At 42.3% G+C, this 113,766-nt stretch overlaps 6 protein-coding genes across 10 annotated transcripts; 1 reads left to right on the top strand and 5 right to left on the bottom strand.

The window, feature by feature from the left end:
- Positions 1 to 4,348: 4,348 nt before the first annotated feature.
- Positions 4,349 to 45,898, bottom strand: sdc3 (syndecan 3). The gene is made up of 5 exons (XM_030412150.1): positions 45,281 to 45,898; positions 15,779 to 15,872; positions 11,889 to 12,742; positions 9,760 to 9,949; positions 4,349 to 7,444 (listed from the first exon to the last, which is right to left on the bottom strand). Exons 1-5 carry the CDS (start codon positions 45,332 to 45,334, stop codon positions 7,278 to 7,280), a joined length of 1,359 nt encoding a protein of 452 aa, XP_030268010.1. The 5' UTR covers positions 45,335 to 45,898; the 3' UTR covers positions 4,349 to 7,277.
- A 2,382-nt stretch (positions 45,899 to 48,280) lies between these two features.
- pum1 (pumilio RNA-binding family member 1) lies at positions 48,281 to 78,245 on the bottom strand. 4 transcript variants are annotated; one of them, XM_030411933.1, is made up of 23 exons: positions 78,099 to 78,245; positions 73,175 to 73,347; positions 70,946 to 71,068; positions 68,249 to 68,317; positions 66,964 to 67,069; positions 64,964 to 65,178; positions 64,525 to 64,697; positions 64,157 to 64,421; positions 63,958 to 64,051; positions 63,468 to 63,566; positions 63,209 to 63,351; positions 62,759 to 62,897; positions 62,496 to 62,630; positions 61,887 to 62,186; positions 61,012 to 61,254; positions 57,934 to 58,204; positions 55,897 to 56,026; positions 54,832 to 54,966; positions 53,829 to 53,966; positions 53,014 to 53,139; positions 52,688 to 52,809; positions 52,361 to 52,553; positions 48,281 to 50,002 (listed from the first exon to the last, which is right to left on the bottom strand). In XM_030411933.1, exons 2-23 carry the CDS (start codon positions 73,334 to 73,336, stop codon positions 49,871 to 49,873), a joined length of 3,513 nt encoding a protein of 1,170 aa, XP_030267793.1. In that variant the 5' UTR covers positions 73,337 to 73,347; positions 78,099 to 78,245; the 3' UTR covers positions 48,281 to 49,870. The 4 variants fall into 4 exon arrangements, with proteins under 4 accessions (XP_030267793.1, XP_030267795.1, XP_030267794.1 ...); XM_030411935.1 differs by having other exon boundaries at positions 64,964 to 65,157; XM_030411934.1 differs by having other exon boundaries at positions 66,964 to 67,066.
- A 1,978-nt stretch (positions 78,246 to 80,223) lies between these two features.
- Positions 80,224 to 88,852, bottom strand: nkain1 (sodium/potassium transporting ATPase interacting 1). Of its 2 annotated transcripts, none has more exons than XM_030411918.1 (8): positions 88,612 to 88,852; positions 87,899 to 88,291; positions 86,766 to 86,903; positions 86,593 to 86,673; positions 85,419 to 85,616; positions 85,210 to 85,270; positions 83,635 to 83,716; positions 80,224 to 82,754 (listed from the first exon to the last, which is right to left on the bottom strand). In XM_030411918.1, exons 2-8 carry the CDS (start codon positions 87,950 to 87,952, stop codon positions 82,745 to 82,747), a joined length of 624 nt encoding a protein of 207 aa, XP_030267778.1. In that variant the 5' UTR covers positions 87,953 to 88,291; positions 88,612 to 88,852; the 3' UTR covers positions 80,224 to 82,744. The 2 variants fall into 2 exon arrangements, with proteins under 2 accessions (XP_030267778.1, XP_030267779.1); XM_030411919.1 differs by having other exon boundaries at positions 88,498 to 88,614.
- A 2,789-nt stretch (positions 88,853 to 91,641) lies between these two features.
- LOC115578762 (U5 small nuclear ribonucleoprotein 40 kDa protein) lies at positions 91,642 to 98,911 on the bottom strand. Its single transcript, XM_030411916.1, has 10 exons — positions 98,673 to 98,911; positions 97,212 to 97,341; positions 97,008 to 97,101; positions 96,595 to 96,760; positions 96,018 to 96,140; positions 94,053 to 94,173; positions 93,861 to 93,943; positions 93,148 to 93,209; positions 92,140 to 92,243; positions 91,642 to 91,974 (listed from the first exon to the last, which is right to left on the bottom strand). Exons 1-10 carry the CDS (start codon positions 98,781 to 98,783, stop codon positions 91,925 to 91,927), a joined length of 1,044 nt encoding a protein of 347 aa, XP_030267776.1. The 5' UTR covers positions 98,784 to 98,911; the 3' UTR covers positions 91,642 to 91,924.
- A 3-nt stretch (positions 98,912 to 98,914) lies between these two features.
- On the top strand, positions 98,915 to 103,868 carry zcchc17 (zinc finger, CCHC domain containing 17). Its single transcript, XM_030411917.1, has 7 exons — positions 98,915 to 99,034; positions 100,166 to 100,355; positions 101,697 to 101,797; positions 101,905 to 101,996; positions 102,250 to 102,350; positions 102,467 to 102,615; positions 102,973 to 103,868. The coding sequence occupies exons 2-7, from the start codon at positions 100,217 to 100,219 to the stop codon at positions 103,135 to 103,137; spliced, it is 747 nt and encodes a 248-aa protein (XP_030267777.1). The 5' UTR covers positions 98,915 to 99,034; positions 100,166 to 100,216; the 3' UTR covers positions 103,138 to 103,868.
- Positions 103,869 to 106,967: 3,099 nt separating this feature from the next.
- LOC115579430 (fatty acid-binding protein, heart) lies at positions 106,968 to 111,446 on the bottom strand. Its single transcript, XM_030412963.1, has 4 exons — positions 111,233 to 111,446; positions 108,948 to 109,120; positions 107,526 to 107,627; positions 106,968 to 107,436 (listed from the first exon to the last, which is right to left on the bottom strand). The coding sequence occupies exons 1-4, from the start codon at positions 111,303 to 111,305 to the stop codon at positions 107,383 to 107,385; spliced, it is 402 nt and encodes a 133-aa protein (XP_030268823.1). The 5' UTR covers positions 111,306 to 111,446; the 3' UTR covers positions 106,968 to 107,382.
- Between the last annotated feature and the right edge of the window lie 2,320 nt (positions 111,447 to 113,766).

Genomic DNA, 113,766 nt, shown 5'->3' with positions numbered 1-113,766 from the left:
GCAGGTGCGTAACGCCTCTGCTTTTTATAAAATTATGGCAGACAGTATGTATGGTCAGTACAATCATTTAAGGCAAATCTGGGAGAGAGATCTGAACTCAAACATTCAGGAGGAGGCATGGAAAGAAGTGGTCTTCAATGCAGGGTGGCCTGTGAGGGATGCACTTAGTAAATTTAAACACTATAAGGTTATCCACAGATATTATTATACACCAGTCAAACTTCATAGAATGGGGTTGATGGAGGACTATCGTTGTTGGAAATGTATGAATGACACGGGTTCTTACCTCCATCTTCTGTGGGGATGCCCTCTGGTCCTTCCTTTTTGGAAACAAGTTATTAAAACTATCGGAGAATGGTTGGATAGACCACTACCAGAGTCTCCACAGCTATGTCTATTAGGAGACAGGTCTCTTCTACCTCCAGGGGTGTCTAAAGCAGAATCTGCTTTGGCACTAGCTGGGTTTATTTCAGCTGTAAGAATAATCCTAAGACACTGGAAAAGCCAAGTAAGGCCTGGTTTCACAGACTGGCTAAAGCTTGTGACAGACACAGCCTCCTTTGAACATCTTATTGCAAGATTGAATGATGGTAGGGGTAAATTTTACCAAGTCTGGTCCCACTTTTTACATTTTATCCAATTTCAACTGACTAGTGCCCCATAAGTAAAGTATTATCATGCGAAATTCCACCCACACTTTTCTTTCTTTTTTTTTTTTTTTTTTTTTTTTTTTTTTTATTTATTTATTTATTTATTTTTTGATAATTATTTATTTACGTATTTTTTGTATTTTATTTTACTTTATTGAGGTTGTATTATGTTACCCATTGTTATTTTCTTAAGGTGATGTAAGTGTATTACTGGTTTTCTGTTGGTAGTGCCCGAATGGATTGCATGTATAGCACAAAGTGTTATATGATGTGTATGTTGTGTTTCCTGTGAAATACTAAAATTAATAAAAACTTTGATTATAAAAAGAAAATGCCAGGTTAAAATCATCTTCCAGTCTTGCTGCAGTTGTTCCTCTGTTACCCAGCAGATGGGGTACTGACAGGACCCCGGGATCTTAAACCTTCTCCTGCCTACCCCGACTCTACCCCTCCCAAACAGAAGAGGACTGAGATAAAACCCCCCTCATCCTTTGTGTGGGGTACATTTTCATATCAGCAGCCCACTACCCAAGGCCAGAACAGCTTGTTGTCTTCTCTGGATTCACAGAAAGGCCATCTGCAGACTCCTCCACATCAGGTGACCTTGGTTTCATCTGGTTTGATGCAAAGAATGTAAACATCGGCCCTGTTAAGAATAATTTCCGTTCCTGACTGCTCACAAATCCCCACGGCCAGTTTACCCAATCTCTTCATAAGTACATTTTTATACGATGACTTCAGTATAACAACATCTCTGGCTGTTCCTCCCTCGAGGGTCTAGTAGTGAGTTCAGTAAGCGTAAATGGGCTGTTAAGAGGCTGTGATAATACAGTAGCTCTGCATACAGGGTGGTGTACATGTCACTGGGTTAGAAATGGTATGAAGGCCAAGCTAATGCTGGAGCGTGATAACACCCAAGTGAGACTTCATGTCTATATGCAAGTTCTTTTGAACGTATGTAAATTCTTCAGATTGTAAAATCTGACCAGCCTTGTATTACACACTGTTTCAAGTCCCAAGTGAGGACACAAACAAATCCTGGGCCTCAAGTTTAATCCAGCACCAGGGGGAAGTTGAGTAATAGCCAAGAAGACCAAGGATCAAAAGGTTTAGATCACCCAAGTAGCAAAACAACCCCATATTTTTTCACTTACATCCAGGGGTTATTCAGCAATGCAAACTGTTTTGTTTTGAGAAAACCGTCTCCGAGATTGTTTTTTTCCTGCAGCCCAGTGAAGTGGAGACAAGAAGAATTTTTATTTTGTTATGCTCACAGCGATGAAAAATCACATTTAAATAATTCAGTGGTGTGTGTCTTCCAGCAACAATGTCCTGGTTACTTTGGATAATCCAAAGACCACACTGACAACAGCCTGTTCTGGATTAGTGAGAGTAACCAGGACACTTTGTTCTTAAATATTATAATTGCTGAGAGCACCACAAATTGTATTAAAAGAAAAGTTCATCCAAAAATGAACACTCAGTCGTTATCTCCACACCCTCATGCTGATGGAAAGTCGGGTGAAATGTCACAGGCCACAAAACATTAAAGCCACTTCAGTTGTAGGAGTGCGCTGCACTGTTTTGCTGTGAAGCTCCAGAAATGATAATGACTGAAAAGTCTGGATCAATGTTAAATGCACTGCTGTATACCACCGGATGTTAAGTTAGAACATTTTTATTTTTTTTTTGTAATTTGGGTGGAGTGACCCTTTAAGTCAGTTAAAAAATTCCCAAACTCCAGCTTTAATGGGGGTCAGGGAACTACTGTTAATGAAGTCCCAGCAACAGCACTTAACTTAAATATTACTCAAGTAGAATCAGGTTAAGTATTAATTAACTATACGTCTAAGTAGCCGTAAACAAGCAGCTCTTCTAGCAGGTGCATGTGGTGATAGTGAGAAGGCGAACGGGATGTTCTGACAATATTTTAATTGCATGTAATTATGTCCTTCTCCAGCACAGCGACAGTCTTTGTTATACTGAAAAGCTATTCCCCCCCCACTGTTTGCTTTATGAGTGAGGAGAATGTGTGATTGGGCCACAAGACCAAAAATGTTCATTTATTATGTAATTCCTACAATCCTAAAAGTCCTTCAACCCATTCATCCGTTATCTATACCTGCTTGTCCTTCAGCAGAGTCTCACAGAGGGCTCTAGGTTCAAACAAGGGGACTGTCGTGCTGTGAGGTGCATTTTGAAGGCATTGATTACATTACTTCATTAAAAATCTGCCCCAGTGAAAGAAGAATTACTGATCTTGAAATATGCTCCTCTGACCGCTCCAAGTTCACGGTGTGTTTATTGGCTGTGGTCATTTGAATAATGGTGCATTTGTGAGAGATTTTGCAAAAATAAGGTGCAGCATCAACTACCGTGGGTATGATATTGTTGGTCTTATCGACTGTGTCATAACATTACAATATTATTTCAGTTTTTGTTCACTTGGTGCACAATCCTAAAACAAAAACGGAATCAAATTCAGCGAAGTGACCCATAGAAAATCATGAAGAGGGTAGTATGTTTCCAGGACAGGGGCACTAGTGTGGTTCTCTCTGCAAACAATGAAGCTTCACTGGGTTGTGTGCGGCACTTTAAAGGACTAGTTTGACACTTAATCGCTTCCTTGCTGAGGGTGAGATAAGAAGATTGATACAAGCTTCCAAACAGCTGCCAGTTAGCTTAGCTTATGCCAAGTTCACACTACAGGATTGTAGCCCTGACCTCGCCGTGGCTGACTAATAGCCCCTGATCAGAAGCAGATCAGCGCTCGCTCCTGTGAACAATGAATAGTGTGTGTGTGAACCGCTCAAAAACAGGATCCAGTTGCAGCTCGCAAAACGTGTTGCCTGCGGCTGCTGGATATGTAGCTGGCTGAATATCTGGTACCAGGAACGAGCTACAGCCGCTGAGAGCAGACGCTCCTCTCCTCTCTCCCTCACTCCTCTGCCGTCATCCACTGTGGCTCTCTGAACCCATTCTCATCTGGCATCTCTGTACGAAGCAGACGCAATGACAGCTACTATCATTATCAGAATACATGCAAACAAGCTGTTCAGTATTTGTAACTGTGTCATCTTTGCTTTGTATCAGTGTAAAAATAATCCTTGTTTTCCATGCATCCTCCTTATCCTTCCTCGGCGAAAACAGCACACTAAAACCTTGGATCGCTTGGATCACCAACTTCCCGCGTCACATCTCACATCTTGTTGTGTTTGACCCCCTGTCACTATTGTGCAGAGTTGCCGAGGCATTAGCTAACATAGTTTGCCTCCCACCACGCTAAAGCTAAAACTTTCACACCACAGAAATAGTCCAGCACAGAAGTGAAACCAGAACTTGACCTTTATCAGAGGTGATGTTGGGCAGATTCTTTTTTTTTAACCAGTGGACAGAACCAGGCTTGCTGTCGTGCCTCCTGATTCCAGTCTTTATGCTAAGATAAACTAACCAGCTGCTGCATAGCTTCACATTTAGGTCTACTGTATTATTTAGTGTTTTTACTTTGTGTGCTGAGAAAGAGCATATTGGGATCATCATGTGATCGTTCTTTGTGGTTTGGTTTAAACAACAGCTACGTGTCATATCTAATAAAGAGCAGACTGGACACTGACAGAAGAATGGAACATTTCATGTGTCCTTGGTTCATCCTTTTACGAAAAACAAAACAAAACAAAACAAAATAAAACAAGACAAGACAGATTTACCCAATCAGGTTTTTATTTGGAACAGAGTGGCAGATTAGTGACAGGGCGGTGGCGTGGAGGATCCGCCTCCTCTCGCTCACTCAGCCAATGACAGAAACTCAGCCTTAAAAAAATGCAAATGTATAAAAACAGGAATGGGAACAGCAAACATAGAGTAGTGTAGCCTCCATCGGGCTACACACATACACACACACACACACACATGCATACCTTTACTCACAAACAAATTCATCCTCTCTCTCTCACACATACACACACACACACACACACACACACACACGTCTTATTTGGCTACGCAGGCTTAGATGGGTACAAACACACATGTTTACACTTTGACAGTCACTTTAGAAAAGACAGTACGTGTTAAGGTCATTCCTGCCTGTGAGAAAAGTGGCGTGTTGTCTGTCGGTCTGTCCTGCGGCAGAGAGACAGGCAGGCAGACAGACAGACAGTGAAAAGACAGTCAGTGTGTGTGAAAGCCACTGTGAGGGGAACAGCTGCCCCGAATTCAGCAGTGAACAAACTAAACACACGCAGACACACACACACACACACACATGTCGACAGGCTGGTCAGTGTACACAAGAGTCTGCTGTGAAATACCAAGGTGAGCACTCACACACACACATACAGGTGGTGGCTTAGATGAGGCGTATACACACACACACACACACACACACACACGCACACACATATACATATATTCTCACACACTGGCGAGGTGGGCAGGTGACGTACACACACAGGAGTGGAAGAGGTGCGTTACCTGTCTGTGGAAGAGCGTGAGAACTGCTGGAGTAGGTAAACACACACTCGACCACAGTACATTCCGACTTTAACTCACCCCTCTTTTTCTTTCAAACACACAAAGACACATGCACACACACACACACACACACACACACACACAGGCATCCACACACACCCAGACTAGTATAGTTTTGACTCCCATGCATTTTTGTTCTACAGTACTGAGTATAATAGAAGCTACTAGCCCAGTCGCACTGGTGTGGTTATTGTTACAATCTCTTAGATAGAAGCACAGCCCTCCTGTCTCCTCACATTCCCAAACAGAATCCTTACCCCTTCCCCCCCATTGTCCCCTTCCCCGAAACCAAAAAAAAAGAGCCCGACGGCAGGTTCAAGTTGACCCCATAAACGCTAATTCGACAGCTGCTTCTCCTCATAACCAAAGCTTCGATGACAAAAGTTGCGATTTTGACCGAATTAGTGCATGCGGGAGCAACTTTCCTGCGAGGATTCACACTTTTTTCATTAAAGCCCCTCTCGCTTCCCAGAGGCCCCTCCCATCCCCGAAACAGAGAGCCAATGGTGAAAGAAAAAAAAGAAAGTGAGGCATGCAAAAAAAGGTGTGTGAGTGACGGAGGGAGGGAAGATATCAGATGAGGTGATGACTGGACGCGTAGTTGTGCTTTTACACAAACAGACCAAACTCTAAACCAACCGGTAACTGATACATAACTAATCAATAACATATTGAAACCACCTGATCTCGCTTGTTTCACGAGTGATGACTATCACGATGACGACGATGAGGATGACGATGAGGATGGGTTTGATATGTGATGGATTGATATGATTTACAGTAGATTCAAAGTCTGTGTGGTGTCTGCACTTGTGTGTGCGTGTGTATGTGTGTTTGTAAGTGTGTGTGTGTGTTTGTGCATGTGGCTGACGAGAGCACAGCTCATCTAGAGGTGATGACGGATGTGAGGGATAAAAACTCTTCATGATCATGCAGATGGTTAGTGATGCCAGAAAGGATACGCTGATATTTACATATAAAGTTGTTTTTTTTTAAACTGCTAAATACACATCCTCCTGTTTCAGAATTATTATTATTATTATCATTATTATTATGTTTTATTATTATCATTATTCACCATCCAGCCCAAAACATTGATATATTATTGGTTATTATTACTATCCGTAACTAGTCTTTGTACAGCTTAGAGGAGCAGATGGACCAGCCGACGTTTCCACAGCGGCTCCTCGGCGTTGAGAAACACGCCAAGGGTTGATCGCCGTTTTCTGGTTGGCCGGGCACAGAGAGAGAGGTCAGAGCCACCTTCAAGCAGATACACGTCTGTGTGTATGCGTGTGTGTGTGTGTGTGTGTGTGTGTGTGTGTGTGTGTGTGTGTGTGTGTGTGTGTGTGAGCGTTTTCATGTGGCTGCATGGATGTGCGTATGAGTCTTTGAGCACCAGAGGGATGGAAGGCACAAAAGAGACCTTTCCTCTCACCTTTTGACCCTGGGCTCTGTGCGGCCAACCAGACGCCGTGTGTGGATGTTTTTGGGTGGGGGGGAGAGAGAGGCAGAGTCGAGCCCACCCCCCTCTCTTTCTCTTTTGTGTCTCGCTCTGCTCGCTCCACCCCTCTCCTCTCCTCTTTTCTTTTTAGCCTTTTCATTCGCTCCATAAAAACAGAGGAGGAACTTTTTCTGTGTGCTCGAAAACACAAGAGCTTGTGTTTTGTTTTGTTGTTTGTTTGTCTTCTTTTTTTTCTTACAAAATAATCATATCATTACATACAGAACAAAAGAATCTGTAGAATATTAATAACAACATTTACTTTAAAAACATCTCGTGTGTATGTGTTATTTTTTTCAGAATATATTTGGATATTTTTTTTGTTCCTTTTGTTTGTTTTTTATGTTTTTTATGTCCTCTTCTTCGTTGAAAAGAAAGTTCCAAGTCTGCAGAGAGAAAGGCGCTCTCAAGTGTTTTGGAGACGAGAGGAGAGAGGGATGAGGAGAGGCGAGCAGATGAGGGGGAAGGCGACGAAGAGGAGGAGGAGGAGGAGGAGGAGGAGGACGGGGGCTTAGAGTATCTTTCTCTCTTCTCTCTCTCGCTCTTTCTCTCTCCCTCGGTGCGCGGTGTGTCCCTCCGCCATACGAGTGTTATGCATAAAACTCCTCCTGCTTGTCTGGTTTCTGGTAGGTGACGGTGGCCTGTTTGGGTTCCTCCAGCGTGTAGCTGCCCTCGTCCTTCTTCTTCATCCTGTACACCAGCAACATCACCAGGAAGGCTGCGAAAAGTGCGCCCACTACTCCTCCAACTATCACCGCTGAGGAAAGATAGAAAGAGAGGGTGGATGTCTTAGAAAACCAGAACATTCTCCGATAAACACACATAAACTAACCCTAAAATACCATTAGAGCCACATCCTGCAGCAGACTACATCACCACAGCTACCACAGCGTTGCTACGTTCTAGCTGCTAAGTGAAGACTGATGAGACTGAATGTGCCATTGTACATTGTGTGTGTGTGTGTGTGTGTGTGTGTGTGTGTGTGTGTGTGTGTGTGTGTGTGTGTGTGTGCGCGCAGCCCTGCAGTGCTACATAGCAGTTAAGCCCAATGGGGCTGGTGTAACCAAGCTGCAGCAGCTGCACCTTCCTCTCCACACGTCACTAATGAACTGTGTGCGATAGATAAATGTGTGGTTATCAAGAGGGAAAAATAACTTTCCCTTGTTAAACTAATTGGCATCGACGCCAAAATGGAGAACAAACTGTTTATTCTCCAAAATGCTGGAGGAACATTTGTCTCCATTTATTGTGTGGGAGGTGTTTGCTTTGTTCATTCCATTACTGCCAATATCAGAGTGCATCGGCTGGGGTATTTGAAACAGCAGAACTTTTCACCGAAGCACTGTCACTGCAAAAGTGTTCGCCACTCTTGACTTTTCACACCATTTCTTGTGATGAAATCTAATTTTTTTTTTTAAGTATTTTTTTTTTTGGTCAAATCATGTCATTTCTTAGTTAAACCGTACTCTACTTTTACCGTCCCTGATTTTACTGAGTGCACCATTTGCAGTTTCTCATAAAAAAAGACATGATGAATTACTTTTTCTAGAATCCATAGTACCAGATATCTATTGCCATCACTGACTGACTGAAAGAATCTTTAGCCATGCTAACAATGTGGATGGGTCCGTCCACCACATCGGTCCAGCAGATTACCATGAACTGTGATTTGTGATTTAGTGATCTCATTAATTTTCACCTGGTACTATCATCAAATCAGTCATTTCAGTTCGTCCAACAATTCGGCATAGAGGGGTCAGCCATGGTCGCTAGCATGGCTGTAGACTCTTAGTCTCGTTAAATAAAAAATTGACGCAACAGCCACAGCACTGTATAGATTTGTGGTGTAAAGGCTTTAGGGTGCAATATGCCAGTCTTGTTGAATTCATCCTAAAAACAAATAGGGAGCAGTATATCACCTCAAATAACCGCTAACTGCTGCTAACTGTAGATACCATAAGCTAGTTAGCTCAGTTAGCTGTACAGCTCGCAGTCCGGACAGGAAGCTTGGTGCACCTGGGAGTGTTGGTTTTTTACACTGCTACCAAAAGAGCTTTGGAGCCTGAGGGGTGGGGTTAGTGGGTTAGCATGCTAAATTCAGTATATAGTTCTGAAACACAAAACATAGATGTCATAGTTTCAAAGCTGTTACTTCTTCACTTCATGTTCTTGATAATCTTATTTTTTGGAATGTTTTCAACTAAAATGCTGATATATTGCACCTTTAATTGCAGAAGTCTATAGAAAATCTTAGAAACTATATAAAAAAAACTATATATATATATATATATACATATAACTATACGAAGGAAACAGAACAGCAATCAGTCGCTGCATTAACGTACACCCTAATATTCCAGAAAATCTGGAAAATCTTCTGAATCAGTGTGAAAAGTCAATAATGGTAAGTACGTACAATAGATGATTACAATGCCTACACATGTACAGCACTATATATAAATGTATGAGCCTGATATGAAGGGTTCTAACTTGGTTCTATCACACAGAAAGTGTAGTCTAACATCTGTTGCCTCCTGCTCTTTACCGATGACCAGGAAATCAGCGAAAACCACAGCGAACAGTCCACCAATCAGAACAGCTGAAGGAAAGACAGAGAGCCGGTCAGGTCAGGCAAGTTGGCTGCGCCCTCACTTTCTACGACAGCTCTTTGGGATGAGGAGAGGAGAGGGGGGCACTTGAAAAGAAATTGGATTTGCCCAGAGGGAAAATGATGAGAAAAAGAGGGGAGAAAGGAGGGGTTGGAGAACCCAAGAAGAGGATTGCTTGTTCTCAATGGGTCAAACGGGGCTAAGTAGCACATTCACTTATCGTGATGAATCTGCAACTACTTGAACGCGAGTTACTGCCAGTTTATCTTAGCAGCTCCCAGTAAGCAGGGAAAGAATAGGAGGCAACGGGGGATGAAATCTGTTGCTCTATGAGGTGTCTACCAAGCGGTTTAAATGACAGACAGGATCAGACAGGCAGCGAGACAGACAGACAGACAGACACAGAGCTGTGTGACCAGGACAAACATTTAGAAAAGACTTCACTTGACAGGGAGATACCTACCTATTAAGACCTCTTTTCTCTCCAGGATGTTCTTCTGTGGGAGCTGGGCGGCAGAGCTTCCTCCGTCCACCGTGTTTCCGATCAAATCAGGCTCCACTGGCAGCATACCTCGACCGAGATCATTCCGGCGATCGTCATGGATCTCGAAATCTCCACTCGTCCCCGCAGCACCCATGTCGTTGTTAGCCTCCTGGGACGGAGAGAAAAGTGAGACTAATGACAGGAAATTTACATTTGATAAAATCACATTTGTTCCATGGAGCTGCTGCACTGAAACTCATCCAAACCAACACAAACAGAGAACTTTCCATGGCACATGTTCGCCGTTAAAACAATGAGCCTCTGTATGTTTCTCAGTGGGGGAAAGCTGCAGATTATCCAACACATATACGCACTTCATAAAATCTGGCAGCTCAATTTCAACGTGGAAACCCAGACAAATCTTTGTGCATCATGCTTTAATGCAGCACTGACGCAAATAAACAGGAGCACACTAATCATTGAAATAGCTCTGGTCTGTAAAGGACTAGGCTGTCAGTGTTTAAGAGGCACGCAGATTCAGGGCTGGGTATCAAACCTCAATAGTTTATTGGTTCCGACCAAAATGAGTCCATTATACAGATTTGTGGTCTCATCCACTTCAATTCACTTTGATCAGATAGTTCTTGACTTAAATCCTCATTTTGCCAATTTTAGACTGCATTTCACTGAGGCAAAGCTAGAGTATGACTTCTTGTGTTTATGCCAGTTTTAAAGGGAAAGGTTGGTGATATTGATATTATTGATCTTAATGTGCCATCAGATCTCATTGGTTGTTCAGAACCAACAATTAATTGATTCCTGAAGCACTGCCTTTGTAGCTGAACCATGATATAGCTTATTCTTCTATAGCAAAAACCTTCTTTTTGTGAAAAAAAAAAAAAAAAGCCATACATAAACCACAAGTGACATGTTCTGTCATCATCATGAGCATGGGCATGGTTTGCTTTGGTTCAATCCTACATACACCATCCTGCTGCTTCAATTACTCAGTGGGTCAGCAAATGTGAATTAATCTGCAACTGAAAATAGTCCTCAATTAACACACTATCATCTCCTGTATGAGTTACAAATGAGTAGCTTGTTTTGCTTAAGGACATTTTTGACATTTTGGAAACTATGCATAGTTGCTTTCTTGCTGAGAGTGAGGTGAGAAAATGATACCACTCTCATGTCTGTACATCAAGTATCTAGCCAGAGACCGGATGATTAGCCTAGCTTAGCATAAACACTGGAAACAAAGGGAAACTGCTAGCCTCGACATTACACAAAGTCGCTTTCTTTCTGTGAGTGAGACGAGAGGATTGATACCACTGTCAAGTCTGAACATTAAGTATAGAGCTGAAGACCAGAGGTGATTAGCCTAGCTTAGCATATATACAGGAGACAGAGGGAAAAAAATTTGCATGCTTCAGGCTTAAGTTAAAAAACATATGTTTACCTGCGCTAAAGTCTTAATAAATGTGGAATATGTAATTTCTCCCACTTTGGGTCTCTCACTCAAAACAGTGAAGCCAAAAGACGTAGTTTGATGATGATGTGAAGAAGCATGGGATCGTGGGAGTTGTAGTCTTTAGTGTGAAACAACCAACATTGCCAATGAACATATCTGACGTCGCAGGTTCAGTCATGTTCACTATCCTCCTTCCTCACTTGTTGAGGAACATTGTTGGAAACATTAGAGATAATGTAAGTAGACAGGTCAACAAAATATATAACAAAGGCTGACTTGTTTTTATACATTTAAATGTGGAGCTGTTACATATTAAACATGCTGTATGTTGTTTGTTTAATCACCACACAAACAGTAGTGTAAAACCAACAATTTGTGGTTTCAGGGGGTTTTATATGCTATAAATAATTCTTGGCAAACAAAAACTTGGCCCCAGAATCTTGTCGTCGTGACTATGCCAGGCTGGTTCACTGGGTGGATGGATAAACTGTTGTTTATCAAGAAATAGTTCCACCACTTAATTTCCTCTAAACCATGAAACTCACATTTTTACATAACTCTGCTTTGATGGTTGCCTACAGGAGGAAGATATTATTTTTAATTAGTACATTAACGTGGGTTTGCTGACTGAACTCACCTGTGCAGTTGTGGGCTGCTGTGGGCGGGTCGTCCTCTCTGTTGGCACTGCCTGAGTGGCTGTCGTCATAGGAACCCTGGGCCTGAAGGGGACCCTGGTCTTGACAGTGGTGGCGACGGTGGTGGTAGGCGCATCCGTCTTGGGCTCAGGGGTGGTCTCTGCTGTGGTTGACATGTCTTCATCTGTGGTGGTTTCCATGTCGAAGCCTGGGTAAACCAGTGTGGGTTCAGGCGACAGGTAGACGTCCTCTTCTTCTTCCGTGGTGCTCAGGTCGTCCGAACCGGCAGAGGGTGCTGCACTTTCTGCAGTGCTGTCTGCTGGGTTGGTGGTCACAACAGGGACGGCAGCTGGTGATCGTGGGGCGGCAGTAGTCTGGGCAGCGGCCCTGATTCGCTCCAGCTCTCTCTCTCTTTCAAGCTCACGCTCTCTCTGCCTCTCTCTCTCTTTCTCCCTCTCTCTCTCACGCTCCCTCTCTCGCTCACGCTCTCTCTCCCTCTCCCTCTCTCGCTCCATCTCCCGGACACGCTCCCTCTCGCGTTCCCTCTCTCTCTCCCTCTCCAACTGTCTCTCCTTCTCCAGCTCTCTCTGCCTCTCCAGCTCTCTCTCCCTCTCCCTCTCTTCCTCCCTCTCTCTCTCCTTCTCCATCTCCTTCTCTCTTTCCCAGAACACACCGCTCTCCCCGTCAGCCTCGGTGGGCAGCGGGGTGGCGGTGGGGTCCTCTGGGTCAGGGCTCGGCTCAGCTGCAGGTGAGGCGGAGGGGGCGGGGCTAGTGGCCTGGGTGGTGGAGAGGAGGAAGGGCTCTTCTGTGGTAAAAGACACACCCGCCGATGTCGGCCTCATTCTGATCTCAGGAACTGGAGAGGAGAGGAAATGTAATCAGAAATATAATTACATATATTGCAAGGATTTTTTACATAAACATCGGCTCTTTCTATATAGTTATTACGGTTATTCTTAAAGGGTAAGTCCACCAGTTTTACACATTCAAATGTGTTTACACTTGATAGGTAGTATGACTGCACATGCAAAACACTAGTGTAAAGTCTTTTGTGGCTCCAGCGGAAGCTGCGTGTAGCGACATAGATTGCCTCCAGTGATTTCACTTAGTGGCTAAGATGCATTGTGGGTAATATAGGTGCTAGGCTTTAAAAAGCAGTCCACCGGTTTAGCATTACACTCTTATAACACTGTTATACTCATTATTCCATGTTTTCATCTTCCTTTGAAAAACTTGTCACCTACATTGCCCACAATGCAATGTAGCCAGTGAGTGACATCACTGGATGCAATTTCTCAGATTACACGCAGCTTTGCTGGAGCCACAAAAGGGTTTATACTGCCTTTTTCACATATGTAGTAGTACTCCATGAGACCTGTAAGCACACTTTCATTTGTTACCCTCTAATGCTTGTCGCCAGCTCAGATTCTTACCTATCCTGGTTGGAAAATTCATAAAATTAAAAGTATTGAGGTTGAACTGAGGGAGCTCTCTGCCTGAGGAAGAAGCTGCTTTGTAGTCTGGTGGTACGGCGTTCAGGCAAAGTGAATTTTGCTTCGCTTTTGTCTACAGGGGCCGCCAGAATCAGCAAAAAATGAAAAATTCCTTGTCACAGCTTTATTTTAAGAAGCAGGGGAGTCAAAATAATTACACATGTACACATCTCACTTAATCACACATCCCGTTCGTCACTCAACCGTCACACAGCCCACACAAACATTAAATCAGAAACCGAGACTGTGGCTGTATTTGAAAAATCAGTCCCCTGGGTGCTCATTCACTGCTCTCTTTATAATTAACATTCAATAGCTGACTCTCTATTGAGAAGGACAAGAAGATTTTAGACACTTAAAAATCACACTGTCATTGTGCGTCATCACTTACAGGTGTAGCGTTGCATAATCAACATTTTTGCAATCCATAAAATGTGACACATCACACTGTGGGACTGTTTCTAGAGAGCAGTGTACACCACATCTTGCCTACATTTCCCACTATAGTCAACGGGAATATATTCTAAAGGTTATTTTTTGGGGCGCTTTGGAGAGGTTACAGCTGGGAATCAAACTTGAGGGCATAGGAAATTTGAGGGCAGAGATATGAGTGACTCCTATGATGGTCCTAAGCCGACTTAATTTGAGAATTCTTCCTCTTCGCTCTGGTTTTAACCTCCATCAACGCTAAGCTGCCGTGTTTCTCACCTGAAAATGGAGCTTGTTAAAATAGCTCTCCGTATTGGCTCAATCTGAGCATACCTGCCTCCTGTTTTTAGTGTGGGCAGGGAAAGGATGATGTAAACCTGGTGGTGCAGTTAAAGATAGTGTTGCACTTCCATAAGGTCGGAGGACACGCAACGTGCGGATTCAAAAAAGATTTGTCCATATTTTTAAAGCATAAGCCGAGTTTCTGTTTCCCTCTCTCGCCTCTCTGCGATCGTTTCCAATGTCAATAAAGCAAATCATACAGCACCGCCATGTTTGTTTTGTCAAATGACTTCTGGGTCACAAAGTAGTGATTTTATTGACGACTCAGTGCGGCAATCAGAGCAGCAATCAAATCACTATTTTCTGCTCATTAAACCGTCTGCCGACGAAAAACCCGGAAAAATATGTAAAGTAGAATAACAGCAGTGAATTGTGAGTTCAGCTGTACTCGAACATCGACGGAACGGAGGTTGGTTTTTACCAGCGGAGACCAGATGTTGGCTGTGATGTGTGGTTTTGACGGAGGATGGAGAAGAAAAGATTTAACTGTTGTTGTTTGGCGTTTCAGAATGGAAGGAGGTTTTTTAAGCAAATAAACGGAAAAGGCAGAGGTGGATACAAGAGAAGAGAAGAGAAGAGAAGAGAAGAGAAGAGACAAGCAGACGAGACGAGACGAGACGAGACGAGAAGAGAGGAGGAGATGGTGCTGACGACTGAGTCATTCTCTTCTTAAATCTCATAATAGCATTATACCACCTTTCATTTCGCCATATAGCAGTGAAGCTCCCTGGGTTGAAAGAGAAACAAATTGAATTTACAGGCTCAAAGACATGAAGGCTGACAGAGGAGCTGGAGAAGGAGAGCGAAAATGTGGACTCGAACAATGCATCTTCTGTTAAACTTATCACACGCCTCAAAATGCCACATTCTGCAGCAGACAGCGACGCAAAACGCACATCCGCCTGTTGAAAATGAGCTTTCCCTTTGGAATCTGAGGGCTCTGTATCACGGTTTGAGATAAAGCAATTTGCCGGGGCTGCTGTTTCGACCACAGGGGGTGCCCCATCTGCACTCTCCTGCTCTGAATTGTAATTTATTTTGCCCTCCGCTAGCGCAGTGCCTGAACCGAGGGCAGCCCTCAATGAGTCATGCTTAATAAGGAGAGCCATGCGGCCAGATCAGAAAATCAGCCTGAATTACACCAATGTGATTTACGTTAAGTCGGTAATTCCTACACACGCAGGCAGCCAGCTCACTCAAATGCAGATAGACGCTTGCAGATAGGTGCACACAACTGCTGGTGCGCGTGTGATCGTCTAATCTGTGTGGACTGTAATCTGATTAGAGTAAATAAGATCTCGGGGAAATGAGCCCTTGTTGTTGCTTGTTTGTGAGGGCGTGTCTGTGTTTATAGGTGCTTTCAATAAATGTGAATAAAACCTGTCTGTCGGGTCAAACGGCGTGTCTGATCCGTGCAATTGTGTGTGCGTGGCCTTTGTGCATGTGAATCTCCTGAACAGAGTGACAATAAGTCCAGAGTGAGGAGGAGGAGGAGGAGGGAGGAGGGGTCTTCAGGGTCAGCAGATTGAAACCCAGCAGCTGTCGACTTTGAAAGCACCGGGGCGTGAGTGTGTCACCTCACTCACACACACACACACACACACTAAAACACACACACACAAACTTACAGCCAGAGCCAGAGCCTGAGTAAAGGTCCTCGTCGTCGTAGAACTCGTCTCTCGTCGAGCCTTCATCATCGATGGACGGTGACCAAGTCTGTCCCTGAGAGAGAAACAGAGGGGGGTTCAGACGATACAGATTAGAGTTATCCATCATGAATGACTGAGCTGTTCGTCATTTCATTTAAAAGAGAGACCACTTTGGCAGATTACATGCACACACTGACACGCACACAACCGTTCGAGAGGGGGGTGCGGGCGGCATTATGGCGGACAGGGCAACATCTGTCCGTCTGCGAGGCCATGGAGGAGCATGGTTAATGAGTTGATCTAAAGCTGGGGTTTTGGCAGAGGAACATCAAAGCCTTTAAGGAGAGAGGGGGGTTTATTCAGGCTCTGCGAACGTGTCAGTTACAAGCTATGCTCAGCCTGTAAAGTAGCATGCAGAGTGCGAAGAGGCAGTTAACTTGTGAACTCTCCGGCTGCCACTCACAACAATATCCATCATTAATTGTTTTCTTTTGATTGAATCAATCGTTAGATTATTGAGCCAAAACACACTGTTTGTTTCCAGGTGGCTAGCTAAATACGATATTCTTCTTTCTTGATGTTATGTCAGAGTGTATATACATCTCAGGACGCTAAGATTCACGTTTGATGCTTTCATATCTCATTAATAACAAAACTGTCACTAACGTTAGCTTAGAGACCTAAATTACCTCAGACTAAAGGAAATCACAGCTTGCGTTTACCCCAAACTAGCCCTTAGTCAGAAATGACGGTGTTACTAGATATCCTAGATTCCCAGTGAACAAGCACAGCAGAAACGTCAGATAGATATCTTTGAGTGTTACAGTTACATTTGAAAATCACAACAGAAATAAACAAGTTTCACTTTTTCCACATATCTACACATTGCAAATCAACTATCAGCTGTCTACCCTGAAACTACTGTTGTTGTTAGTGCTAGGAAACAGCGCTTACTGAGAGAAAACAGTGAAAAATTCTAATGTCCTATTCGGAAGTCAAATTGTCCTCAAATTTCTTAATTTTTCCAACCAACATGATAAAACCTAAATATATTCAGTTTCAAATGTTAAATCAGCAAAGAAAACCACCCAATTTGAGAAGCTCAAACAAGAGAATATCGGGCACATTTCCTTGACAAAAGGTTTATCAAACAGCTAATTAATCAAGCAATTGTTTCAGCACTAAATTGTTTTCATTTTTAAAAAGTCAGAAAACAGTGAATAAGACTAGCTTCACGCTAGCAGCTGTGTGAGGCTGCACCAGTCGAGCTTTGAGCTACATGCTAACTGTAACAAGCTAACATGGTCACTGTAAGAATGCTTACACGCTGATGTTGGGCAGGTATAAAATGTATATGTTCACCATTTTAGTTTAGTGTGTAAGCATGCTAACATTTGCAGATAAGTACTGAACAAAGTACAGCTTGCAGGTCCTAAATCAGAGTTCTGGAAAAATGAACATTTCGACCTGATAACAGAGCTCGACCAAACGTTTGGGGTTCATCAACATTTTTACAGTTCATCCAGAGAGAAACAGATATGTGCTGTGCCAGTTACAATTTGTGACAATCCCACCGACAGGTGTTGAGAAATTTCACTTAAAACCACAAATGTGAGCCTCATGATAAGATAAGCTAAATGAAAAATCACCAGAGTGATGTAGGTTTTAACCCTCTAAGCACCATATAATTATCTCTACCAAATGTCATGGCAATCCATCCGGAAGTTGGACCAAGCGCTGCTAAAAAATTGTCTGCTCTAATTTCTCACAAAGCGGCGTCTTAAAATTGTTTGTTTTGTCTGGCTGATAGTCCGAAAGCCAAAGATGTTTAGCTTAATGAGCAATTCCTCACATTTGACAAGCTGTGACAACCAAATATTTTGCTTTATAAATTACTTTAGATAATCTTTGATCAATATTGCTGTAGTTTAATAATATCAGCAGTATTTTGGGCTGAGTGTTTGCTTTACATTTGAGTATTGATAGCTGCACACTGAAGGCTCTCCATCTGTAACTGTCTCCCATCGATCATTTCGAGGCGTCCTCCCTTCTCATCACTGCGCCTCAATCCAGGCCTATTTCATCTGTGGAAAAACAAAAGTGCAAGCTCGCCCTGCGACCTCTGCTAAGGTCAGGGGACAGAGATTAGTCGTATATCGTCCGGGAGTTGAACCTCTGAAGTGAGTGACCTCAGCCTCCTGTCACGTTGAGGCTGATCCCTCCTCTCTCTTCATTCATCTCTCTGTCTTTCTCTCAACCTCAACGCCATATCCCTGCCATGTTTAAACACTCACCGTAGCACTCACTAAGTCATACAGGGTCAGCTAATACTACTATCAAATGCATGCACTTAAGAGACACCGCCCATACTGCAGTGCAAAGATATACATTTCCAATCTACAGCTCATACCACGCTCGCTTCAGAGAGTACTGTTACTGTATAAACTTATTCTGGCCTGTCAAAGCACTTTATGAGCGTATTTCCCTCTTGTTTTACTTCATACTTTATTTCAGTGTTTGGTCTCCACTGACTCCTAAAGGAAACATCTGGATTTTTAGCTGCTAAATGCTTCACTGTGTTCACTTGCTAGTTGCTAAGTTTGTCTTGTATCTGTTTGCTGCTGGGGAGGTAGTTCACAGTGGATTTGTCAGAGATTTTTCACTGAAACGGCTCTAAGCTGCGGCTGGAAAAGACGAGTTAATTTGACGTCTGGAAACCAAAACAATGAGCTGAAAGGTGCTAAAACACTCCACAGCGTTGAGTTGAACTGAAGAGTCGGCTGGTGATTTCTCTGTTGGAAATAGGGTGAATGGTGTCTCTGCCCGCCCCCCATCACTTGTTTATGCTCTATGTAACTTCAGTGAGAGTGTAGGATCACAGCGTTACATGAATGTTTACTTTAACATTCAAGTTTTCAACACATGACATTGTTACGATCTAATGATTTTCGTTTGTATTCAGCACCTACATTACATCTGACGCGTTGTTACAGATCTGGGATTTGTGTTTCCGAAAAACAGTGGGGGGTGCCAAATCACACAATATATCCATTTCTACATAATGTTGCTTTAACTTAGGTAAAGTTTTGAATGCAGAAATGTATACATTGAAATGCAGTTGCACGGTACCGATTTCAGTGAAGTAGTGGAGTTTGATACTTTTGCCATCACTGCATTTTGTACCTAGATCCAGCTTGATGCACACTAAGTAGTACCATGCGGTGATGCCAACAACAAAGGGCTCAGTTTTGCTTCAGGTATTGGAAAACAGTCAGTCCACTGCTGAATATGTGACCAAAACAAACTTATCTTCTCAGCAATCTTAAGCCCATCCTGAAGCCCTATGGAGCTGTGCCTTTACTAGCCTGTGTGATACTAATTGCGGACAAAAACACATGCACACAGAGAAGCAGCAGAGGCTCCTCCCCGGCTCCAGACAGAAGAAACCTGATGCCTTTAAAAGCCAATAAAAGCATAATGGAATCTAGAAACCCGAGCATCTCAGTCCATCACATCTCAGCGTGAGGTGGAGCTGAAACGCTATATGTACCTCCTGCAAATGAAATTGACTTGAAGTCGTTTTGGCTCCTGACACGCCGAGGTTATGGGCTTCACAAAGTGGAGGGATGAGAGTGTGTGTGTGTGTGTGTGTGTGTGTGTGTGTGTGTGTGTGTTTCACGCTTTGAGAGTAAATGTGTGTGTGAAGTCCTGGTGATCTCAAACACTGAAAGTGCCGAAAAGTACTGAAAAGACGTCTCAGTGCAAGCATGGTGCCAGTGTGTGTGTGTGTGTGTGTGTGTGTGTGTGTGTGTGTGTGTGTGTGTGTGTGTGTGTGCTGTATTCCAAGGATCAGTTTTACAATGAAGGCCGTTGCTATGGGCAACCTTTGCCTTTCACAGAAATTCCTGTCTCCCAGTGAGAAGCTTCCAGACACACACACACACACACACACACACACACACACACACACTCACACACTTTTAAGAGCTCCAACTACATAAGCAAAGGTGTTATGTAACGTCAAATAAACAACCCTTAAAAAGCCAACATCAAAACAGTCTGCTCCTCCAGCTCCACCCTCTATCTGTCCCTCAGATGCCCCCCCCATCCCCGGATCCACAATCTCTGTGCCAGTGTATCCCTGTCCTCGCCCCATTTTCCTTTCATCTTAAACTCCATTCCATATCTCCGGGCTAGCCCCCTAAATTCAGCGTGACTCCTAAAAACACACACACATCTTTAAATAAACACACACCCCGCCCCCAAGGCGGCACCGGCGCCTACCCCAGGGGCCCCTTTTACAAGTCCCCCATACACACAACCACCTCCAGGACATACTGGGGCTGCAAAGGCTACTCTGCTGTTTGCTTATTTCAGTTTTTGGGAGCTGGTGTGTGTTTAAATGTGCATCATCTGTGTTTATCCAAACCTTTAATATGTAACCACCACCCCCCTTGTGTCTCGACATGTTCAATTTACGATATTATACGTGTGAATTCAGGGTATGGCGGGCAGGAGGAGTGCGTCATTGTATGTAATTACAGTGTGTGTCTGGATGGGTATAATAACAGGTTTTGCATGTGGTGCATGTGTACAGGCACACACAAATGCCCCTCAGACCTACAGTATCACAGTGTGTGTGTGTGTGTTTTTATGTGATTTTGGGGGCTCGAATAGGGCCAGCTCTGCATTTTGCCTCTGTTTCAGGAGCTATAAACAGCTGCACTTTCTGCCTGCGCCACATAGCTAACTAACCACAACGAGACGCAACGAGCTCCCCTCCACCGCACGCATCACCCGGGGCCAAAATCATCTGTATGTTGCCCTCAATTTCCCTCCACCACTGCATTTTGTTCCCATTCGTTATAAAAGGAAACTGTAAGATGACAGCCGTATTCGGCTGGATCTGCGCTGTGAATGCAATCCTGGTTTTTGGCAACGCATGAAGCACTGCCATTGTGAGACATGCAGTGCCAGTTGGAGTCATTTTAAAACAATCTGGGAGCGTGGAATATATAATTATGTATACTTGTGTAAAAGGAGAAGGGGAAAACATCAAATTGAGGGACAGGGAAAGAACTGAAGCAGAGAAAGAATCTGTGTTTGTCGCTGGAATGTCATGTTCTGACAAAGCGAACACAGGTGTGTCCTCTGCTGCAACATTTGCGGTTACTCAGGTAGAAACCTGATCTAAAGCTGACATCAGGCTTTGCACTATACATTTGATCCTATAGCTGCATTGTGAGTGTGTGTGTCAGCTAGTTTTACCCGGTTTACAGCCACAGAGCCTCGATTTTATACCTGAGCTGACTGCACTGAGCTTTCACACAGGAGCTGATTTGTTCCAGATTTTTAAATTTAGGATGAAAAAAAATGCACGATTATAAAAGTGTGACATTAAACCTGCAAGCTGACAATGAGAGGGTGTGACAGTGTGTGTGTGTGTGTGTGTGTATGTGTGTGTGTGTGTGTGAGGGTTATATGACAATTACCAGCATCTATGTGGCAGAGAAAAGACCATGGTGTGTGTTATGTCTGTAGGAACAATGGGTGCAGCTCACCTACCACTAAGAAGCAGGAAGTCAGATAACAATAGCAGGCAAAGGTAGTTATATAGACACAGTGATTCACACACACACACACACGAACACACACACACACACACACACTAGTGGAAGATTTACTGGCCAAAGATGATTCTTTTTTGGTTGATTTTCTGGCTGGTCCAGTCAGAGATCCCCTCTAGGCGAGCCGGGCAGATAGAAAGCTTCATTGTGATTGACTTCAAATGCATTCTTCAGTAACCCGAGAGGCTGCTGCTGCTGCTGCTGCTGCTGCACAATGCCTGACACACACACACACACACACACACATACACACACACACTCGAGCAGTTCTATCTCCTATAGCTGATACAGTCGACGCAATGCTGCTCTGCTTTGCAGAAATAATCGTTAATTGTGCTTTTTAATATGTGAGATTTTATCGGGGCGAGTGTTCTCGGCTGCTGCAGCATCTCTGAGCCTTCAAACTGTGAAGAATAATTTGAATACTCCCTCTGCTTTCTGGCACCATCTGTGAGTCCCACTCCTCTAGCTGTCCCTCCATTTACTGCATCCACAGTGTCGGAGGAGGAGAGGGAAGAGGAAAACAATGAAAGAGACACCGAGGTTGTCCGTTGTATTCTTATTTCATGTCCCCTTTTCACACTCTTTCCTCAGAAATGGAAGAATCACCTTCAAGGTACCACATGTAATTTTAGTTCAAACATACCAAACATTTACAATATAACAGTACTGATGTTATGTCAAGGAAATCTTTGTATTGTGTTGAAGAGATGTCCACTCAAGCTAGCATGCTAGCCAGCTAGCTAAAGGTCGGTAAATTACTTTCTCCCAGCAGTCCAAAGCTCCTGTTCTAGCGGTGTAAGAATCAATACCCCCTGGCAGTCCAGCTAGCTGCTCAGCTAACTGAGCTAACAAGCTAACAGTAGCTACAATCATGGATGTATGAACACAACACTGTTAGCAGCAGTTAGCAGTTACTCTAGTATAGGCTGCCCCTGTTTGTTGGGAGTATGAATACAAGGTGGCTAATTCTTATCCAATGCACATTTAAATATTTTGACTTACATTTTGACTTCCTCACATTAAACTTTACAGTCCAAAATTCAAAGACTCTTCATTTTCTGTCATAAATAACAAAGAAAAGCAGCAATTCCTTAAATTTAAGAAGCTGGAACCGGCAAATGCTTGACTTCTGTGCTTGAAAAATGACTAAAACGATCAATAGACAATTGGAAAATAATTTTCTAATCAACTTATTCCTCAGCTCTAAGTGACATTTTAAAATGAACCATCGGGAAAGTCCCAAAATATAGGCAAAAAAATGTCCAAGCTGCGCAAAAAGCTGTGTTAAGACCTCACATGAGCAGATCCACACCCTTAAACTAAATGTGTATTATTGTTGCAATGAATGGCTTAAACTTCAATGTGGGTGTCCTGAAGTGCTGGTTGTCAAACGTGTCACCAGGCACTTGAACGCAGCATGATAGTAATAATCATCTGGCAGGGATTTGAGACCCAGATCATCCTCAAAATGAGGTAAACTGATCTTTACGGGAAAGGTTTTCTAACCAACCTGCAGTTTAATTCACTGTGGGTGGAGGGCCCACGCTTCATGCTGCTAATCATGGCTGTCTGCGTGTCCACTCCTCTCCAGAGCAGTCTGACCTCAGCTGATAAGAGCTGGACAGTGGGAACAAACTGACAGGAGGGCACCGTTGATAACCCTCTACCTGGAAAGGGTCAGACCGCTTGGCGCACGTCCTCCGACTAATTGCGCACTTACAGGAAAACCTGCAGTCGGTTTACTGTTTGTATTGTTCCACGCCCATCTTTCTTTCCGGAGTGGATCCCCGACCCTGTCAGCAGTGACCTCTAATCTCCCTCCATCTTTTGCTTTTCTTTCCGCCTCGTCTCACTCGCCGCCGCCCTGCTCTGCCCCTCTTACCAGCTGGGGGAGATTGGACGACAGCCAACCTGGACGCTAACACACTTACAGTCAGACAAGGAGATGTGAGAGAGATAGAGGGCAGCCAGTGTGTGTGTGTGAGTGTGTGCTCGTGTGAGTAGGTTACCAGGTGACGGCCTGGTTAAGACACCTGCCACCCTTAGCAGAGATTAGCACAGAAAGCCTGTGCACAGTCACACCACTCGCAGACTTCAAGACACCTTTGAACGCACACACAGACACACACACAGACACAGTCGGGTGTCCAGACAGTATCTTGTAGCGATGACGTCAGGTGCACTCCTGCGAACATTAACACCTGCACGCTACAGCCAATGAGGTCAACACAATCCTGTCTCTGTCTACCTTTGCAGTCCTAAAGAATCTCAAGTATTCATTGGAACCCAGAACCCTCCTGACATCCATGTTTTGCATGTTATCTGTGGTATATTGCAGACTAATTTTAACTCCAGAGTTTGGTTGTTGGTCCAAACTATTTTGTGTACACTTGAGATGAAGACAATAAAGTCTGAATCTCCTCCAAAGCCTCCTGCCACAGCAGATCCACAGTAGCCAGGTTTCTGTCTGAATGTAGGGCGGAAAATCTGCACGAAAAATACGCTACCTGCGAAACATTAGGGGAACAGGAAGGAAAACAGGAACGGATATTAATAAAAGAATAAGTTATTCAGCTATTATCTACTATCAGCAGACGGGGGCGCATGCTAACACTTTTAGCTGAGCAGCTTTCAGCAAAGGTTGTAAATAGTGTCTTTTCAACTCAATCTGGGATGTCTCGGCTTCTGGAGACTTCTGTCTGAAGCCATTTTATGTTTTCTCAGTTATCCCCATCTACTTCGGTTGTTTAGGAGAATGCTGCTACACCTGTTTGGTGCAGGTTTGGTTTGGTTCACTTGACTGAATCAGGGAGAGTGAGTGGGTAATGAATGAGTCATTTTTTGGGTGAACTTATCCCTTCATCTAGATGTTACTATTGACCTTTTTTGAAACGTATTGTTTGCTTTTGTTCATTTTTTGAGTGACAATTTTTGTGTTTGTCTCCACTGTAGGTTTCTTCTGTTTGTGTAAAGTCCCTTTACTTGCATTCTGACTTCTGGCTGGTGTCGCGATCCACTGTTGACACTGTGTAACTTAGCTTGTTGCCTTTTTTTGTTGTTGTTTTTTGCGAAAGAAAGTCTAGCTAACACTTTGTAGAAGCTAACGAGGAAGTTTCAATATTGGTATTTTAACGAGATAAACAGCTGCTGGCGCTATTCTCCATTAATCACTGCGGGGGAGGAGGCGATGTGATTAAAGCTCCAATCAAACCTTCAGAGGGTGCAAAAGAATGAAGAAAACATGACGTAGAAATGGCATTTATGTTTGTTTCATGTGTTAATTTCAGGCGCATGACAGACTCATCGTTGCTCCATGCAGATCTGACGTTTTTATCCCCCCTTCGGCAGATGTTTAAGTCTAATGATTTGTGTATGTCGTGACTCATTCGCTGCGTCTGTCTTCAAAAGATATGGTGACATTTCCACCTCAACCAAAGACGTGAACCATTACCTTTTTTTGTATTAGGACTATTCTGTTGTGCATATATTTCAAGGGCTTTACTTATCTCAAAAGTATGCTTTTATTTTTATGTACGCACTGTGCAGCTGTTTAGGTGAAAAACAAACAAATGTATGATAAAAATGTACATATATCTAAATATTTGTCAGAAAGGGTCATCTGATCTGTAGATCCCCAAGTAAAGCATCTCCATTTGTTAGTGCCTAACCGTGGCCCAGGTTCCCAAGAATTCCTCTCAGCTCACTGTTGATGCTATGAAACTTAACTATGAGCTGTGACGCTATTAAACAATATTAAAAAAAAAAAAAAATCAGAGGCCATATCTGAAGTAAGAAATATGCAAGATTTTCACACAATACAGTAATGAAAGAAAAAAAAATCCCTCGCCCTGTGGGTTAAAAACATTCAGCATCCATCAGAATCTCTCTCAAGCTATATTCCTAATGCGCACATTTACTGTCACCGTTTTGATGAATGTCTCCTCCTGTGAAATAATAAGTAATTTCGGCACCCTGGGCCTCTTTTTTCCAGCAGTAAGCCGAGTCAAATAGCTCCAAATTTAAAAGTTAAATTATCATTTAGTGTCGAGAGATTCTTTGCGGTAACAGCTGCAGCGGGGGGTCATAAGCAGGCATCACTTAGTGTTTGCAAGAAGGAACCTGCTGAGCAATTTTACACTGATTAGCCGTTTAAATGATGGGACCGCGGTTCTGGGTGTCTCGGATAAAATCACACTACACAGGGATTAATAGAATGAGAACGTTAGATGCCACTTTTGAGCCTAATACTTGGTTATAAAACAAACATTAAGTGAATTACGAGAGTTATAGCCACTGATGTTATTTTTAAATATATAAAGATCCAAACTAAAATGATCCCTGTGCTCATGAGGCTGTTAGTAGCACTGAGTGGGAAGGTAGAAATTTGAATTAGTCCCTTGCCAGACACATTTCTGATCTTCCCCTGCATGTTTGTCTCAGTTTTCCACGCATGAGCGCTCCCCGTGACCGACGAACGTGAACCACCGAGCGAGAACTGTAAACATGTTCATGTACAACAGCCAGGAAACGAGCGAAACGCTTTTTCCTCCCTCGTCTATTTTTAGCGCTTTCTGCCGATCAAATTCCTGATAGCGCTACTGTGGCTGATCCAAATCACAGCCACGTCGGCCGTATTAGTTCCCCCGCACAAAACCTGTGGGAGGATGGCGTGACACTGGCTCCAGTTTTGTTATTCCTGCCCGCTCTGGCCCCTAAAGCTGCTGGTGCCTCAGTGCAGCACCAAAACCACAGCTGAAGAGCGACCGGGCACTAATATTATCTTTCTAATATTATCTTGAGTCATAAGGACAAAGATGATCTAAGTGATGAATGCCTGTATGGAAAGTCGTGCATTTGCTAAATACGGCAGACGGTGCAGCGAATGGCTTGGTCGTAGGGCTGCAACGACGGAACAGGTGCACAGTGGAGGAAACAACTCACGCGCCTGAGTTCACTGGAAAGCAATTTAAATCTATTTTCATGCAGAAAGGCCTTTAACAATTATCTCATATATCTGTTACAAAACAATAGACCCAGATCCATTTATGGCAGTGTTGAGTGTCCCTTCAACAGAGCGTAGAATGGCTTGGTATCAGTCAAAGGCTACACAGCGTTTTGCTTCATTGTTAGCCCGATCATTAATCCTCATTAGGTGGAACGCTGCCTGCCCACCCTCTTTTATACAGATGATTCTGGAGGTCACGGCGTGTCTTAAATTTGAGTAAGCGATGTTCACTTTAAACAAATCACCTGAAAAACATAATAGAAACCGGTTTCCCTTCATTGATTATGTGAGGAATTCATCCTTTCCAACAACTAAAGTCAATCACAAGTAGACGTTTTGAGCTCCTGTCTACATAATTGTGCTCTGTTTCTCTGCTATTATTATCTAAGTGGCGGGGGTCCACCATTATTATAGTGATTATCGATTCATCATTGATATATACAATATATAAGCATGCTGAATGTTTTTTCCATTACAAAACGGTAAGCCAAATTGTTTTTAAATTTCATTTGTGGTAACAGTTTATTTATCTACGGCTGCTGCTTCACGTTATAAATGTACAACATGAGGTGCCTTTATTGTTTATTGTGAAGGACTCACAGGAAACACAATATATCTGTTACCAAGCTCAAGGCAGATTTGGATCCTCTACCTGAAAATCATCTACAACACAGAAATGTCTTTATTTTTTACAACACTAATTGGATAAACAAATAACTAAATGTAAAAAAGGACTTGTAATTTTAATATTGAATATTCTGTTTGTGTTTGATCGGCTGACCGGGGTGCTGAAGGAGCAGCGGTTCGGGCCCCCGGGGATTGAGTGTTTAACCTTTAATGCCTCAGTATCTGTGACAAAACGAGCAGCTGACACTGAAACTCACTGCAGACACAGTGGAGGTCACATGACTGTGTAGTGACACATCAGCTGGTCTCAGACCGTGTAATGGACTGGAGCTGTGAGACCGCCACACACACACACACACACACACACACACACACAAACACACACACATAGATACACACACTAATGCATGGATCCAGTCAGCTCTTTGGTGAGTATATAGGGGCAGTATGACGGTAGGAGGGGGTGATACAGAGAGATGTATATCTGTATGTAGGACCCAGCTGTTACACTAATCTGACAATCCAACAGGATTAAATCCCACATCTGAAGGCCACCTCACACAGACACACACACAGAAACTCACACACGAGGCCTCTCTGCGTGGAATCCTCCTCTATTATATATGACCTTATGAAACATGCATCTCTGAGAGAGAGAGTGTGTGTGTGTGTGTGTGTGTGTGTGTGTTTGCCTGTGTATGTGTGTGTGTGTGTGTGTGTGTGTGTGTGTTTCACAGTCCTGCTGCCAGAAATGCCTTGAGATTCTGACACAACTGCTGCTCCCACACTCACACACAATACGCCACCATGTATTTGTGTGCCTATGATGGTGTGTGTTAGAAGATTTGTCTGTGGTGTTCTGGGAGTGCCAGTGTGAGTGTGTATGTGTATTGATGTTTGGTTGGAGAAATGTTGCAGTGAGCGGTGAATGCTGCTGGTTGGCTGGTGGGTCAATGACAGCGTTTTTGTGGCTGCTTCTATGAAGTGCCAGAGAGAGAGAGAGAGGAGAAGGAGCCGGGCTGAATACGGATTTGTGTGTGTGTGTGTGTGTGTGTGTGTGTGTGTGTGTGTGTGTGTGTGTGTGTGAGTGTGTGTGTGTGTGATTATAGCCTGGCTCAATGGGCCTATTTCTGCAGGGCCAGTGGGAGGGCGTGGCGCCTGTGGCTGGAACTTTTCTCGTGTTTCTAAGGAACTTTTCAAAAGGGCTCAGAAATGTGGCTGCGTGTGAGAGAGAGCGCCCCGCGGACCATGATGCCTTTGTGCGGCGGAGAGCGAGAGAGAAGGGGCACTCAGAGTACACTCAGAAACGGTAATCAATGGTCCCTTTTCAGCCCCGGATCGAAAAACCTTAAAACACTCACACACACACGGGAAAATCCACACACAAACAGACGATGATGAGAATCACATTCTGCCCATTCACAGTGATGTGAATCACAAGGCATCATCTGCGTGTGTGTGTAATTACAGCTTGCGTAATCAGGCTAATGACAGTCATGCGACTTCTACAGACCCTCAGGAAGGAATAGCAAGGATAAGGAGAGAAATCGATGCATACAAGGCAGAGTTTTAGACAGGAAACACACTTGAGAGGAAGAGAAAAGCGAGGGGTGATGACGGGATGGATGGACCTAGAGGCAGGGAGGGTGGAGAATGAGAGAGGAGTGTTTTTGTCTTTGATGCTCAGGAGAAAAAAATCCAATCAGCCCAGTGTAATTCAATCTGGAATGGAAAGATGCACCTTTGCGAGTGTGTGTGTGCAGAGGGCATGATGCATATTATTATCATACCATACCTCTCATTTTCTCTCACACACACAGAGGAGGTAAACAAATTGCTGCTCCGGGGCCACCCCGAGCAGCTGACCTTGCTATGCTCTCTTGGCTCCCTACCATTGGTTGACTGACTTTGGCGTGGTGGCAGCCGGTCCCAAGTGTCAAAGCAGTTTCCAGCCATTATACCGGAGGCCAAGTGACTGCCAGCGTGGCCAGATAGCCGATTGATTCTTCATGTATCATAACAGCCCTTGATATGGAACACTAATTATGCAGGTTGTGAGATCTGGCGGCGCAGTCATCTCAGCATATGGTCTGTGTCTTAATGGGCCGAGCAGACCGACTGCTTGTGACCTAATCAGATATTTATCATGAGATGCTGATTAACTAATCAATGTCAGAAGACTTGAACGAGTCCTGAGCCAATGAGAAACCAGAGGGAAATAAGACATTTGTCCTATTTTTAAATGAAAGGCTCTTGTGTTGTCTCTGTGGATGTTACTTTGTATTTTGCGTCATCTCATGTGAGCGTATTTAATGGACGATGTATGACTGGCCGCTAACCTGTGATCAGGACCTGCCGCAGCGGTCACAAGATGTTCCACGACCACATGTATTACATGTTGCTATTCATGTCACTTCCTATATTCCTTTTTTTCAGTGCTTGTCTGTTGCAGCTAGAACAGTGGAAGGCAAACAGTCAAACAAAAATCGAAAAGACACTAAATTACTTTTATTCATCATTTCTTTATCTATTTTTTTTTGTGTCAATTGCTTTTCCGGCCTTTCAGGCTCTATAAGATGAAACCATTTGAGCAGCAAAAATCACTGAATTGGTCACATTTTTAAGGAAAAGTTCTACATTTTGTATCAAATGTGTTCTTTTGCTTTTTCGGTGGATGACAGCTGAGTGTTGCAGAACATCCAAAAGTCTTGTAGTTGCCAGATATGGTACTGTTGTACCTGGGAGGAGACAATCATACAATCGCGTCGGGCAACCCTCACTGTTGTGTTGGGATAAACTGTGGTTAATCAATCAATCAATTTATAGATGCTGGTCGACAAATGTATTCACTATGGACAGAGCAAGGCTAGTGGTTTTCCACTGCCTCTAGTCTTTATGCTAAGCTAAGCTAACCACGTTGAATGGAGGTCAGCAAAAATGATTGCTGTTAAGGTCATACATGGAAAAGTCGATAAGAAATGCATGTCCATAGGGTAATTATCGTGAAAAGAAATCATCTCTCTTTGGACAAAGAAGAGGAATATATCCCAAAAATCTTGAACTAGTCCTTTAAAAGGGACCAATTTCCTTCTACTGAACTACATCTGCCAACCATATCACTGAGCAGAAGGAAGCGTTCATCCATTCGCGGTCGAGAGGACGTGCACGTGATGGTGAGAGATGTGAACATTAATGTTAACTTTTAGGGGCTTTGAGCACCACAAGCCGAGTGCCATCGAGTTCCATTATGTGAGAGAAAAAGGCAGACATCCCTGAAACAATCTAGAACGTTAAATAGCACTTGAGGTGAGGAGAAAAATATCTATTTTTGATTTTGGGGTGCACTGTCCCTTTAAAAATACTACACTTCTACATGTGAGGCGATATCGATCAACGTTCCCAATGCACGCGGCGGGCAGGTGTTAGCATGAAGATGATGGGGATTAATGGATCACTCTGTTATATTATTCTGGTGGGAGCTCCCTGCTGCCACTCACACAGTGTTATCTACCTCAGCTCACGAAGAAGTACAACAAGCTTTTCAGGTGCGAGCCTATTGGTTCACCTCGGATTGCATTACACAGTTAAAGATAGCCTCATCCCTCCCGAAGGCAACGTTACTCACTAACTAATTAATTAAGAGGTGGGGTTTAAGAAAACTAATGGCTGGTGAATGATTGTCCAACACGTAGATTAGCTGCAGAGTGTTTGGGCTAACAACATCTGATGCGACGGGCTCGGCGTAATTGAGGCGTAATTGAGGCGTGATTGCGGCGCTCGTGGTCTGCTGTCGGCGTGAACCTGTGGAAACGTGGAACTGGAGGACAGGGAAATATATGGGCTGCGATACCATCTTGCTCTTACGGGCCTCCTCTCCCTTCTGTCTCGCTGTAATCCTGTCCAGGTTGTTCTCTCCATTCAATCCGTCTCAGCTGCTCTAAGCTCTTTACAGACCTGCGTTAACCACCCGTCTCTCTCTCTCTCTCTCTCTCTCTCTCTCTCTCTCCCTCCCTCCTTCTCTCTCAGCTGCTACCGGGACACCAACCCCATCCATCTCCCTTTCATTTTCTCTTTTTTTTTTTCTCCCCCGTCAGCTCTTTTATCATTCCCCTCTACCTAGAAGCCAGTCCCTCCCCATTCATCTCGCACTATTTTTCTGATGAGCCACTCATATCCTTTTTACCGCTTTTTACATATTAACAAATTCTTTTCTCTGTCTAGTTCTTTTTCCATCGGCTGTGTTTTCTTCTCCTCTTCAATCTGCTCTTTCGTTCTCCCTCCGCTGCACTTAGCCGCCTCCTCCCTTGCTTTAATATCACTTTTGTCTGCGATTGCCTCTGACCTCGTTCCCCTCTCATTCCCCTTCAAATCTCCTCTCGCTCCGTCTCCGCACAATATCTAATCACTTTCAAATCTGTCGCCACACCTTTTCTGCTTTGTTCAGGTTTTTTTTGGTTGGGGGGGAGGGCACGTCGACAGAAGCTGTTAGGTGTTAAATTACAATTTATGTTCAGTCATGACGAAGCCAAATCGTCGCCATCAGGGTTTGGCAATTTCGGAGAATGATGGGATGGAAAGAACAACAACAGCAACAAACAGAATCAAACTGGGGATATTGCAATCATACGGTATGCCTTGTAACCACGAGGCCACCCCGGCACCCCAAGATCAATAGTGTTTTGGCGCTGATAGAAATTCATCTGTAGCAGCGACAATAGAAGGAGGGAGGACAAACTGCTTTAAGATTGGAGATGGAAATGCTTTTTCTTCTTTTGCCCATGTACGTTTGTTTGCTGTAGGCTGGTTTGTCGGCAGGATTACACAAAAACTTACTGAAGAGATTTTCATGAAATTTGGATGGAGGATGTGTCTCGGCCGAGAATAGACCCCATCAACATAGCCAGATCGGGAGTTTTTCAACATTTTCGTTGACTTCTCAGTGAACAATGCAAGGATCTTGACGATCTTGACTGTTGGGTCTTGGCGGAGGTATGCGCTCTACTAAGTGACTCAAAGTTTTAATCAAATGCCTAGTTAGACTTGTAGTCTTCTTCGCTTATTCTTTCATCAGATTATTTGCTTATTCCAACTATAATTGGGCTGATTTTAGACACGAGCAACAGAACATGTGTGGCAACCGTTTAGTGAAAAGGCCTAACATTTGCTAGCTGTATCTTATACAATCTTTACACCAAAATGAGCGCATGTATGCAGTTCTTTTACGTGGATAAACCAGAAAAACATGGATTCTACCCTCTTCTTCAAAAACTGATTTCCAATTGCCAAGAGACTATTTTTTGCCCCTGATGTGTCATGACAGACATCATGAAAGCACCGGGGCACAAATAGAATCCTCTGCTTCCGTCTCTCTTTGAAACTCAAGGCCGAGTGAATGATGATGAATGATTCAAGTGCTGCTTGAATGGAGACGATGGAAGAGTATTTACACACCAACACCCAGACCTTCAGCTTGGCATCACTTTGGTAAAAGGGGTGGGGGGCAGGGAAACTTAGCGCGTCCGCCCGGGTGTCATGTTTCCATCACTGCCAGTGAGAGCTGAAGCCAATAAATACCCATCGCTACAGCGTGAATCCCACTGAAGACAAAAGCCCGATGTTAGTGGGTGTTACTGGGCTTTCTATCCAGCGTAAACTGGGTATTATGTTCTGTTTTCTCTGTGTAGCCTTTGTCTGTAAATTGAGCAGCTTTTGGTTTGACAGCTTTTGTACATCTGTAGACGTTGAACTGGAATCTGAGAAATAATGGTCATCCTTTTTCAACACTTGACAAAAGTCAATGGATTTTGATAGATAATGAAAGTCAGTCAGTTGCCACCCAAAAAAGGATTTTGCAGAAAAAGGGAATTTATATCTCTAGTTTGGTATCTGCACTAACAGTCAGGGAATTGCATGAAGCCCAACTCACCACCAATGAGAATCAAAGCAAACAGTGTGATGAACAGAAAATGAATCAGCAACTATCTTGAAAATCAATGAAGTGGTATGAATAACTTTTTCGAGCGAGAACGACACACACTTGATGCTTCCCGCTTCTCAAATGTGAGAATCTGCTGCTCTTCCAAGTCTCAGCATCATTATAAACTGAAGATTCTCCGGACAAAACAAATCAATTTCACAAATGATTAAATCACCTTTGGCTCTGGGAAACTGTGATGACTGGCGTGACTTTGGTTTTCTGGTGTTTTGTGCACGAGGCGAAGAAGAAAAAGAAAAGTTTAATCCATTGTGAAAATAACTGTTAAATTCCTTCTGTAAAAGTTATCTATAACCAAGCTAAATACAACTCAATTTTAGAATATCAAAAAAGGAAGCAATGTCAAAACTAGATATGCCTGGCCTCTATCAGCATCTCCTCCTCCACCTCCTCCTCCTCCTCCTCCTCCTCCTCCTCCTCCTCGATCTGCTGTGTCTAATGTTTCAGGGTTGTGTGACCTGTCTGTCAATCTGTCATGTGTATCTGCTTTAGTCATATCATGTCCTGTCAGACAAACGACCCACTCAGTTTAACAGGAGTTAATTATCATGTCACACATACGGCTTAATATACAATACTCTTGAGGACAAACAAACACACACGCACACGCACACACACACACACGCAGACACACTCTCAGTGTCAGTCAGCCTTTCAGACCTAGGCCTCTGCTGGCTAAGATTAGGGCTAATCCACAACTGTTGGAATGAAAGATTAAGAATGAATCACCTGCTGCCGCAAACACTCGTGTGTGTGTGTGTGTGTGTGTGTTTGATGTTGTGTGTTTGTGTATGTGTGTGTGTGTTTGATGGTGTGTGTGCATGCGCATGGAGGCGTTTAGAGAAAGGTCTCATGGGAAGGGGAGAACCTGCTGCAACCACCAAGCAATATTACAAAATCCCTACACTCCCATCTGCACACACTTTTTTCAGTGTTACACACACACACACACACACACACCCACACACCCACACACACACACACACACATCTCATTAGCTTCAGTGGCTCATTGGAACTGCAAACGCCTTTGAAAGAGCCCTTTAAAGAACCGTGGTTCAAAGGTTTACTTGAGAGAGTCCACACACACACACACACACACACACAGCGAGTTTCAATGTCAGTATTTAATTGGATCGATGTTTTTCCCTCACGGCTTGCCGATAATTGAGGGGACATGAGTAGCATGTGGGAAGCCTTTTGTTACTAAGTTCCTGTTTATTAAGACAGGCAGAATAAACGAGGAGCTCTGCAGCGACGGAGGAGGAAGAGGAGGAGGAAGGGAGCTGGTGGGTGGAGGGTGTAGAGCTGGATGGATGGAGAGAGGAAAAACGTTGCAGCAATGAGCTCCTGACCTCGTTCACTCCTCTGTCGGGACGTTGGGCTAAATAATTCAAACGCACACATACACAGTCACATGCCTCACGCGCACAGTGCTCCTCGCTCTCGTTCGCACGGGCGGCCTCCCTGTGCTTCTTCCATCGCCTCCTCTGCCTCCTCTGTTTCACATGTAAACACACATACGCACGTAAAAACACACACATATATTAAAAACCCCCCTTTGTGCAACACTCAGGAAAATCCCTTCTGGTTTGAAGCTTGAAGGCCGGATCTATAAATACTCACTTCCTGTGTCCTTCCTGTAACCAATTGAGCAACCTCTGACCAATTAAGCACACAAACACATCAGCAAGCAAACAAGTGGATCTCTGTCTCGGTGTGAATTATAATTAAATCATCATGAAGAGCTCCTCAGATAAGACAAAGTCACCATTAGAACTAAAATTGTAACTAATTCTCCATCAGGCCTGATGGAAAATATGCATCGGGGCTGGAAATCTGTAAATCAAAACTGACAAAATCTCTTTGTTATCAGAGGGGGAGATGACACGAAGGTCATTTGAAAATAGAAACTGCGACGCTGGCGGATCAAAGACGAGACAAATTGGGTGACAAGCCATTTATGCATCCAATCATGTGTATGCATGCATCTGGGAAAAATCCAGGGATTCATTGAATGTTTCTCCTTCAAGTACTGACCTGAGTCTCTCACACTGAAACCACCTGCACCCGATGTGCGATGACACATGAGAGCAATTTGTTATATAGAAAAGTACTTTCACAGATTACTGTATCGCCACACAGCAAATTCTCACTCATATAAAATGTCTTCTGTTAAGATACGGCTCGACGTTGCTCCCATTTAACTTGATCTTTACCTCTGCCTGCAGAGCCTCGGAAACAATCCCCCGGGACAACACACTCGCTATTTTCCACTGTGTCTTCATTTACCAGCACTCTCCAACACTATTAAGTGCAAACAAACTTACCGGGCTGTGAGTGGCCAAAGAGGCCATTTTCAAAGACGGGGCTCCCAGAGGAACAGTGATAGCAATTTTCAGCTAGAGGCATTCAAAAACGTCTCAGCCAATGACATGCAGCCGAGGAAACAAGCTCCAGGGCGAAGAGCACCAAAGCAGAGAAGATTTGGTGTCATTATTGGCCTACCGGAGCGAAATCTACAACCTTGTTCCAAGGTGTTACCATTTATTTTTCTCGACATCATAGAACAGCAGAGTTGGTCATACACAATATTATTTTATGGCCAAAATCAATACCTGTCAAGTGTCCACGGCTGATTGTTTAGTCTATAAAATGTGAAACACAAAACGTGAAAAATAGCCATCACATTTTCCCAGAGCCCAGACTACCAACAGCCCCAAAACTCAGTTAACAAAAATATGAATCAGAGAAGAGCTGTAAATCTTCAACACGAAAGGAGGCTGAAACCTGACACTGTTTTTAGCAATTTTATGTTTAGTTAGTCAAGAGAGCGATGACATGACAGAGGTGGGGAATGACGTACAAAAAAGGTCAGAATCCTAAGACAATTTAAGGCTGCGACTAATGATTAAGATCATCTCTCTCATTTAATTGTTTCGTCCATTACATGGCAAAAAATGGTTTTAAAAAAAAAAGGGTTCAGCACATTTTTAAATGTCTCTTCAGTCCACAGCCAAAGACATTCAGTTAGAAATCATAGAAGACTAAGAAAACCAGCAAACATGGCTGCATGAAATTGGAAAGCCCCGACATTACGAAAGGAATTTTCACGAGATACCTTGAATAGCTCTGTTTGGAAATCACTTTAGAATGATTGGGTTTGAATTTGTGGGGGAAGGAATTCATCAAACAACAAAAGAAGGCCTTGTTCAAGATTGGTTGTGATTGGCGGAGCCTGCATCTCACAAGAAACAAACTCCCACATAGCCAAGAACCCTTAAGCTGGACAAAATCAGAGAAACTTCTCTTAGGTATGGTTATTCATGAAGAACAGAGGTTTGCTTTTGTATCAAGCAGCGAAAAAGCTGGGGCAGGACGTGTTTGAGTTAAATTACCTCACCTGACATTGCGACTATTGCACTTGAGCACATGTCAACGCTGAAACGATACATTCTGCAGCCTTACAGGTCTTCTTTTTCCAAGAAGGAACCAGCGAATGTTTCTTTCGGAACATGACTTCAGAAAACTTGAAAACCATTACTTTTCTGTCAATCGAACAGCTGCAGCTCTTAAAACAATCCCATCATCCATGACCAGGTATTAACAGATCCATCTCCACGACTCGGACGAACTATCACGAGACTGACATAACTAAGAAAACTGTCTGCTGATGAAGACCATTTGATACGGTTGAAAGCTCCAATCCCGCTTCGTCAATAGACTCCGTTTCAACGGGAGTACGAAGTAAAATGCAAAAACTGAAAGTAAGTGTAAATTTTGCTGACTAAATTACCAACAGACAAACAAAAAGGCCAACAGATGGAGTGGGACATGGAGGGGGACAGTGTGGGAGGTCAGATGGAGGCCAGGGTCTGGTCGGGAGTGTGAAGGCCACCTTATCACTGGCTTTAGACCACGCTTATCAGCCAGCCTGCCAGGAAATACACATTCCGGTGGTCCCATTGGACCGCATTGGGTTTCAGGTCTGCATGACCCCGCCCATCCGGCCCCTCGTTAACCCAATTAACACGATTGTTACGGAAACGCATGTGGAAGGAGAGTAAAGAGATATATGAATAATATGAGTTAAAATGATAATCTCATTTAAACAGTGTTAATGGTGCTGTTGGAGGGGATCTGTGACACTCCCTCACACACACACACACACACACACACTCACACGCGCACACACACACACACACACACACACACAAAGGTTTGTTGGTGGGAAGGAGGCGCCCTGTCTCTGAGGTTGTCATTTATAGCAAGGCTCTAACATCCCAGAATGCTTTGTGGTTTGGGGAGCCACCACTGTGTATATGCTCTCTAATTTAGAGTCCTGTAATAGCACAAACACACACAAAGCACGCACAAGCACACGCACACGCACACACACGAGCACACACTCTAGTGTAAAGGTGAAACACGACTGCTGTCCCTCTCTGTTTTTTAATTTATAGTAGTGGGACAGATGGAGAGGAGAGGAGGAGGAGGAGCAGAGGAGAGGAGAGGCGGCAGAGGAAGGAGGCTGTGGGAGTTGTATAAAGAGACGCAGACAGAAGATTATAGCAAGAAAAATAGAGAATTTGATATGAAAAACTGTGAATGAGAGACGCTCCAGAGGTGACACCAAGAAGGAAAAAAAGAGGGAGCAGAGTGAAAGAGAGCAGAAAGAGGGGATGGAGAGAGGGGCGATAAAGCTGTGACAGCAGCAGCCATGCTGGTTGTCATGGCGACGGCCGCGGAGAGCAGGTAGAGCGCGGTCTCCTGGGAATGAGCAGTGCACGCCTCCCTCCCCCACCCTCCTTCTCTCTCTCTCTCCCTCTCAACATCCCTCCATCTCCACCTCCACCTCCATCCGTCTGGCCTGGCTCCATCCCCTCTCTGCCGTCCCCGTCATCCGAACATCCGCGCTCTCCCCCTCTCTTCCCTCCCTCTCTCTCGCCTCCCACCCTTTCTTTCGCATCCTCCCCTCAGTTTCTGGGCTCTACCCACTTCTTTTTTTTATCCCCTTCCGATCGCTCAGCTCTCTATCAGTTTCCCTTTTTTTTATTCTTGCTTTCGTCTTCCCTCTGCTATCTCGCCATTACCTTAACTCTTTTTCCATCCTCACCTCTCTCTATTTTATTCCCTCCACTCTCTCCCTCTCTCTCATTATCCTGTGGTCTGCTGTACACCTCCCTTTTTTCCACTCCTCTCCTCTCTCTCCCTCCTCTTCTCTCTATATTCATCTAACCCCCCTCTCCAGAGAATATGTATGTATGTCTGCGCAGCGCTGCCCAATTACTGCAAGGGAGACTGTGTGTGTATGTGTGTTTGTGTGTGTGTGTGTGTGTGTGTTTGTGTGTGTGTGTGTGTGTGTGTGTGTGTGTGTTTGTGTGTGTGTGTGTGTGTGTGTGTGTGTGTGTGTGTTTTGTATCTACACGGGCTGTGTTTCTAGCCTGTTTTGACCTACCTAAAACACCTCCAGCATACTTCGTCTCCCTCTGACTCACTGAATCAACAAAACTGCTGCACACCACCTCGACTATTCACGAGCACTGCAACTGTGTGTGTGCGTGTGTTATCAGGGCCTTAATGTTAATGTTCATCGGTGCATACATGCGAGCGAGCGTGTCGACACTTGTGTGCGTCGCTGGTCGTGACAAGCGGAGCCAAAGTTTCCAGCCAGGTAAATTCTTTCTAATTCATGGAATGACTTGAACACATTCCACAGGGGGGGGGGGGTTTGGTGTTGCACAATGTTATGGAGCCAAATGATTGAAGAAAACAGGTACTTTCTAAACTGTGACTGGCAGCGTGAACAGAGATTCACACACTAGACTAGAAAGTACAACAATATGGTGTCTCAGTCTGGGTGTCAGTAAATACAGAGTTTGTGTAATAAATGCACCTTTCCAACAGCTGAGGAAGTATAGTAGGGCTGCAGCTAAAGACTTTTGTTTATTCTCGATGAAATCTGCATGCTATTTTCACAATTCCTTGATAAATCATTCGTCTGCTAATGTCCAAAAATGTGAAAAATGTTCAGCAAATATTCCCAGAGCCCAAAGTGACGCCTTTAAACTGCTCCTTCGAATAAACAGTCAAAAACCCAAATACTTTTCATTTACTAAAATAATTGACAAAGAAAATAAGCAAATCCTCACATATAACAAGCAGGAACCAGCCGGTGCTTGATAAATTACTGAGACAGTTAACTGAAAAAAACAAAACAATAAATGACCTGCCCAATATTGGGAAACTTACATCATCGGCTAGATATCCATTTCAGTGAAATTGTAGATGATTAATGAAGCCGACAATATTCATAATAATATTCATCGCACCTCTGAAGTAATCAGACGGGGATCCAGACTAACTTTTCACACTGGTTGCACGGGTGCGCCTAACGTTTTCATTTAGGGGCACCAGGACATCATTTGGGTGCACTAAATACATCTGAGTGTCATTTTTTAACACATTATGTAAATGATTGTAAAAAGGAATAAAGATGCAGATGCATGTTTTTCTCTTCATTTAAATCCCATTACCTCAGTAATTTAGCAATAAACTTATTTAATAACTACATTTATAGGTGCACCAGAGTGACCAATGAAAATATTTAGTCGCACTTGAAAGCGCATGCTGGAACCCTCTTGTCAGATCCTTTAGAAACAGCAATACCGCAATGTAAAACACTAATTTTTCCAAGTAAAACACATGCATTCAAGGAGTCTTTAGTATTATCAATGAAATGCGCTAAAAGTATCAAAAGTAAAAATGTCCCCTGTGACTGGGATTTTTAATGACTGGATAAATCTGAGGTGAGACGTGTAATGAGAGAGGAAAGAAGAAGAACACAGATATTTGTACTAAGCTTTGAGGGCACTCTCTAATCTTTGCCTTTCTGTGAAATATTTGATCCCTCCTTAGGCGCCAAACAATTAAGTGAAATGTAAACCTTTCCAGTTGGTGGTTGCCCACCCGAGAGACTTTACATTACTGTATATACTCTGGGGGCACCATCATGTTATGCCTGATGGATAATAACTCAAATATGATATCTAATTTTAAACTCAGCTCATGGACAGCGCTGGAGAAATTAGTTCTCAGTCTTCAGGATTTTTGAAACAATGTGGGCTGTAAAAGCATGGATTAATTCCTTGGATTCGGAATAATTTACAGTGCTTCATTTAAAAAAAATAAGAATTTGCCCTGAGGTTTGCCTCTCAGGCTACCTGCAGGCTGCCCCGCCATCTGATTGTTGGAGGTTGTTCAAAGCCTGAAAGGATGAGATGAGGACACAGGACTGAAAAACTACTCATCACCTTTCACTATGTTTTATTTGCTAGACTGACATATCTAATTATTTTGTTAAAATATCAGCTTTTGACCATGTGGCACAAGTTTATTAACGCGAACAATTTAGAAAATTGCAGACAAGATATTGAATGTGACACCTAAAGTATTAATACGAGGTTTAGCATGAGAGGTTAAAGGTTTATTTTGTAAAATATTGGCAGATTTTAAAAGAAGCTCCAAGACATATCAGCAGAGAAACCAACATCTGCTGCTCTTTGCTAGTTATCCTTGCCTATAGCTAGCTAATTAGCTCATGGCTAAGTTAGCCATGGAGCCAATGGCTCAAGAGTTTGTCTGGACATGGACATCAGATCAAAGTGGGACTCACCACGGTGACGAAGCCCCACTCAGCCAGACTTTGCAGTCAGAGAGTGAACAGAGTATGGAGGTGATTGACAGCGGCTCTAACCAAGACTATGACTTCAAGAAGTCAAGAAGAAACCGGTTGTCGAACATCAGCAGCGGGTGAAAACGGTATGTAGAGTTGGAATATTGTTACATCTTAGTCAGTCAAGGGTTTATTCCACCAAACTGGAGGTGACAGTGAAATGACAAACAAAGGCTGTGTTGATGAGTTTAATTTCATTCATGTTGAGTTAGAATGAAGTGTGTGTTGCGATGAGTTAATGAGGCAATTAAGTTTGTCTTGAGAGAAACTTGAATTCAGAGGGTGTATTGTTTAATTTACTGTTTTGGAAGCAAAATAGATCTAAGAGTATCTCTTTTCATGACATTTTGTGCGTTCATTTTGTTCATTTACTACACTTATTGCTGGCATATATCTCTGAAACTACAGGAAGCTATTAGACTATCACCAAAGGGGTGTTACGAGACAGCACTGCCCAGGGCTAGCTGGTTAGCATGCTAACTTCAGTGGACATCTCAGCAACAACACATAGACATCTCTGACATAACGTTAAAACTCTTGTTCCTTCACACTCTACTGATAATCTTTGTAAAAAAAATGTATGTTCTGAACTGAAATTTTGTCCATATCCTACAAATTGCTCCTTTAAATTTGCCACAGATTGCTGCAAAGTATTTTTTGAGCTCTCTCGGGGCCGATAAGATAATGATGCCACATGTTTTATCCACATTATAAAAGTTTAGTGAGCTGATAGTTTTCTATTCAGGGCAGGGCTTTAACTTGGTTTTCAGCTGCTAATTCTAAGACTCCATTGTTCTCTCAGCACAGCCAGAAATAGCAGGTATTGTGGCCGCAGGTTTGTCCGTCTCCTCAAGCCGTTATCAGTCTACCAGCAAATGGGAAATTCCGTTCCTTCAGACTTGAATCAAACACTAAAACTTTCTCCACAAGCAAGAAAAACTAATTTCAGTCAAATGCGCCACATCTGCCAGGCCGGTCCTCCCCATGTGATAAGAAATAGCTTTCAGATATGAGTGAGCAGCATGTGTACACATCCAACACACACACATAAATAGCCAGAGAGGAGGAGAGGAGGAGATGGGGTGAGGAAAGGGGGAGATAGATGTTTTTCTCACTGAAGGCCGTCATTATTCTGTCTCTCCGTCACTGCTCACCTCCAGACGTCGGCCATCTGAATACAACTCCGGATATGAACCGTGATCCTTTTCATTTCCTCTATGCACTGCAAGGTGACCCCCGTACCCTCACCCATCCTTTCACACACACACCTGAAATGCCTCCTCCACACCAGGAGTGTTTGCTACCTGCCGGCTTGTGTGTGTGTGTGTGTGAGGGGACTTTGTCCTCCAGGAGAGCGAGAAGGACCCACTTCCTGTGTCAAATTGCCTCTCACATTCCACACTCTCCCTGGATCCGCCTCGCTCGGGCTATTTTTTCCTCTTTCTTGCTCCTTCTCTCTTTCTTCTTCTCTCTATGGGGGGCTTTGTCAGCTATCGGAGGCACAAAACACTGATTCATTCCATGAGTTAACATGATCCTCAAGAACACGGCGCTTTTCCGCCACACACACACACACGCTCTCTCTCTCTCTCACACACACACAGTTTTCAAGGAGCGAGGGCTGGCGAGAACAAGTATTTGGCAGTGGAGATTCACTATTTTTGAGCCCACACACAGACAGATGGACAGTGAGCGCTCTCACGGAGGCAGACGGAAGCACACACAAACTTGCTATCCGTGGGACACAACAGATGTCTGTGGGAAAATCGGTCTCCCATGTAAAATATAGTCACCAGGATATGATGTCACAACACAGAGACAGGACGCCAGGGATCACACGAACACGCACATGCACAAGAGTCAGCTGGTTTCAAGCCAAGAGGCATTTAAAGAAAGATCTTGTCAGCATGTGACTGTGGGTCATGTGTGTGTGTGTGTGTGTGTGTGTGTGTGCATGCGCGTGCGTGTGAGTTCAAGGCCTGGGCTGCTTGAGGTGAGCCTTGCAATTATTGGACTGTTGACGCGTGCGAGTGTTTCCTATTCCGGCACCTCCTGGATCCATCTGTGTGCTCCTAACACAGTGTATATTTAAGTGTTTGTGTGTGTGCACGTGTTTATATATATGTGTCACACCTGTCTCCATCTGCACGCTTTAAGACAGATTAGGTCAGCCGGAGGCCAAGGATCTTTGGCAAAGACTGCAACCGACTGACCTAGTAATAATCACTCTGTGTGGCTGTGTGTGTGTGTGGCTGTGTGTGTGTGTGTGTGTGTCTTGTTGAAAGCTGCTGTCAGAACCAGTGTAGCATCACAGGAGAGACAGCACAATGACACTCCGAGATGTTGACAATACAAATATTGCACCCGAGCGAGGAAATGGAGGAAAGACTGAATTAGGCAAGACAGGGCAATCAAATGCCCCGGGGCTGCAGACCTCAAGGGGTGACAAAAACACTCAGGAAGACTGCATGAGGATTGGTTTTAGCGATATAATTAAATGAAAGTTTGCCAGGGGAACACGCACCACGGAAATGCATCATTAAGTCATGTGGATTCTGCTTTTTTGTCTAACAGCCTTGTGTTACAATCTACTTTAAAGACCTTCAAGTTGTTTTCAATAAAAGGACCACGAACTAACATGAATCAAAGCTTTTTATCCTATGTCATTTGAATATTTGACTACGGTTGTTTTCACATTAGTCTGCAGATAGGAGAAAGTTTCTGTTTCATATTTAAATCTTATCTTTAAACATGGATGTATGACTCAGGAGTGATTGGGGAAAAAAACCTCTCAACAAACATGTCTGGAAAGGCTCTTATCATTCCGGCAAAGGAGTATCGGTTGCACTGGACTTGACGGGAACTTTGAGCAACGCTTATGTATTTTTCTGCAGAAAGATCGTTGATTGTTGAGTCACTTTCCATCCATCAGTCAATCCGTCCATTACTGTAACCACTCATCCTTTTGCGGGGCCGCTAGGAGTCGATCTGGGGCCCAGATTGAAAAATCAAAATCAAATACCAAATTGGGTCTTTGGCGTTAGACCTGAGCCATTAACCCAAAGTGTTTGAGGTAATGAAACTCAACATCGACTATCTTTCTCCAGAAGTACTGACAAAGTGACATTATGTGGCGTTAAAGGGGACAGGGTGAATGTTGCACAGTGGGTGGTAAGTGGAGCACATTTTGCTCCCTACCAGCTCAATGTGGGTAAAAATAAAGGTAAGATAAGATATCACTCAGTAGTATAAAGACTATTTCTAACTCACTATTGAGCCCCAATTACACAGACTGGGGGAGTTTCATGAGAATAGTGTACAAAATGTATTCTTCTTAAATTGACATTCAAAGCTACATCTATATTTTGACTATTTTTAGGTCCTGCTTCCTTTCTTTCTCAATGATTCAATGAGCTACCACCCTTCTCTACCTCCACCTCCTCATGGGATAAATCTGGATTCATCGGTAACGGAAGGTGTGGGCGTGCTATTGGGGGGGGGCGTCAAGATCGGCGTGGATGGTTCCGGAGAGGAGGCGTGTGTGAGGATAGAGAGACAGAGAGAGAGAGGGGAGTGTGTGAGGGGAGAGAGAGAGAGACAGAGAGAGAGGTGGTGGGTCTCGCGTATTCCCAATCAGCTTCCCTCTTCGCGATTCCCGATGACATCATTCCATCCCAGCCTCCGTTCGTTCGCGCACCGCATCGCCGTTAACTTCCCCGTTACCCCACCCACTTTTCGCCACAAACACGCACGGACACACACACACAAGCGCACCTCCGGTTATATCAGGAGGATGCCCCTGCTCGGATACAATGAGGCCATCGTTATCTGATAATGAAGGGTGCGCGCACCTCACAGGTTGGAAATCGGACATCCAATCCCCCCAAGCACACACACACACACACACACACACACACACGTCCTACAGCGCGACTACCCGGTAATAAAGTCGTTAAAGCCGCAGTATGACTGGAGCCCCTGAAATTATCGGCAGGATGTGAGCTGGTGACACAGACACCACATACCGAGTCACCCGCACAATGACCCGTAATCAAGCCCAATTAGAGATTACCCGCTAATTACCGACACACGCGCGCGCGCACACACACACCTCCTGTCTGACTTAGAGGGGACGCAGGCCACAATAAACCCCGACGCTGAGACACAAAGGGTGGTGTGTGTGTATGTGTGTGTGTGTGTGTGAGAGAGTGCGCCTGTGGGTGTGTGCGTAAAAGCGGGTGGGTTGGTGGTAGTGGTGGTGGTGCACGGGAATCGCCAGCCCCCCGAGAGGGAGTCACGGACGGCCAATAAGGGCTGATAAGTAGGTCGAGTGCAGGATTTCCTACCGATCACCGGCATCAGCGTCTCCTTAATGATACACGCATGCAATAGGCTACATGCACACATACACACACACACACAAATGCCCCGGCTCCTGTGAGCACGGAGCTCTGCCCGGTTAACAAAGGGATCTGAGGCTCGTTGCTTACCGTGGCGGCGTGAGCAAGCAGCGCCGTGAGCGCCAGGAGCCAGGGCAGCTTCATGGTCGGGGTGCGCGGGCACAGCCTCCCGGTGCCGCCGCTGCCTTCACGGGGGTTCGGGGAGGTGGGGGGAGAGAAGCTGCTGCTGCTGCTGCTGCTGTCGGGGTCTCGGTAGTCTGTCCAACTTCACAGCGCGCCGCCCGTCCGCGCGACCATCCGTCCTTCTATTCGGGCTGTTAAATCCAAGGCTTCACGCGCTGCTGCTGCCGCTGCTGCTGCGGGTCCAGGTCACCATAAACGACGAGATTACCGCGAGGCCTCTTCTCTCTCTGTTTCTCCCAGTTTGTGTGCTCCAAACCTCGTAGATTTACTACCGGGAGACGCCAGACCTCGTCTCTCTCTCTCTCTCTCTCTGTTTTAATACACTTACAGTCTCTCTCTCTCTCTCTCTCTCTCTCTCTCTCTCTCTCTGTCAATACACTCACAGTCTGTCTCGCTCTCTCCCTCGCTCGCTCTCTCCTCCCCCTCTCCGTTGAGGGCAGGATGTTCCGTATGGCGACGCTGCTTGGCCTGGTAGTCTGGCAGGAGGAGCTGTGTGTGTGTGTGTGTGTTTTCGTGAGAAAGAGAGAGAGAGAGAGAGAGAAAGAGAGAGGGGGGGTGGTGGTGGCGGTGGGGGATCTCCGCGAGCAAGGGCGAGGATGCCCCCTGCAGCTCGTTTAGGCACCCGCAGCCCGTTAAACACACACACTCGCGCACGACGCGGGGCACACTGCGCACCGCGGGGCATGCACCGGCTGCTCCCGGGTTGTGCCTTTTCTTTCCCGCTCAGGTGGTTCCGGTTGGCTGCACGCCCATCGATACACACCTTCAACGGTCAGCTCCGCTGCTCCGCTGTGATTGGCTGAGTCACGGTCAGGACGTGTGTTTGAGGAAATAAAAAAAAAAAAACAAAGAAAAAGAAAAAAGTCTCCGATGAGCTCACACCTGTGCCTACGTCACAACAATTAATATTCATACGCTACTCGTGCCGTAGCCTACTTGTGTTGCCAAGCAACCGTGCAGTTTAGGCTAACTGCTTAAACCCAATAACTACGGGAGGAAATGATGATTGTTTAAAGCCATGAGCTGCTATTAACATAGGTTAAACATACAGAAACCCAAACTGAAACCTTCTGACAACTTAAACTGATAGATGTTAGCTACCTTCACAGCTAACATGCTAAAACTTTAATTGAGCTTGAAAGTGATTCTGGACCAAATACCAGGTGGACAAAGGCACTGTTCGCCTACTGCCCTCTTCTACTTAAACTACTATGTAGTTTGGGGACAGATTAATTCATTGGCTGATTGTGTTATGCCTGAATAAACTCTTTGTTATCTTGACAATAAATATTCTGACCTTAAAGGACAATACCATTTCATACTGATTTACTTACTATATTTGGCAGACCCTGCCACCTACGGTGACCTTTAAAGACCAAATGTGTTATTTTGAGAGAGGAATCCAGACCTAGAATTTTAATATTTACAATGTTAATGAGGTGATTCAGAAATAATTATTTTTTCCATAACTGCATAAACAAGCTCTTCTCAGACAAAAATGTCCCTAGAACACAGAGGGTAGAAAGGTAAAAGTAAAAATTAAAACAGCATGAAATTATGTTGTCCCTCAGATTGTTAATTTATTCAATAATGAAAACAGAAATTGTTTTTTTTAAATGCCTAAAAAAAACTAGTTAATCAACTCTTTTAATTAAACTCTTCCCTAAAATGTCATGCACCTTTAACATCTGAAGTGGATGGAGTTGGTTCATTTTCAATAAACTCTCATGAAAGCCATAGAAAAAAAAGCTGAATTGGACCCTGCAAAATACTTTTGTCAAGCAACTAAATGTTTTTTTTCTGGTAATATTAAAGCAACAAGTAAAAAAAAATACATATAGTATCTGTTTCATAATACCAAAGTTAACCCCCTAGGTGCCTCCATTGACACCTTGTAGTTTGGTTTAGTTATTTAGCCTACATTTTGATATCCACCACATATTAAGATGGAGGACCCACCTTAACTTTGCAATTATTAATACCATCGAGCAGCTGGGTGAAAGTTGGCAAACTCCCCAAGAGCCTTGACCCTAAGGCTCAGGGTAGCCTCCACTTCTACCCAGTTGGTAATCCATAAAGGAACCTAAAGGTCTGACTTCTGTAGCTCCCTGTATCCTTAAGCTACAGCACTTTTCCAGTGGTTCAGAATCACTGCAGGTGCTGCACCCTCACTTCTTTAGGCTTTATTTTTTATCCGCTTTAAAAAGTCAACAAAGCCATGGGATTACCGCCACCAGCAACACACCCAACCTGACTTGTTTGTCTAAATAACATCCTGGCTGTTTCCGCTCAGGCCCTGCATGCTCCATACAAAAGCTAGACAGGTTTATTTTATCCTCATTTCTCCCTGAACGATACAATTGAAAGATCACAAGCAGGATGTTGTGTTAAGACACCTGCTCAGCATAGGCCGATGGTCCGCTCGAGGTCATTACTCATGACAAAAATACAATCAGAGAATTAACCTTTTGTGTGGGTTTCGTTTTCTCTCGTTCTGTCCTCACACAAAGGCCTTTTACTTTTGCCTAGCGGGATAAAGATTTCCACTATTGCTTATCCAGTAGTCATCATGTAAATAATAAACCCTTTGCTTCAACAGACACTGTTATTTGTGTCCATGACTGAAACTGGCAGTAATCGCTGCTGGCTGCCATTAGTCTAACCATGCCATGTTAAGATGCCAGTTGAAGAAACTAGAGCGAAAGGAGAAAGATGCCCCCATCTGACAGATTTGTTCATATGGCTGAAATAGAAACCATGGCACAGATTCTGAAAAAAAAAAAACAAAACAAAAAAAAAACAAAACACTATATCAATCACTTATTTGTAAGAATCACCTATGTGTCTGCTTTGCCCTTTCACCCTGTGTGAGTACATACAACACACAATGAAGGACACTTGAGACGGTTAAATTTTCAAAGTTTTTTTGTTCAGTTTGGTTTCAAAATAAAGATCACACAATTGTTTAGAGACAATCTACAACAGGAGTTACAAAAAATAGTTGCCCAGGCAATAAGCATACACAGGTTCTGTTAACTATACACATATGGTTACAGGTGTGCTCGTAGTAAATATACACAAGGCTGCTCCAAATGTACACCGCGCTGTGGCGGGCTGCCTCTCTCACCCAAAAGGACATAGACAGTATGATACAGCACTTACAGCACTAGAGAAATGCCAAAAAACACAAGAATCTCCTCTGTACAATCCATGGGTTTACCCCTCTGAAAACAGTCATGGGGGGTTTAAATGAGTAAAAGTTATTTCTCCCACCCGGCCAGCATACCCATACACATGACACATTTCATGGGGTAAAACATTCCTATAAAAAGATCTTAAAAAAAAAAAAAAAGGTCAAAATAACAAAACCTTCAACATAAACCAGAAGACACCACTAAGTCTAACATAACATGTCCAATTGGGAGTCAGTGGGAGATCGACGTCTTAAGTTAAGCAGTGACAAGATAAAGATAAAACCAAGCGTGGCGAATCTTTGTACAAGTACTACGCTGTATAGAAAGGGCTTTTCAAAACAAAAATTTGATATTACAATTTACAATATACAACAACTCATATGTCACAACCAAGGAGGTGAGAATATACACTGAAATGCACAGGTTTTTTTTCTAAGATTTTTTTTTTTCAGAGTGAGCTTTTTTCTTTTTTCTTCTCATACCAAAAAGGGTGGTAAAGCACTTTTACATTACAAGGGTTTACAAATGTACAATTATACAGTCAGAAGTATGTGGTCACTACTAGGATACATTATAGATACAGATTCAACATCAAAAACCAGAAAAACTACAAAGTTTTATATATATATTTATATATATATGCAAAGGTCTACACCAAGTATACACGTTATATTTATAGAAGCAAGACCAGAAAACGAATCTCCCATGCTAAATGATCTGTCTGCTGGTTAGCTGATGGCATGTGTGTGTGTTTGTGTGTATTCGTCTATGATTCTGTGAAGTCAGACAAATTAAATACTCGTTCCATCTCATAGTGGTAAATAGCTAGGATGGGAAGAGAGGGGCAGGGGGACACTAGGATTGTGTGTGCAGCAGTAGCAAAAAGTGAAATGATTTTTGAGTTCATCAGAAAAGAGGAAACGTAAGGAAAACAATTATTTTTTTAAAAAGAAGGAGGGAGTGAAGCGATGAGTGGAACAGGTCTCACCTCTCTTCACTCCCTGCCCTCCCTTCCCCATTTCAGAAGGCCTGGACTTGGGTGGGGGAGGGGGAAACGAAATCAGAAAAAAAAAAAAATAAGGCTGCCTGTAGTAGCAGGCTCCTCCCGAGAGGTTTTCAACGGTCCTCGGCGAGTAGGATTTGGAGGGGGGAAGTGGGCACAATGCCCTCTGAAAGGCCTGACAGGGACAGGAGGGTGGGGCTGGTAGACATGACAGCTTTAAGGGAGTGAGGTGAAGGGTGGGGGGAGGGGAGGATAAAGGTGGTAGACAAGATTTCAGGCTGGAGGGGAAGGGGAGTCATTTTACATGATGCCGTTAGGGGGGCCACACAGAGGACCCAGGTCGACGCCATTCTTCATGTAGTACTTCTCCAGCTTGGCCAAGATGTGTTTTCCATACGTGTACTTCCTCAGGGTGGAAATGTGGGGCCGGATCTGCACGGAGACAAACACACATGTTGAACATGTTCACAATGAATTGAGATGCATCCTTTCTGGTGGAGTCTTTCCAAACAACCACAAGAAAAATCTTGATTGTTTTATGTCTACACCAACACCCATTTATCTAAAAATCAATGTCCACTTGCGCTTGTGTCAGCTTCTGTGTTGTTGCCTAGGGAACTATTCACACCAGCGACCTGCTAAAAAGATTTATGGATGTGCAGGCGAATGAAGGGTAGGGCTATAGGTTGAGAGTTGTCTCTATACCCTCCAGGAATATTTAAGGTTGACAAGTTGATGCTGAAACAATTAGTCATTCAAAACAAAATTCATCAAATACTTTGTGATAATCAGTATTTGAAGTCATTTCCATTTATAGGTTTATTTCATTTTATGTGAAATTGCTTTCCAGTCCATCATTGTTATTTAAAAAAAGGGTACATCTGTTAGTTGGAGAGTCAAAGTAAACAATTCTTAAAATGTCCAGTGTTTGGTGCATTAAGGGGCAGAAATGGAAAAATAATATTCATAGACCCAGGGTTCTTGCAGGTTTCAGTAAGTCAAATTTAAGACCTTTTTAAGACATTTTAAGACCATAAAAATTAAAATTTAAGACCTTCACGATGCATTACCAAAAAAAATTCAATGTGCAAAATCAAATAAATTCTGAAAAATCATTTTATTACAATGAGTTCAGTCATTAACAGATTAAACAGGCTAAAACAAACTTGCCTTCAAATAGAATACATTTAATTTCATATTAATTAAAAAGCGCACTGCAACTTACAAATGCGAGAAAAAAAATCTCTCTCTCTCTCACCCTCTCACACACACACACACACTCACCCGCTCTCTCTCACACACTCTCTCTCTTCCAATGAAAGTACCTAGCACTAGCTAAAAAAGTCATACGTCATACGCTCATTTACATATTGATGACGTAATCACGTGCTCATTTGCATAATGCTCACTGGTTGTGTCTGTTGCAGTGAGGGGGAGATTATTTTAAGCCATATATACAAAAGGTTGATAGAGAAATCTTTACCAGCGATCACTCTGAGCAGCATGTGAATTACAATATAATATATTTCTCGCCTTTCCCCTGATGATCTGAATAAGTCGCTACATGTTTCGCTAGTCGCTTTTTAGAGATAAAGTCGCTAAGAGGGTCTGAAAAGTCTCTAAATCCAGCGAGAAAGTCGCAAAGTTGGCAACACTGCACGTACATTCCAACACAAATATCCCCCAGAAACTACACACCAAACCAAAGTTCTGCGGCCAGCGTCTCTGTGGATGAACAAGGGTAAAACAGTTTTTAGACCTGACCAAATGAAATTTTTAAGACGTTTTAAGGCCTTAAATTTAAAGGTTCAGAATTTTAGATTTTTTAAGACTTTAAGACCCCGCGGGAACCCTGTAGACCACAGAAGGTTTGTTCCAATTGCTATCGAACTGCAACTCTCAATATAATGCGCAATATCACTTTTACAATATTGGATTAAATATAACCTTGTATTACTTCAATATCATTGAATATACAGGGTTCGTACACATTTTTCAAGGTCAAATTCAAGCACTTTTCAAGCACTTTTAAGGGTCATTTTTAAGATTTCCAGCACCTTATTGCTGGGCTAAAATATGTATCTACAGGAACATATAAACTCATTATTTTTTCTTCACTTTTTATCACAATTATGTACACTGTATTATGCTGTAAACATCTAAAATTATGTTTCATAAGAGCAAAAACTTCAGAAATTAATTATCCAGTCTGATCCCAATTTTGTGAAAGACAGTTATAATGTCAAGCACTTTCAAGCACTTAAACTAAAATCCAAGCACTTTTCAGACCTTGAAAACACAACATTGAAATTCAAGTACTTTCAAGGATTTCAAGCACCCGTACGAACCCTGAACATACTACCTGTTCAATTTTTGTTTTTATTGTAGTTTATTTATCCTAAATAAATCTTATTTTATTTTCATTTCCATTTGGCAATGAACAGCATTTACTCCTTTTACACTTTTTTTAGTCTATTGTGGCATTATTATTATCATCATCATCAATTCTCTGGCACAATCATTTCCTTCTGGTTAAAGACATTTTAATCTTACCTTATAAATTATATTCCTATTAGTGCGAAATCACATGAAGGTGAGAATGATTTTTATTTTTTTTTCCAGGCTGATTTGCAACACTTCATGCCTCCTCTCTTCTTCAACCAGTATCACCAAGTGTGTCATTTCCATTCATGCCAGCTTATAAATAATTCTGGTAAAAAGTACGAACCGCCCTCCATTAACCCAGTATTTTCATGGGATGCACACAACGACACTCCTCTTTCCACCTACCTTGTGCATTACGATCTTGCGCTGGGTGGGCTCGGCCACGTCGATCATCTTCTGCACCACGTAGTTGGCGTACTGGTCCTTCATCATGGTGTATAAGGCACTGTGGGGGCCCTCAGTCAGGCTGCACACCTCATCTATCAGCACTGCCCGCTCCGCCCGTGATGCGTGGGTCACACACTTCTCCACCACATTACTAAAGACAGGATGGGAGTGATAAGCATAAAGACACATGGGAAAGGAAATTCTGTAGAAATGAAAGAAAAGCATTTTCCATAGAAAAAGGGAGGATAAGACCGAGACCTTATGTGTGTTTGCTCTGGAATTTACCTGGCAAACTTGTGCTGGCTGAGTCCCAGCACATTGCCTCTGATCTCCGCCACAATCTTGCTCTTATCCTCAGCTCGGCCATGCTCCAAAACGTGCTGGATGACATAGTTGCCATACTGGTCCTAAATAAAACACGAACATTTTAACTAAAACGGGAGGACACCAGCTGGCGTTTCTGACGTCACATCAAACACGCAGCCAACTTCAAAAATCTGGACTGAGAGAAGCTTTATTCAAGCCAACACGAGGTGTCATTATCTGGAAAAACATAACTGGAGGAAAGCAAATGACAGCAACGTGTGCTAGTGTGTGTGTGTGTGTGTTACCTGCACAAGCTGCTCTGTGTGTTGATGGAGCTCCTCTAGTATAGGCAGCGTCTGTTCAGGAAGGCAGTGTTCGAGAATGCGCTGGATGACTCGGCAACCATAGGGGTGAGTGGAGAGGGCGAAGACCTGAGAGACACACATAATTGCACATCTTTACTTATTCAACATGTACGCCAAGAGCGACTGGAGCTCACTGAGCAGAACAAAACACCAATTTACCTTCGCTCAGACACTAAAGGTGCAGAAAGTCCCTTGGATAACAGATGATCATAGGCATGCTTTCACACACCCAACCCACCCCCGTGAGCAAGGTGAGAGCAAATTCCTGACATGCTTACAGCTACACAAGCAAATCTGAGCCACCGAGCCAAAAACATGCGGTTACACAACATCCATATGTTTGAGAGGCAAAAGATTCACGTGTCAGTAAGAATCTAATGTCAGAGTGACTCTTCAAAAGTGAAACCTTTAATCTGTGTCCAACAAAAACAAATACAGAAACATACAAAATGTTTCTTTTAACACCTTATGCTAATGTAACATTTAGCTGGTGGATAGAAGATGGCTGCTGCCACTGGGCTGAGGTTTCTGTTGCCATGGAAACGTATCCTGTCCCTGGGAAGGACTGAGTACGTGAGTCGATGTACTTTGGCGGTGACAATATGCTTGGTGCCTCAAGGCAGCTACAGAGTGCACACAAGTATGTGTGTGTGGATGTCAGCCAAGCACCGGCAGGCTTCAGTGACTGTGGAAAGTGTGTGTGTGTGTGTGTGTGTGTGTGTGTGTGTGTTTCCGCTCACACAGTGGGAACCCACCTGTCCCTTAAAGGCGTCTATGATGAAGTGCAGTGCGTGAGGCTGGACACACTCGATACACTTCTGCACCACGTGGTTACCGTTCTGGTCCTTCACACACTTCAACACGTGGCCGTCCAGCTCGCGCACCATCTCGCTCTGCAGGGAGGAGGAAGAGGAAGAGGAGGACAGAGGTGGAGGAAGAGGGAGAATGTGAAGAGGGACATGTAATTGTTTGTGAGAAGTCAAATATTGCCTGAAAGCATTTTCCAACCTCTCCTTCATTTTTCACAGTGGCTCATAGCCCCAACAAATAATACTGGGCTTTGAACAGTTGCCCTAGTGAAATCTACTGAGGTCCATTAAGGAGAGATGGATCTCTCTCACTCTCACTCTCACTCTCACTCTCTCACTCTCTCTCTCTCTCACTCACTCTCTCACTCTCTCTCACTCACTCTCACTCTCACTCTCACTCTCTCACTCTCTCTCTCACTCACTCTCTCTCTCACTCTCTCTCTCAAACTTGTATTGCCTTTCCTCCAAAACCACTGAATTTTTGCAGAATGATTTCCTGTTGATATTCAGCATTATTTCACCACCTGCAGTTTAACATTTACATATAAACTGTGGTATCATTAGCCTCATTCATCGTTGATGATAGAGTGTCTACAAGGAACCTGCTGCTACATGAGGCAGCTCTAACATAAAACCCATGATGTATATGAAAAATGCTGTTGCAGCTAGAGGAGCGTACCTCCACCAATGCAGCATTCTGCTACATAAACAGAAATAAGCGATCCATGAGAAATGTCTCCTCATTTGAGATTGAGTTATTAGCACAAAAGATATTAGATGTGCTTTGAAAATGGAACACTTAAAAGATTTTCTTGTTTCTTTTGTGTTTATAACAGCCTAAGCAGAGTTATGATTGGACAAGTTTAATTAAGGTCATTTTAGTGCAAAGATGCAGTCTGTTACAACTGTTTATAATTTCATACAGTGCAATAAGAACCAGTGTACTTACAATGACCTGCTGATCGGAGGGAATGAACTCCAGAGCCTTCTGAATAACCCTGCAGCCGTACATCTGCAGGGCCAGTGACAGCACATGACCTCGGATCCTCTCTGCAAGAGCCAGCTTCTGGTCCAGGCTGCCAAACTGAAAAACACAAACATGCATGATAAGCCTGCAAACTGTCTAACTCATCTAATGACTCAATACCATGCACATTACACACTCTCACAAGCCAGAAAGCACACCAAAATCGGACACGCAGTATGGACAATTAAAGGTAGGAAAAATCTTCAGATTACAGAAGCAATTCCTAAACTCACGGCTGTGTCACATCCCATCTCTGAACTTGTATGCCATCTTAAGGAATCCTAAGTGGAACTCTAAACTTGATTCTACAATCAGCACTCATCCGGTCATGCCTTTATCTGTGTTTGGGATGTGTGCAAGACTGTCGGTATCGATGAAAAGAGCTGTCAAATTCCACTTATCGCTGGCGAGCTAGCTTGCTATAATGGCAAAAAAAAAAAAAAAAAAAGGCTTTCAATTTTGGCACTGATGAGAAATTCAAAGCAAACACGCCAACGCCAGTGTTGCCCTGTCGTCCAACAGGATGACATCAACACAAGTTTGTCCAACAGGTTATCATTAGCGTTACCCACTCCAGCAGGCTAACAGCAGTGTTAACCTCTTCGACAGGCTAAAATCCACGTGGGTTTCTCAAAAGGTTACAATTCAAGTATCCTTTCAATCAATATTTTAATGTCCATGTTGTTCCCTATTTTTATTGCAATACAGACCAACTACAGTGGTGGTGCTATTGCTATATATCTATATATCTGTCTATATGCCATCCTAATGAACCATTCCTAATTTGGGGACATTCTTCCATTAGGAAGGATCTTAAATAGACAAGAAAAATCCTAAATCTCATTCTAAACTGAAATTAGATTGGATATCAGACTCGGGCGGTTTCTGTTATGAGGCCCAAGGTGCAGTTGAAGAGAAACACGGACTGAAATGTTCCAATGAATTAAATCTTGGCGACTCAAATCCAGTTCTGTTGATGATACACACCTCAAAGAACTTCTGGATGACATAATTTCCAAAGACATCCACCATGAGCTGGTAGGCCGCCTGTAGTATCTCACTGAAGACAAGTTGGCGCTCTGCTGAACTGGCTCGCTCCAATTTCAACTGGATAAACCTTTAAAGAGACAGAGGATAAGCATTATATTAACAGATATATTTTATATTGAGTTCCATACCTCTGTACTTTGTTTTGTTTTTCTTCACTTTGTTTGCAATACACTAAAGTCTCATGAGAAAGTATACAGCCTGCTCTCCTAAAACCCACTTAGTATATAAAGGGGATTTACAAAGTTTGGATGAACCTGAAGACGAAGACAAATAAACACATCAGACAGAGACAGAGCAATAAAGTAAAACAGATGTACAAAGACGGAGGAAGAGAGGGCTGCTCCTATATCTTTAACCTGAGGGAACAGTCAGACAAAAGGAGACGGAATTCAGAGTGGAGAACAGACGAGGAGAACAAACCAAGTAGCCTGTGAGGTATAGTGATGGATGCCAGGCAAAAAGCAAGAGATAAAAACAGAGTGATGTTGAAGAAGCTGAGGAAAGAATATGTCTGGAATCTGCAGACTGGACGTCATGTTGTATTAATAGATAATTTCAGTGGTAAAGTCTGCATCTGGTTTAACCCAGACAGAACAAGAAACCAGAACCCAAGTCAAGTTTTGCACACAAGTATTTGTGCTTATAACGGAACAGTGTCTGTAATATAACTGCTTAGATTCCAGTTTATATTGAGAATAAACCTGAAATCTGACAGTACGGTCCAGTCAGTGGAGGACACAGAGAGAGAACAATGTCCTTAGGGCTGTAACTTTGAAACATTCGAAAAAACAAGCTTGCTCTTCAGTGTTGAAGATAAGAAATATGAGCTTTGATCCACCCGTCCATAGTGAACTTGAGCGGGGTTATTTACACAGAGATTCAGGGATGTTTGAGACAAGTTAACAAATTGTGAGTGAACTCTGGTGAAATCTCAAGTTGTCAAACTGAAAAGTGGTGATCCTGTATCTCACTTGGACATCAAAGATTTGTGACAACTGACAGTCTGTGCCAAATTTTGGAAATGTCAGAAATAAAAAGGGGCATTCTACCCTTTTTGGAGGAGCTTCAACAAGAGTGAGAAAATAGCTCAGTGACATTTCAGCTTTCCCTTCGAGCTGAAGTTTGTAGACCTAAAACCCAGAAATCTGCTCGCATTTTTGCACATCTCATCTCAAAAGTTCTGTGGTTACCAAAGCCTTGAGATATTATCCCTTTTTTCCCTACGACATGAAATAACTCATTAAGTGTCCCAAAATGTAATTAAGAAGCGCTTACATATCATAAGAACCGCAGATGCTAACAAGTGGCCAAATGAGACTATAGAAGTTGTCAGGGACATTAAACGCCATCACACTGAACAAGAAGACTCATCTACTCACGAGTCCTTCTTTTCAGTCAGACTATAGTTGCAAATATTTCTTTTACTTTGCAAACTTGTTGATTCGTAAATGTATAGAAAACTTGTATAGCAGCATGTAGTAAGGACGCTTAGTGGTGGTGACCACTAAGTGTTAATTAATTGATGTGACTGCAGTGCAGTCTTTTATAGCCTTACATTAGCTTCTTATTTCTAGTGATTTTATTAACGCTTTGTAAAAAGTGGTGTCCATCTGTGAAGATTCTCTTGCTGAACAAAATGTGCAACTAGTATTAAACTTGTGTTTGCCACAGACCTTATTTTCCGCAGATCTCTAGTTAACGAAGCATTCATCTTATAATCTGATTTTCTTAAAAACGTATCTTAAACTGTCCAACAGAGATTCCAAACAAGACGTCATGAGAGCTACTTTGTGTTGGTAGACATGAATCTGCAAAATCAGTTATCTCACGGGTAAGCAGAACCATTAGCCATAAAATTTTGAGGATTCCATCTGGAGGTAACAGTCTTGGTTGTCAAATCAGGATAACATGTTTCATCATGTCTTCTTAGTGGTTATTTGTGCTGTATTCTAGGTTGAAGAGATATTTGTGTACCTGCTCCCATGCTGGTCCTGGCTGAACTCCATGATGTGGCCAGCGATGTCTCTAAGCTGCAAGTTGGGGTAGCGGTTGTTCCTGAAGTCCTCCAGCAGGCGGCTCCTGCCTGATGGCATCACGTCTGACATGCCGTAGCGTAGCCGTGATGAGGGGAACAGCTGGCTGCTAGGTGAAAAGAGGGAGGAGCCTGAGCTGGTGGCACTGCGGTACTTAGCCTCCGCTCCTGGGGCTGCAGAGATGAAACGCCCGCTGCCATTGGTCAGGCCTCCTGTTGGGTCAGACACAAGAGGGCGATGATTGTCAGAAATTATACTGTTCAAGAATAGCTACAGGATATTGGAAAATCTCAAGGAAATACAAGGTCCGAACAAAACAAACATGACCAAGAATATGATAGACGTGGATTTAAAAAATTGAATGTCATTCATTTTCGTTTCATATACACATAACGCGCTTGTAGATCTTATTGCGGAATTTAAAAAAAACAAGTCAAATAATTCAACGTTTGACCGTTTTTTTACAATTGTACTTTTGTACAATTTGTACAAAGAGGTGCTTTGCTTCAGTATTTCCATATTCTGGCACTTAATACTTTAACTTCACTTGAGTTAATTGATCACTTTAGCTACTAGTAACTTTGCAAATTCAGATTATTCAGTGCTGATCGGCTATTACTCGTGACATCTGATGGTGATGTTGACACTGAGCCCACTGAAGTGGTGACCACCAACAGAAAAAGGATCCTGCATTAGAGACAAAGTACTGCATTTTTCTTATATAGTTATTTCATCTGCAATCAGACACAAAAATCTCTGATACTGATAAATAAAAAAAAATGATGAATATCAGCCCCAATAATGGGTCTAGCCCTAATTTATTTGTATTTTTCTTTTTAATTGATGACACAGCAACGCTACATTTTGGACACTAAAATTAAAATGATATCAAAGCTTTGCTGCACAGAAGCATGGCACTGGATGGCAGCATTGCCTAAAAAGATTAAGGCAGCCTACACCAAGAAAAAGTTACTGTGTACACAGAAAATATTACAATCAACTAGACCATAGAAAATCAACAACTCTGATTCAGTCGTAAAGGATTTTCAGTCGTAAACTTAACAGTTATACATCATTCAAATGAGGTTGAATAAAGTAAAGAATACTTAACAGTGGTTAAAGCAAAGAAACATCCTGAGCCTGAACTTTTTGCGTGTGTGTGTTCCAGCATAAGTACTGAGGCATTGCCATAATCACTTTCCTGTGTTGAGTTTTTACTCCATTGACAATTTTGTCAGAAATTAATGTGCACATGCGTATTTTCAAGTCGTATTTTCACACACACGGTCAGCCTTTGATGCCGGTCCGTCAGCTGTGGTTGTTGCTCCCGGTAATCGTGTTGTGTGTTGGAGAGTGCAAGCAGCTGCTCTGAGTGGGGTCTGATTCGTGACGTGGTAGCACTTTTTTACCGCTAGTTGCATAGATTAGCTTTCTCGAGTACAAAGTGCAGGAGCAAGCACTCTTAACTTCTTGCACAAGCTACCAAAAGGCTTACCATCTTTCCCCATTTCTTCTATCCACACCCAGCGCCATTTATTTGTTAATCCGTTATCAATTAGGAGGGCATCTTCCCCAGGCTTCATGAATTTACTCTCCATCCTAATCTCCTACGTGACGTCTCTGCATGGGTTATCAATTCAGCATGAGACTCGGTTGAAGCGCATATTTCCAAGACCCGCCCCATTTTACTTCTGATTGGCTAATTATGTTAGTTTGAGAGTGGGAGAGTTGTGTTCCCATCATAGCATTGGCAGACGCACTCATGAACTCTCAAATGATAAAGATTTTTTTTTTTTTTTAAATATAGGATTTTTTTCTCCCCCCGCAGCCAAACGCCGCACGCCGGAAATCAAGAATACTTTAAGCCCTGTGTTAATGATTATAATCGACTTTCATTTCATTGAAAATGAAATGTTATCAAATTACAGCAAACATATGTATTTTCAAGCAACATCTGAACCAGGATGTAAAAAAAACTTAAGCCATGTTTGTGCTGAAGAACTATTTAAACCTCAAGATAACTACAAATAACAAAATCAGAATTATTGGCCAGTCGTGGAATCTTACACCAGCTTTACATTGCTCTCATTGCACCAACAAAGTTGGCATACAGCTAGGAATGAAGACAACAAAACCTGAACAGTCAAGTTAAACCTTGCAGAATGGTCCGGACTGTACTGTACAACAGCATGGTAGCAAATATTCCAGTTAGTGTCAGAGCCATGACATCCTCAACTTCACTCAACTTGTGCAGTTTCCTCCCTTCAAGGCTGCCATTTCCTGCATTCCTTATCTGAATAATATGACACCTCTAAAGTGTTGAAAACGGCAAACACTTGATAATCCATCACAGTCATTACAAAGCCTCGACTTTGCTCTTTCACCTTATTTGATTGTTGCTTCATCACACTTTTGAGTGTTTTTCTTACACCTCACCCTGCCAACTGCCAATCATGGGAAGCACACAGGTAGCATGAAAAGTATCAACCAGTAATCAATCCGTCAAGACAAGCTGCATTACAATGTGCCATCATATTTTTGTCTTGTAGTTTAGGAAAATCTAAGCTGGAGCAGTAGCTGATTTGAGCCAAGTAGGACGCACACATAGCAGAACTATTCTAAAAACTAAATGGTAGAGTATAATTACATACATGTTACAAAATAAACCTAGACAAGTGAGCAATATAATTCTTCGCTATAAAACTACCCTGCTCTGGTCGACAAAAAAATTCCTGTTTAGGCTTTGTATTCATGAACACCATCTCATATGAAAATCTATATGGGTCTGTGTGTGAAGCTTCAGTAAAGAGTTTTTGATTACATTCAACAAATCGGTGCAGTTAATAATATCAATCTATAGTTTTCTGTGCTGGTATATACTGGCACATAAAAATAGCTCTAGCTCTGATTTGGCAAATGAGCATTAGCACCGTTTCCACAGAGTCTCAAAGAAGCTATTCAAGTGTCAAAATAACACACTTGCTGAAAATTGCTAATCATTTGAATCAAACACACGTACCAAGATTAAGGTTGGACGAGGAGCTGTGATTGGACAGGGAAGGTGGGGGTGTGAGGGAATGGGAGGGGCCCTGGTTGGGAAGAGGCATGCCCACAGGGCCTGGGGAAGGACTGAAGCCCAAGGTGCCGTTATAGAAGCCTCCGTGACCAATCGGGGTGAGGCTAGAGGGCGTGCGTTTGTAGAGCTCGTTGTTGCCAGTGAGGGAGTCCCGCCTAGAGCCGCTGCCACCACTCGAGTTGGCCACTAGGTGGAGACAGACATAAAATTAGATCATGAAAGTATTAATTATGAATCAAGGTAAATACAGCCAAGTAAGATTCACACACTTTTTGCACACCTTCAAGGCACCTCACTGAAACATTATCAGACTCTCAAAAGCCTTTAACCACCATAGCTAAACGGCCATGATAAATGTAATAGTTATACATATACACATAATATATAATCCATTTGTTGATTTTATTAGCCGTTCATATCAACTTGTATGGTTTGTTTTTATCAGGAGTATTTATTTCTTGTTAATTTTGATGCCAGGAAACAAACTATTATGACAACAGGAATACTTCAGATATTAAAAGACTTTTAGTTTATGTGAGTGATCAACTGCCCTGCACGTTTCAGATGTTTCCCTGCCCAAACACAACTGATTCAAATGAATGGGTCATTATCAAGCTTTAGCCGAGTTTTATGACAAGCTGATCCTTTGAATCAGGTTTGCTCGAGCAGGACTGAAACCAGATTATGTCCAGCATTTTTCAAGGACTGTATTTGATTTCCAATAGTCTTTGCCTTGACATCATCAAATTAAGCATTCTCCAAACTTTTAATGCATTATATGAAGCCGGTAAAACAATGTAGTAATGGTGTATTCCTACCTGCCGTTCCAAAGCCACCCAGTGTGGCCCCCAGCGTGGCCCCTAGGGAGGAGGAGGTGGGCTGGCTGAAGCCCAAGGAAGCAGAACCTGGTCCGGGCTGACCGGAGCCTTGTGAGAAAAGAGAGGAACTCTGGGAGGAGGAGCTGAGGGAGGAGGAACCGTAAAAGGAGCTCCCTCCCAGTGCGCCACCAGGGCCACCCTGCTGCTGAGGCTGTTGGGACGTCATGGCACGAAATGGACCGTTGGCCCCGCCGCCCAGACCACCGTTGGCACCACCGGCGGAGGCTGCTGCTGCTGCAACTGGAGGATGAGAAACAAGAACGATTCAAAGGTTTAATCTGAGTAAACAGCCATAAAAAGCCATACTGAATTAATTCAACTGAAAGAAGTAGACATAACGCTTCTTGGGGGAGCATTTTTTAATCCTGGGAACAAAAACATTGAAGGTACAGCCTCATAATCGCTTAATTAAATGTTCTGGATGAATGGGACATTCAGAAGATGTTGTTAAAAGACCACAACATGCAATCTTTTGTTTTGTGTGTGACATCCTTCATTATTCTGTCTGTTTGGTCTTTGACAAAGTCTGTGAGTGCGTTGCCATCTTACCTGCTTGTGCTGCGGAAGGAGATATGATGACAGAGGCGGGGGCCATTAGGCGGACAGGGCCACTCCTGGCTCCAGTGTTGACTACCAGGGCTCCCGTCTGATCATAGTAGGCTGCAGGGGCGAGGACTGGGTAGCCTGAGAAGCACAGACGAATATCCAGCATTTCAACATCAGTTTTGAAGAACATGGTTGTGAAAGTGCCGTCATCAGAAATGTGACTAGGTTTGTTGAGAGTTCTGCTGGTGAATGAGTTTCCTACACACCAGGGACTCCTGCTGCTAACCCCTGTCCAAAGGCAAGGGCAGAGTTGACTGCTGCTGCTGCAACCAGCTGGTCATTCTGCTGACCCTGTTGACCTTGGCTGGGGGTCAAAGGTCGCTGGTTGCCCCCAGCACGCATCACCTTCACAAAGAAAGAAGAACAAGACACATTTGTCAACTGTCACTGTCAGAGAAACAAGTGGTTGCATGTAATAAACAGCCAGGATAAAAGCACATTCCTTAAGGTAGAATTAGCATATATGATCAAAACTAAAGTATATAATCAGCAAGTAAATTAAACATTTCCCACTGACTGTTTTACATTCAGAGATCCAAGAAGAGCAGCAGTAAGACTGAAGGCACGTTCAGCTGGCTCCTAAGTAGTGCACTGACAGAAACATCTTGAGCCAGTGCCCATCAGCATGCCAGATTTTTGGCGAGCAGCCAACTGACCTGCTGTTGGTTCTGCTGGCCCTGGTTTGCCGCCTGCTGATTGGCCGAGTTGTTGGCTGCAGCCGCCTGCTGCTGGAAGAGGTTGGCTGGGTAGACCCCCCAGGGGGTCACACCATAGTACTGGGGAGGCATCACTGCCGGTCCTAGACACACATAATCATACAAACCACAGGTGAGATGGGACAAATGTGTGTGTCTATGTGTCTCTTCACTGTAGAAAATTAACATGAAGAAGCTCAAGGTCCAAATCAAAACACACCAAGTGTAGCTGCTGCTGCTAGTCCAGCTGCATAGGGGTCTGTCCCTGGTGGAGCGGCACTGATGATATAAGGATTGGGCACAAAAGCTGGGGCCAGACCTTGGGAACACATAGAGGGAAAAGGTGAAACAGGACCTGAAGGTTTTACATAACACATGGAACCAATTCACTCTACAGTAAAGCTTCAGCACACAGATAATAATCAATAAAACAGAGCCCTCCAGATCTGTTGAACAATGACCACAATGAAAGACTTTTTATGCTTGTTTTTATGCTAGTAAACCTGAAAAACGTTAACCCTTAATTAGTAAACACAGGACTGAACAACATGGTATTTGGTACTTTTGTGATCTTTTGCCCTGGAAATTTTAGCAACATTTTAGTCAGTGGAATGATCAACAAACATATGACATAATTATGGGCCTGATGTGCCAGTTTAAGTCTTACTCTTCCCGATCCCGAAATTCCCGATACACCAAAAGTCTCTTACCAATGTGAGGCTGCTGTGCTGCTGCCAAGGCGTACTGCTGTTGCTGGGCTGCTGTTAACTGCTGTACTGCTAGGGCGTTGTTTCTCTGAAACAGCTGCAAACAGCATAACAGGTGAATTCAATTTCAATGCCATTTCAGCTGCATCTCAGAGAGCTAGTGACAAATGTTCATATATGACTCGCTGCAGGTTGCCATTACCTGCTGCTGGTTGGTGTAATCAAATAAGCCCACAGTGGGCGCGGAGTCCATCTGCATCTGGGAGTTGTAGTCAAACTGAAGCGGCTCCATCACAGACTCCATGGGGTCCATGGTGACACCACCTTGTTCTACACCAGAGAAGTCCTCAGGAGGTTTGGGGCCCCCACCACCTCCCAGGGGTGTCAGGCCCTCTGCCCCTACACCCCCGGGACCACCAAGCAGGTCACCCTCAGGACCAGGGGCTGGCATGTTGCCTTGGGGACGACTGCAGAGGTAAGACAGCAGGAGCAGTTCAGTTTATATCCGAAAGGCTGTTTGTAAAGTGAGAAGCATTTCAAGTTGTAAGCCTGTGTCCTGTTGAGTCCTACCCAAACTCCTTGACGTCGACGTCGAGGCCGTTCTGCACGGGCAGCCCATTGGGGTTGATGACGTCACCGATCACATCAGCCTCACCTTCCGTCAACTCTTTCAATTTCTCTCCCTCAAATGATGCCTTCGGTTTCTCCCTCTTCTCCTCCTCCACCTCTCCATCCCTCTGCCCCTGTATGATGGAGAGAAACGAGAAATGACTGATACTGTGAAAAAACCTGAAATATAGGAGGTGCTGATAACTTGTCAGTGAGAGCTACAGAGTAGGGAGGACAGACTAACATGGACAAGGTGAAAGACATGTCGTCATTTGACAATCTTTGGCTGACGGAGGACAAAAAAAGAACGCATTGATGCAGAAGGGAATGAAAGCTATCAAAGAGGATATGAGACTCAATAACACTGATACACAGAGAGAGAACAGACGTCAGGACTTACGTAGGGTCCTTTTCGGAGGCAGGAATCCAGTTTGTCGGCCGGCGAGGAGGAAAGGACATACTCCACCATGCTAACTCCCAACCCTCCACTCTCAGATCGCGGGGACATCACTGAGCCCACCCCAACTTCACCACCACCATGGAAGCCCTGCCCTGGCCGGCGGGACACCATGATTGGCTGAGACACTGAGTGATCTGACATGAGAGGAATAGGGGCTGTTGAATAATGATCACACATTTGTCCTTAAGCACTTCGGGCTTGAAAAGGATCCAACACATAAGCACCATTAACAGATAATATTGTTATAATATATATCCCTCTGCTGCAGTGTTGCAAATTTTGTCATCCCAACATGTCAGGCTTTTTTTTTTTTTCACTGAGATGGTCTGAACGAACAGAAATTTATAGATTTTCTGCAGAATTAATGCACTGCATATTTTCACCTTTATTTTCACACTTTATTTTACCAGCTGTTCATATGTACTTACTATGTTTTGAAGATGATTATTTAATGCCGAGTTCAGGTTAGTCTGGTGTGGTGTGAGTCAAACTTCTTGGCACATTAGATGCTGTTAATTTATTGTCCCTTTCAACATCCCATGAAATTATCAACCATCAGCAATGTGGCCGAATGTGGATTATATGTCAAGAGATTTATAAAGAAACATGATTATGTTGTACAGTCCTGAAAGCAAAAGTCCAAGAAATATGCTGTCTAATGCACAATTTAAAGTTACAACTACCAATAGGGTAATCAGTACAAATGTATGCATCACTGTCCCCGCAAACCTAAATTGACGAGTTACAGACTGATTGTGAAATGAAGGAAGATTTCTTTTACAGAAATAACTGCACTGCGTTGATAAGATGCACCAGAAATCTCAACTCTCATCATCATCTGAGAGAACATAAGGGTGAGTTCACTTTGACATCAGCTTTTGATTCTGACAGGAATATAAATTAGGGCTGCACAAAAAATCGTTAAAAAAATCGCGATCTCGATTCACACATACACGTGATCTCATATCTACACACAGCGATTCTGAAGCATTTTATATCTCGAGCTGAATCACAAACAAATGCTCCTTTTATCCTCCCGGATTTTTTGAAGCGCCCCCAAACGCAGCACTGCGGGCGGCAAATTGGGGGTCTGTTTTGGTTCGCCGATTTCCCGCCTCGGAGGGTACACTTATTTCCGCCTCGCCTGCTAGATGAGCAACTGGACAGCCGCTGAGATCAGGAGATGCTAGCGTCTCCTGGATCTCTAGCTGTATGGTTGTGTTAGCTTGTTGTTGTAGCCACAATCTAGGAACGGTCGCTACTTTCAAATTAAAAGCCCCCCGCTAAGAACCCAGCTCTAAACTCCAATGGAGTGTAATGTAAAGCTCTTATTTTGAAGACAAATTCGTTGTCAACTGCTCACAGCCCAACGTCGGGCTTCACGTCACGTCACATGTTTACCTCTACCTCTGAGGCGGCTTTTGGAAAAGAAAGAAAATTATGCCTCCGTTTTAGAAAGCTGATCACAGCAGCTATCACATATCACCTAGCTTAAGATACGGCCCCAATAAACACTGTAGAACATGAGGTATAAAAGGATGCCCTCTCATCTTGGGAGACTATTTTTTATTTTTTTTATTTGTGTAAAAATAATTTCTCATCCAATGATAGAACTTGAAATGAACAAAAAAACATTGCTTTGGTAGAGGCATAGTAGTATCTGCCATACTATCATGTTTTTGTTTTGTTTTGTTCAAGTTCATCAGTGCAATAAACATTTTGTGAAAAAAATCGTGCCAGAGAATCGTGATCTCAATTCTAAGCAAAATAATCGTGATTCACATTTTTTCCAGAATCGTGCAGCCCTAATATAAATATACATTTTCTAACACCAGACATTGTTTGTACTAGTAGTTTGTGGATGTGCTTAAGAACAAAATGTTTCACCAAAGCTCCTGTGTCACCTTATTACACATATCTAAAAAGAGATTGATTTATACCTGAGGCACCCCATGCACTGTCCCTCCACTGGTCCAGAAAGATCCCTTTTGGTCCATCCTTTCCAGAGTCGTCTGTCTCCCAGAACTTCTTACCAGTTAGCAGCTGCTACAAAGACAACAGAGAGGAGACAGGGGAAAAGACAAGGTTAAACATGGTCATATGTAATATATATATTTCAAGCACACAGAAGAATGAGAAAAATAAAACAAGTATCGTAAGTGAATAGTTTGTATAACTAACCAGGTGAGCAAAAAGATCCTAAAATCTAACAAACCTTCAGAATGTCTTTAACATTTATTTTTGGCTTTTTGTGTGTGTGATATATTTTCAGTAATACATGCATGTTTTGGAGGTACTTTGCCCCCTGACTGCACCCCAGACAAACAAGTGCAGGCCACTCTAGCTAGATGAGTGGAGCAAAAACAAAATAACACAACCACACTATTTAAGCCAGTGTCTGAAAGCAACCATACAACAATTATGCTTGTTAATGTTACTTTTAAAAATGTCAGTCATTTTGAATAGTAGTTCCAAGTGTTTGGACTTACTCTGAGCAGCTCATTGTGTTTCATATCACATGTCTATTCAAATTTCTTCACTTTCTATTAGTTTATTACAGTCTTCTCTCGCTATAAAAAGACCTTGTCTGATCAGTGTCTTCTGGCAACAGGAAACAACTCCTGCTTACACATGGACTCAAAATCAGTTTGAACTGTTTGGCCTGTAACATGTTAATACATCATTATAGATGTATTACAGTCGATGGCAGCCAAACAAAATTCATTCAAACAAATGTACATCAGCACCATGTTCAACAAGCCAAAACTAATTGCGGGCACGAGTCCAACATTAACAGAATTACTCAACCCGACTCAAATTAAAAAGCGTCTCTGCTCAGTCTCTTCTCAACTTTCAGAGCTTTTCATTTGGGAGGAACAATGCCAAAACAAGTCCACACTACTTTTGGCACAAAGGCCTTTCACTGAGCCACTGATCCATTTATTTTCCCTGGATTTCCTGTTATTCAAGTTTGAGCAATCCATCATGTGTGGTGCAAAATACAGGGCCGCCATTTTCATGTCAAGTGTTGACATGTTGTTGATGTCGCATCCAACCTCGCCAAATCCAGTGAGTTAAATCCAAAGTTTAAATATAAAAAATGTTTCCACATGCTGCAAGTAACCACAGCTCAAATGCTCCAATGTCAGAAGTTATTTAGCTACAGGATCACATAACTCACCTCTATAACATAAGTGACCCCGGTCCCCCACCCTGATGTCTCACCTCTCCCATGGCGCGTCCCTCCAGAGCCAGCGCCTGAAAGTCATGGTTCAGCTCGTCCATGGACCGCACCTGCAGACAAAGAGCCCAGTGAGACATGGAGGAATGAAGTAATGTCTCTTATACTTTACCAATGTATAAACATAAACTAAGCTTGAATTACTCATGTTAATAAGTAATTACCGTCATAATTGTTTTTCCTCGATCATTACAGAGGGCCATACTAAAATGAAATGTTTTTTAAGACTATAATCACTAATCATCCAAGATCTCAACTGATAATCCATGGAGTATGTTATTTCAACTGGTAAGCACACCAACGTAAAACAGATATTTGAACGGAGTCTGGCTTAAAAACCAGGGAGGAACCATTGATAACTTAATGCCATTTTCTCATTAGTTTAGCATCCTAGAGTACATCATGGCTAATTTCTCTTCAAATGAAACAGCTGGTAAATGTAGATAGTCAGCCATACAGATTTATAACTTTAAAATTAACTCCACCTGTCTGTTGGACACCATGTCTTTACTACAACTACGGTGGGCGTAAAGAAGCAAACTTTGCTCCAGAGGTGAAGGGTTTATCTATACCTTTATTAATAGCAGAATAATGGGCGACATTTTGTGGTGGTGACCCTGAATCTTTCTTGCCTCAAATTTACTGTGTATTATAAAGAAATATAAATGACTTCATCTTGTCTGGTGTCAAACGGGACATATTAAATGTTGTCTTCATTTAAGTTTCTTGCTGTAGGTGCAGAATATATAGAAAAGTTTTATTTGTCTCCCTTTTCTTTTTGCTGATCAAAATAATGACCTGATCTGTGACAGAAAGCTACAAAGTTCCTGATCTGTTGCACCCCTGGTACTTTGCGTCTGCTTTCTATCATTAAATGGCCACTAATACTTATATTTTGAAAATTCAGGGTATATACAACAATTCTTAAGTTGAATTTAATACCTTTTAATACCTTTATAATATTTTTTAATACCAACACGACTTCAAGCTGCAACTGTGGTGGCAACCTTTCGAACTTCAGTGTTGGGGGTAACTAATTATAAAGTAACATATTACTGTGATTTTGTAACTTAACTTTCTGACTGAATAAGTGTAATAATGCTGACAATTCAAATCAAGTACCCATTATTACTGGATACTTTGTTACTTTTTTGCCTCAGCAAAAACACTGACCTATACACAATTATTTGTTATTTAATCCTAACCCAAGACAAAAAATGATTTCATTGTTATGTGTAGGAAGAGCACACACTACTTCTCTGGGGCCGGTCTGGGGGGACAATTTTAAAAAATAGCCCTTTAAATGGTGACTACTGGTGAGATTTTGGGGGAAAAAAAACATTTTCAGAATTTCAGAATCTAAGACGAGACAAAATAGTGCAGAAGCTGACATTACTACTTGAAAATATGTTAACCTCTTGAGCATTAGAGAACTTTTTTTTTTACCATTATTGCCTTTATTATTATATATTTTTTATGGAAACAATCTGTTTCAGAAGTCACTGGGTCACATGACATGGAAGATATCGAAAAAACTGCAATTATTTTGTATTAATATATTTATGCTAAGTAATTTAATGACGGTCCCTAAATCAGTTTCCAGCGATTCAGCACAAGGCTCTGGGAGGTGAGCTAAACGTCCTCCTGCTGCGGACACTGGATGAAAATCAGTAAAGTCGCGGCTGGACCCAAGTGAATATCCGCCGAATATCCAACCTGAAACTAACTTCACCCCGGTTGCGATGAGTCGCCTGTTCTAGCCTTTGAATAGGATGACAAGGATTTCAGTCACTCAACTTAAACGGTGACTTGTAGAAGCTCTTCTTTGAATGAAGTTCCGTCATGACAAATGAACGGACTTGCAGAGTAATATGAAGACATGAATCAGAGGCACAAAAAACCTTGACAGCGGTGGCCGGTCATTATTATTACCAATACCGGACCCGTGCCTTGCGCACTCCAATCCAGGTGATATTCACTGTTTTTTTTTACAGACATGGCAATAAGCCTCTTGGCGGTCACCAACTACTGGCCTAAGCCAGTCTTTGAATCTAGAGTCCTCTAACGAGAGGTCCGAAAAATTACATTTCCCCATGACTTCTTCAATAGTAGCGAACTTTTGCCAGTAAGCCAGCCGTGTGCTATCCAGTTGGAGCATAGACAGAGGCACTAATCATTTTACCGTGTCGCACACTGACGTCACATCATCGATACCTCTCAGGTCCTACTCGCACATTATTATTTAAATAAATTCACGCGATTTTTGGGAGATAGGCCTGTACTTAGGACAAATGGAAAAAAACTTATAGTTGGATAGTGGTTCCAAAATGTAATACCTCGTCAGATGACGTTTAATACTTTTTAATGGCCTTAATTTTTGCTAATTTCATTTACTACCTTTTAATACCTTTTACAACCCTGCGGACACCCTAAAATTATACATGAAACTATACGTGTACAGCATGATTTTATGGTTTAAAGTTTTCTGTTTAGGAATGTTTCTTTACACTTAGTCACTGAGTACAAGCAAACAGTAGTACGTGACATAAAACAATAACAGCATCAGTGGTGCAACAGCACGTTATCACTTGTGCAACACTAACACGTCTCACACACACACACGTCACACACACACACACACACACACACACACACACACACACACACACACACACACACACCTGGCTGTCATGGATGTTGTCTCCAGTGGGCCAACGATGTTTGCCGGGCTGTTCACCATGCTGCCGCTGGAAGAAATAGTCTACCATGGCATCATCCTGGGAACGTCCAGCACCCGCCACACCCTAGAGACACACACGCAGACATGCGTATTATCTTGGAATTACTAACAACAGTAACAAGCAGAGTGTGTCTGAGCAACAACAGAAGACGTCTATGTAAATCAAGGATTCTAAGTTTTCACTAATGTTTGAGAGGGTTGATTTTAAAAGATAAAATGACAAACTTGAGCATGACTGCATTCAAATTACATGTGGAACATACAAGTCAATCAATATATTGTAACTGAATAGCCAAATACATGTACTATGTACTGTAGAATCATCAAGGGTGAAAAAAACTGATCAAAACCAATGCAAATACCACAACACACCAATTTAAAATGATGTAATGTTTTAAACAAGATGACTCCACAGTCTGTGTGCTGCTACAAAAAGTCCATTCTTTAGATTTCTTAGCAGAAAACCTGGGATGGATGGTAGTCTCAAAGAGATGAATTACAAGAATGAATCTCCTGGGACATTGAACCTTATGACCAAATGTTAAGGAGAATTTTTCATATGATCTTGAAAATTCATCACAGTATTGCAGTTTGAGGTATTTAAGGCCACATCCTGTCTTTACCAACATCCAGAATGGAGGATGCATTTCATTTCTCTGACAAAGCCTACGTTGACTTCCTCTCTTACTCATTTGAGGGTAAGAAAAAATCCCCACAAGACACAATCATCAAAGAATCAGTCAACAAGTACTGGAAAGAGCTGGGCTTGGTCATTTGCTGTACAAAGCATCGTTAGGACAAGTAAGCAAGGAGTCCTTTAATCAGACTGAATTGTTACTTATCAAATGTACCATACTGTTGTTTCCAGGATTAGTCATTTAAAATGCTAACTTCTTTATGAAAAGGGTACATTTTAAGACACACTGCCACCTGCCTAGCAGCAACTACGAAAGACTAACAGCTGTCCTTCACAACATCTAAAATAATCACCACTGGCCAGGAGATTAAAGACCGAGCCCCGACTATCAGGTGTTGCTCCAACCCAACTAGACCTGTAAGTTACTGCAATTTTCATTTACTCATCTATATGTCCTTTTTTCAAGTGATATTCACAAATGACCAGAATCAAACAGGTCAAGCTTTTTGACATCTTTTCAGATATGGAAAACTGCATTACTGCTTTTGACCAATTTCAATATTAACAGATTCCATATGATTTACTTCTCTTAGTAAATTTCATCACAATTTATTTGTAAAGCATGAGGCTGCCAAGAAGAGCATTTAAGTGATATGAGAGGCTCTTCCAGCAAAAACTGATGATTACCATTTCCTATATCGATTATCCTAGCTACACAACAACAAACAACCTGCTGAAGTTGTTGGCAGTTAGCTTCTATTGTTGTGATATGCAGAAAATGACCAAACTTACACATGGAATTTTCACAGGCTTTTAACTATAAAAATGCAACCAACTTTTGGTTCCTTTTGTATTGTACAAAGGAATATTTTGGGCCTTTTCATGGCTTTATTGACAAGGACGCTGCAGCTTGGACCTATGTATGTATGTGTGTGTATATATATATATATATATATATAGATAGATAGATAGATAGATAGATAGATAGATAGATAGATAGATAGATAGATAGATATAGACATAGATAGATATAGATAGATATAGATAGATAGATATGGAATGCACACTCTACCGGGGAGCCACATACAGCTTTTTAAGAGCATAATTCAAGCACTGTTCAGACACCTTCAAAAATTTCAGACTCTCAATGCCTTTATCATTACACCACAATTGTTACAAATACAATTTGGAAAAATAAAGTTTACAGAAGTCCTTTACATCCAAAGCAATCAATGTATATTTCAACAAACTGTTCATATTGACTTTGATTGGTCCATTTCCAATATCACTGAAGGTTTACTCGAGTGACTGGATCAATGGAATATTAGACTGTGCTAAAATCAAGCATTTTCAAGGAATATATTCCAATTCTAGCATTTTCCTAACCTTTTTTTAAAATGTCCAAACTTTTACGACTTTGTATGAATCCCCTCTGCAGCCACATATTAGCGGAAAAATGTTGCTTATTGACAGATGTTTGTCCATCAATGAATGAACAAACTATGCAAAAGGTGTAAAGGTGGTGGGTTTTACCTGCTGGCTGGGGGGTGTGGTCTGAGGGGTCTGCCCAGTTGGAGGGGCATGTCCTCCGCTGCTCAGCACCACGGGCATGCTGGGAGATGTAGTTCTATGGTGGGGGCTGAATGAATCCTGCCAGAGCACTGCTTTCCTCTTCAACACACACACACTGCTCATTCCACCACAGCCTGTCCAGAGAGAAATACATCAGTCATATGCAAACAGTGCCATATACCTGCTCAATACATTAAACAAACAATGTTTAATAAGCTGCGACAAGTCTAACACAAAATGTAATCATTCCGGATGGAGACCATATGCTCAGATGCCAGTTAACTAGGCTCACCTAATTAAAACTAATGTAGTCTAATACAACTTGTCTGCAATAAATCTGCTCCATGTATAGACAGGCCATATATACAGTAGTTTATGACAAGACAAATAATTTTTGTTCATAACGTTTGAAGAATTACACATATGATGCATGTAAATTTCCAATAATTATTCAACTAGTGACGGTTACAGTTTGTCATAAAACTAATGAAATATAGGACTGTGGTAATATCAAGTAGAAAGACTACACATAACAAAACCTTGTAGAGCCTGTCCTGCATATTGGCTAGCTCACAAAACCACCAACTCTCCTGTCACATAACTTCAGCTAACAATATGGCCAGATTTTTTTCACACCTTTTCCTGTGCCACAGTGATGGCCATGTTGGCAACATATATTGAGCAAGATGATGTAGTACACCAAGCCGTTTGACATGAAACCAAATGATACCTGCCTAACTTCACGGCAGGCTGCAACTTTCTTGACTTGCAAAACTATCTTTTAATTAGAAAAACGTGTAATTTGTGGCACAATTCAAATAGGCTCAAAAACGTATTTGTCTCTTGATTAACTGTACCCACTTGTCAAAAATAAGGTCCAATGTGGCATACGACAGGGGTTGAGACTTTGCCTCTTTATATAAATGAGAACAGACAAAATACTAGTCAGCAGCAAAGTACATTAAACAAAGTGACCACAGAGTTAACTCAAGATCGCTCTTAGATCAAGAACATTGTAACCTTTGTAGGATTTATTGCAGGGCTGTGGTATTACTGACTGCATGAGTTTTGCATATGTTTAGATGTACTTCGTTTTAAGGATGCAGATGTACAAAATGTCATCATAATAACACAGGCACTGAAAACTTTTTATATTAATCCTTGTGCCAGTGAACTGGCTTATATTGCACGTGTTAATGTTTACAGAAAATCATGTCAAGGACAAGCAATAATTAATGTTTTACAACTCTACTTCATAAAATAAGGTAGTGAGAGCAGATAAATTATGGGTGAAACAAATGGATCATCTAAGTGTTTTCCTAGTTCACAGTCAGTGTTGCTCTTCAACATAATCAGTCCGACATGAATTAAAAAGTTAGCGCTGTGTATTCTCATGCAAATGGCGCCAATAAGTCATCTCAGAATAGAAATGGCCTCCCACATTTGACAACTTCAGGCCACACAAGCGACGCAAAAGAAAAAATCTCTTAACAATGTTGTAGCTTGAACTGGTTTTAATGTCAAACTTCACTCAGTTCCCAGTTGATTTGTTACATGTAGCTAAAACCTATGAAGCAACACCTCAAACACCCCAAAATAGGTTGACACCTTCAAAAGCATTAGGGAGGTATACCTAATAAAAGATGTTGCCTCTCAGCTGAGTATATCCAAAACTACCATAGTAGTTGTAAAGTGTATAAAAATCAGGTTTATTACATAGTATGTTTGCACATACGAGGAATTTGCCTTGGAGTTTGGTGCATAACAATAAACATAGCGAGTACAAAAAATTGCTGTACAGTTTTTAGTAGTAAAGAGTACAGATATGTTCACCACAGCAATATACTACAGCAGTGCTTTCTTTGATTGAAAATGGTCTGTTTTGTCAAAATAACTGATAAAATGTGTAATTTGAATGTAGAACTGCATCACTCAGCCACACAGGACTAATAAAATTTATTTTTTAGTAAATATCAAACTTTAATCTTTCTAAAGAACCGAAATTGCATACAATTGTAAATCTCAGGCATTGAAGGGACTGCGCTTTCAATAATACAGCAGGTCTAACATTCTTGGAGTCATTAAAGCTACTTAATTGCTGATAATCAGAACATGAGAGCTGGAATAAACAGTTACAGATACAAACCAGAGAATCGCTGTACTTGCCAGACTGGCCTGGCCGTCTGCAGTCACATGATATACTGTTAACTTTACTGCACAATGGTAATATTATTCTATATTATATTATTTTTGGTTGAACAAACCCTTAATGATCCTTTAACAAAATATTATGTCCTGGCAGACACAAAACTTGATGCAACCTTAAAAAATGAGGGTTGTTTTTCATTCTTCCATCTAGAATGGCACTCAGTAGAGCGTATACCTCTGTCAAGGTCCAAAAGTCTCTGCTATCAGCATCAAATTGTACTCTCACAGAAACCAGCCACCTAAATACACCTGCTTGTGTTAAGGTCTATGCATTACTCAGTGAAAAATTAATGAAAACTACCATCTATTGGCACCTATTTGGCAATTAAAATTTAGCTGGATCTGTCACTTTATCCAGATCCAAACCAAAAGCCATCAGGGTCTATTCTATGATGGGACCCTGCGCACCTCTATCAATGTGGCACGCCATATATTAAATACAGGAAACCACAGCAGCCCTAGTCGCCTAAACATGATTTTGATGGGGTACTAAAAAATTGTGCCACAAAAGTGTTAGTTCTCACTAAGTGAATTATATTGTATTTGTAAAATCTACCAAAAAATAACTTTTACCATATTGTGCAGTCCAACTTGACTTCCTGTCTGACTGGAATCAAACATAAAAGTTCAAGGGCATAGAGATTAAAGTTACCTAGACTGAAAGCTCATGAAAAACATCCAATTTAAGCACCTACATGACTGAGACACTTATCAAAGTGATCTGCATATCTGTCACAAAGTATTTCCCCTTCTCTGGCTCAGCGTGGTCTGTGAAAACCTGTACAAGCATGACTTTAGCTAAGATGCACATCACGATACTGTTACAGCTTATATGTCACACCAACACAAGAGTTCATACTCAAGTGGCCAGTTTATTAGGTACATCCAGCCAAAACGAATGCAGTCCCGCAACAAATCCTACCTTCATGAAAGTTATTAATGTTTAGTTTTGTTGAAATTTTGTTACATCAACTTTAAAGGCATTTTGGAGTTGATCTGCATTATGCTGGGAGGTGTCTCTAATATTTAGTCAAACCCAATTATATCAGCGAGGGTAAACCGAATATTAGCAACAGGATACAGTTCCAGAGCATCACAGACTACCTACTCCAAAATGCCCATGAAGTTGAATCTTTCTAAAACAAGATTAACTGTTCCTGACTATAATAGCCTGCTTTACTTTAAGCTCTGTGTAATGTGTAAATGGGAACATTTTAAAATTACATTAGTAGGCTTGCACAAGGGAGGTAATGGACTTTATTTGCCAAGAAATGGAGAAAAACTAGCGGTCCTTATTTTGCTACGGTCAGATGGGCCCTTTCATCTACCCGAGGTTTAAGGTTGGTGAGCAGATCCTTATTGTGTGTGCAATGATGAACCCAAGGAATATGCTTTGTGCATGGACCAATCCGTGTGGTGGTCGTAGTCAACATTGGGCACAACAAGCTCTGTGGTTTTTTTTCAGCAGTCAGAGAGTGGTAATTTGTATTTCACAACCTGTCTTTATCCAACGAGCTCTAATCTGTGTTAAAATTACCAGTTTCACATTAGTGTCCCTACAGGACATGAGTAAATTACAAGCACTTCTTTTTACACTGAGCCATATACAGTAATTAACTCTGCCATAGTCTGACACCAGGAGCCTTCAAATGCATGCAGCTTTCTCTGAAGTCTGCTGAAACCACCATGCAACACGCCTCCTCCATAAAGACAAAAACCACGAGCTGACCGGCTCAACAGTCCCAAAAGATAAAAACAAACCAGCCTGCCAAGTGATCATTCACATATGTGCTCATGTGTTTGTTTTCCTGCTCCACTCTTCATTCAGCTACTGTTAGCCCTTTATTCCTTTGCTACAGCTCGAAATGAGGTAGAGAAACACCCGGAAATCCACAACACTGTGGCCATTCCCCAAAGCGAAGCGCACACGGCATGTTATGCTACAAGTTTAACTTGTAGCACACGGAAACAGGAACTGGCTTCCATAACCCAACTGGGTTAATCATTATTCAATACCGGGGATCAATCCACCGCATACCGGGTAGAGACAGGGGTGTGACAATACTAGCAGGCAACCTGCAGCTAGCATGAGATAACGTTAGGTGTCTCAACACAGACCAAACATTTCTCTCCTGCCAGACGTGACACATCAAAACGAAGGGGAATATGTGGAAGATTCGTCAAAAGGGTCGTCACGAAGTACCGGAGAATTTCATCTTCATGCATCCGTGTCCCCTCGCGCCAGTCTCGGATCTGTTATGGAGGGTTCATTGCCCATGTCTCCCAACAATAACACGGCCTCCCGACACAAGCACAGCCCGTGCGAACCGGTGGCCAAAGACGAGCTCCACACAATGTTTTTAACAGCGGCAGCCTTCCCCTAACATCGCCATTTTATTATATATTAACACCTGAGGGGTCTCTACCTGTCTGCCGACCTTGCAACCCCACAGGTCCCCGTGACGCGGATGCTAACAAAGGCCCGAGAGCTGTCTGGAGCGGAAGACCGACACAACGGGAGGAAGGAGGCAAGCGGCAGAAAGGGAGGCAGCCGCTTCAGCCTGACGAAATACTCCTCTGTAGCCCCTCTCACGGCCGCGATAGCGACAATACCCGCATCGATACGTGACTAATCAATGCCCCGTGCTACCGCGACCGGAGAGGAGGTGATACTCACCGGCGGAGAGGGTGGATGGTCGCGGATTTCTGCCCCAGTTTCTCTCTGACACCCCAGGCTTTCACTCCGACAACATGGCGGCTCGACGGAGGAGCAGGCGAGAGCGCTGCATGACGGGAAGGGATGAGAGAGAGCGTGCGGTTCATTGCGCCAACCGGGAGGGGAGGGAGGGCCGAGGCGGACCGGTCTCTTTGTTATGTGTGTGTAGTCTATTTGTATTGTAGACTGTATTTATAATGGATTTTGTTTTGACTTCATTCACATTATTTGTTAATGGTGCGTGAAAATAACATTTCCCAAAATATATTCGCCATATGGCTGTTTGTGTCGCTGGAACCGACGCCACTAAATAAAACCACAAAACAAGATTTATGAAGGAAACAATAGAAATATCACAACAAAAATGCATTTATATTAAATCATATGACAGTAGTGGTATTTACAGTAGAAAGCACTGTATAATATGATGTCATCATGTTCTATTATGTTGGGATATTACGTGATCTGTACACAATGTTCCGGGGTCTCTACGGTAACGGGGTGCTTGGCATCCCTGGCACCGTGCTGCGCAGCACGGTCAGCGAGTGTGTGTCTGCGGGACGCTCCGTTACACCTCCGGAATGTAAGTGGACGGTGTGAAAGGGGGAGCGCGTGGCCCAAATTACAAAAATCCCCCTTTGGCTCCCTGGAAATGTGCCAGTCGCGACCCCGAGGCTGCAGTCTGGATCACAGACTGTCCTTAACCGGGGTGTGGATGACGTAATGCCTCTACACTATGGCAGCCCTCTGAAAAGATCTACATATGATAATCATATGGATATTTATAGCATACGGGAGGCTGTTTAACATGTCTGTGCGGTCTAGTCATGTTGGAGTACATAGCCTGAAGCTGCCTATGAGGTCACATTTTATGCTAACATAAAAGGTGTGACAAGGTCTGTATTAACAGCACTGTTAAAACAATGGGTCACAACTCTGCTTTATCCTGTTTCTCATGCACCATATGGTGTTATTTTCAGTATGTCATTGGTTGTATTATGTTCATTGTGACAGATATAACAAATTAAACGATTGTTTGCCACTAATGAACAACCTTATAACACTTTTTACATAGGGAATCATACCTGTTACTTTTTGAAATAAATGAAAAGATACAGCACACTCCCACACATAGTACAAAAGCCTGCAACTCCCCTCCAGTTAGTGACAACTGAAGAAGCCTCTTGGATGAGAGGTGAAATGTCTTCCTGAGAAACTGCAACACGTCCAGTCGCCTACAATACAGCACTTAGAACTACCATGACCTGGATGACTGAGAACCTTCATCGTGATGAACAGGAAGTAACTTTATGATCTTGATTTTGACAATACATCATCGTAGGATATCAGATTAATACCATGAAAACTAGAATGGCACTCTGCCAAGGCCCAACATTCCCCAATAATTCTATCAAATAAATATGAAATAAACATTTAAATCTGTCTTAATCCAGATTTTTATTTGTACCAGCCACATAAATATGTCTGATTCTTTTCATAGAGATCCATGCTCCGTTCCCTCAGAAATTTCACGAAAATGTAAAAAAAATGCCTTCTCTGCAATGTTAAAGAAAGTGAAAGGAAATTCCTGGATCCGTCCCTTAATCCAGATCCAAGCCAAAAATGAATAGGGTCTATTTTGGGCTGAGGCCCATCTTCCATCCAAGTTTGTTGAAAATCTGTTCAGTAGTTTTTGTGTAATCCTGCAAACAAACCAACAAACCAACCAACCATTACTGGTGAAGTAAGTACATTTAAAAGAAATGATAACATTTAGCACTCTTTAGCACTTCAGGCATTAAACGAGTCCCTTTACGAATTTAACAGTTCTATTTTTTGTAATGTTGGGCTTCCTTTCTATAAAATGCATCACATTATTTAGGCAAATTAAATCCTCATTGTACAATATCAGTTCACTGGAGTGGAGTGCATTATTTACATAATCTTCTGAACTAATCTGGCAAAAATGTGTGCCCCATAATCCAGATATTAATATAATGTCATCAAAGCTGGGAAGGAAAGCACTCATTTTATAGAATTCACAGTCAGCGATATAAATGTTTGCCTACAGATAACAGAAGCCATGTTTAATGTAGAAAGTGTATTTTTATTATTTCAAACTCCACCTTATGCACAAGAAGGTCTTCACCTCATACCTGCCTCCCCCCCCTTCCTTTTTTCTTCCGCCTCCACTTGCTTCTACAAAAGCTACTCAGAGCCTGTCACTGTGTGTGTTCATGACATGACAGATGAGAAAGATGACGGGTAGATTTAGCTGCCGATAGGTTAGAAGAGGGCAGCGTGAGGATTGAGAACGAGAGAAACAGGTATGAAGGAAAACTTTGGTGTGTACCCCTCTCCCCCAGCCCGACCAACCCCCTAATGCAACCCCCCTTTTCTAAATGGACCAACAAGACAATCATTGGCTGGTTATTTACATGCACAGTATCCCCACTGCTTCCCCCCCCCCTATAGACACACTAATGCCTGATCCCAAAGCCATCTGCATCCCTAATCAACTGCATTTCATGTAGGATGAAGTTATTTTCCTGGCAATGGACATTTGGCTTTAAAGGAGGATTCTGGGGATGTTATATATTTCTCTGATCATCAACAAAACACATGAAAAGACCAAAACCAACAATGACGTAATCCTGATAACAAGCCTGATGGAGTGTAGCATTCTTTTTTTAACTTTTTAAATAACACATCAGTGAGCCACATTGTTACCCTGCCTGACATGTTCAGTACTTACGATAAACATGAGCACTGTAGTTTATTTTGAGTTGGTCCACATTCACTGTCCTCCTGCTGTAAATAGTCCCCAACAAAAGCACTATTAAGTGCTTTATGAATGACATTTGCTCAAATCTACAGTGTCCAGCTGTTTTGGGACAATCATTTAGCCTTCCTTTTTTCTGAGATGCTTATTTTAAAGATTTGTGTCTTCAGTAGGGCTGGCATGAGACTTGTTATATCGCGATAAGGCATAATCATTGACGTTCCCTGATTTTAATGGCTGCGTTACATTAAAGTGATGTCATTTTCTGAACTTATCAGCATGTTTGACTTCTAAATATCATTGTGATAAAGGTGCAGTATGTAAGATTTAGCATCTTGTCCAATTCAAAACAAGTAGGGGGCAGCATATCACCAGAACAACCACTAACTGCTGCTGATGGTACCATTAGCTAGTTAGCTCAGTAAGCCATGCGGCTAGCATCTCTTACTGCTGGTGTTTACAGTGTCAACTTTGGACCAGAACGGGCCAGTGCTAGCTGATTAGCATGCTAACCGCAGTCGGTATCTCTGCAGAACAATACACAGGCGTCATAAAGTCCTAACTTTTACTTTTTCCCATTCTGTTGATGACCAGAGTACATTTTTTAATGTTTTCAACTTAAATTCTTACATATTGCACATTGTCACCATCAGGACATTTGATTTTTTCTGCAACATTTATGATACTTTGCGCAAATTTGTGGTCTGATTTCCGACATGCCCTGTCACTTAACCAGTACAGCCTATCATTCATTCATGGAGATCTAGGTTAGCGAATTTAACAAGTGAAAACTACTACTATTATTGCTTAGCCCACTTCACTCGCGCTTCTAAAGCCTCGCCGGTGCGTCAGTTATTATGACCCTTTGTTACTTACGCTTGTTCCGCCGAGTACCAGAAGTACAGTATCACCCATAATCATTGCCCCAGTGACCTCCAGGGAAAATATTGTGCTATCGTTTTATCGCCAAACCCTTGTCTCCAGGAACGAAAGTATTCCGATACGGGTGTAGACATTGTTGGTTTCGGCCAATTATAAAATATACAAAACACTGCCAGCCTGATCCTTTAACCAGTTCATCCTTTCAGCGCCACCTGCTCTGTTTTACAACATCAGCATGCCTGGGCTGTAATATAACAAGCTTGTATATCAGCCTTGGTTTTAATGGCATGAGAGCAAGGGGAAGATGGCTTTGGGAATGGGAATCGTAAGACTGCTCTAGTTCGACACCACCACATTCTAAAACGACAACAGGTATGAGCCGTGCCTCTTTTTATTATGTGACCCCACCCCCACATCCCCACATGAGCAACCCCCCATCCCAAAAACAAAAAAATTCACAGGGACACACCAAGTGGTATGAGTCCAGGGTGCAACCACAAAGCACCAGTCAGTCCTGTGGAGTTACACAATCACACACACTCACACATACATTACACACACACATACACACATACACACACACACACACACATTTGTGGGAGTGTTGAGAGCTGGCAGTTTAGTGAAGTGTGTCTTCGGTGATTTGACAGAGGTGTCCCCAGCTCTTGTTCTCCATACCTCTACTCCTCCTCCTCCATCTCATCGCACCACCTGGCATGCTGGTTCTTCCCTGAGCTCTGTACATTCTATTCAGGGCTGTATTTCTCTCTCTCTCAGACACAAGCACACATGCACACGCGCACAGACGCCTCTCCCTCTGGGTGGGGTAAGTCCGTTCCTCAGGTAAACTGTGAGACATAGAGTGAGTGTAATCAAGGCAACTGCCGCTTTCCATCCACAGTGACACTGTCAGGATTTGGCCTGAAGGGGGCGCTACCAGCAGTTAACCAGCCCTGGAGATGGAGAGGGGATGAGATCAGACGAATGCACTCTGTCAGACATCAATGTTACAGTATAATGTACTTTGATACAACTGCATGAAAGCGGCATGAAGTTTGGGCCACTGTTCACGAGGACCTGAGAAACCTTGTATATTGTCTTCTGTGGCTCTGGAGGCAACTTTGTGTGAAAAAATAACCTTGATGATGTCATGAGGGGAGAAAAAATGACATCATCAGAGTTATTTTGGGCCTGAGACAGAGCATCTTTAACAAGAACAGGGTTCTCACACCTGCTTCAACATCAAATTCAATGACTTTACAAGGACTTTTCAGGCCTGGTTCCCTCAAAATCGGGGACCCCACAGAGCATATTTTGAGACACATATCAAGGTTACTTACTGTGACTGCACTAGAGTCCTTATAACAAGAAAGCACAACAATTGAAAAGAGACAGAGGCTTGAATGTTCTGTGTTAAACCCATATGTAGACTAGAGTGTGGCTCTGACCACATTTTCATGTCCAAATCCCACCAAGTTTGATAGAGAACTAACAGAGCCTGCGCCGAGCCTGAGTTCTGTTTTATTTTTAGCCTGACTCCAACCTGGCGTAGGTAATGTAAGCTCAAGCACTGAGTTTGTGTTAGCCTGTCAAGCAGTTGTCACAACCATGGTTACAGCTTGCCCTTTTACCCTCATCATGTTGGTTTTGTGTGTCTGGGCCCTAAAAGTCATGATATCTCAGTCTCTGCAGCATTGATTTTTTTTTGTCTGTGAGGTCTCCATCACAAGAGCAACATTAAATCACCTTGAAGAGTACCTCTTCAAAGACAAATGATTAATAGGAATATAAAAAAAGAGGGACAAATGAGAGAACATTGTATTTGTTACTCACGTGTAAAGAGGCTGCAGTTGCAGATGAGAGGACTTCTGAGGAGGCTGGTAGCCGTACGAGTCAAAGCCACCAATGAAATCGACTTCAGGAGAGAGAGAGAGAAAGAGAGAGAGAGACAGAGGGAGAAGGGATGACATCATTCCACTTTCCCTTAACTCTGTATTCTTTTTTTTCATGTGTTGTATTTCAAGATCAGACTCTATTTTGAAACTCTATTAAGGCATCAGATGGTGTCATAGTGCGTTAGGTGTACCTTTGTAACACCCACTGTGACATCAGAATCTGCAGAGATGCAGCAATACATCATCTTTCTCACCGCCCCTATGTCACTGATACGTTGTTCTAATCTTTCTCGATCGATTCAGGGGAACAAACTTATGTGGTGCCAGCTGAGTAAGAAAACAGTCTCTGATTGTCTACACCGGTGGAGATAAAGACCACAAGATAAGGATCGGTTTTCTCCCGAGGCAAGAGCTAGCATTCGGACAGAATTTGGTGAATTGTTATCAGGTGTATTTCTTTTTACTTTGTTTGTATACACTTTTTTTTTATTGCCTTTCCAAGAAAGAAACATTGACAACATTATTACAAATTCCATTGACAAGAAATCAGGTGTATTCACTGGCCAATGCTATATTCAAATTCAAGCATGTCCCTAGCATTGAAAAGTTGGAGTAAGCTTTTCCCGAACTTCAAGACTTAATTTAAACCCTCAATATGATTATAATTAGAGCCAGGCTGATAGGTGGATATTGGCCTGTCACAGATACATATATATCAGCGTATATGTTGTCCGATATATGCATATATGAATGCTTTTTCACAGAACATTATGCAAAAAAGGAGTGATTTCTAATTATTAAATTTAGGTGAGGTTTATTGTTTAGTGCACTGATGTAATTTAGGACAATAAAGTTAATCATCAAACTGTAAAATATCTGCATATATCACGTACGTATCATTGCTTAATAACCCATTTGAGGGATCATTGCAAAAAATGTGTCCCATTTTTTTTTACTTTCAGATACTACATATCAATATCAGCCACAGAAATCCAGTATCGGTCGCTTTTTATTATCAATGCATAAGAAATATTTCTATTCCGTGTTATTGTTATTTCATCATCAGCACTATGTTTTGGCATGCACTTCCTTTTACAGGAACAACTGTATGATGTCATATTCTAACTACTGAACTCAAAATCCTCCGCTCAGTGAGAGTGAAACACTCACAAGAGGCGTGTGAGTAAAAGAACCGCTCAGAAACACAGATGGCACACCCAAGCTGACAGACAAGCACCAGCCAGCGTACAGACGGCCGCTCCGACGGTGGGAATATTCCGGCAGACATCTTTAATACTCCCTACAGATGGAGTGCTCAGATCACCCAGAGGGAATCCTCTGTGGTGATATTGCTCAGCATGATTCAGGCAGGAGAACACAATGAGCCCTCTCGTCCAAAGCCCCGGATCGCTAACACAAAGGGCCTCTCAACAGTATGACACAAGTAAGTCTAATTGGCTGAATAAGGCACTTTAGGATCTGCAATCTTTTAGAGGAAGACAAAAGCACTCACAGCTGTCCTCGTCATCCTGGAAGACTTTGCTCACGTAGCAGGCGTACACAAAGCCAAAGAGCTGTTAGAGAAGAGAAGAAATTAGGCCACTGTTGTTGGGTAGGATGAGTCACTACTGACGGAGGACTATCTTTCTTACTTTTTGACAGTGTAAACAACACAGTGTTTGATTTAAAATGAGATTGTTTGTGTGTGAGTTAGATACGTACAGCCAATAAGATCTGAATGGCTGAACTCAACACCTCGATGTACTGGTAGTCCAGGAGACACCCGGAGACAGTGATGACGTGGTGATCATCAGGGGCCATTCGAGAGTCAAGCACTGGCGTTACCAGGCAACCAGGACCATGCTCCATCCACCACGAGCGATGGAGTGACGTGTTGAACGTCATGAGAAAGTCCCTGTCCTAAACACACAAACAAGCAAACAAACACATGCATGGCTATAACTAATGTGTCATCTCATTGCTGAGCATTTTCATCGCTATAAACTTATTAGACTACAAAATGTCAGCAAATAGTGACAAATGTTTCATCACAATTTCCCAGAGCTCATGTTGACATCCATTTACAATGATACAAAACAAAGAAACCAAGATATGAAAGAGTGGCAAGGTTAGAAAACAGAGAAACAGAAAGGACGATATAGGACAAATAAAAAATTTTTTTTTTAAAAGACGACACAAAAAGAGAAACAATGTCATTAAACACAAAAACAGTAACACACAAAGAGAAACAGTGATACAAAAACAGAAACGATATTACAAAAAAGAGAGACAATGTTAGATAAAGAGAAATAATTTCACAAATAAAGAAAAAAAATGATAAAAAAGAGAAATAATGGTATAAAGCAGAGAGAAGCAGCAAATATTTAGGAGGCTAGAACCAGAGAAAATCTGACATTTTTGCATGATGCATGACTTGAACCAGAGGCTCCCATTCTAAGGAGGAGGTCAAGTTACGTAAAATCTCTGGGGTTTCAATGCAAGATGGTTGAATGCAAAGAGAACAGAGAAAATAATACAGAATCTCTGCTGTAAAAAATGATGTCTCATTCTGTCAAATGCTTTTTTCCCCCAATGAATTACTGGATAATGTTACATCTTTAGGGCCTTTAAAAACCTTCAACTAAAACAACTGGTCATGGATGTAATCACTCTTAGGGCAAACTGATAACAATGTGCAGACTTATGCAGACAGTGGAGAGAAGTTGCAAACATAAGTCTGGGTACTCGTGGGTTAAACAATTAATTGAATAACAAGATGTAACCCAACAAAACAATTAAAGCTACTTAAGACAGTAGCGTGTTTCTAATCAGAGCTAACTCAAAGGTGTCAATGGAATCGCGCGTTACCACAAGTAGAAACACAAACAGTACTTACTTGAGTCAGGTTTCCAACCTCCAGGTAAAAGCAGATGATGAATGAATTCCATCCCACCCAGAGGACCAGCCATACTGCATACTGCCAAACAGATTCAGAGATTAGTTTGTGCGTCCGCAGGCTCATGTTTTATAAATATATAGTAAACAGGAATTGGCAGGGGATATACTCACAAAGATGAGGTATCTGAAGCGAAACTGCACTGTGCCAAACATGCCCAAGATGACAACCATGATGTGCAGGAAGTTGGCCAGGATGGGGGCCCATTGGTAGCCCAGGAAATCAAACACCTGCCTCTGAAGAGCTGCCACCTAGGGGATGGGGGAGGGGTCATACATGTGATATGTGTGTGCATATATATATATATATATATATATATATATATATATATATATATATATATATATATATATATATATATATATATATATATATATATATATATATCGGCTATATGTATATATATACACACACACAAATTCTTACAAACACACAAAACTGAGGACATATGCAAATACAACACACAGAAATACAACGCACACAAGTAATCAAGGTTTCACACACACACACACACACACACACAGACAGTGACAGGGACACACATACACAGGTCTGCCGCAGTTGTTTCCATGGTAACTGCCTGGAGCACCAGCCAGTCCGGTGACTGTAAAAGAGGAGCTCCCCCCAAAAGCTCCCCCAAACTAATGAGGATCTATGGGCCGGATCCCCCTGCCACACAACAACTCATCAGCCCAGCAAACAATAGCCAGGACAAGCCTCACACTGCCGCTGTCCATGCCTGCATCATGCCCACTGATACCAGCTCATATTACACACTTATTACATTTTAGACGAATAGTCTTGAGCTATTTGTAGGCATGGGGAACAGCTAACTTTAACTCCAGAATGGAGACCAGATGGTGAACAGGGCCTCCTTGTCCCTCTTGTGCTTAACATTCACATGGTTCTGCCAGAATGGGGCTATCACCCCTCTCTCTACAGGAAAAACACAGACCACCCCGACACCAAACAGCCCCCCTGCCCTGCTCCCTCTGCTTCAAAGACACACATCCTCGCCTGTAATGTGGCATGGCACTCCAGCAGCTGCAGCTCAAAGCTTTTTTGGTGTGACTGTACAGAGAGGCTGGACAAAAATGTCTGATTACAATGTGCGTGTCTGTAGCACGCTGCTCTAATTATATCTTCATGGTGAGTGAGTAGGGAGGCAGCTTTGGTCACACACACGCACACACACACTCACACACACACAGAGGGATATATTTATCAGCTATACACACACACTCACCAACTGCAGTGAACATATCACCAGCAGCGTGCATCTTCCGTCACACTTCCCCATCTTGGAGGGCTCAGGACGCGGCTTGGAGCCGCGGAGGCTCCGGGGGAATGACGGGTCCCCGGTAAGATCCAGACTGCCTGGCCGTCTCAGCTCACACCATTCCCGGCTGAACAGACCTCCCCAAGGCCGCCGCCTCCTCCTGTAACGCTGGTCTGGCGCTGTCGCTCACAGTGGCTGACCCATCTTGGCCGCTGGTTTTGTCGGTAAATACCACTCGTTTTCAGGAAGGAAAGGGGAGAGAGGAGGAGGAGGAGGAGGAGGAGTGGGGGGGAGGCGTCCACTTCACACCGGCCTGCTGCGGTCCGATCACCACCGACAAGCGAATCACCTCGGCCACACCTTCCGGAGAGGGGACACACAAAGGCACAAAGAGAGACGGAAGGCTGTCATAATGGGCCCCAGGCTAGAGACAGAAATGAGCATCATATGATACCGGATCACACGGGGGCGGCGGGGAGGAGGGGACCGACCCGCACTGTTACTACGGGCTAACGTCTGGCTACATGCAAGCCGCTACGGACACAAAGCAGCCCGTTGTGACTCACGGTTTTCTAGGAACGGATCGGTCCTCTCACCCGGTCCGACCCCCGGCCGTCCCGCTCCCCTTCCCTGCCAACTGTTCGGGAAAAGAAGTCAAGTTAACGGGCAGATGTGCTCACCAGTACCGGGCTCCGGGCTCCTTTGCTCCGTCTCGCAGCGTCTTTGTCAACAATCGGTGCCGGGGCGGGCGCAGGAGGAGCCGCGGGGGGAGAGAGACAGAGAGAGGGAGAGAGAGACGAGGGGGTGGGGGCTCTCAGTCACCGCGACCCCCTCGAGGAGGAGCCGCATGGATCTGCAGCCCCGCGTGCGTGCGTGCGCGCGCGCGGCCGAACAGCAGCCCCGCGAGGCGGTCGGAAGGAGCACAAAAGAAAACGGAGAAAGAGGAGGACGAGGAAGGAGAGGGAGGAGGGAGGGGAGGAGGAGGAAGTGGAAGGAGAGGGAGGTGGAAGTTGAAGTGGAAGGAGAGGCAGATGGAAGTGGAAGGAGAGGGAGGTGGAGGTGGTGAGGGAGGAGATGGAAGGAGAAGGAGGTGGAAGGAGAGGAGGAGGAGGAGGTGGAAAGAGAGGGACTAGGAGGTGGTCAGGGAGGAGGAGGAGGAGATGAGGGGAAGGAGGAGAAGAAGAGGAAAAAGGTGGAAGGAGAGCGGGGAGGAGGAGGTGGAGGTTCGAAGGAGAGGGAGGAGGAGGTGGAGGTTCAAAGGAGAGGGAGGAGGAGGTGTAAGGAGAGGGAGAGGGAGGTGGTGAGGGGGGAGGATGAGAGGGTGGAAGAGGAACATGAGGAGGAGATGAGAGAGGAGGAGGAAAATGAGGAGAAAGAGGTTACAGAGAAGGAGAAAGATGAGGAGGAAGATGAATAGAAGGAGGTGAGGGAGGAGGAGGTCCAGACATGTCAGAAATAAAAGATGTGTGTGGACAGATGGAGGAGAGAGCAGCGACCTTCAGCCTGCGGTTATTCAGGGTGGAAGTACACACAATTATCAGGCTTGTTTAATCTGAGCTGCGCACAGTGAGCAGCGGTGAAGTGAGCTTCATGAGGTCAGTCAGATATCACTGATGAATACACAGATAATCACAGTGTGGTTTATCTCCGCATGACAATCAGTGGAGAACAAAAGCATTTCCTCACACTTTATATCCAGTTCAGTACAACCAATTACATCCAATTTATGAGTGAATACATGAGCAGGTTCACCTTCTCCATTAAGACTGGAGCTACATAACTGTATTTCTAGTCCCTCTTTTTATGTTTTAATAGTCTTATCCCATGTTAAGCTATTTTAATTGACCTTTTCCCCTCTTATTTTCCTTTAAACATGCTGTTAAAGGTGCACTACGTAGTGTTGGGGAGACATTTTGGGTAGAAGCAAAAGATCTTCGCTGACTGATTTTTAAACAGACAAAATAAAAAAACTCTTCTTTTTTTATGTGTGAACTACACATTATTTATTAGCCATTCATAAAGTATAATCAACATCGGTTGCAACTTCACAAACTGTTGAATGAATGGGTTATAGAGCATTTCACTGTTTGTTAACTGTGGAATAACTATCAACTTAAGTTTAATAAACCGTAAATCTACTATTCAATAATTATGGTTATAATAAACTGTTAGGGCCTCGCCTCAGCACAGAGCAGAATTTATACTTAATCCTAATAGATGAAGTGACCTGAAAGCAAAGCCCTACTTAACTAAGTAAACCCATGTTCATTATGCGATTAGGCTGCAGGGAAAAAAAAAACAAAAAACTGCTGTAGTCACATGTCAGTAACTGTATGTGCTGCTAATTAAACTGACCCGATTATTTTTATCACCACAGATGGACTAATCCAGGGGCTGAAAAAGCACAAGTCCTGCACTCACAGAGGCAACATGCAAGGGAAGACACAGTAATAAAGCTCCTTTACAGTTTTTAAAAGCAATTAATGAATAGAAATAAAATGCAGAGTTTAAAGAGTGAAGCACTTATTCTTAACATCGATCCGGTCTCATTCAGTGTAAACATTTAAGACGAATGTAAATTATTTTTGGAGTGAGGCAGATAAAAACATCTAGATAAACATCTACATTTTGAGACGTATTTGAATGAAGTGCATTTACTGAACACAAGGTTATAAGAAACACAAGATCATATTGAAATTATATCTTGTTCCACCTAATTTTCCTTTACAACCCAGAGAGATTAAAATTAGTTTCACTTTTCCCTGACAATTTTGTAAGGCTTTCCGTTTCGCTCATTTCAATCCTCAGTAAAGGTGTTGATGCAGATCTGGACTTCCTGTCCACGTTTAAAACATTCAACCCTGCACAGAAGTTTATTTTTCTTACTTACACATATTGCCCCAGAATTCATATCAAGATCAGCTTTTTCTTCATACGACCCTGCTAATGTGTACTCTCCTTAGTTAGAACTGTTTAGTTTATACTCCTTGTGAACCCTAACTTTCAGAGCAACACCACATTAAAATAAATTGACTTTTCTATAAAATTTTAAAATACCAAATACATGTTTTTTTCTGTGCACGAGGTATGAATGTAAATGTTTAATGGATTCATCAGCATTAAGAATTTAACCGATTTAAAATGTTTAAGCCGACAATTGGGTGGATGGATACATCAAAAATATACATCAAATATATAAAATATATAAAACACAAGATAATGGTGTGAGAAAATGTACTTAATCACATGAACAGTAACAAAGTAACAAACTGATATTATTACATTTTAGCCATTTAAAGGTTCCAGTGGGGGCTGGTTTCGTTGGGACAGTTGTTGATTAGCAACAGACGTGCGCTCCGCAATTAAAATGAAGTCATCATTTGGTTTTTTTTAGTTTATAATGGGTAACTTGGTGTTAACCTTATCTGTTCTCATAACTCCTAAAGAAGCCTACTCTGATTTTACATTACATATAAATCATGTCAGTGGTTAAAACAGTTTTATAATGGGAAGGTCTAACCTGTCATAATTCATGAATGATTAATTGTTAAGGCAACCAACTATCAATTAAAGAAACTGCTTAAATTTTGCATCCCTAGAATGAGCAGATCATAAAAAAATTTGCAGATTATAACTAATGTTTGGTGGTTAAAACCAGCCGCGGGGTGCATGAAAAACTAAACACAGAAAAGACAAAGACACTCTTTTTTTTTTTTTTTTTTTTTACAGAATACAGAAGTTTATTAAAAAGAAATTAGACTAAAAAAAAACTCATTGTGGAGGCTGTTGTGACTGAGCGTAATAATAAACTTCAAACAAACGTCCTGAGGTTGTTCTGTGACGAGCTGAAGCACATGAAATTACAGAGACTCCTAACCCACTGTCGAACACCACCCATCCACTTCTAAAGCAGGACCCTCACGCACACACACGCACGCGCGCACACACACACACACACACACACACACACACACAGGTTCATACACACACACTCTACTGAATTTCCCCCATGTAGAGCCGTTTATCGCTGGCACCAGACAGCACTGTGTAGAGAGAGACAAAGAGACAAAGATGATTAAAGTCTAATTTATTTTAGTCAGAGGTGAACTAACCAGTGATCAAATGAAATTCAACACACAGAACATAAAAGTGTTGGGTGATGCCCACAATATGTCGGTGTGCGTTGCTAGAGCGGGTGCTGGACTCACCTATAGGCTCCTCTGGGTGGAAGGCCACTTCGTTGACAGAGCCAGCGTGGCCTGGCAGCTTGTACAGGATCCTGCGTGATGTCGTGTCCCAGATATACACAAATCTATAAACGGAGATGAAGCAAACAACTTGAATGACTCTCCCGATGTGAGACGATGCAAAGCTGAGACATTTGAGACTGAAGGATTGCCGTTATGATACGTTTTGTGTGGTGTGTTTATTTCAAGTTATGCTGTTGTTGGTGGATTAAGATAGAAAATCAATTGAAGGAGGATACCGGTTTAGAAAGATGGACACTGAATACAGAACTATTTGGGGCCAAGAAGATGCAAGTGCTCTCATGCAGAGGCATAGAGCGGTAGAAGTAGCGACTATATATGGATGAGTATAGGCTGATGCAGATCCTAATAAAACTCTGGTTCTAGCAGATTCAAATCTGTCGTCATAGTGGGTAGGCTTCTTTCAGCTGCTATACGGTAACAAATAGGGATAAAAAAAAAAAAACCTACAACTACCACCAATGTTCAGCTGAGATAATGGAGATTCGGAAGGTACCAATTTCTTTCTTTTTATCAACCCGTTAATCTTATGATTTCATCTGCCTTATTTTGTTGTCCTCGTGGTTGGCTGTCACAGATCTGGTGAGCTTGAATTAAGGTTAAGCAGTGATGGGTGGTTTAAAATACCGGGCTATCAAGTCTGATATTGGATTAGGCTTGATTGAATTTAAGGGGGCGGTCGGGCCTTGGCTGAGGTATGCGTTTCATTTTCATTTTCATTTTCTTCCATTTTTAGAAAAAAGAAAAGGAAAGAAAAAAAGGCACGTCAGATAACAGGATGTGAATGATTATGTCTTTTCTCACATTAGAAGTTAAAGATAAAGATATTTTACAACGACAGAATGCTAAAATGATATACCTTGAGCTGATGTGTGTGCAGGAGCTTGTAAATCTAGTGTGTGTGTGTTTGTGTGTGTGTGTGTGTGTGTGTTTGTCGTTGCTTCTCACCTGTCGGCTGAGCCTGCAGCTATCTTACTGCCGTCAGTCGACCAGGAGCACCTCAGCAGATTCTGGCAGACGGGAACAGATGTTAGAAAAACTGCATTAGCAACATGACACAGCCTTTCTACACGAGAGCTACTGTTACAGTAATAGGAGGAAAGAGGAACGTCCTGATTAGAAAGGACAGCAGAGAGAGAGAGTGATGGGAGAGGCAGGAGGCGGTGAAAGGCGATGTTGTGCAACCGCGGGTTGACAACAAGCGTAAATGCCGCCAGCAGGACTGCAGCTGCAAGTCACTTGCGCACAAAGTTACAGGCTGCATCGGTTCACAGGATGTTGGGGGGGGGGGGGGGGGGGATTGCTTTTTTAGGGAAAGAGTATCTGTGAGACAGCTGCAAACTCATGGTCCAAGACTCTGTGGGGTGGGAAACATAATAGGTTCCTTTCATTGGAGCTGATGTCCTCTTTTGATCCCATATCGATATTTAGGGATATCACATTAGGGGACCTTCAATCGCCATGTGGAAATCTACCGCATTTGAACTGGAAAATCAGGTTTGAACCCAGCCTTGTATTGCGATGTATTTTTTTTCACCCAAATATATATAATCCTTCATGCTGGGTGGTTTCTGCAGTGAGAAGTGGTATCAGTGCTGTAAGGTCAAGTAGTCTTCATATGCCCTTGACTACAAAGAGGGCCAGAGAGTTATTTTTGTTACCTTTTCAAAGTTGTGAACGTTGCCCTGGAAAATCTTCACACATCTCTCCTTGGGTGCAAATGGTCGCACGTCCCAAATACGCACTACAGAGGCACACAGATATTTAAAAAAAAAAAACATAGAGAAAGAAGAAACAGCATTATGACTCGAGAAGAGTCATTTCTCATACTTTCATTCACATAAACACCCCACCTGTGTTGTCCATGGAGTTTGAGAGAAGGTATGATCCCTCAGAGCTCAGGCTGAGTCCAGTTACAGAGTCACCGTGGCCGTGCATGTTGTAGATCAGCTTGTTCTGCCTCAGGTCCCACACCTACACAACACAAACACACAGCTTTTAACCGCGGGATGTACAAAAGGACGTACAGCATAACTGGTCGATATATGAAGAGAAAATAGCAACACCCACAGGCTCAAGAACCGATTGTCATGATCGGAGTCCAGGAGATAAAACGAAAAAAGTACAAATCTGATGTTCTTCGAGCGCACTTCGAGAACAGACAACGACTACAAAATCCCAAAGGATCCCGCAGCAGGTTTGTGGAAGAGGCAGAATGAGGACAAAGCAGCAGTGTAAATCTTCAGCATCATTATGAAAGATGCAAGAGTGAGGAGGATGTAGCAGCAAATTCACCAGTTTATGGGATTTAGCAGCACCTGAGGGAGGCAGTTTACCAGCACTACGACAACGAGCTGAATACTGTGTTCAAGCGCCTCGTTTTGCTCATACCCAAATAATATGTCACAGCAAAAACAGATATTAATATGTGGGTTTATGATGAAATCATTTTCAATGCGACACACGGCATCCTAAATGACTGAACTCACCCTCACCAGATGTGCGAGTCGTGCTTTGTTCCTGCCGCTATCACAACAGCATTTAATATCTGCAGCAATTCTTGTAGTCTGTAACAAAAGCTAAAAGGCACTGTTTGCAATTACCTAATTAAATCTTATTGTTGTGGTTTTTCATTAAAGAAAAACTCTATGGTAATAACTGTGGTACATTGTTGGTGTTTGAGTCAGTGAGGGTGGGCAATGAGGTTAAAACTAGCAGTCACAGATGAGAACATTCGCAACACAACACCCTGGGACTTCTCCTGGTATTGTTTCTTTTCTGGTATGTATTTTAGTGCTGCTTCGGCCCATTTTTTGACCAATTACAAGTTGTTCTTTGGAGAGTAAAAGTTACATTTGATTAGATTTTGTTGTCCAGTTAGAGGAAAAAAAAAAAACACTGGTTGGGTATACATGCTCCTGATATTCATATTTATACATATTACATATTTACACTGTGCAACATTCCTGTGCAGTTCATGCTTGTAGCCTGTGCAATCAGATTGTCCCCAGTCAATTTTCATTCATTTTTAAATATATTTTTCTGAAGTAAATTGCTATGTCTCTTTAGTGACAGCTAGTATATGTGTGGGTCTGAGTGTGTGTGTGTCTGCGTGCATGTGTATGCGTGTGTATGTATTTGTGTATGTCTCTGTGCATGTCTGTGGGGGTGGGAGGGCTGGGTTCTTTTAATTTTCTTCTCTTGATTTTATTTGCTGTTTCTCTCTTTCTGTTGTTGTTTGTAAATCTTTGTAAGGCACTTTGAGATACTTTTTTGTATGAAAAGCACCATATAAATAAAGATTGATTTCATTTCATTTCATTTCATACACCATGAGTGTATTACAAGGATGGATGCAATTATTATCTGCAATTGTCCTCCTTGGTCATATCTACAAGTAAAAGGTAAAAATAGGGTATGAAGTGTATAGTGTATATAGTCTTATTATTCACAGTATTTAGTATAGTATAGCAAATTGGAATGCAGAGTAGCCTATGTGTTATGATAATGGAGTATTTTGGTTTGTACAGCAATGGATTGGATGTTAGAATTTTCATATTTAGATCGACACATTTATACGCTGATGGTGAAGACAGCAGGCTTTCCATGTTCATCATTTCCCACCTGTGTTTTTTGTTAAGAAGAAGCCCTCCAAAGGTCGCTGTCATAAAATGTTGCAAAGAAATTCCTTGTTTTGAGAGATAACCAATCACAATACCTACATGTCTTAACATTTGATTTGAATCCATCAGATCTAACCTTGATATTTTAAAAATCACTTTGAAGTTTTTCTGTGTGTGCTGGAGCCCTGTCAGTACCTTGATGTCGTTGTCGATGCCTCCAGACAGGATCTGGTCACTGGTGTCATTGAATGTCACGGCCAGGACCTGGTAGGTGTTCTGGAAGGTGTGGATCGCCCCCTTCTTACGAATGTCCCACAGCTAGCACAGTGACAAACACAAAGACAAAACATGAAAGTTAACATGAATAAGAGCAGACCTATGACTGAACGGAAACATTTGAGATTAAATAGTAACAACAGAAAAATCACTTTCCAAAACATCAGCGAAAACTGTCTGAGAAAATATCACAGTGTCACTGTATCAGTTTATGGTATTAGCCAGTTCATATCATTATCAGCTTAAGCTACAAAACAGAAGCATTTTTATAGATTTTTTTTGATTGAACAAATGTTTTATTGTAATATCACAGGATATAGTTTCCTTGATTTTTGAACACTAATATGGTAGAACTCAATATTTCTTTTTTTGTACCCCAATACAATATAATTTGATCATTTTAATAGCACCCATAAAGCAGATTAAATACTGTAGATAAGCAAATGTATGTGTATACGATATTCAAATTAAACTACTCTGCAGCTGGAAATCTCACCTTGACAGTCCCATCATCGCTACCGGTGCAGATGAGCTGAGGCCCTCGGCGGGCTGGGTAGCAAGTGTTAACGAAGGAGGTGTGCCCCTTCAGACGCTTGATCCTCTCTCCCGTTTCACTGTCCCACACACCTACGGTCTTGTCTGTGCTTGCTGAAAACAGCATGCTGAAAACAGACAGCAACAGATCACAGTTGTTTAATAGTTTGCTTTCTAGACACTTTAATCAACCTGCTGGATTAATACATGAATTTATAAGCCTGAGTCTGACAGGTCTCTTTGCTGTTTTCTCAACAAGCTAGTTAGCTTTGACAAAAGGGAAACGTGTATTGTCCTCCACTGATTAGAAAAAATCGAAATAAAACAGTCACGTGGTAGTTTAGATTAGATCAAGAAAAAAAGCCTTGTTCATACCTGCCATCTGTGTTGTAGTGCAGCTCCATCACCGCTCCACTGTGGCCCTTCAGAGTGGCATAATTTTCACAATCTCCGAACACATTCCACATCACTGCAGCGGAGAAACACCGAGTACAACAAGTTATCAACAGTATCTTGGAGTAGGAATACGTTTTAACATGGATGTGTGAACTGCCACCAGTTTAACTGTTAATAACTTACATATGAGCCTGTCAAATCCTGAGGAGGCCAGAGTGGCGCCATTGGGGTGAAACTTGCAGCAGTAGACCTCACCCTCATGGCCAGACATCAGCATGATGGGAGCCTGCAGGCTGGAGCTGCGTGGGGGACCCTATGGGAGACACAGCAAAGTCAAATATGGTGGCTGTCTGTCTGGTTGGGTGAATTGTTGACTAGATATGAAGTGAATAGGGCTGTCACAATGTTAGACTTTCACTATGCGATCAATACAAACTTAGCAAATTCATGATAACAATCTTAGTGCAATATCTATAGAAAGTTACTGTTAGTGTTTCGTCTCTTTTAGCCAATAACTTACACTGAAAATATGAGTGAAGGGGGGGTCTGTAACTATAACTGTTATAAGTGTTTACACTTAATAGTGACGCACAAACAAAACTAAATATCCACAAAGCCTAACATCTGCACATTATTCACAGGATATTATCATATGTGTAATGGTAACTGTATACCAATGAGTAACAAATAGTTTTTGCACAAAAATACTAATGATATGTCTGAGGTTATGGAAACAGTTTCTTCTTTTTATATACTGTTATAATCCCACAAGGGGAGATTCTTTTTTCCGCTCACATGTGCGCGGACGCACACGCTGATTTTCAGCTCTTAAAATATTAATATTGGCCACAGAGATTAATTAATTTCTATTCAGGTAATGTGTCAAAATAATGTCTTCTGACTGTTGTAAATTTGAGAGATCTTGTTCTGTTAATAAGGTGATTTTATCAAATGGACATGTTTATGTATGTATCTTTCTGGGTATGACTGAAGACAATTTTCCTGCCATCAGGTTTGTTCTATTCTATTCTATAAAAAGCCATTTTCAAAATCAGAGAAATCTGGCACTGAACTTAGTTTTTTTGAAGATCAGACCAGAGCATCCAAAAAACTGAGCAGTAGAACATAATGAAAACGTGTGTTGATACATCACAAATACATAGATGTATTTCAACATCATACGCTCGTCAAACAGTCTATGTAAATCAATGATTCAGATGATGTTCCTCACAGTGGACTACAAACTGTATTACACGTCGAAACCATTGAGGCAGGAATATGACTTAAATACTGTAATCTACAAGAAATTCCACCAGAAAATGACCACGATTGATATTGAAGTGTAAATATCGGTGCATTTCCTGTCCTATCTATGCATTTCTGATTGTAAATTCAACTCGTCAGTGTTTCCTGGTTTTGAATCTATGTAGTTGTTTTCTTTTTCCTGCATATCCGTTCAACTGGCAGCCTAGTCCCGTTTAAACACAATTTCTAGTACAGTTACCGCACTTAGGAGCACTCATGGTTAATGTGCTGTCGTTAAAGACAGTGGATATGTTTTTCTCGCCCCTAACAATCACTTTTCTATCCACCAGCACCACATAGTAAACAGTATTTGGTTTACGGTAACGTTACTTTACGCACCATGGCCACGAGTTGCTGAGACTGAGCCGCCGCCACCAGCTCCGTCCGCGGCCGCTTTACGGCGGCTGGAACCACCGCCATGTCCGCCGCTCTCTTCTTCGGTTCAATCATCCCGGCTCAGTTAGCAAAACACAGCAAAACTGATAATCTTTAATGCTATAATGTACAAAAATGAATGGACGTCTTTCTTGGAGGGACGTCGAGGGAACGGGGCACCAACGAAGAAAAGAGAAAGAGTACTTCCGCTGGCTACGACGCGTGTGATTGGTCGAGGCTCGCACCGACTGCGATGATTGGTTACACAGCTTGTTGTTAAACTCGTTTGCACCGGATGTGAAACTGAAGTAGCTTTGCAGCGGAAGGTAATAACAACGTTTAATTTTATTCTTTTTCCTATTTAATGCAATACTAACTACTGTCTATGCTTTTATAGAGTGTGATTTATACTTAACGCATGGGCCATGTGTGCTATTTATTTGATTATTATTGAGCTAATAATGTTAGCCGGCAGCGGACATTGGTTTGATATAGATAGCCACGTTAGCCTCACTGCTACTACTCAAAGAAAGCCCGTCCGTGAAAGCAGACAGCACACTGCAGACTGTTTATTCTACTCTGCTATAGATCAGTCTAATCTAATCTAGTCTAATTCAATTTAAGTCACTAGAACCAGATTTATTTTACATCTAAGAAAACTCAGTAGCGAGCAAGAATAAATAGATTGATAAATAAATGATAAATATTCTGGAAGAGATTAGATTGAACGAGTTTGGCTTCAAAGAGGGATTTAATTGCTCTAACCCCTACACATTTGATATTTTTCATCCTAAACTATACTCATTAGTTCTCTATATACACCTCCTTAGTAATCTCTTATTTGCCACATGTACATACATGCATAACCAAACATGGAAGATTAATAAATAAAACTTCTAAATCAATTTATAGACATCTTGCTGGAGATTTTATTTTTATTTTTCAAAAATTTGAGTAGTTCTTTAAACCAGAAATATCACTAAAATTACCGTTATCAGCTTTAAAACTATATTAAGTTTCCCTATAACACTTCTATATTAATACAAATAATTTCCCAGTCTGGGATCATTAAAGTAATTCTATCTATCTATCTTTCTTTACAGACCAAAATGTTTAATGCTATCGCTCTTGATAAGTCCCAGCTTCAGATTCATGAAACCTTTTCCCTTTCCTCTTATTGATTTGGATAGATGGACTAGTTGGAAAGGAATAGTTCAGCAGTCTTCACTTGTCTTCATTAATATTGTATTCTAAACAAGATTAACAACATTTTTGATAAATCTGTTTATGTTATCTTGTTAAATGCAAACTATATAGGGCACTATACATGTAAATACTAATTGTTGGGCTCACCTACAGGAATTCTGATGGACAAACACAACTTTGAATGTCAGACTCAAAAAAAGGACACACTCGTGTATTTGTGATACTACAAATAATGACATATGATTCATTAGCAATCTTCTAGATCCACTCATTGATATCTGTGGTCGACCTCTACTGTGACAATGTCGGACAGTGATGGCCCGGCAGAAGAGCCCGCTGGACTGGATGGTCTGCCACCAATGTACAGCATTGCCAAGGGCGAGGTGACCTCTGTGCAGACCTATGGAGCCTTTGTCAGACTGCCTGGATATAAGAAGGAAGGTTGGTAAAAAGCTTCGACATCTATATAGACTGTTTTTGAAATATTAACAAAAGTTTAAGTATACTTTAGGAAAACGGTCACAGATAGAAAGTGAGTGATTCATTCTAATTTGTGATGAAACAGTGCAGTAATGAGTGAGGAAGTGATTGGCAGAGACACAAAAGACACAAAACAATCAGATCAACCTTATAGGTAAGTATCTCAAGCTTGCAATAACTGCAAGTAGTGACACCTACAGTAGTTGAATTATTAGAAAACATATAAATCAAGAAACATGCACTGACAGAAAGATGCTGCATCCACTGCCAGATAAAACCACTGTGTCAGAAATGGGATTTTGGCCAGAGCCAAAAGTAATCCAGAGTGAGTGCAGAGGATGCAGGAAAGCAAAGGCAGCCTTCATTTCCAAAGAACAGTGCTGAGTGTCTGTGTCAGTGTATATCAGTGCTGTCTCAGCCAGAGTCAGGAGAAGAGACTGCAAGGCACCTGAGATGCATAATACTACTTGAGCAGGATTTCAGCATTTCCACAGAATTCCTTCTCTGAGTCCATGAAGATGATTATCAGTTCTATCAGTTTAAGGTAACCCACATCTTGCAATATCAGGCCTTGGCACAGCAAATAACCGATGATGTGGCGGAGAAAATAATAAAGTGCAAATCTAGGATTTTAATATGTTGACATTTTTTTAGATGTTAACGCCTGTTTCAACCCAGTTTGAGTTTTGAGTTCTTTCAGTCATTATAACGTCCTGATGAAGAAATCCATGATAATGACCATGTAGGGTAAATGAGTACAGTTGGGCGTAGTAAGGGTTGTTGAAATATGGAACAGATTAATTATGTCTCATAATTAAATTTACACTGGGGTCTTTTTTTATGATAAAGTGTTGGGCCACATTTATCCCTGGCCTTCATGTCAACTGAACCCCTGCTGCTCATTTCCACCACTGGAGGGCGAACTAAGCCAAGTTCTTGAGATAAAGAGAGCAGCTGAATCTTGATGTTCAAATCTTGATAAAAAATAATGACATTATTTTTTCATTGTTGCAACCAAAAGTATTTTGGATTAAAATGTTTTTATTAAATCAAAGTTAGACCTGGCTTAAGTTGATGAAGGGAGTTAATGATTTGACACAGAGGCCTACATTTAGTTCATGTGTATGTCTTGAAGATTTCTAATGAGAAAACAGAATGTTTTACTCTTCAGTCATGGTACAGTGAAGGTATTTATTGAATCTTCAGCGAAACATAGACATATTTCTGCAGCATGACCCCTTTTGCTCAGTGTTATTATTTATTTTGTAGACTGATATTTACACTTTTCCCTGATACATACAGGCCTGGTGCATGTGAGCGAGATGTCTGCTACACGAGTTGAGAAAGCCTCAGAGATTGTCGATGTGGGGGAACAGGTGTGGATCAAAGTCATTGGGAGAGAGGTAACAACACACACACACACACACACACACACACACACACACACGCTGTGCTGTGCTGTGCCAGTGGAGTGAGCAGGATGACTGCAACTCTGTCCGCTTTCCCTCAGACTCGGGGGGACAAGGTGAAGTTGTCCTTCTCAATGAAAGCTGTCAATCAGGGAACGGGGCGGGACATGGATCCAAACAATGTCATGGCAGAGTAAGTGCTTCAGTTGTATTTTTTTCATATGTGTATGTCTCTGCATGGGTGCATGATAGAGATGCCCATTCAAATTTTTATCAGTTCCTATCTGATTCTGATGACTGAATTTGAATATTTTCCCTACACTGATACCAAGAGCACACTCCCTGCTGGAGCTATGTGTATGGTCACATGAAGGAATAAACCACACCACTATTCTCACTGAAAGCAGCGACAAACGTGTGTCATTATCATCTGTTTGTGATCGTAGGCAGGATGCGAGGCGACGTAAGCAGTTCAGGGATCATACAGGCAACAGGATCACGCTGGAGGCTGTACTCAACACAACATGTTCAAAGTGCGGCTGCAAAGGTACGCCAACAAAATGAAAGAAACAGCAGTCATGTCTTGAAGGAACGACACTGAGCGTTTCCTGTAACTTCCTCCTAGAAATTTGTTTGAAATCACCTTTAAATTCACTCTTTCAGGTCACTTTACAAAGGACTGTTTCTCTGCTCCGGGCTTGCAATACGCTCTTTTGCCTGAAGAGGACGATGTGGAGCCACAGCAGCCGCAGCAGCAGACCTCCACAGTTGCGCCGCAGCAAGACACAGACAAAAAGAAGAAGAAAAAGAAGGTGAATATGTGACAGTTGATGGTCCTGCATGACGCTCGCTTCTTGTGTTTTTTCCAGCTGTCCTCCACCTTTCTTCCTGTGTCTCTCGGTTGTGAATCATCCGACGCAACAACCCACACGTCTCTGTATGACAATGCTTCTGTGGTCGCTTACTGAGAGATACAAGGACGCTTTATGGGAACTGTCAAAAGTGTCGTCTGAAGGGGGTTGGTTTTGTTCCACGTAATGTAAAACAGTTGTTTCGTGATTGGGTTCTTGGGTTATTGAAACTGCCGTCTGCTTCCTGCATTGTCATTATTCAAGTTCTCTTTATTGCAACACAAAACCAAATTCTCCCCTTGCGCGTTCGTCCTCCAGGAGAAGAAGATGAAGAAGAAAAGGAAGAGGGAGAGAAAGGAGTCGGACAGCGACAGCGACAGCAGCAGAAATAGCGAGTGCAAATCCAAGAGAAGGCGCTCCGCCGACAGAGAGGACAAAAAGAAGAAGAAGCACAAGAAGCACAAATCACACAAACACAGCTGAGAGCGCGGCGCGGTCTACAGTCACACACACTGCAGCTATCAGGCGGATGCAAAAGGGGAAGAGGGTAGCGACAGATGGAGTGACAGACTTTCCAGCTGTGTGTCTTTTTAATAACAAACGCTTATTATAGAAACTGTCGTCCATTTAAGTTAAGGAAAGTTTTATTTGTCTTGGAAGCACATTAAGACCTCCCTATCAAGTAAACGAAATAACAAAATGAGTCAAGAGGGAACAAAAATCAGGTGATATGCCCTCTTTGTCCTAAAGTAACCCCATTTCCTCCCCACAGAGGGAGCGCTTGACACATCCAGTGTAATCAGATATGTGTAAGCAATAGGGAAGCAAGTTTCTATCCCTGTCCAGATATTGTTTCTAGCTATCTTTTTTTCTTCTCTGGGAAATCCATTAAGCAAACATAAAGACAGAAAAGCTGAGCCTTGTTGGGGGGGGGTTGACATAATCCTTCAGATAACATACACAGACAAAGATACACTGACATGCGCATAGGAAGTAGTAAAAACACAAACAGGACGTGTCACGCAGCACAAGTGAGCATGACAGGAACCTCAAGCTACGATGACATCCTGAGGTGGTCTGCCGCTTATTGTGATTCTGTGTGTACATACATGTGTGTATTTGTGTGTCTTGGCTCCAGGGGACTCCCCGCAGTACACACAACCCTCTTCCTGCATGGCAACTGTTAGCTCCATTAAAGGTATTTTTACTTGTAATCTGCTTCTTGATGTCTTTGTTCTTGGACCTTGACCTCGTGATGTTGTTTAAAGTAAGTCCATGGGGACCAAAACACTTAAACACACACACAAACATCAGGAATTCTCAGGTTGGGTCAGGTCCATCCCAGGGTCGTATTAAGTTGAGGTATGGCGTCTCTGTGGAAGCCGGTTAAAGAAAAGCAAAGAGCTTGATTAAAAAGAAATATTCCCATGGTAAGTCATAATTGTGAGATGAACAGTCAAAATGATTACATGTGAAATAGTTGTAAGATTTTAAAAGTGTTTCAAAAAAGTAGAAGGAATGAGATGAATCATAAATGGAAATTGAAACAGATGAAACAGATGAAATAAGTCAATTATTAGATAACTCATAATTGTGAGTGAATAGAAATGATGAGATAATCAAAATGTATCTCTATTTTGCCTTTTTAAATCAAATCTAATAATTACTACTTTTTTGATGTTGTTTTGATGTTTTGACTTTATTTATCTCATAATTATGACTTACCCTGAGACTATATTTATTTAATCAAGGCTAATTTTTCATAATTATTTTCTTAAGGCAGAAATAGGCTTCCATATGTCCGGACCAGGACTGAGGGAGTTACACAACATGAAGGTAAGGCTGGGTCCCTTGGGTCATGTCCAGCGAGGTCAAAGCTGCACAAGTGGACAGAGCAGTTCCTTTTTTTTTTTTTGAACAACAACTCTCACCACCACCTGTTTTTCTCCTTGTTGCATGAAGAGGTCTGCTTATAGTGTACTTTTGCTCATTTTTACATTTTATTTGTGCAAAGACAAAAAAGATTTAATACATATATGTATATTTCATCAAATGGGGTGACCAGGCCGTAGGAAAGTAACTACAGCTAAAGTTCTAAGAGTTGTACTGTATTATATGCGTCTGGACTGGATTTGTTTCAGTTTCTTGAAGATGTTTCACTTCTCATCTGAGAAGCTTCTTCTAACTGGAAGAGAATATGAGGGGAAAGCCGCAGGCTCGTGTTTATGTGTGTGTGCGTGTGTGTGTCTTCGCTGAGTCGTTAAGATCACGTGTGAACTCTGAGTGTCGTTAGGGCCACTTGTGAGTCATTGACCCAACCGGCCTTCTTTTGCTGCTTTTTTGTGTTGTCCCATGTTTCATAGCAACAAAACATACCACAAGCAGCAGAAAGATGATTTAGGTTTACCATGGTGACGATTAAAATATGAGCATACACAACTTGGTATTACCTGCTAACAGCCTGCCTTTACAATACAATAACCACTTATTATGTCAGCTTGATTTGCATATAATAACCAACCAAACCTCCTCATGTTTAATTAATTCCCTTCATAGTTGTAAAGTGCTTTGAGTGGTAAGTAGAATGGAAAAGCACTGTAGAAATGCATTGACAGTAATTCTACACTACATTGTGCCATTTCATTCGTCTAACTGATTTTACATGAGTTATATCGTAGCAATTAAAGGGTCACCACAATGTCATGACATTTCTGCACCTCCAACATTCAGATTGCCCCCTTCTTTCTCACCGTACACAGACAGCTGTGTTGAATCTGTCACTACACATAAGAGTCCATACAGGACACACTAATCCTGGAATTACACATTTTCACGCTTGCTCAGTTGTTTTGTCAGGTTTGTTCTTTCATACCACTTGGAGTGCTATTGAAAAAGTTGTCCATTATTTTGAGCTATGTATACGTAGCTCAACTTTTCTGCTTGCTTGCATTTTTTGTGTCTACACAAATATGTGGAGATCATAATACCATAAAAAGTAAAAAACAAAAGTACAAAGATGAATAAAAGCGCTGTGAATCTGGAGGCATGAATAGAAAACTGACTATAACATGTGAGAAATAATTAGAAAAATATGCAGTGTGTTAAATGAAAATACATACAAATATTTTTTTTCTCAACATTATTCAAAGTTTCAACTCGCCGCTGAGATCGTTAAACTGGTATTAGCATTTCTAATGGGAAAAAAATAAATAAATGAAGGCTTAGTCTTCTGAGGAAAAAGGCTATATGTATAATCAGTATGTTTGCAGTGTGTATGACTGTCTTTTCTTGTGGCCATTTAAGTTCAGAGTTATTTGGGGAGGTGATGGCATACGGTGGCCTGATCACTCTGTGCCCTTTCACCCTGTCACCCTGCCTCCAGTTGGCAGTCAGTCACTAGCACATGACATCAGTGTTCTACGGGACGGAATGATCTGAAATTAGAAAGCCTGTGGGCACAACTACTGTACAAACATAAGAGTTCCAGCACACCTAGAACAAATTTGACATATCTTTCCCCTCACCAAGCCAGGGCAAAGGCGACATATCCACGTGTCTACACACACACACACACACACACACAGAGGAACAGGAGCTATAATTAACCTTCCTGTGAGTCTGTAAAACTAGCTGTGATGGAAACTGTGGTCACACTCTTTGGATTTGCTGTTTTCAGTGGGACACAATTAACAACTCGGAGTGGAGTACTTTAAGGACAATCGCACTCTGAATTCACAACAGCAACTCAAATTTTTACTGTGAAATGTGAAATTTGCGCTGACGGAATGTCCTTAACCCATTTAGGTCTGTGGCTGACTGAAAAAAAACAAACAAAACAAAACCCGGACGCGCAGGTGGTCGAGTGGTTAGAGCGCATGCCATAAAACGCAGCCGACCCCGGTTCGATTTCGGCCAGAGGTCCTTTGCTGCATGTCACCTCTCCCTCTCTGTCTACTGCTGATAAAGGTGTCTATGCCACAAAAAATCTTTAAAAAACAAACAAAACCCAAAACCTTTGGCATTTCCATAAATGATTCTCTAAAACCTGAAGGTTTTCTGAAAAATTTTGAAAAAGTGCCAACGTTTACAAATATTGTAATTTCTCAGGCTCTGTAACAGATAGAAAGATGAAATAAAAAAACATTTGAAAGCTTAAACCATTGGCTATCTATGAATACATCCATCAAAGGGAGAAACAGCTTCGCTCCCGTCGCAAATAGGTTAAGGGAAAACTTTTACTGTTGTGAGTAAAATTCCTATAACTTGACCAACCAAAAGCAAAAAAAAAAACAAAAAAAAAACAAACACGCATTTTAGTTGTTTTACCACTTTGTCTAACAGTGTAGACACTTTTATTTTAATTTTTTCAGGTCTCAATAGGCAAACTTGTAAATTCAAACACTTGTCCAAGTTTATCATAGGCACCATGCATAACACATTTTCTAAAAAAAACAAAAAAAATGTGCAGACCTGCAAATTTCTTTAGACAAAAACAACAAATCATCGGAATTTATTCAGTGTTTCTTACAGTAGAAGGAACAACAGTATAAAGAGAGGGACAGGCAGAAAGGGGAGGTCACAGTCATCATTAATGTTTATATTGAGCATACAGTATGAGGAGATGTCGAGAGGTTTGCTCGGCCTGGGTTGAGGTGGTATTAGGAGTTTTAGGATGCAGGGCTTTAGCTGATGCAGGTAGATGCTGCAGGGTGGTTTCAGTGTCGGGTGTTACTCTGCCCTCTCATAAAGACGTGTGCTAACGACGTCTCCGAGTTTGAGCGTCTGCGATAGAAACAGACAAAAATATTTAAAAAACCGACAATACACACACATACAGATAATAAATGGATGCATTTTGTGTGAGTGCTGACCAGTGTGAGGGCGTTGCCGTTGACTTCCCGGACCAGACTGGTCTCTTTGCCGTCCCACCTCTGTATGTGCACCAGCTTCCCATCCTCTACTGTTACAATGGACTGCAGACAACAGGAGGAAAAAAAAACATTTATTAGTTTATTACATTTCTACTATTCTTTTCTACTTTCTAAGTCTACTTTACTTGCGTGAAAAGCATGACTTGTCCCCCTCAATATATCATTGTAAACACAACTGTATGATTTTGAATGATATAAAGACATGCAGTGATAGCATTTGTGCTAACTAGGGTATTAATGCCAAGCAATGTGTTTTTAGTTTTAAAAGACCTCTGCCTGCTTTTTGTTAGCTCTGTTGCCTCGCAGTTGAATCTTCTTTATCTTTGATAGCTAATGTTTGCCAGCTACTGTTTACATTTGAGCCACAAAGAGAAAATGTCTATTGTTACCCCCAAACAGTAAAATTAAATATTCACCCTTGCTTATAAAATTATGATGCCTTGCCACAGATTGAGATATCTACTATAGAAAAGTGGTTAAAATGAGCTCTGCATCGACTAGCTACAGCAGGAAAATGCTACTTAGCTAGCACATGTAACATTAGCGGGACAGTTCAACAGCCTTTTCGATCACAAGTCACAATTATAATATTAATGCTAAAACGTAGTGTAACACTAGCACAAGCAGATAGGAGCTATAAAGTCAATAAAATGACTCAACAATCTTAGTTAGTCCTAACGTTAGCTAGCATTAGCCACCAAAAGTCTCCGCACAAACTGGACAAAATCAGGCTCTAGCAGCAAAACCGACCATTTAAAATTGATTATTGAGGTGTCTATTGCTTCGCGTAAGTATACCTTTTTATTTGTCAAAGGAAGAAATTGTTAGCTCTTGGAAAAAACACACATATTCCATTTTAAAGCATCAGTAGGCTAATAATGATCGACTGGCCTAATTTGAAATTAAACAATCTTTTCAATTTTGGATACTTTGGATACATCTGCACAAAATTAGTCTTGAAGAGCTTTGATTATACTGAGAGACAATTTGACACTTGGTCTTTAAAAACCGTCTACTACACTTTACACCTAAGCCACAGCTAATTCCTTTGACCCTTCAAATTAGAAAAAGCCCAAATTCGTAAGTCTTATTTTATGGCGTCTGACGCTCAACTCTCAGCCCTGACTTATCTGACCTGCCTACCCCTGTTCACATTCAAAACAAGATTGCTAATGCCAACTTTGACCTACCACAGTTGTTTGTTTGGCCATTAATCATCCTAAAGACTGTAATTAGAACTCACTATGGATACTTAATATTTTAGGTGTGACGTTCATTTTGAGCCACCAGAGAGACAATTTAACCCTCTACATCAAAGAGTAGCATTGTCCTCAATGAGCAACCTGACATCTAACCTCTCACCTTAACCTTCCTGTCATCAGCGGTGGTTTCGTCAAATTCCTCTCCAAGCTTGAAGGAGATCTCTGTGTTCTTGATGGTGCTCTGGGTCTTCAGCGTCACCGTGTCGCCCTCAACTGAGATGAGGGTGGTGGGCTTGGTCATGCCGCCCACCTTACGTGTAGCGAAGCCCACACCTGTAGAAAACAAAGACATATAGGTAATGTAATTAATCACTTGGGGGAAGTTAAAGAGTAATGCTGCCTTGATTCATAGAGAATATAGACAGCAGCTCTGTGTGGTTTTAAAGCACTATCAATAGATTGATTGCACAAACTGACCATGCTTTCTCTCAGCTGTGTTCAAGCATAAATGTGCTTCAGGCTAAATACCTACATCAGCAAGCTACATACACACAAAGTGCTCCTGCGGCATGAAACAACATACAGGACTAATTACAAGTTATCACCAAATTCATGACACTTGAATGGCTGTATCAGATTTCATGGCAACCCATCTTATAGTTGTTGAGATATTTTGCTTGGATCCAAAAATTGTCAACCTCTCCCCTCAGGACAATGAATGTCCGTGCCAAATTTTGCAGCGATCCACCAAAGAGATGTCTATATATCTGACAAGAGAAAACTTCGACCTGCTGATGGCACTAAATCAAATGTCAAAGGTACACTATGTGAGAATTGGCCAGCTGTTGAATATATCCCAAACAAGTAGAGGGAAGCATTTCACTGGAGTAACCTCTTACGGCTGCTAACCATATCTGCCATCAGCTAGTTAGCTCAGTTAGCCATGTGGCTAACAGTTCTATCGGCTGACCTGTGTATGCCCGGAGTGGGAGTTCAGAGTGTTGGTGTTAACCCTGTTCTGTCCAAAACATTTCAGCATAATGATATTATCATAATATTTTTTTTTTTTTAATGCTGTCATTTGTAAAGTAAATATAACCAAATACAAAGTGGCATATTTTTACAGAGTTTAACAACAGTACTTGTGCATTTGCCCTTTAGGTCTCCTTCAAGCTGACACACTCTCTAATCTCTATTTGTCGACTGCCAAAACATGCAGCATGTTCTGTAGACACTGCAGGCTCCAATTGACCCGACTGCCTGTCTGGACATGTATGTGTCCAAATGATTAATACTCTTCCTTTTAGGTTGTGTTTGTAAGGGTTCAAGAGAGTTCATTCCATTGGGTAAAAGTGACTCACACCCTTATTTGCTACCAAAGCAGGAATCATTTCTTTTTTTTTTTTCCAGGCTGACAATCCGGTTCAACTCTTAGAGCTACTATAGATCCTTCCCCACATTCAGAGCACCAACAAGTCACTTGTGTGTGTATGTGTGTGTTTGTGTGTGACGCATCATTGATCAAGAGGACTGGGGTTAGAGGTTGAAGGGTCTCTGGTTTCTATGGGTACCAGAGCAGACAGGGCGATGTTAAAATGGCTCTGGGGTCATGACTCTCTCTCTCTCTCTCTCTCTCTCTCACACACACACACACACACACACACACACACACACAGAGCCTCGCAAAGTCAAAGGGTTTAGTGTCATTCTTCACGGTTGTAAAAGTCCGAGCACCTGCCCACATCACACACATACACCCCACTGTGAGTAAGTGAGTGTGTGTGTTTGTGTGTGTGCGTGCGTGCGTGTGATATTTTGAAGCCCACTTTATCTGCACTTTCTCGTCCCTTTAGCTCCTTTATATTCATCTCCTCCCACGGCCTCAGACAATGAACAGCTTTCACCGAAGGTCACCCACATTACACTCAAGTGTCTGTCTGTGTGTGTGTGTGTGTGTGTGTGTGTGTGTGTGTGTGTGTGTGTGTGTGTGTGTGTGTGTGTGTGTGTGTGAATGCCAGTTGTTTGCCATTCAGTTTCTCACAGTGGGGTTGGGTTTTTTCTCCCTGCAACGACAGCCCCTCCCTCGTTTTCCAGCACTGAGGCCATGCGGTCGACCAATCTTCCTCTTTTTCCTCCCCCTCTGGTTCCCATCTTTTCCCTTTTTCCTTCTTTCTTTCTCTTTCTATGAGCATCTTTCCACCCTTCTATCTTTACATTCTCCATTTTGGTTCCTCCCTTATTTACCCATTCATTGTCTCACCTTATCTCTCTTTCTTTCTTTACCCAGCTGCATGAACGGTTTAGCCTTTTATCTTACCTCAGCCCCTTTTTACACATGTGCCCACATGCAGATCTGCCAGCATCCTCTCCTGTTACAGACGCATGCGCACACACACCCTGGCACAACCGTATCTTATGCTGTAAACACACAGAACACACACTTACCCAGCTCCTTCATGTAGTCATCAAACTTATCGCTTGTCTTGAGGTTCCACGTGCCAACGAAAGCTTCAGCCATGTCTGCGGCGGTGTGAAGGAATGAGGGACTGTGTGAGGGTGTGCGTGAATGAGAGAGGGACTGCAGAGTAAGAGAGGAGGGAGGGTGTAGTCAGCAGCACAGGCTGCAGCGCAATCCTACTGGCTGATTTATACCGGCTGTTCGTGATGTCATCAGGCTGTGCAGCGAGTGCAGGGGAGGAGGAAGGAGGGGGAAGGGGGGGTGACGTGAGGGATGGAGAAAGAGGCAGAGTGTGTGCTAGAGTGCGCTAGACCTGTTTAAACAGACTACTGACTGCCACGCAAGTGAAGCATGTTCAAGTGTGAACTATATCTTATTGGAATGCTTTGTTTGCTGTGTAATTCAGGAATGTAGTTGTGTGGTGTGCACAGGTATCCAAAGGGAGGGCACTCTATCAGTTATTACAATAGAATACGTATAGAATACTCTAAATGTTTGTGATGTGGTTAAACAGAAAGTTAAATGATGTCATTACTCAGAGTCAAGAACAAAAGAATGCTCTCAAACCGGCCTTTTTGTGTTTTTGATGTTGTGTCAAACAGCAAAATTATCTCGACTCCACAGTTGAGAGTCTGTGGGATCACAACAATCATGATCCCGTCCAGGAATTTAGTGAAGGCCAGCAAGCATAGAGAGTAAACAAGGTGGGTGAGGGGCGCCTTTTTCCAAGCTTTGTCTGAGGGGAGGCCCACAGTCTCAGACCTTGAAAAACCCTGAAGTCAAGTAGAGATCGACCTATATGAGATTTTTCGGAACCGATAAAGATATTGGTTGTAATAATCAACGAGACGATAGCCAATATTTTGAATTAATGTACATTTGCAATGAACATGTTAATCTTGGCGTCGTTACAATTTACTCAAGTACTGTCCTTAAGCTGGCTGACAAGTTTTTTGCTTCAGCGCATCATTGCAAAATAAATGCTAATCGCACAATGCCATGAATATCTAATAATGACACCACTTGCATTTACACTGGTTCGCTATAAGCCTCGCTATCATGATATCATTTCGTCACCCAGGAATAGGAAGATTAACCGGCAACTAATTCCTGTTGTAGACTGAATGATTTAATGAACCCATTGTGTTGTGGTTTTTTGTGACTCTGAGGAAAACGGAAATGTCAGGCTGTCTGTGCAACGGCAGTGTCGTCAATACCAACTTGCAACCAATGACTCACTGAGTGAGTTAGAAAATTAATATATTTTATTGGCAATAAAACTCAATAATTGCCATAATTATATATATCATCACCCATAATCAGTCTACCCCTAGTACTGTGTATACATATGTGGTATTTTTTTTTTAACATTCTGAACTATTACTGCTGAATACTTTACTTGTTCACAGCCATATCAGCAAAGAAATCTTGAATTTAAGAAAGAGAGTGAGGATCAGTGAGAGCAACAGGCCACTGTGATGAAATCCACCCAAGCTTTGGAGAATAAAAGGCAGAGTAAAGAAAAGAAAAGGGGGGAGGAAGAGGGTTGATGAACAAACCCCCCGCTGTTAGGGAGACAAGGAGAAGAAAAACAGATTGAGCCCGAGGGGAGGGGGGAGGGGGCGAGTAGTGATTGATCTTTTTTCCAACATGGGGGGTTGAAGGTGAAGAAGAATAGTCCTCTCTGCCCTTGTCCTGGCTCTGCTACTGTTGCCTCTTCAATTGCTTTTCCACCTGCTTTATCAGTGCTTGTTTGACTTCTGCTGACCTGAACCGCCGCGCCGAGGTGACAAGCACTGTGTGTGTGTGTGTTGTTTACACTTGTAAACACACAGGCACGTGATGGCACAGTGAGCTGCAGTCATCAGTGTCAAGATAAGGGTGTTACCTCGGGGGCTGGGGAAATTTACTACAGTGCCATTTGGCAATCACACAGACACACAAACATGTTTTGTTGTTTAGGAGGACATTGCACTTGATAAACCTTGTGATATTCTATATTTTATTTGTCGTCAACAAATAGAAGACAATAAACAATAATGAACTGATCTTTCTAGCAAATACTTTATGCAAGGAAATTCACTTTGTTTTGAAAAGAGGTGGGGACATATACAGTCTTTAACAAATGTGATTTTAGAAAATGTAAGAATGGATCAGTATAATCTTGCTCTACTTACTCTCTCGCTATATATAAAAAATTATATGTAAATATATGTATATGTTAAAGAAGATAATTATGTTGGGAATAGAATTACATAATAGCACATCAAAAGGAAATAGCCTAACTACAACCCTTTACATGCCCTGAAAACCTTTTTCAGAGTCGTTTAAAACAACATTTGAATCAAAATAGGACGTGGTCCCACACCAGTGGGGGTTGTTTGCTCATCAGTAGCCCTTTTTACATAGAAAAGGAGGCACATTTGCTCCAAAGTAAGGGCGGCAATGTGCCGGCCTGTCTTTCTAAAACGGAGGCGTAATATTACTCCTTTTCCAAAAGCCGCCTCTGAGGTAGGCCTAA

This window comes from Sparus aurata, chromosome 3, assembly GCF_900880675.1.
Source record: "Sparus aurata chromosome 3, fSpaAur1.1, whole genome shotgun sequence".
Taxonomy (NCBI): Eukaryota; Metazoa; Chordata; class Actinopteri; order Spariformes; family Sparidae; genus Sparus; species Sparus aurata.
This window is presented reverse-complemented; position numbering and strand designations above follow the sequence as displayed.

Excerpts from the sequence above, each read along its gene's own strand:
- sdc3 (XM_030412150.1), bottom strand. The coding sequence starts at position 45,334 with ATGAAGCTGCCCTGGCTCCTGGCGCTCACGGCGCTGCTTGCTCACGCC. Across the intron at positions 12,743-15,778 it reads CTCAGGCTCTGGCTCTGGCT|TTCCTGAGATCAGAATGAGG; the intron begins GTAAGTTTGTGT and ends TCTCCTCTCCAG. Across the intron at positions 7,445-9,759 it reads GAGAAAAGAGGTCTTAATAG|CGGTGATAGTTGGAGGAGTA; the intron begins GTAGGTATCTCC and ends ATCTTTCCTCAG.
- pum1 (XM_030411933.1), bottom strand. The coding sequence starts at position 73,336 with ATGAGCAGTGTGTGTGTGTTGAAGAGGAAAGCAGTGCTCTGGCAGGAT. Across the intron at positions 63,567-63,957 it reads AGCACAGCAGCCTCACATTG|GTCTGGCCCCAGCTTTTGTG; the intron begins GTAAGAGACTTT and ends TGTGTTCCCAAG. Across the intron at positions 52,810-53,013 it reads ACACAGAGCAGCTTGTGCAG|GACCAGTATGGCAACTATGT; the intron begins GTAACACACACA and ends TGTTTTATTTAG.
- nkain1 (XM_030411918.1), bottom strand. The coding sequence starts at position 87,952 with ATGGGGAAGTGTGACGGAAGATGCACGCTGCTGGTGATATGTTCACTG. Across the intron at positions 85,271-85,418 it reads CCATTCAGATCTTATTGGCT|CTCTTTGGCTTTGTGTACGC; the intron begins GTACGTATCTAA and ends CTTCTCTAACAG. Across the intron at positions 83,717-85,209 it reads CCAGGATGACGAGGACAGCT|TCGATTTCATTGGTGGCTTT; the intron begins GTGAGTGCTTTT and ends TCTCTCCTGAAG.
- LOC115578762 (XM_030411916.1), bottom strand. The coding sequence starts at position 98,783 with ATGATTGAACCGAAGAAGAGAGCGGCGGACATGGCGGTGGTTCCAGCC. Across the intron at positions 93,210-93,860 it reads ACGTTCACAACTTTGAAAAG|AATCTGCTGAGGTGCTCCTG; the intron begins GTAACAAAAATA and ends CCCGTCTGCCAG. Across the intron at positions 91,975-92,139 it reads CCACCCAGAGGAGCCTATAG|TGCTGTCTGGTGCCAGCGAT; the intron begins GTGAGTCCAGCA and ends CTCTCTACACAG.
- zcchc17 (XM_030411917.1), top strand. The coding sequence starts at position 100,217 with ATGTCGGACAGTGATGGCCCGGCAGAAGAGCCCGCTGGACTGGATGGT. Across the intron at positions 101,997-102,249 it reads CCAAACAATGTCATGGCAGA|GCAGGATGCGAGGCGACGTA; the intron begins GTAAGTGCTTCA and ends TTGTGATCGTAG. Across the intron at positions 102,616-102,972 it reads AAAAGAAGAAGAAAAAGAAG|GAGAAGAAGATGAAGAAGAA; the intron begins GTGAATATGTGA and ends TTCGTCCTCCAG.
- LOC115579430 (XM_030412963.1), bottom strand. The coding sequence starts at position 111,305 with ATGGCTGAAGCTTTCGTTGGCACGTGGAACCTCAAGACAAGCGATAAG. Across the intron at positions 107,628-108,947 it reads CTGATGACAGGAAGGTTAAG|TCCATTGTAACAGTAGAGGA; the intron begins GTGAGAGGTTAG and ends TGTTGTCTGCAG. Across the intron at positions 107,437-107,525 it reads ACGGCAACGCCCTCACACTG|ACGCTCAAACTCGGAGACGT; the intron begins GTCAGCACTCAC and ends TTTCTATCGCAG.